This window comes from Rhizophagus irregularis, chromosome 31 (assembly GCF_026210795.1).
Source record: "Rhizophagus irregularis chromosome 31, complete sequence".
Lineage (NCBI taxonomy): Eukaryota > Fungi > Glomeromycota > Glomeromycetes > Glomerales > Glomeraceae > Rhizophagus > Rhizophagus irregularis.
The window spans coordinates 777,480-884,728 of record NC_089459.1 but is presented as its reverse complement, the minus strand read 5'-3'; the positions used below and the strand labels follow the sequence as shown (position 1 = coordinate 884,728).

General features: G+C 28.9%; 21 protein-coding genes across 21 annotated transcripts; 10 read left to right on the top strand and 11 right to left on the bottom strand.

Moving 5' to 3' along the window:
• Window positions 1–15,388: 15,388 nt before the first annotated feature.
• OCT59_022293 (uncharacterized protein) lies at window positions 15,389–17,334 on the top strand (the record flags this gene model as incomplete). The annotated part of the gene is made up of 6 exons (XM_025327128.1): window positions 15,389–15,751; window positions 15,850–16,247; window positions 16,462–16,650; window positions 16,727–16,834; window positions 16,953–17,018; window positions 17,085–17,334. The coding sequence occupies 6 exons, from the start codon at window positions 15,389–15,391 to the stop codon at window positions 17,332–17,334; spliced, it is 1,374 nt and encodes a 457-aa protein (XP_025172796.1).
• A 136-nt stretch (window positions 17,335–17,470) lies between these two features.
• OCT59_022292 (uncharacterized protein) lies at window positions 17,471–18,927 on the bottom strand (the record flags this gene model as incomplete). The annotated part of the gene is made up of 3 exons (XM_025323585.2): window positions 18,446–18,927; window positions 17,610–18,349; window positions 17,471–17,537 (listed from the first exon to the last, which is right to left on the bottom strand). Exons 1-3 carry the CDS (start codon window positions 18,893–18,895, stop codon window positions 17,471–17,473), a joined length of 1,257 nt encoding a protein of 418 aa, XP_025172795.1. The 5' UTR covers window positions 18,896–18,927.
• Window positions 18,928–20,970: 2,043 nt separating this feature from the next.
• On the top strand, window positions 20,971–22,708 carry OCT59_022291 (uncharacterized protein; the record flags this gene model as incomplete). The annotated part of the gene is made up of 5 exons (XM_066144719.1): window positions 20,971–21,030; window positions 21,388–21,431; window positions 21,518–21,554; window positions 21,650–21,745; window positions 21,817–22,708. The coding sequence occupies 5 exons, from the start codon at window positions 20,971–20,973 to the stop codon at window positions 21,928–21,930; spliced, it is 351 nt and encodes a 116-aa protein (XP_066006154.1). The 3' UTR covers window positions 21,931–22,708.
• Window positions 22,589–23,858, bottom strand: OCT59_022290 (uncharacterized protein). The gene is made up of 4 exons (XM_025319861.2): window positions 23,743–23,858; window positions 23,549–23,655; window positions 23,394–23,419; window positions 22,589–23,289 (listed from the first exon to the last, which is right to left on the bottom strand). Exons 1-4 carry the CDS (start codon window positions 23,764–23,766, stop codon window positions 22,838–22,840), a joined length of 609 nt encoding a protein of 202 aa, XP_025172794.1. The 5' UTR covers window positions 23,767–23,858; the 3' UTR covers window positions 22,589–22,837.
• Window positions 23,859–28,824: 4,966 nt separating this feature from the next.
• On the bottom strand, window positions 28,825–29,845 carry OCT59_022289 (uncharacterized protein). Its single transcript, XM_025319859.2, has one exon. The coding sequence runs from the start codon at window positions 29,667–29,669 to the stop codon at window positions 29,076–29,078; it is 594 nt and encodes a 197-aa protein (XP_025172792.1). The 5' UTR covers window positions 29,670–29,845; the 3' UTR covers window positions 28,825–29,075.
• An 8,750-nt stretch (window positions 29,846–38,595) lies between these two features.
• On the bottom strand, window positions 38,596–40,232 carry OCT59_022288 (uncharacterized protein; the record flags this gene model as incomplete). Its single annotated transcript, XM_025311340.2, has 3 exons — window positions 39,633–40,232; window positions 39,469–39,546; window positions 38,596–39,384 (listed from the first exon to the last, which is right to left on the bottom strand). The coding sequence occupies exons 1-3, from the start codon at window positions 40,176–40,178 to the stop codon at window positions 38,596–38,598; spliced, it is 1,413 nt and encodes a 470-aa protein (XP_025172790.1). The 5' UTR covers window positions 40,179–40,232.
• A 3,074-nt stretch (window positions 40,233–43,306) lies between these two features.
• Window positions 43,307–49,816, bottom strand: OCT59_022287 (uncharacterized protein; the record flags this gene model as incomplete). The annotated part of the gene is made up of 11 exons (XM_066144718.1): window positions 43,307–43,528; window positions 43,606–44,400; window positions 44,482–44,993; window positions 45,067–45,577; window positions 45,657–46,089; window positions 46,162–46,420; window positions 46,489–47,337; window positions 47,410–47,526; window positions 47,601–47,758; window positions 47,850–48,445; window positions 48,518–49,816. 11 exons carry the CDS (start codon window positions 49,814–49,816, stop codon window positions 43,340–43,342), a joined length of 5,718 nt encoding a protein of 1,905 aa, XP_066006153.1. The 3' UTR covers window positions 43,307–43,339.
• A 461-nt stretch (window positions 49,817–50,277) lies between these two features.
• OCT59_022286 (uncharacterized protein) lies at window positions 50,278–52,715 on the bottom strand (the record flags this gene model as incomplete). The annotated part of the gene is made up of 5 exons (XM_025319858.2): window positions 50,278–51,170; window positions 51,238–51,768; window positions 51,845–52,176; window positions 52,265–52,353; window positions 52,437–52,715. The coding sequence occupies 5 exons, from the start codon at window positions 52,713–52,715 to the stop codon at window positions 50,278–50,280; spliced, it is 2,124 nt and encodes a 707-aa protein (XP_025172786.1).
• Window positions 52,716–53,093: 378 nt separating this feature from the next.
• OCT59_022285 (uncharacterized protein) lies at window positions 53,094–54,509 on the bottom strand (the record flags this gene model as incomplete). Its single annotated transcript, XM_025319857.2, has 3 exons — window positions 53,094–54,190; window positions 54,276–54,331; window positions 54,423–54,509. The coding sequence occupies 3 exons, from the start codon at window positions 54,507–54,509 to the stop codon at window positions 53,125–53,127; spliced, it is 1,209 nt and encodes a 402-aa protein (XP_025172785.1). The 3' UTR covers window positions 53,094–53,124.
• A 609-nt stretch (window positions 54,510–55,118) lies between these two features.
• Window positions 55,119–58,921, bottom strand: OCT59_022284 (uncharacterized protein; the record flags this gene model as incomplete). Its single annotated transcript, XM_025319856.2, has 2 exons — window positions 55,119–58,216; window positions 58,381–58,921. The coding sequence occupies 2 exons, from the start codon at window positions 58,919–58,921 to the stop codon at window positions 55,119–55,121; spliced, it is 3,639 nt and encodes a 1,212-aa protein (XP_025172784.2).
• A 4,104-nt stretch (window positions 58,922–63,025) lies between these two features.
• Window positions 63,026–63,825, top strand: OCT59_022283 (uncharacterized protein). The gene has a single exon (XM_066144717.1). It carries the CDS (start codon window positions 63,073–63,075, stop codon window positions 63,535–63,537), a length of 465 nt encoding a protein of 154 aa, XP_066006152.1. The 5' UTR covers window positions 63,026–63,072; the 3' UTR covers window positions 63,538–63,825.
• A 195-nt stretch (window positions 63,826–64,020) lies between these two features.
• Window positions 64,021–65,821, top strand: OCT59_022282 (Elongator subunit). Its single transcript, XM_025329853.2, has 2 exons — window positions 64,021–64,079; window positions 64,153–65,821. Exons 1-2 carry the CDS (start codon window positions 64,047–64,049, stop codon window positions 65,764–65,766), a joined length of 1,647 nt encoding a protein of 548 aa, XP_025172783.1. The 5' UTR covers window positions 64,021–64,046; the 3' UTR covers window positions 65,767–65,821.
• Window positions 65,822–66,560: 739 nt separating this feature from the next.
• Window positions 66,561–68,451, bottom strand: OCT59_022281 (uncharacterized protein). The gene is made up of 4 exons (XM_066144716.1): window positions 67,989–68,451; window positions 67,698–67,912; window positions 67,259–67,622; window positions 66,561–67,191 (listed from the first exon to the last, which is right to left on the bottom strand). Exons 1-4 carry the CDS (start codon window positions 68,263–68,265, stop codon window positions 66,707–66,709), a joined length of 1,341 nt encoding a protein of 446 aa, XP_066006151.1. The 5' UTR covers window positions 68,266–68,451; the 3' UTR covers window positions 66,561–66,706.
• Window positions 68,452–72,268: 3,817 nt separating this feature from the next.
• On the bottom strand, window positions 72,269–72,472 carry OCT59_022280 (uncharacterized protein; the record flags this gene model as incomplete). The annotated part of the gene is made up of 1 exon (XM_066144715.1): window positions 72,269–72,472. One exon carries the CDS (start codon window positions 72,470–72,472, stop codon window positions 72,269–72,271), a length of 204 nt encoding a protein of 67 aa, XP_066006150.1.
• Window positions 72,473–75,325: 2,853 nt separating this feature from the next.
• On the top strand, window positions 75,326–79,684 carry OCT59_022279 (uncharacterized protein; the record flags this gene model as incomplete). The annotated part of the gene is made up of 1 exon (XM_025319855.2): window positions 75,326–79,684. One exon carries the CDS (start codon window positions 75,326–75,328, stop codon window positions 79,571–79,573), a length of 4,248 nt encoding a protein of 1,415 aa, XP_025172781.2. The 3' UTR covers window positions 79,574–79,684.
• A 3,013-nt stretch (window positions 79,685–82,697) lies between these two features.
• On the top strand, window positions 82,698–84,862 carry OCT59_022278 (uncharacterized protein; the record flags this gene model as incomplete). The annotated part of the gene is made up of 1 exon (XM_025319854.2): window positions 82,698–84,862. One exon carries the CDS (start codon window positions 82,698–82,700, stop codon window positions 84,237–84,239), a length of 1,542 nt encoding a protein of 513 aa, XP_025172780.1. The 3' UTR covers window positions 84,240–84,862.
• A 4,097-nt stretch (window positions 84,863–88,959) lies between these two features.
• On the bottom strand, window positions 88,960–91,176 carry OCT59_022277 (uncharacterized protein; the record flags this gene model as incomplete). The annotated part of the gene is made up of 4 exons (XM_066144713.1): window positions 88,960–89,164; window positions 89,241–90,000; window positions 90,072–90,232; window positions 90,311–91,176. The coding sequence occupies 4 exons, from the start codon at window positions 91,174–91,176 to the stop codon at window positions 89,086–89,088; spliced, it is 1,866 nt and encodes a 621-aa protein (XP_066006149.1). The 3' UTR covers window positions 88,960–89,085.
• Window positions 91,177–91,606: 430 nt separating this feature from the next.
• OCT59_022276 (uncharacterized protein) lies at window positions 91,607–93,268 on the top strand (the record flags this gene model as incomplete). The annotated part of the gene is made up of 2 exons (XM_066144712.1): window positions 91,607–93,161; window positions 93,246–93,268. The coding sequence occupies 2 exons, from the start codon at window positions 91,607–91,609 to the stop codon at window positions 93,266–93,268; spliced, it is 1,578 nt and encodes a 525-aa protein (XP_066006148.1).
• Window positions 93,269–94,058: 790 nt separating this feature from the next.
• Window positions 94,059–95,493, top strand: OCT59_022275 (uncharacterized protein). Its single transcript, XM_025319850.2, has 5 exons — window positions 94,059–94,337; window positions 94,415–94,497; window positions 94,597–94,737; window positions 94,810–94,862; window positions 94,946–95,493. The coding sequence occupies exons 1-5, from the start codon at window positions 94,079–94,081 to the stop codon at window positions 95,157–95,159; spliced, it is 750 nt and encodes a 249-aa protein (XP_025172776.1). The 5' UTR covers window positions 94,059–94,078; the 3' UTR covers window positions 95,160–95,493.
• Window positions 95,494–95,539: 46 nt separating this feature from the next.
• OCT59_022274 (uncharacterized protein) lies at window positions 95,540–104,154 on the top strand (the record flags this gene model as incomplete). Its single annotated transcript, XM_066144711.1, has 3 exons — window positions 95,540–95,597; window positions 100,529–100,901; window positions 104,103–104,154. 3 exons carry the CDS (start codon window positions 95,540–95,542, stop codon window positions 104,152–104,154), a joined length of 483 nt encoding a protein of 160 aa, XP_066006147.1.
• A 75-nt stretch (window positions 104,155–104,229) lies between these two features.
• OCT59_022273 (uncharacterized protein) lies at window positions 104,230–104,973 on the top strand (the record flags this gene model as incomplete). Its single annotated transcript, XM_066144710.1, has 2 exons — window positions 104,230–104,240; window positions 104,304–104,973. 2 exons carry the CDS (start codon window positions 104,230–104,232, stop codon window positions 104,521–104,523), a joined length of 231 nt encoding a protein of 76 aa, XP_066006146.1. The 3' UTR covers window positions 104,524–104,973.
• Between the last annotated feature and the right edge of the window lie 2,276 nt (window positions 104,974–107,249).

Below are 107,249 nucleotides of genomic sequence, written 5' to 3'. Positions count from 1 at the left end.
ATGGTTGCCCATTGAAGATGATAAAACACAGACCCAAGATTAGTCTCATAAGAGGCAATAGATGGTCTGGCCGTAAACACTTGCAAAGGAAAAGGATAAAACCACCACCATTCGATTCGTCTCAGTGAGATGATTCTAACAAGCTATGATACATCTTTGTACGATTATTAGATGCCAAGTTATTTAATATATTCTTTATATAACAGTGATTATAAACGGTTCTTTTTAATATAAGATTTTTGAGGATAGGTGTGATATTGACTATAGATAGATTGTGACTATATAGGATAGATTTTAATAATAAAGTGTTTTGAACATTCAACTGGTGTGACTATATAGTAGAATGTGACTATAATGGGAGTGACTATAGAGGGAGTTGACTGTACTTAAAAATTAATATATCAAAAAAATATATATATACTAAAAGGTTTAATAGAGCATAAATAATGAAGGAATGAAAATATTCATGTAAAGGTGATAATATTTTATATAACACAAAATTCATCGATCATCTAACTTTTGATTTATATATTGTACAGACCTATAATTTTGTATGTGACCAAGATTAGTATTGATCTTCAATCCTGGAAATTTTCAGAATAGGTTATCACATGACTTCGTAAAATGTTGGCATAAGGAAACTTATGACCAGGATTGTAAATGTTAATAGTTTATAAGTTTCAAAAAATTTAATGAAGAAATACCTTAAATTTTGAAACAAGTTTAATATTTATAATATTTAATAAATTAATAATCAATATCATACTGAGAAATTCATAAACTGTAAAGTAAATTTTATTATAAAAATAAAACAAATCCAGATTTTAGAAATAAAACCATTTTAAAATATAACATTTATTATAATAATAATAATCATTAAAAAAAATAATAAATTTTACTATAGGATTTGATATAGTTTTATGACAGAACACTCTAATTATGACTGGACTATAGAGTTATAATCCATTAATCCATTTTAGCCATTTTATGAATATTAAATCAATAAAATGAATTTTTTTTTTTTGAGATATCTATAAATAGTGATCAGATCCTATATCTGAAAAACTATCCAGATTCAATCCAGATGGCTAAAGTTAAATAATTAAATCTAAATGTAAATTCATATCCAAAAATTTTACAGATTATCTAAATTTTTACAAATCTATCCTTAATTTAAAATCTATTCAGATTTATTCTATAGAATTTTTGTAATATTCTCATTAATCATTATTAATCTTTATTTGAAATATATCATTCAGATCAGCATCCTAGAATTACCATCCAGATTTATTAACAGATCCATCCATTTAAAAATATCAGATACAAATATCTAACTTTAATCCATATTGAAAGATCAACTCAAATTTAATGGATTTAGGATCAAAACACTACTTATAAATATCTATCAAGTTAAATTAAACTAAACCAAATTGTAAAGCTATTAGAATTAATAGATCAATGGAATTAACAGTTTAATTTAAATCAAATTAAACCATAGAACTAATAAAACTAATAAAATAAATTTAGAGAATTATTAAATTTAATTAAAGGAAAATTTCCTTTCCTTATTCTAATAATATAATATTATTAATTAAATTATAAAAACATTATTTGTATTTTATATATGATATTTTTTAATGTTAATACAATGGTAATTTGGATTCTTAAAGACATTTGATAATTGCATCCTTATAGGTGGGTATAGCTAATTTAAAAAATAGTTTTCATTGTTGTTAACTAATTTTAATGTAAGCATATATAAACCATCAAATTAAAATAAAAAAAAAAATTTTATATGTAATATTATATGAAGGAAAAAGTAATTTATCGACCCTTTTCCCCCCCCAATGCATCGACCCCTCCTTTGTAAAACGTTTAATTTATACATATTAATAATGGTAAAATGCGGAATATTTTTACTTTTTAATTACAGTGACGCAGTCACGCAGGTTCGATTCCTACACTGGGCTTTTTTTTGTTTATTTTTTTGTGTGATGCGTAAAACCGCTCTATGAGTAGTACCTAATTCAGATAGGCATACACGATTTTAGTAATAATCAGCGCGTGCTGTGTAGTCAAGTTTATGTTTTTCATTCTCACGCCCTCTCTCTCATCATTCTTTGCAATTATTAATTATTCACGATGCATTTATTCCCCCTTTTTCACCTTTCCTTGCAACATATACTTCCTTTCCTTGCGGTATTTCACCCTTTTCTATTTTACCGTTGCGACATTTTCCTTTGCAATATTTCTTCTGTTCTTTTTTTCCGGCTTCAATGGAAACGAATTACAACGTCGAAAATAACTCAGCGAGCCTTCATACGGGAAAGACACTTGCGAGCTGGACGATATGCGACCAATTCATTAGCAATTGGGGTAAGAGTAATGGCTTTGGTGTGATAAAAGACAAAGTTGTTAAGGAGGGAATTGAAATAAGGAGAAGGACGTATATATGCGAACATGTAAGGTTGCTTGTCTAAACCTCTTTAAAATCCTACGATTAGTTTCGTCAAAATTTTACTATAGATTTATTATAGTTTTGGCATAGTTTCAGCAGTTTCGGCATTTATAATAAGTTTCGGCAGTTTCACCTTTCTCCAAAGTTTCGCCAGTTTTTTAATATAACTTTAATATAGTTTCAGCAGAATTTCACTTTTCGGCAAAATGCCATCTTGCCTAAACCCCTAGGTTTCGGCAAGCAACCTTACGAACATGGAAGAAAATATACGTGCAAATCTGCGAAAGAAACTAGCACCAAAAAGATGTTATGCCTGTGGCATGTTAATAATGCTTCTTGTTCCAAAGTGAATAATCCAGATTCTGCGATTTTTATTAATAAAATTGTGGATGAACATAATCATGATCTGAGCGTCGAAGCAGTTAAGTTTAGGAAAGATAAGAAGTTTAATGATGAAATGGTAAGGGATATCCAATTTATGACCGATCACTGTAAAATGGGAGCGACCACGCAGAGAAGATATTTGGAAGGAAAATATCCTTCTCATCCCATTTACAGTCAAGACTTATATGCAACGATCAAGAAGTTTTGACCCACAGCAAAGTCACTTTCAAATGACGCTGCGCAAATGTCAGATTGGTTAGATGAGCAAAAAGAACGAGATTCTAGATGGATCATAGCGCGAGAATAGGATGACGATAACATGTTAACGCATTTGTTATGGATGACACTGGAGCGGAGTAGAGCTGGATTCAATTCAGCGATTGCGTTATCAATGACATTACGCATAAAATGAATCGATACGGGATGGCGTTATCTCTTTTCGTGGGATTCGATCGAAATATGCAAAACATTATTTTTGCACAAGGTTTAACCATTGATGAAAGCAAGCAATCTTACGCTTGGCTTTTTAGACAGATTGTTGAAGCTACTGGTATTCATCCAACTGTAATTATGACAGATTCCGATCCGGCCGTTGACACTGCAGTTAAGGAGGTACAGTCAACTCTCTTTATAGTCACACATTTGGGACAGTCCATATTTGGTGATTATAAAGAGATGTGACTATATAAAAAATTTCTTATATTTGTATATCATAATTCCGGCCAAAAATTAACATAATTTTGGCCAGAATTATACTTAAAACTTTATTGTATCGTAACTTCGCCAATATTAATCGTAGAGAGATGATCTTACCGCCATTCGATTCGTCTTGATGAGACGGTTCTAATGGTATAAAATAAGTCGAAATCCAATCACTAGATTAATTTCCGAAATTAAAAAAATATTAATGGTTTTTGTGTAATAACTCTGCCAATATTGATCCTAAAAAGACGATCTTACTACCATTCGATTCGTCTTGATGAGACGAATCTAATGGTATAAGATACATCGAAATCCAATCACTAGATCAATTTCCGAAATTAAAAAATATTAAATGGTTTTTAAGTAATAACTCCGTCAATATTGATCACAGAGAGATGAGCTTACCACCATTCGATTCGTCTCGATGAGGCGATTCCAACGAGCTATAAATCGTCTTTTTACAATCACTAGGTACCGAGAAATCTAGCAAAATGTTAAATGGCGCAGTAAATGTAAATCAAGAAATATTATAATGCCGATGTTTAACATTTTGTTGAATAACTCATCAGCCAGTTATCGGAAAAGGATAAAACTCCCGATGGGGGATGTCTTCTATAGTGGTGCTGTTACCTGAGGAATTAAGTACTCGGTATAATGGTTGCCCATTGAAGATGATAGGACACAGACCTGAGATTAGTCTCATAAGAGGCAATGGGTGGTCTGGCCGTAAACATTAGCAAAGGAAAAGGATAAAACTACCACCATTCGATTCGTCTCAGTGAGACGATTCTAACAAGCAATGATACATCTTTGTACGATTATTAGATGCCAAGTTATTTAATATATTCTTTATATAACTGTGATTATAAACGGTTCTTTTTAATATAAGATTTTTGAAGATAGGTGTGATAGTGACTATAGATAGATTGTGACTATATAGGATAGTTTTTAATAATAAAGTGTTTTGAACATTCAACTGGTGTGACTATATAGTAGAATGTGACTATAACGGGAGTGACTATAGAGGGAGTTGACTGTATTTACGAAAACGTATCCAGTTCATTGCGCATTTCATATAACGCAAAATCTTCATAAAAACTTCCGAAAGCCTCTTGGAGATAATTATGAAAAATTTCTTCAAGATTTTTACCGATGTAGAAATAGCCTTGTCCGAACAATATTTCACAATCATTTTACGAAATTGATTGAGGACTATCCCCAAAGCAAGACTTACCTAGAGGGATTATACACATCAAAGGAGTACTGGGCACAAGTTTTAGATTCACCGGAGGAATGATTGCTACTTCTCGCGTTGAATCTGTAAATGCATGCATTAAAAGAATGCTATTCAACTCTGACGTCTCTCTATGCGAACTTATGTCGAAATACATGTTTACTCACGAACAGGATAAAAAGAACATATATCAATACTGGAAGCTCGCAATACCTTCCGTTAAGAATCAGGAGCATGCAAATTTCCTTTTCACTGAGGTGGATAAATATTGTCAGAGGTTTCTCATGCCAGCAATCCTAAAGTTGCAACGCGATGAAATCAATCAGTCCCTCTATTATGCTGCAAATCCGATCAATGAACAAGATATTGTTGTAATTAATGAAGTATGTTATGATGATGAATGTGCTGAAAGTCCTCGGGCTACTATAGAACAATTAATAGAAGTTAGTGGTCGTGATAATGTGAAGGAAATATGGGCGGTTAGAGTAGGAAATTCGTTAATAGCGAAGCATTATATAATTCTTCTGAAGAACGATGCGCATATGTGTTCTTGCCTTATGGTTATTCAAAAAGGGGTAGTTTGTAGACATTATTTTCAAGTAATGTTAAATACTTGCGAAGCTAGGTTTCATATTCGACTTATCCCATCTAGATGGTATCAAAAAGATAAAGATGCGTCGCATAAAGCATTTATTGTTGCTGATAAGTTTCAAAATGGAATGTCCACAAATGCGATACAAGAAAATAATGTTGGATATCTATGTGCTATTGATAAAGAAAAGGAAGACCTTCTTGAACATCGGATGAATCTTCTTGATGAAAAGATCATGTATGGTACACTTCATGGGACATATAAAAAAGCTTTGCGAAAAGCTTTACAGACGAAGACAGATTCATTACGCTTGATCAAAATTCTAGAGGATTTTGCCAATGAGGATAGCGAATTTGAATCTGAAGACGAAAGATTAGGTGAGGAAGAATTTGACGAGAGTGACAAGGAGAATATAAACCCATTCCAGCTAGGAAATCCAAAAATAAGGCGTGGTAAAGGAAGACCGGCGGGTACAAGAAGGTATAAAGCATCGAATGAGAAGGATCAGAGCGAAAAAACAAAGCAACGAAGGTGTTGCAAGAAATGTGGCAATTTGGGACACTATCAAAAGAATTGTAATGCTTAGTTCTTTAGTGAATAAAGATTCTTTAATGCTTTCTTTACTGTTAATCGTTCTTGAATGCGCTTTGACGTATGCGCATATATTTAATCACGTGTTATATGTAATGTGACTTAGTTGCTGAACGAAACTCGGATGTTTAAAAAAAAAAAATAAACAAATAAAAGACCCAGTGCAGGAATCGAACCTGCATCTTTATGATAAAAAGTATATTATCAAGTGTTCTACCGATTGAACTAACTGAGCAATTTTTTTTTATTATTAATAAATAAAGGTTTATTTATATATATGTATGTTTCGTGATTTGATCACATAGGGGGGTCAATGCATCGGGAGGTCGATAAATTACAAAATCCTTATATAAATTTAAAAAAAAAAATTTATTTTTCTATAAAATAAGAAATAGGATTATACAATATTAAAAAAGAAAATTTATATATTAATTATATAATTTCAATCACTAATTATTATTTATTATATATATTACAGTTCACCTTCACTATAGTGAATCTTATGAACTGAAGATTAAAATTCGTTATAATGAGAAATTCACTATATTGAGGGTTATTTTATTATATATAAAAAAAATCTCTACCTTTATTATAGCAAGTTATTCATTATATAAAAATTCACTATAGAGAAGATGAACTGTATACAATATAATTATATTTGTAATTTATTTATTTAAATAAATTTTTTTTTATTGTTTTTTCTTATTTTTTATTTTTTTTTAAAAAATAGCATTAATAATATTTTTTTTTTATATATATAAATAATTGAAAATAATTTTTATTATTAAGATAAGTTTTTATTTTATTACTTTAAAATAATATTAATACTCTTTTTATTTTTTTTTGCTTTTTTATGAACTATTATTATTATTAGTTTTTTTCTTTTTTTTTAATGCTTACTTTATTTTTGTAGTATTTTTTAAGTATGGTTAATAATTATTTTTATTAATATTATATGTATTATATAATCAATTATAAATAATTGGCAATTATATTAATATATTATTTAAAATATAAAACTTATATTATAAAATAACTATATCTAAAAATTTATAAGAAAGTTTAATATTATTTTTACTATACTGATTATTAAATAACTTTTTTAATTTCATTTCAATATAAATTTTATCTAGTAGTAATGATAAGGTAAATTTTTTTTTTTTTTTTTTTTGTAAAGACGCAATCATGTTTATACATGAAACCGAAATTGATTAACTTTGACTTCCAAAATGGTCGAAATGGTCGAAATGATTTTGACTTGAGCCCCTCCAAAAGTCGAAATGGTCGAAGTAGGACCCGGACATCACATATTATATATAACTCACATTTGAGTTTTAGCAAATTCAATCAAAATTAGGTTAAACTCATAATTTTAGATAGAGCAAATTGATTGAAAATTAATTAATAGTCATAATTATGAGTTTTAGCAAATTGTATTGATTTTACAAAGTCATATTTTATATTTGAGCAAATTGGTACTTTTTTTTAAATTTAACTTATCCTTTTTTTTTAACTTTATAAATAATATTTTTAAAAATATTAGTTTCGGGGTCAGGTTATATTTTGGCCAAAATTAAGTATAATTCCGGCCAAAATTAAGCATAATGCGGGCCAAAAAACCGTCCGTTTAGTTTCGCAACATTTTATTTTTTAATAATTATTTATTTAATTTATTATTTTTATTAATGATTATTTTATCTATAATCTACATATTTTAATTATAAAAATTGGCAGTTTAATTTATATTAATCATTTATTTTTTTATTGATAATAAAAGAAAAGATTATTAACTCATATTTTGAGTTTTAGCAAATTAGTATAGATTGAAATGTGATAATTTGATTTTTAGCAAATTAGGTCTATTTTAGCAGGAGCAAAAAGTACTTAAATTCATGCAGATCAGTTATGAGTTATATATGTGATGTCCGGGGTCCTATCAAAGTCATATGATTTTATAGTAGACAATAATATTAAAATTCAAAGTTAACGAACTCCGCATCCAGTGATTCGATTTTTATGATCTTTATATGGTTGGATTCAGCTCATCGAGAGGATCCCAATGATATGTATTTCATATTTGTAGCATTAATATTGACGGAGTTATTCACGTTTAAAATTTGGTATTAAATAGTCATAATTTTTATAGTAGACAATAATATTAAAATTCAAAGTTAACAAACTCCGCATCCAGTGATTCGATTTTATGATCTTTACACGGTTGGATTCAGCTCATTGAGAGGATTCCAATGATATATATTTCATATCTGTAGCATCAATATTGATGGAGTTATTTACGTTTAAAATTTTATATTAAATTATAATTATAAAAATCATATGATTAGGATGTAATTTCGACCATTTCGACTTTAATTTCGACTTTTGACCTTCCCAAGTTGAAATATTTCTACTTTTGGGCTTTAATTTCAACTTCATGTATAATCATGTTTATTGATAATAATGTTGAAGTAATACAATATATTTACAAAAGTAAAATAAAATAAAGTATTTTAAATAAATTTAAACATTATTAATACACTGCCCCTCCAAGAAAAAGACTGACCTGTCACCTTGAGGCAGTGTTGTCATAGGGATGGGACATGTCCATGGATGGGACGGGACAGTCCAGGACACGTCCAAAGATTTTAGCAATGTCCGGGACATTGGGACATTAAAATCACGTGATCTTAATTATAAATTATAGCCCATTAGGTGCTGTCTTGATAAGACAAATTGTAAACTTGGACAATTTTTGGATGGGACGTGGATGGGACATGGACGGGACAATGTCCGGGATATTAAAATTTTGGCGGGATTATGTCCGTCCTATAACAGCTAGCGATCGAAAGGTAACGTATCGCTGAAAGATCTAAAAATTTGACCAGTGACTTTCCTCATGTAAACCGTATTTTTCTTTTTAATGAATATTAGCTATACGTAAATACTGTTAGATGTAAGGTTACTTGTTTAAACCTCTTCAAAATCCTACAATTAGTTTCATCAAAATTTTACTATAAATTTATTATAGTTTTGGCAGAGTTTTGGCAGTTTCAGCATTTATAATAAGTTTCAGCAGTTTCACCTTTTTCCAAAGTTTTACCAGTTTTTTAATATAACTTTAATATAGTTTTGGCAGAATTTCGCTTTTTGGTGAAATGCCATTTTGCTTAAACCTCTAAGTTTCGACAAGTAACCTTAGTTAGATGTAGAATGATGAAAAAGGAAAATATAAGGTTAGCTCTATCTAAAAGATAAAAAAGAAATAAAATTTTTGTTACACTAAACACACTTTAAGAGTGAACTCTTAATCACAAATTATATTATACTATTTACGCTGTTTATAACTATTACATTGATCATATCTAGATTAGTGTTTAACTTACACCTTTCTAACGCTTGTAATAATTCATTGTACCACTGATCTATAAGATTCATATCATAAACAATATCATTTTTGCATTTATATTTATGATCTGCAGCTTTTGCAGCCATTAAATTACAATTAATAAAGATATGATACATCATATCGTAATCTTCCTTTATTGCAACCTTCTTTTTGGAAGAGTATTTTCTTTAAAAATACATATCATTGCAAAGTCATCTTCATCAAACATATGATTGAGAAAAATGTCTTCAGTCAATTCATTAAAAGCACTATGACTATTTATTTCACTATATAGAAGCGCTAAATCACTAGACTTAATATACTATTCTGTCATAATAACAGCTGTGGGTTTCCAAATATGATGTGATGGCTGAGAATAAGTCACCACTTCACCATTATTAAGAAATTTCCATTTTTTCATATTAATAAAGTAAATTTTCATTAAAATAATAGTTTTTATATTATATATGATTAATAAATTCCTGAAAAAAAAGTATAGAAAACTAAATAAAAAGTGAAAACTTACTTTTCAAAGCAATAAAAAATACTGATATTTAACAATTTATTTCAAATTTAAATTTAATGATCAATTATATTAGCTTTATTATAATAATTTAATAATTTTATTATTTATAATTAAAAAATAGCTAAATTACAAAATAAAAGAAAAATTTAGATTTATCATATTATTTAAAAAATATAAAGTGAGATTCTTTATTACAAGAAATATACTATGATAAACTTATATATTAAATAAAAGATTTAGAATTTCAATTAAATTAAATAAAAAAGCAATTTTACTTTTCATACTATTTAAAATTAAATAACTATTTTAAACTTAAAGTAGTTATAATTCTAATTAAAATTGCTATAATGCAGATCAGGATTAGGAATTGGAATTGTTTAATTTTAGAATAGTATAGTAATTTAATTTTTATTTATAGAATTATTATTTAATTTAAATTTCAGATTAAATTGAATGGATCACAAATATTTTATATAAATATTTTTATAAAAAAATTAGAATTTAATAAAATTTGAAAAATTGATTAAAAGTTATAATATACAAGTTAAAGGATTTTTTATTATAATTTTTCAATTCATAAATCAAAGCAAAAATTTACAAATAAACATGATAATTATTAAATCAAAAGGTAATACTACTTTATTATTAAATTGCAATAAGTTAGTGATATTAAAACAGCAATTAAATTATTTTTAATTGATTCAAGTATATCAGTAACTTGTATAAATACTTTAACAAATATAGAAATTTGTTTAATATACCATACTTTATATAATAAATTAGAAGATATTGCAACTTAAATACTGATTACTATTAAAATAATTATTATATTCAGGTACAATAGTTTTGAATTAGATAATTGAACCTTTCTCCACCTCCCAACAATCCACAAGACACAATATGGCTGCCATTGGTATAGTTACTCCTATATTTTATAGTTGAGAAGATGAAGACCTTAATTTTTTTATTAATAACTTTTTAGGTTATATTAACATTGTTGGACCGTTGGTATTGATCCATTGTATTTATTTAGTATAATAAGCTATAATAGGTTGTATTAATAATTATTATAATTTGTATAGTATATAAATTCCTTCTGTAATATCTAAAAATTAAATATTACATATGTTTAATGTATTAACATAGTGATTATTGGCAGGTATATTACAATAGTTTTAGTATTTATATACAGTTTGTACTTGTACCTATCATAATATTATACATTTATTAATAAAACATGATTTAATATTAGCAAAATATCACTAATCTTTTATTATACTTGTAACTATTTATCTATACATAATCCAAATGGTGTAAATATACTTATTATTAAGATAGAACTTTGATCTATACATTTTATTTCTTTAGGCAAAAGTTATAATTTAGTTAAATCTAATTGAAATAATTATTGTAAAGGAGAATTAATGGAATTATTAATTATACAATTATATAATGCAAATTTATGAAAGAAATATGGCCAAAAATTTGATTAGACAAAACTTGATTTACTAGAATTATCATTATAATCTTTTATTAAATATGTAATTATGTAATTTATTCATAATTATAAATTACTTACAATAACTTTTTTTTAAAGACTATCTGAAATAAAATCCTATTTAGAACAGTATATCATTCCTATTTTTGCGATTTTTCTAAACAATTATAGTATTTATTAGACGAGAAATTGTTAGTATTTATATTAATATCAAATATTAGTGCACATCTAATTCCTGTATGAAATATGTAATAGCATATGATATCAGATTATAATTTTCATTCTTAGAGATTACCAACAAACCAATGGTGAGACAAGTGACGACCGTGTTGGCCATTAGTTCGATCATCGAACTCTGTTAAAATAATTGAGAATTCGATGAAGCTATAGGTTATTTAAGTGAGAAAATCTCTTAAATGAATAAAACAAAACAAATAATAAACAAACAAAACATACCCCTAATCTACGATATATTCTAGTTTCTTCTCGAACCGCAACTTAAACCGCAACTTGAACCGCAACTTGAATCGAAGTTAGGTATTCTAATTTATCTTCATTGCTAAGCCCATTGTAAATAAACGCGACGATGCGGACAAATTATCATGAACCCTCTGCAAATCATCTGATAAAACTAGAGGTGTTACAGAAGTTGCGTTCCTTGGATCAGAAATTGCGTTCCTTTCTTGTGTAGAAGTTACGTCCGTTTCTTGTGTAGTTGAATTTTCAGTTGGCCCTAACCCTAACCCTAAACCCTAAGTACAATTACATCTTCAGAAGGAGGTATGGCAGTTGCATTTCAGCTGAAATGACAGAATGTTGTTAGTAGACTTTACTAAATTAAAAAAATTATATTAACTTACTCATATTGAAATTAAAACAATGAGAAAGAAGTGATTAAGTCAGTGATTAAGCCACTAAAAATATTTTATGTGGTAATAGTAACACATGACATAAAATGATAAACTTGCGTAATAATAAAATAAATATTGGTCACAAATCTGTCACAAATCGATTCTGACCAATCATAACTAGAGACTCGGACGAAACGAATAAGAAAAAAAGAAACAGAATGATTTTAACACAATTTGTTTCGGGATGTTTTATGTCAAGTTTATTCTTATTCTTTTTGTGTAAAGCAACTGACCGGTATTAGTACGTGCAGGACTGAGTATCGAATTTTTAACGCTCACCGGAGGTGATTTTTACCGTATCACGTGATTTATAATTATTTTCATTAAATTCGTTTTTAAACATTGTACAATTTTTAACATATCAAAAAATAATAAAATGTACAATATAAAAAACGTGTAAAATTTCTCCTCTTTGTAATTATAATTATTGAGTAAAAAATGATCAAGTTTCATTAGAAGTAGTGAATTACAAGAAAAATGTTCAGAAAAGACTTCCACCCACCATGGTACAATGGTTCTTTATATAGATTTTCAAAACCCCTTAATACTATGCATGTATTTTTTGCGTTCGCTCCAACTGCTAATTAAGTAAATTATAACACGACGCATATATACAGTATATTACATTATTGGTACCAACTGTTAAATAATCAAATGATTTAATAAACTTGTATAGATAATGAGGGAGTGAGGGTAGTGATAAAAGAATGAGAATAATGATAAAAATGTAAAAAGAAGCGAAAATGATGATAGGAGAGCAAAAGTAATGATAAAGGAACGAAAATATGATGAAAACACACAAAGAAACAAAAGGGAAGTGAAAATTATGATGAAAAAACGTAAACAAACAATAGATGATGAGAGGAACGAGGGGGCGAAAATGATTATGAATAAGCAAAATGGGACAAAATAGATGATGAAGAAGTGAAAATGATGATGAAAAAACGTAAAGGGATAAAATAGATGATGAGAGAGCGAAAATAATGATGAAATAGCATAAAGGGATGAAATAGATTATGAGGGAGCGAAAATGATGATGAATAAGCAAAAAGGGACGAAATAGATGATGAGGGAGTGAAAATGATGATGAATAAGCAAAAAGGGGGCGAAATAGATGATGAAGGAGTGAAAATAATGATGAAAAAACGTAAACAAACAAAATAGATAATGGGGGAGTAAAAATGATGATGAAAAAACGTAAAGGGACGAAATAGATGATGAGGGAGCGAAAATGATTATGAATAGGCAAAAAGGGGCGAAATAGATGATGAGGGAGCGAAAATGATGATGAAAGAATGTAAAGGGACGAAATAGATGATAAGGGAGTGAAAATGATGATGAAAAAATGTAAAGAAACAAAATAGATGATGAGAAACGAAATAGATAATGAATAAGCGAAAATGATAATAAAAAATGTAAAAGGAATGAAGGAGATAATGAAGGAGCGAACGTGATAATGAAAGTATAAAAGAAACAAAGTAAAGTGATAAGAAAGTGATGATAAAAATGAAGAGGAAGCAAAAGGAATGATATAGAGAATAAAAAGAAATAAAAAACTGATTAGTACTGTAACTACTGTTTAGTAATGGAAAAACAATAACAATAAAACAGTAAGAAAGCTTTACCTTAAATTCCTTGAAACTATTTATCTAAAGAAGACGAAGTTAGTAAAAAGCAAGCAAAAAAAAATAAAAAAAATCTAAAATATTTTAACGTGTAAAAAGTGTGTAGTACAAAATCACCTGGTGAATTTCACCGGGGTAAAATTAAAAATTTTAATAATTTGCTGAAATTCACCGGAGGTGAATGTAAAAATTAAATTATTTTGCCTCTTTAATCAAATACTGTGATTATTAATCGCAAAAAGAATTATGATTTATTTTTATATCATTTATATGGTATTCCGTGATTTTTTTATAATTATAATAAAACGTGTATCAGGCATTGATATTTATATTATTGAGAAATTACACATGTTTCGCATCTTAATGATATAACATTCTCCTTATCCAATAACTATAATTCATTTAATTATAAAGTAATTAATAATTCTTGGTTAGTACAAATTTTAGCAAATAAATTATTATAAATTAAATTTAGTTTGAAACATTTAGATCAAATTTTTATTTAGTGTACCATTATAATATTATATTGTAACTTTTCTTACAATGTCCAAGGAATTACAGCAATTAATACTGTAGAGAATAAACTCATTGAAAATATATTTGTAGAATTAAACGAAAGTTTTGTAGATTTCAGACAAATAAAATTTTTTGAAATTTTTATGCTTGGTTTATTAACTTGAATAAAGCTTGTTACTTGGAATCTTGTATATATCATGTAGCCAAAATCTCGATATTGATACAATAATATTTTGCCTTCTTATAATGACATTAGATTTAAAAGAATCATGAGAATTCTTCAGAGAATTTTAAACTTTGAATATCATTAAGAAATTGTTGCAAAGACATTTTTGTAAAGTAATAAATGATTAAAGAAACCTGCATGTAAAAACACGTAAAAAAAAAAATACTCTCGATTTATCTCGTTCCTGATTCTGATTGGTCATTTATTTCATTTCGAAAAAAAAACCCCAGGTTTATAAATATGAAATTGGTTCACATTGTACAAAAAGTTCTGACCAATCAAATTAAACTAAAAACTAACTGAAAAAATGTGATTAAAACATAATTATTGTAAAAAATTAACAATTCTTTGGAGATCATAATGACAAATTGATTTACATAACTGATAATGATTTACCAATGTTCAGAATTTACCGTCACAATTCAAAAAATGATACAAGAGCATTAAGCGAAAATTAAATGCAGACTTTTTTTTTCAATAATTTATCGCACTTTGACGTTGGATTCAAGTCTAAATCGAACACGATCATCTTATCGCATGATAAAATTTATTTGTGATTTATTGATTTATTTATCATACCACCTTTTCTACCAATCAGATAACGCATACCATTAATTTAACCTTATTAATTAATCATTTATTTGAAAAATATTTATAGATAAGAATCTTTCTTGGCATTTCCTATCAACATTCGCCTAATAAAACCAAAATTATCATTAAAAAAAAAAGAACCTACTAATAAAATGGCAAATGATAAATTCAAGTTGAAATTGAAAACGGGTTTGTCGATAATCAAAAGGATTATAGAAATTGGGAAAAATGTCCCATTAATACAAACGGCTTCCGCAGTTGCAGAACAAATTCAAAAACAAATCGAAATTCAAGTAGACAATGAAGAAATGTGGGCAGACATTAAGGAAAGAGTTTGTACTGCACAAGAACAACTGAACCGTTGTAATCTTGATGAAAGAAAATATAATCGAGCATACAAAAATTACATTGAAGTTTTAAAATATATTAATCTGTATATGAAAGAAATGGGGAATAAGGAAAGTTCGGATGATAAAATTTACAAGAAGCTCAAATCTTTTGTAAATGCTTCTCACGTGAGTATTGTCCCTTGTTAAATTTTTCGATAACCATCCCTTAAAGAGATTGAATTTATTAAAGCTTATTATTTGCACTTACTGTATTTTATACACAGATTAATGAAGTTTATAAGGAACTTTTACATAAACTTGATGATGCAACTAAAGAATTTCATTTTGAAATAAACATAGAAACGTACAATAAAGTAGATGTTTTAAATGATAAAGTGGATATTATATGCAACATGATGAGTTTAGCTTTCTTAAATAAAGGATTTGATCCTAACCCCAAAGATGTGAATTTAACTAAGCTTTATGACAACGATATCGAGGATCCTGAAAATGATGATAAGGATATTCGAGGTGATGGCAGAGTTGAAAAAAAATACTATAATGGGGAAACAGTTGCATTAATAAAAGTTAAATATCCGCAAAATCAAAATGACGAAGAAAAAATTCGTAAATCAGCTATATATCATTTATATCTTAGTGCTTGTAATTCGATTCTCAGATTGTGAGTATACTATATTAATATAAAGGCCCGAGCAATATGCATTTAATTTGGCTGGACAATCATAATGTCGGTCAATGTTCACGAAAAACTATCCAAAAAAGAAAAGATACAGAGTTTTCTTTAATGCTCAATGCTCAAGGTCTCTATTTTATAATAAATGGTATTATTGGCGCATTATTAAGTATTTTATCGACTTATCTTTTTATCCTTATAGTAAAGGAACGTTAGCTTCAAACAGAAGTATGTATATCGTAATCGAATGGGCTGAATATGGGTACCTTGAACTATTTCTTCAGAAAGATATCGCTTTTCCTTGGTCTGAACGCATAAAAATTTCACAACAAATTGCTTCTGCGATTCAGTTTTGTCATAATAATCATATCCTACATCATAATCTCCGTAGGTAATTTATTTATTTAATATATCTCTTAAAGTTATTACGTTATCAATATTTTAACTGTTTTCTTTATAATTCTTAGTAAAAATGTCTTAATTGATAAAGACTTAAATGCTAAACTTACCGGATTCGAGTCAGCTAAGTTTAGTTACGAAGGAACTCGACCTACATCGGATGAAGATGGGATTAGGTAACAATATTATTAAGGTGTTTTCTACAGAAAATAATACGTAGAAAACAAATTGTTAGAATGACGTATGCACTTTTTTAAACGGTATAATAATCAACATATTATAATTTAAAAATAGGTATTATCCGATAGAACGATTTGGTGTAGAACACCACTTATGGTGTAAAAGATGTGATATTTATAGGTGAATATAAAGTAAGCAATCACTATATTATTAACATACAGTATTAATTTAGGGTTTATTTTTCAGTTTTTCAGTGTTACTCTGGGAAATCGCTTCAAGAAAAAAACCGTTTGAGGATATCACAACCAAACGACTAATAAAAATGTTACCGGAAAGATTGCGAACTGGTGAAGGTCCAGGCAAAATTGATAGTGATATTCCATTAAAGTTTAAAGAGATAATCGATAGTTGTGGCTCCTTAAATCAAAAAAGTCGACCCGAAATTAAACAAGTTTCTAAGGAGCTCAACTCTCTATATCTCAATCATGGGAAATAATAAATAGTTTTTCTTTCCCCAATCGGAGGTTAGTCAAGATGACAAATCTTAATTTAAAGTTTTTATTAAATATATTCAATATTAAATATAACATAAAATATTATATAAAAAATAAAACTAATTAAAAAAATTTGGATCAAAGATTTTTCTTCTTATTATTGATAGAAAAAATATTTTTATGAAGCATGCAAAATAAACTATATCTGATATAGAAGGTTTAAAATTAATAAATATATTAACACTACTATTAAATATCATTACCGATAATAGCTTACCTATGATTTTTTTTACTTTTATTCCATTGTTTATCAGCAATATTAAATGGGTTTGATTTTGATTTCCAATCAAGTTTGAGCCATCCAGATATGGTCTTCACTAATTCTTCAGCAGTTGGGCGCTTTTTTGGATCTTCATCTAGACATTTTTCCATTAATTCGACATAGCACTTTGGCGTTTCAAGAGGAAATTTAGGACGTATGCCCTTGAAAATTTCAATCCTAAGATCATTGGTATTGTAATTTTCAAAAGCACGATTGTGCGAGGCAAATTCAGTCATCAAAATACCAATTGCATAAATATCAGATTCTTTGGATTTGGGATCATCTAACAATAATTCCGGTGCAGCGTGTGGAACATTTAACCCAGATGTTTTGGATTTGGAATCATAACCTAATAATGTAGTTTCTTTAGAATTTGCAGGTCGAGACAGGCCAAGATCGGTAATGCAAATATCACTTGTATATTTTATTAGTATATTCCCACCATGAATATCGCCATGCACATAGTCAAGCATATGAATACCGCGTAAGCCATTACAAATAAAGTATAGATACTGAATTTTTTTATGCCACTTCAATCGGTCTTTTCCTTTATTAAATAACACATTTTTAATATCGCCTTTTGGTAAATACTCCATTACTAATATGAAATTCATTGATTTTGGGTTTTGTGAGATTCCATAATATCTGCAAACCATCCAAATATCTGACCTATGAAACTCAATATTGGCCTTTAACTTACAAATATAAATAATAATGATAATAATAATAATAATATATAAGAATATAACTGATATTACTCAAAAATTAAATAAATAAATATTAAAAATTACCTCATTAATATAGTCTTGATCAATATTTTTTGATTCCTCAATCTCTTTTAATGCAACAGTACATGGTTCACTACGAGTTTTGATCCAAATCCCATTATCTTCTTTTTTTGCTTTTCTAATACCATCAAGCCAAGTCGCCTTATAAACTACTCCGAAACCACCTTCTGCTATACGTTCAATATCTACAAAATGATTGTAAGGGATAAATTCCAAATAATTGTAATAATCTGGAGCCAATCTTTGGGATTCCTGAATTAATAAGTTAATATTATCATTTCCTGTCGACCATTTATCAAATTTATCAACAAGTTCTTTTTGGTCACATGCATCACACCAAGCAGGAGCATTGTATTCATTATCGCATTTTGGGCAATTACCAAAATGTGGAAGTTCCTCATCACTATCAAAATCTAAACTGTCTAATATATCAAATTTATATTCTGATAACATTTTTTTAAAATTTGTTTCAATTTAAAGAATTCAAGTATTTCATACTTAGGAAATGATTGATATAAATTGTGTACAATCAGGTGATAAATGTCGGGATTATTTCCCGATCAGCTGATTATTCGTGTTAACTATATTAATATATTTTTTATTAGATAATATGAAGTGATTTACAATGATCATTTTTTTAGGAAATAAATATTTCTTTAGAATGCACACAAGTATTTTTCGGTAATATTAATTAGGACCAATGCACAACTCCTCCAGCTTTATGACACATAGGGTGCATTCATAAATTTTAATTGGATTGGATAGATTTGACGCCTTGATTCGATATTCACAAATTACAAAATTGATTTGGATTGGGTTGTCGATACAATCGACATAATTTTTTTTTTGTCAAATAAATTTTCTCAAAAATCTAATCCTCTTATTTGTGAATAAGCATTGAAATTTATGAGGATCTGATCCAATCCAAATGGATTGAAAATCCGAAAATCGTACCGGTTTTACGGAATTTATACACTTCCACTTAACCTAATAACTCTAGGCGATAAATTAGACTAATAGTATTTCACGATTTCGCTGCTCAAAAAATAGTCCCCCATATAAATGCAGAAACGGAAGCAGAAGGGGTGAAGAAGTGTGTCAAGTATTTTTAGTATGATCACGCGCAGAGCGAAATGCGAACATGTAAAGTGATAGAGTATTAAGGTTATCAACCAATTGACTTATTTTATTAAAATAAACCTAATGAGCTAGCTGTGTTATATCCTTCTAATTACTAAATGGCAAGTTATTTAATAAAATATTTTTTTTTTAATTTTATAGGATTATCGAGAGTTAATTTGTTGCGGAAAACTTGATATTTTCTTACTAAATCGCTTCTAAATAAATTACAGTCAAAGATCATCAATAAATAATGTGATCACAAGATTATGAATATACTAACGCGATTGATGATAAATTATAATAATGTAATTCTAATAAATTTTATTTATCAATAGATTCTTTACAGATTTAAAAATGATATATAACTAATATAAGCCTTCTTTATTAATGGTGGATCTCTAAAAAAGTATTCGTGATTATTATCATGTATTTACATCGATCATGGGAGAAATTGGTCTTGTCAGTTTTTTATCCAATGGTTGTATATTTATCGGTGAATAATATCGAATAGGTTGAATAACTAATTGTTGTTAGAGCCCCAAAGCCATCTTGTATGAATCATTGTCTTTTCGTTTCAGTCCAGACAATCTATATCTCGGATTTAGTTACTGAATATCACAAGATTTTTTGATGCGATATTTGTTGTAACAGTCATGATTTCCATGTTCGTTAAAAATAATTTGATGGATTCCTTGTTTATTCATTTATTATTATTTTCTCCTTAACCTTCTTTAAAAAAGGTTTAGTGTAAATTCTCTTCTTTTGTGATGCAAACATGATGTTGGGCTGACCTTGATTATTTTTTTTCTTATTTGCATTGATGATTCACTGACATTTTGGATTAAACTAAGATTATATTAAGCAAACACTAAAATATTACTATTTCCCGCCCCACGATATAACATAAATGAACGTGGACAAAGTTATTCCCAAATTGCTGACGCTATCATCACGTCACAATTCTGATTCAAACACCGATTGTTCCATGAATTATTCCTATAAAATTAAATATTATATTATTGAGATTGATTATTCCTTAATTTTTTTAAAAAAAGGTAACTGAATATGGCACTTACAGTCTTACAATATATGTAAGTCTCATCGCATGTGAATATTATTGAAGCAGGACTAATTCAAAGAAAGAAAAAAATAAGATTATAAATTCATTACATAGAATTAGAAATTTATACATTAAATTTATTGATATATATATATATGTATGTATATGTATACCTTTTTTGAAAGCAAAGGGAGATACTTGAAACATCAATAATTCAAAATAATTTGTTGAATCAAAAACTAATTAAGCGAGACTATTTGTTGTCAGTAATTTGCCATGACCGACTCTCAACCGAACCTTGCTACCGTGGAGTCGCGGACGCTTTCCTCTACTGTTAAAGAATGAAATGTCTATACATTTACAGAAATTTTATTTTATTTCAAGAAGAGGAGTTAACGTTATCACAGTAAACTGAGTAAAGACATTTACAGAAAAATAAAATACCAACTTTTTATCCTATTTTAGAGTTATTATCACGTGAATTTCACGTATAAAGTAGATTATCAATCAGTAGATTGAATATACTGTATATAATATTCCCGTCACTAAATTATATATCGACTTATTTAGTCTACTATCAGTAATTAAAGTTATATAGTTGCATATAGATAGTACTGAATTGTGTTCTTCCTAGATATAGAAAATAAAAAGGTATATAACGATTCATATTTTTTACTTTTAAGATAAGATATTTCACTTAGCCATATTCCTCCATTTTGACTCATTCCATTCTTGATGAACTTGAGATAATTTCATACCATAGCAAAGAATATTGTTGAAAGAAATACTTGGCTATAAAACGTTCCGGTAAGATTTTACAATATTTGTTAAACTTATGCAGGCGTCAAATGATCATTTCAAGAAAATTAATTCATACTAACTAAATTTTAAAGATTCTCGTCACAAATATCCTCCTCCATCTTTGTCACAGTATCCTCTCTTCATCGACACAGTATCAACAAATAAACAAACACCAAGCATGAAAATACAAGAATAGTAGGAATTTGAATTCATTATCATCAAAGACACGCAAAAACAACACAGAGATTATTATTGAGGATGATGCACATTATAGGAAAAGGATTTGGTCATATTTAGAACGAGGTTCTGGGAAAGACCAAGTAATTATAATTACAATAAGAATTTCTATGATTAAATATTTATATTCACATTCTAAATCTAAATTTTTTAGAGACGCATCACGATCGTAGGGAGGGGAGAAACTCGCATGCGTACCGTAGATGATATTTTTATTTTAAATCTAGAAACGGACGATAAGATTGCATTCTGGATGATTATCAATTAAACCAATTTATATGAAGAACAAAGCTCTGATCAACGATGCGAGAGAATACATTACACAAAATTGTAGTCAATTGATGAGATATGTTGATATGTTAGGAATTATTTGAATAGAGTAGAGGGTAGAGAAAATGATGAATAAGGAAATTAATATTAAGAGGAGATGAATTTAAAATCTTCTCACTCAAAAAATTTTAACTAAATTCGTAGTCATAATTCACTCTTCTCTTTCTTCTTGCTCTTTAAGTGATGATGGTATAAATTTGGTGAAAATTTTTCTTGATCGTCACGTACAGTACATATCATAAGGCGAACAACCAACAGGTGGTACGCAATAAAGATTATGCTGGAAGGATACGTTAATAAGGTGAGCAACCAGCAGTTGATACGCAATAAAGATTATGCTGGAAGGATACGTTAATAAGGTGAGCAACCAGCAGTTGATACGCAATATAGATTATGCTGGAAGGACTTTTGTTTACCTTATAAATCAAAGGGAGAAAAGACAATTTATTGAATATGATCTGATTGGAAATTTAAATAAGGAATTGTAACAAAGAGACTATGGAGAAAAAGAGGATGTTAATTTGAAAGTATTAGTTAATTTATAGTTGATAATTGAATATCATTACATCTTTATTAGTATTAAGAAAGTTGAATTTTTACTAAAGTACACTTTTTGAAAGTAATGATTTATTTAATAAAATAGACTGACATGATGAATTGTCAATATTTTACAAGATGATACAAAAAAATATTTTTTAAGTATCTACAAATATGACAAAATAAAAATACATATACAAATGATGATTTTATCCGTGTAAAAATGTGAAATGAATGATTTCTTCGTAAGCGAATAAAAAAAAAAGAAAATTCACGTTTCATAAATACTAAAATTCTAATTTAATAATTTAATGATATTTCCAATATCCAAAAGTTATATTTAAAAGATAATTTCTGTCATTTTTTGTTAGATCAGGTCTAAAATAAGGTTCAATAGGAGATGGAGGAGATGAAAGTATGATATCATCATTAACAGTCAAAAGTGATGAAATAGATGTTCTAGTAAAATATTCGACTTCATTATTATTATTATTCATCAAATTAATTGATAAAGATGATGATGATATGAATGTAGTTGTAGTTTGAACAGAAATTCCAATTTCATTTCCAACTTCACGTGCAAGTCGTTTTTGTTCGGAATTCCAAGCATTTTTTATTTTATTTGTAGAATGTAACTTATTAAAAGTTATCCTCATTTCACTTTGACAATGTTTCCAATTATAAGTACCATTTTGTTGATTGTTTCTAGCCCAATTATGAATAAAAATTCTTTCGATATCAGAAAGAGGATCAGGACAAACTAATCAAAGAAATAAAAAAAAAAATATATAATTTATTTTAACAATTTTAAAAAATCATAATTTTATATATCAGATATACAGTATATTATATTTTTATACATACGTAGAGGATTAAGTTTATCATTCCAACTAAAAAAAAAAATTTACAAATTTTACAAAAAAAAAAAAAAAAAAAAGACTTTATATAAATATGTATAGTAATATAGAGATTAGAAAAAAAAATTTATTTATATATTAAAAAAAAAAAATAATAATTACTGATGACTAATTTGTTTGTTATTAAATGGTATCTTTCTACTTAATTCTGCGAATGGACTTGGATGGTTAGGATTTTCTAACATAAATTCTCTAATAATTTTTTCATTCTAAAAAAAAAAAAGGAAAAAAGAAAAAAAAAGTTAGGAAAAAAGATTAATACGAAAATTGTCCGTTCCAATTACTTAATTACTTACATATGGATCAAATAATCGGGGCATCTTTTTTTTTTTTAAAGAAAAGCGATAAAAGAAAAGCGAAAAAAGAAAAGCGATAAAAGAAAAGCGATAAAAGAAAAGCAAAAAGGAAAAGCAAAAAAAGAAAAATTGGAGTCCAGTTATTTATATTGAAAAGTTGGATTATGGGTTTTTGACTTTGGCAAAACAAATAAGCGAAAGAGAACAAGTTAAAACCAGTTAAATTTCCAATTATGTTACCCAAGTTACCCACATAAATTTTATACAAACCGAAAAAATTGCCTTAATATGGATGATTTCTAGAAAAAGAACCGATGGTACATCAATAATTCGATTAATATGGATTAGAACTTTTTTTAAAAAAAGTATTTTTGAGATGATTGATTAGATTTAAATCATTCAATGCACGATGCCCCCTAATTCTCTTTGATTCATTTCCATTTTAGAGGATTAATGAGAATAACGAAGTTTTGCTATCGTTCTTCATATTTAGATAAATTAAATTCTATATATGGAAAGAATATATCATATTTAGTCTTTTGAATGAAAGATTTATGCCTTGTGATCTAATCCACATGTAACTAACAAATAACATAATTGTTCATATCAAGTATAATATTTTTATTTTGGCTTTTTTAATTTTTTTTTTTTAAGAAAAAAAAACCAGAAAAATTACATCACCTATTTGAGAATTAAGAAGTATATACTAATGACGCAATTTTGTATTTAGCCAAAAAAACGATGATCTTGTACGACCTGCGCCATATCATTATTATCATGAGATTTTTCTGCTGACTATCATCATAACACGTTACTAAGCCAACAACCTTTTGTCGTTTATATCCGGCAAATTCCATTTTAGAAATCTAGAAATGCTTTTCAAGATATTTTAAGATATATTGTTCATTTATTTCTTTGTTCATTTATTTTTTTGTTCGTTTGTTCGTTTCTTTGGTAAAATTATAATTTGGAAATTGCAGTACGATTAATATTGAAATCTTTTTTTAATTTGCTGGCCTTTTATTATTATTTATTCAGGGGTAGTTTATTTTGTCGATCAACACGAATTTGTGTTCCCAATGGAAAAACTCATTTATTATTAATCATTCAAATGAAAAGGAAAAGAGAAAAAAAAGAAAAAAATAAAAATGAGAAAAAAATAAAAATCGATAAATGATTTATCCAACTTCTATGTATCTAATATTTCCTTTTATTATTTTGAGACATGGCTTTAATTGATGATTTTTCAATTACTCTAAATTATAATTGTTCAATTGTTTTCACTTTTTTGGACACAATTTTAAGCAGTATATGCCGTCATCATAATGGGGCAAAATCTCCGGACAATGCTAATTTTGGTCCTATTGTTCAGCCCAAAGCGTAACACACTGCTCATACTGCTTATATAAAAGTACCTACCTCCCCACCTTAAAAATTCCCAAAAATTTTGTTACATAATTTGAAAAAAAAAACCATGTCAAATGAAAGAGTAAGAAGAAGGGTAAACGAAAAGGTGAAAGAAAAATTGAAAGAAATAGAGACTCAACCCGAAATTAGGGACCCAAACGAGCCTCCTGTTCCTATTCTTACACGAAAAGAATATGGTGATGGATACGGAAAAGTGGGAAGACATGTTGAAGTGAAAGTCAATAGCTTTGAGGTGACAAATATCTCCAAATACAACAAATTTTTCAAGTATAATATTGAGATCAACCCTATTGATAAGGACATTGAAGTTGACGTCAAGAGGGAAAGGTCAGACTATGGCAAAAGTATTCGACGCAGAGTTCTTAAAGAACTTAGTTTAGAAATGGAGGATTGGTTTCATAAAGTAGTTTACGCATATGATGGTGGCTCTACCCTCTACACAACGAGTTATCTGGGATTTGATAAAGTGAAAGATGTAAAGGCAGTCGTAAAGGAAGAAATTAGTATTGCAAATTTACAAAATCTTGATGGAGAACCCACTCGATATAAAGTAATCATTAACCGTTTAGACACTATCATCGAGCTAACTCAAATAAATAAGTACATTAATGGAGAAGAATTTGAGTGGGAATTTTTTAGCGACGAAGCTTTTAACGTTCTCAACTCTCTGATCCATAAAGTGGGGATGGAAAATGAAAAATATATTCAATCCGGCAATAGTTCAATCTATAACAAAGAAAATAAGAAAAATATTAATGGTGGTGTTGAATTGTGTCTCGGATGGTTCTCAACCGTAAGGCCAGGCCAGGGAAGCTTGTTCATAAATGTGAATCCAACATACACCACTTTCTATCAACCATTAAATTTGGAAGAATTTCTTTTCCAATGTTTTTTTCCAAAGTATCAAAACATTCCTAATGAAATTAATGCTTTTCAACTGAAGAAAATTAACGAAATACTCAAAGGACTACTTGTTAAACCTCTACACCTGGAACCTATCCAAACTGGGAGACGTATTAGAAGGCTTCTAGCTGCTACCAAAGTAAATCGTTTTAGATATAAGCCAAGAGCAGATTCGGAAGAAACATTTCCACTTGAAAGATATTTTAGGGAAAGATATAAACTTAAGGCTTCATCAAGACTTTTTGTTGAATTAATGACTGACGATGACACAAGTATTGCATGGCCAGTCGAATTCTGTAAAATTATTGAAGGACAACGTTATAGCAATAAGAAGTTGTCTGGAAAACAAAGAGGAGAAATAATTTTGCTTGCAAAGTTTAAACCTTCCATAAATGAACAAGAAACGATCAGAGGAGCTAAAGAAATATTACAATTACAGAATGATCCTACTGGCGTTGGAATGAAAGTTGATCCAAATTTGGCCAAAGTGGATGCACGTGTAATTAAATCTACGGATGTTAAATATGCAGGAAAAATCATGAAACCTAACAATGGACAATGGAATCTCAAAGATGTCAAGTTTGTCGAAAGTGGGGAACGCCTCGAATTTTGGCATGTAGTGATTTTTGAACAAAGTAAATGGATGCCCAAAGGAGAAGTTATTAATTTTATCGAAAATCTCGCAAGACAATGTGAATCACAAGGGATGAGTATAGCAAGAAATAGGCCGGAAATTCAATATCTCCAATACTATAATAAGGGACCTAATGTCGTGAAACAAGCTTATGAAGATGCAAGAGATATACTTAGAAGGCCACCTCAATTGATAATCTTCATTATTCCCGGTGAAAAGTCACCAATCAATACCGAACTTTACGAAACCATCAAACGAGTTATGGATACTGAAATAGGTTGTCTTTCTCAATGTGTAAGCGTAGATTCTAGGAAAAATTTTCGCAGTCCTCAATATTGTGCCAACCTTGCTATGAAAATCAATCTTAAACTTGGAGGAGTAAACTCTATTTTACCAGAAGATAAATTACGACTTCCTAGTGGAGAAGAAGTACTCTTTCTTGGTGCTGATGTAACTCATCCAAAAGATAAGAATGGTAAATCCATCTGTGCAGTTGTTGGATCACTTGATAATCAAGCCGGTCGGTTCATTACAAAATATCAGGATCAAGAGCGTTCCGGAAAGGAAGAAATTCTTGAAATTGATAAATTGATTAAAGAAATCTTGAGGGAATATTGCGATTATCAGAAGAGAAGAAGTAGAGTCAAGAATAACGAAGTAATAACACTCCCACCATGCATTATTATGTATCGTGATGGTGTTAGCGAATCCCAATTTGAACGAGTTCTCAGGTGGGAACTTCCAAAGATTAGAGAAGCATGTAGATTGTTCCGGCAAGGTTATGAACCAAAGATCATTTTTTCAGTCGTCGGTAAACGGCATCATACGAGAATTTTCCCAGTAGATCCCAAAAATAGGATGGAAGCAGATAAGAATGGAAATTGTCTTGTTGGAACAATTGTTGACAAAAAAATCACACATCCTACACTTAATGATTTTTACCTCCAATCACACTTTGCAAATCAAGGAACAGCGCGACCATCTCATTATACTATTCTTCATGATGATATAAAATTAACAATAGATGAATTTCAAGGTCTAAGTAATACATTATGTTATAACTTTCAACGGTCCACATCCAGTGTCAGTATTCCAGCACCTACATATTACGCTCATTTAACTTGTGCCCGGGCGAAAATGTATTTGACAACACATAGGGGGAATATATATTTACCAAACGTGCACAGAAATCTCAAAAATTATCCAATGTATTTTATGTGAAACAAAAAAAAATTTGGAAAAATAATTTGTGAAGAAATGATGATAAAAAAAAAAAAGTGAATAAAAAAAATTAAAGGCGCGGTGCGGGGTCTAAGGTTATTAAGGTGTTTAAGGTGTTTAAGGTGTTTAAGGGTTTTTATGAAGTTTAGAATAAAAAAAGAAATTACCTGCAACACTAATTGCTATTATTGGAAGTTAAAAATAAGTATACATAGGATATTGCATTATGTAATAAAGAATTATATAGACCGGCATACAATTTATATTTGATATTCATAATATTAATAGATAATCTTAATAACAATTATATTAAATAAAGATTTTTTACTAACGATAATTAATATTACATTACAAGTATATCAAGTATATCGGTTATTAAATAAATCACGTGCATATGAAGTATAGTAAATTAGTAATTGTATTAACTGTTAATTGTATAAAGTTATTAAAAAAAGATGCTAGTTTGTGACCGGTTGGTTGATCGATCATGATTGATCAACGTTGCAACGTGGCACTCACGGAATTTCTCCCTATAAGGGAAAGTTGAGAAAGTAAAGTTTTGAAGATCCGTATACTTTAAAATAAAATATATTTTCAACGCGAAAAAAATGCAAGTGTAGAGAGCGAATATATAATAAATATTTCAAAACAATATTTTCAACGCGAAAAAAAATGCAAGAACCCAAGCCCCCCAAAAAAAAAGAAATTCAAAAAAGTTATACTAACTTGAATCAATGTATTTATTTATATATACGGGTATATCAATTTATTATTAGTTTCATCTTTTAATTTTTATATTACGTCATATTATGTAAATGCAGTTTTATTAATTTTATTACAAATGCATTAATTTATATGAAGTCGGAAAAGTCGGAATCACGGAAAATATAATAATGATCGCGTCAATTGCGTTTTTTTTTTTATTGATTTCATAAAAAAAAGTTACATCAAAGCTTAAATATTACATAAAAAAAAAATCGTAATTTAAAAATCTTTATCTAATTATAATCCCGTAATACATATCAAACTTAAAAAAAACTTAATGTGTACTATATCTGTACTATCCGTATATTCTGTATATCAATCATATATACTATTGTATATATATATCATATATTATAATCTAAATATCATATTATAACTTTAATTATTCATCTAAATCTGATATAGTTTTATCACTTTCTTCACTTACTTCACTTTCTTCTTTTTCTTTCCTTTTCCTATTTCTTACTTGCCAATATAAATAATCCTTATCATAATCCTCCTTAAAATCATATTTAGCAGCCAAAGTAGTCCATTTTTCATCACTTAATATATCAAATTCACGAGGTGAAATCTGACAATATTTATAAGCATCATCGATTCCACATAATTTTTGACAATTAAAAAAGTGATAAATTCTAATGGTTTTTCTTATAACCTTATAATTTCCTTTTAAATTAATATCATTCATTAATTTTTGTTTAACTTTTTTTCCATTTTCTTGATTGAATTTTATTTTATATTGATTCATAACATTATAAAAACGGAATAAATTTTCAAATTTAACGTATAAATTTTTTTCAGTTTTACTTTGAATAGCTTGAACGATCCCATTAACAACAGCCTTTCGATCCACATCGTCTTCCATATTTAATGATACGGAAAAAATGTTATTATTTGTTGTTATATGAACATTTTTTAATTGAATCAATTTTTCAATTTCCTTAACGAACTTATTATAAAGTTTGTTATGATCCATTTTTAATAAATTTTATAAATAAATAATATATATATATATATTTAATATATATATATGTGATGTATATATATATATATATATATTGTGATATATATATGTATACAGTATTATATATATATATATTTTTTTTTTTATATTTTTATATTTTTTTTTTTTCAAATAAAAAATTTGTGGATAATTTTTGATTTTAATGATTTCACTTCGGTTATTTAAATCATTTAAATCTTTCAAAGATTTCAAAAGTTTTTTTTTTTTTATAAATTAGTTTTTTTTTTCTCCATATTAAGAAATTTATTTTTATTATTACAATAAAAATTAAATATTTTAACCAATCGGTTGTCGAACGGGACAATCTGTTAAAGAAATTCCATGTTTTTAGAAAATTAAAACACCGAGAATCGAGTATCACAGGGAATTTAATTATCCCAAATGGGTAAGTTTTTTTTCGGTTGAAATAACTTCTATATAAGAAATCGTAAAAAAAAAAATATGATGTGATTTATAGGAAACAAAATATTTATATAAATTAATTAAAATTCGCGACATTTTAATATTAAATATAGTAATTTTTAATTCATATCATTGGTACAAATATTAATATAATGAAAACAAAAGTATAATGTTCCTTTTAAGTAAATCAAAAGAAAAAGTAAATCAAAGATCATTATTACTAAAATTTTAAACCTTACGATCTCTCATTAGTAATTATAAAATCTGCATTTATCTTTTATATAATAATAATGGTATGAATTATATTATTGTATATAACCTAAAGAGAATTTGAGTATCATTGATATCATTTGACCTTCTTTCTTCCTAGTAATAAATCGGGTAAATCAAGAGGCGCGTTAGAAAGCTTTATAGAAAAAAAAAAATACTGGATTGGGGAATGAAAAAGAACCAATTAAAATTGTTTGTATCACTTTTTATTTTATCATTTGTCAGATATCAAAATAAATAGTAAAGTCGTAATAAAAAAAAAAAAAATGATGATATAATATAAAATATATATGTTACACTAAAAAGGTTTCTGACACGTTTCATATTATTTACTTTATTTTAACAATGATATTGAAGATTATATTTATTTTATTTATATCGTGGAAGTAACAAATTCCGAAATTAACCATTACGTATTAAATTACGGATAAACTTTAAGTTCCTTAAGTTTTAGAATAATAAAGTTTTGCCGAAGGTTAGCTGATCAACCGCAGATAAAAAGTTGTTGACGATCATTTCTAAATGATTTTTCGTCGAAAAAAAAATTAAAATCGTGATTAATAACGTGATAACGTGATTATTATTAATATTCACTTGGATCTTTTTCATCGGATTTACAAATAATTTTAATAATTTATAATGAACATTTCTAATTATATAAAAAAAAAAAATTTTATTTTAAATTTAGTAAGATATAAATTTTTAATACAAACATGTCACAAAACTAATTTACATGCATTTACATGCACAACCAATCAAATCCTCCGAACCCCTCACGTTACAAATGTAAAATATCAAACAATGAACAACAGTAAATTAACATGCAGATCATAAAAAGGAAATGTCAAATAATATAAGATATAGAATATGAATACAAAAAAAAAAAAAAAAAAAATATTTATATTATTATTTTTTTTTTTGGTTATACTAAAAAAAAATCTTTAGGTGATAGATTCAAAATGGTTATTTTATCTTATTTTAATCATAAATTTTGTTTTGATCTAATCGATCTTTACGTATTTTTTTTTCTTTCTTTTCAGCTAAAATAGAAGTTAGAACTTTTACGTTGTATTTAGACATATTATAGACTTGGCTCCCGAATTTTTCATATTGAATTAAAAATTCAAGTCGACCATTCAGTCGAATCACTCTTTTAATCTATTGAATTTTTAATTCATCCTATTTATTGATGGTCATTTTTGACGATAAAATACCGATAAGCATGATACTAACCTAAATATCCCACATATTAACATATGAAAACTATTATTATAATATATGTGATATAAATTCATGATAAGAAAATCCTTTAATATAATAAATTATAAATGTCATCTTTTTTTGTTAAGTCGTTAAAAAAAAAAATTCATTACAGAATTTTAATTTTCTTTTTTTCATTATGGTTAAAAAATTTTGTGAAGAAATAGTTGCTCATTATAAAAAACTTTATGAAACTGGAATAGATTATGATGTAAAAATTTATACCGGTGAAAACCCAAATGTGAAAGAATTTCATGCTCATTCTTTAATATTAAAAACTCAGTCTGAATTCTTTAAAATTTCTTTTGAAAAAGGCATTCAAAAGAAGGATGGTTATTTTATTATAAAATTAAATAATTCTCCAAAAACTTTTGAAGTTCTTTTAAGGTATTTTTGAGTATTTTGAAATTATCTTTTATATTTTTTTTATAATTAATTAATTAAATTAATTAATTAATTTATTTTTCTTAGATATATGTATTTTGGATGTGTTGATTTATTAAAATTAAAACCTAATGAAATATTAGCCCTCTTAATACCATCAGATGAATTTGGTCTTAACCCTTTGAGTGATTACATTCAAGAAATTTTAATTAAAAAACATCGTAAATTTATTCTTAATAATATTATTGAAGTTATTGAATCAATTTATCAAAAAAATTCTTTTAATCAATTATGGGATTTATGTCTTCGACATATTTGTGATCATCCAGATTATTTATTTGGAAGTTCTAAATTTCTTACCTTTAATCCTACTATTTTAGAATCATTTCTAAAACGAGATGATCTTAATGTTAGTAATGAAATCATTCTTTGGGATAATTTATTAAAATGGGCATGTGGTCAAAATCCTATTATTCAACAAGATATTAAAACTTGGGGAAAAAATGATTTTATTGTAATGGAAAGAAGATTATATAGATTTATTCCTTTAATTAGATTTCATTATATATCTCCTGAAGATTTTCGTTCAAAAGTATATCCTTATAAAGATTTATTACCAAATGATTTAATTAATAATATTTTTGATTATCAAAAATTAGATAAAAAACCATTTATTAAACAACTTCCTAGATGTACTTCAACTATAATTAAATCTCAACATTTTGCTATTTTTTCTAGTTGGATTGATAAAAAAGAATCTTTTTATTATAATTTAACAAATATTCCTTATGATTTTAAATTACTTTATCGTTCTAGTAGAAATGGTGAATTAATTTCAGCATTTCATGAAGCATGTGATAATAAAGGTCCTACTATAGTTATTGCAAAGATTAAACATTCTGAAGAAATAGTTGGAGGTTATAATCCATTAGAATGGAATACTAGTGGTTTATGGAAATCAACAAGAGATAGTTTTTTATTTTCTTTTAAGAATAGAATGAATCTTAATTCTTCAAAAGTAGGTTATAGTAAAGGTGATCAATATTCTATACATTGTGGTTTAGGTTATGGTCCATTTTTTGGTATTGGTATTGATTTAGGTTGTAATTCTGATGGTACTTGGATAAGTAGTATATCAGCTTCTTCTTCTTATTCAAAGATTAATTTACCATCAATTTTTATGGTAGATGATTATGAAGTATTTCAAGTTATTATTAAAAAATAATATAAATATATAACATATTTTAAGTTTTAAAGTATTAAGTTTTATTGACAATAACATATTTTTAGATAATAACATATTTTAAGTTTTATAGATAATAACATATTTTAAGTTTTATAAATAATAACATATTTTAAGTTTTATAAATAATAACATATTTTAAGTTTTATAAATATCAAGTTAACAATCTAATCTTTTTTTTATTATTATTATTGTAAATTAACAAAGTAATCTTTATTATCATTTTATTATTATAAGTTAATATTGAAAACGAATAAGATTAGTAAAATTATTTCATACGTTCATACGTAAAATAAGTTATTCTAAATAAGTAATTTATGATTTATTTGTTTATATGTTTGTTCAAGTATTTTTTCCGAGATTGATATGGTCACGATAAGAGATTTTTCCGAAGCAGAAGCCATTCATCTTACAGGACAGAACGGTCTATCATTTTTTTTTGACAAGGAATGTTTTCGCCGAATATATAATAAGATTATCAAGTTTAAAGAAATAAATATATATATTTTTTTTATAACCTATTTTAAATAGTTTTTATAACCTAAATATAAAAAAAAAATGTTTTACTATAAATGCTATTAAAGTGAATATCCCCTTTAAGTAAATTAAAAAATAGTATATGTACGTTAGCACGTATTTATTGTGATTATCAATTTAAAAAAAAAATTAGAGTTTAAAAAAAGGGCAATATTAAACAATATTAAACAATATTATAAATAATATTATAACAGTATTATAACAATATTATAACGATATTATAACAATATTGTAACAATATTATAACATTATAACAATATTATAATAATATTGTAACAATATTATAACATTATAACAATATTATAACAATATTATAATAATATTTATATTAATATTATATTAAGAACATTTTCAATAAAAAAAATTAATTAATTTTTTTTTTTTTAGAACAAAAACAACAAAACAGATCCTTCTCTTCTATATTATGCTTAAAGGAAAAAAGTAAATTATTAACATTTTCGGTTAAAACATCCTTTTTATTTATTTATATTAAAAACAAAGTGATACAGTAAAACAAAAAAAAGTAATTTGGATTTATTATATCAAAATTAATTAAAATTTTTCCGATCTGATTATCTGATTGTTGATGCATTATAATCAGCTGCAAAATCTGGTCGCAGAGCGCATTAAATATTCATTTTTCACCCAAAAAAGGAAATATGTCATGATCAAAAATTAAATTAAAAATGTTGTACACTTTTCACTGATTTACAGATACGATACATGAATGAAAAAGTGTTGAAACGAATAAAATAATATATTATGGAAAGCTGCGGTCAGATTTTGCCATAATAATCATAATCATTATTCACCCAAAAGAAGGAAATAAATCTAGAGAAAATGAACTAATTAAATTTTTCATTGATTGATGCTCTCAGATGTAAGATGATAACTGAAACGCGTCAGATATCTCGGATATTAATTTTAAATAATTTCGCCATAATAATAAATAATACAATCATAAAATATGTACAAATCAAATTTCAATATACAACATATACAACAAAGTGTTGTTGGCGTTATTGACTAGATAAATTCATTCACTACATTTGATAAATATATAAATCCTAGAATCTAAGATTCATACTTCTTAAAAAAACAGTTGATATCAATCTTATCACCTGAGGTACAACATATTTATTTTTTTTTTTCATTATGGCTACAAAATTTTTATAATAAAATTTTATAAAAACTTATCCAATTCTTATTAAAAACACGTGATTTGTTTACGGTATTTACGGTATTTTAATTTTTAATACATTACAGTATAAAGGATTTAAAATATTATTTTCTTTGACTGTTGATTTAACAATAAATTTGAAGTTCAACCTTTGATTATAAGAAGTAAATTCAAAGAAAATCGATATGAAATAATATAATGATATAAACGTGTGTATTAAAAAGTTGATCATATGATATTTATATAAAATGCAAATTTAGTAATAATCTTGACAAATCATCATATTCCGTATGAATAAAATAAAATTCCGAGATAGTTTGTTCTATTCTTTATTTTATTTTATTTTTTTTTTCAAAAAAAAAATATCACTTTGTATTAACAAAATTTATAAAAATATAACGATTCACACGAAATGGAACATTTAAAAAATTTCAGCATTCATTCATATCCACTTCCTATTAATTCTTAAGAATTTTCGACTTTTTTTCAAAAAAAAATGAGCTTCTTCAGATAAGTGTTGCTCGTGAAAGACAGGAACAAGAAAAAATTCGAGCCGCAGAATGATTGCCCTCGTAGGTGGTAGTCTCATGCAGTACAGTAAGCATAAAGGAAAATTATTAAATTTTATTTGATTTTTTTTTTATTTAAACGTTGCAGCATTATTCTTTAAATACTCTTTTAACGTTCAATTATTTACATATTTGAAAATAAGTGAATAATTTTATTTGTCTAAACATATAAGTACTTGTTTGTGTGGTAATCAACATTCTTTTTCAAGTAATAAGATAAAATTGAGTTTTGTAGCAACAATAATCCCAAATATCTTAATATTTTTTTATTTTACTACTTTACCTTTAAATTTCGTAATTTCCCATAGAACCATTGTAATTACCTTTGTATTTTCCAGTTTATAACAAAAATAAAAGAGACTTTCCCAAAACCAATTTTTATGAAATTCTTAAAAGTTTTGGGAGTTGTAAAAATAAATCGTTCGTTGTATTATACTACTATCTTTAGTATATTCTTTCTTTGAGGTGCATTTACAATCAAGTTTTCTTTTGAACTTGCAAACCAACATTTATTTTTCGTTCAGAAATATGTTAGTAAACTTTAAACAACAGGCAGACTTTTAAAAACATATTATAGCTGAATTGAATGCCCGTCTCTAGAAGTCTGAATTGGACAAATAATCAATTAAATCGATTATTTAATTTGATTATATTAATCGCGATGGTAGCAACTAACGCTACCTAAAGGTAGCTTGTTATATTGTGATCATTTGATCTCGGCCTTTGCAATTTGATTTATCCAATATAAATTATAACAATTATTCGGCACGAAGTGCTGAATATTGTAATACTTTGTTATAATTGTTAATATGTACCGTAATGGTTTTTAAAAAATTAATATTTGTTATGATATTATTTAATAATAATTTTAATAATATTTCGTAAAATAAATGCTATTTTAAAAATTAAGTAAATTAAATGCTTTTTATTAATATTTGAGGACACCAGTAGCAAAAAGTGGGGGATGGGCCAAAAAATTAGATTTTTGTGATTTTGCGATTATACAAAATCTATTCTCTTCTCCTAATCTTTTAAAAAAATACATTTTTTTTTGTATATAATGTATTAATAGTTGAATTAAGATTTTTAACAATTTTTATTATTTGTCTTTTTATTTTATAGCATTTAATAAGCATTTAATAAGTGATATAAATATGTTGGAAAGAAACTACTACTAATGAATTTCTTACCTTTTTTATTTTAAAAAAAAAACGTCAATTCAGTTTTTTTATAATAAGTAATGATCTGCAAAGTTAATCACATGACTTTTTACATGATCGTCCCAATCGTCCCATTCCCCTTTTGCTACGGGAGTCCTTAATTTTTAAATAATACATTGCAAAAATTAAAGTAAATAACGTGTAAAATCTTTTAAAAAATTATTATTTTTATTATTAATATAATAATACATTGCAAAAATTAATATTTTTATTAATATGTAATGATTTTTAAAAACCCTTTGCAAATATTGTTTTTTATTATACTTAAACAGTTAAGAATTATATTTTCAAAAATCTGCACTTAATATTAAAAAGGATAATGAATGTAAATGTCGAAATGTCGGAAATAATGTGATTTTTGGGAATTTTGAATTTTTCGGGATTATGATTTGTCAGGATTGTAAGAGCGTCGAGTTTGTCGGCGGGATTTCGTAGTATATTCAATCGCGGTTTAGATTACTCGATTGAACTGATTAATAAATAATCCGACATCTTAATTCTTAACCGGTTAAATTTAAAAATTTTTTAATTTGCTAAATATAAAAAAATGTTAAAAAGTATTATTGGAATTGGAATATCACCGAACTGCAAAGCAGTTCGGATGATGATTAAACCATTTCCGGTTTAACGTGACGCGTCCTTTTACCATTTACAGATTATTTTATATAATAATTATGCAATTGTATAGCATAATAAAAAAATATCAGCACGATGAAAAAGCATGATCCTATTTGAATATGAGATATGTAATATTATAATAAATTTCAATGTTCAATGTTAATGTATTAATATCGGAAGAAAGAGAGAAAATTTTTTTTTTCAAAGTTATTATTAATTATCATAAAGAATTATTTATCAGATGGAAATATATCTATTATTTTCATATTTCTCTTCAAAAAAAAAAAATACTGCGAAGAAGATTGGGATCAAGACTTGCTCGATGAACAGAAGTATGATTTCTAGTATCTGAAAAAAGCCGCTCTCTTAGAATAGAGGTTGTGGGAATATGGAAATATTTCTGAGCAAATATAAATCCTGATCACTTATTTATTTCTTAAAAAAAAAGGTATGGATGAAATTACTATTCGGGAAAATTTATTAAATGAGTATATGACTACAAATAAATAAGTCATTACTACAACATAATACATATGCTACAGTGCGCACAGGGCTTAATTGCCTATTATAATATATACTGTATATTAAGGTAATTATAGTTTAAACTAAAGTGTTGATGTAATACTATGATCCTTTCAAAAAAGGCCTCCCAAAAAGTGTCACCCATAAAATTACGCATCGCACCATGCCGTACTACAACCAATAATAAGGGAAGAGAAGAAAGAAAGGGATTAAGGAAAATTAGGGTAAGGGATTAAATAATGAATACTTCATGATATTTCATGATATTTCATGATTATGTTGGTGCGATTGAAGTTTCTTTTGCGTGTAATAAACTAGGAAGCGGAACCCGTTGTGAATCCGGAGCAAAAAAAAAGACAAAACTAAAATTTGCGATTTTATTGGCTAACGATCGAGAAACCACAGTTTTTCATGGTGCGTAAAAAATATTGTCCTTCGCTTCGCTCCGGCCAAAATAAAACTAAAATTTATTATCATTATTCAAAGAAATTCAATGATTTGTTACAGTATAATTCTGTTCGTGAAATGTTTTATTTTTAACTAATACAGTTTCCGGCATATATCCAAATATCAATATGTGATAATAAAATATATATAAATAGTTATGATAATATAGATAAATAGAATTCAAACTATTGTAAAAAAATTACTTTTTTATATAGTTATTAATGTATTATTTTTTGCCAAGTGGAGGAAAATTTGAATTATAATGAGGATTTGGAACATTTTTTGAATTATTATTATTATCTTTTCCTCTATTTCCCCAAGTATCTCCTCTATCATCGTTATCACCATGATTTCCTCTTTGATAGTTTCCGCCGCGTCCACTTCCACGATTTCCCCCTCTTCCTCTATTTCCCCAAGTATCTCCTCTATCATCGATATCACCATGATTTCCTCTTTGGTAGTTTCCGCCACGTCCACTTCCACGATTTCCCCCTCTTCCTCTATTTACCCAAGCATTTCCTCTATAACCACTACCACTATTACCATCACCACTACCACCAAAATTTCTTCCTTGATAGTTTTCACCACTTGCTCTTCCATAACTTTCCCCTCCTCTTCCCCTATATGGTCTTCTTTTTCCACGTTCTCCTCTTTCTCTTTCACCTTGCCTAAAAACACTTTTAGGAATCTCATCAAGTTTTCTCATAACATTTTTAATATCATCTTCATTACAATCATTAATTTCTTGTGGTTTAACATTTAAAATTCTTTCAAAACCTTCATTATAGTTAGGTAACTTATACATTTGTTTAAAGGTTTCTAAAATATTTAAACCTTTACTACCATGTACTTGAGTAGGATGTTCTTCTCTGTTTAATATACGTTTTTCACAAATTTCAAATGGTGTATCCAAAATTATCGCATCTATTGACAATTTATGATGATACGCTATATTTATCCATGTCTTACGTTGATCTTTGTCAAAGTTACATCTATCTACTATTACATTTTTTCCCTGTAATATTAAAAGAATAAGTAAGAAAAATGAAATATGGTAAATATGGTGTAATAATATTATTATAATTATTATATAATTCACCTTTTTAAGTTGTGCTTTTAAAATCTCTTCACATGCTTTTCGACTTCCTAAATCATCTTGATTTACTCTAAACCAAATCTACAAATTTATAGGTAATAATTTTTTAATATCACTTTTTTTTCATGTCGAATTATATATATTATATATGCTAATTTGAAACTTACATGATCAATTTGACATAATTTTTTAGAAAAAGTTGATTTACCAGACCCAGGTACTCCAACACAAACTAAAATTCTTTGCTTCGGTTTATCAATCACGTTAGTATCCTTTAATGTATCTTTTTCATCTACATTTACTAATGAATTCCCTTTATCAGTTTCATTAGCATCTTTTGATATATCCTTTTTATCATCATTTGACAATAAATTATCTTCAATAATTTCATTAGCATCCTTTAATGTACCTTCTTCTTCATCATTTGTTAAAATATTATCCTTATTAATTTCTTTATTTTCCGTTAATGTATCTTCTTTATTATTTGCTAATGAATTATCCTTATTAATTTCATTAACATCCTTTAATGTATCTTCATCATTTGCAAAAAAATTATCCTTATCAATTTCGTTAACATCCTTTAATGTATTAATTACTTCTACATTGTTTTTAAATATTTTTTCTTCATTAACACAAATTTCCGTCAAATTTTTCAAATTATCATCGGATGATTGAATATCATCAATAGATTCTTCACTAGTTTTTAAACTCATAACAAAAAGAATGAAAGAATTATTTTGTTTTTTATTTATTTATTTTTTTGTTATTATTATTATTTCAGGAAAAAAAGATCTCTTATATATGTATTGAAGATCAATTTTATGTTACCTTGAGTAATACTGTACAACCCCAATATCGGAAAAGTTTTTCCATTAATTTATTGCCGTTAGTATTATAATTATTATACGCAGCAGAATACGCAGAAAAGTTTAATTGAAAAAAATATATAAAGAAAAAAAAAATTTTAGATTTCGGAGTTCGGACTATCGGATATTGTATAAACCATTAGTAACATCCCTTCACGCCTGAGACTTATTTGTCCTACATTAATATTATGAAGGATGACTACTGTAACCAGTAATGTGATAATTATGATTTAAACTTACTTTCGTCTAGCCTGCATAAAATATATCGCCTGATTCAAAAATTATTCCGACGAGTATTTATGTGATACTATATTATTATAGTACATTTAATTAGGGTTAGGATAGAGACATTTGTTTAGGAAAAAATGTCAGCTTGGAGTTAGCGTAAACTTAGGGTTTTTACTCAATTTTGAATTTTAATGAATTTATTTACATTGATTTATGTTAAAATTCGAATATGACAAAAGCTGCCAGTGATTTCTTTTGTTGTATAACAATTTTTAATGACTGAAATTAAATAAATCTGGTTATTTAATACTGCTGCGTCGCTACATTGATATAATAAATCATTCTTACTAATAGTACTAATAGAATATCCAATTTATGTGCGACTTTTACAACTGAAGTATGAACAGATAAAATTTACATGATGATAATATTCTAAATAACGCGTGTTAAACTGTTAATAATTAAATAATTAATAAAAAGTAACTAGGGATTAAAATTACCATAATTCTAGGCGGAATTAAGTTCGGTATATACTCTTGGGTATTTTAGATCTTTCTCAAAATTCATATCTATGATAGATTTATGGAATTTCAGAGGCTTTAATAATACAATTAAAAAGTAAATCATTTATCAAAAGATTTCATATTACATAATAAAACCATTATTTTCGCGTATATTAGTATAGAAAGTTTGATGTGAATTGTATGACTTCATATCAGTAGATGAGAAAATTTTTATTCTTTTTCTATCTCATCCTCTTCCCTTCCTCGTTTGCCCTTCCCCTCCCTTCCCTCTTTCACCTTCCTTCTCGTCTTTCCTCTCACTTTCCTCTCTCTCGCCCTACCTTCTCCTCACATCTCCTTCTCCCATCCTTTTCTCTTTACATTTCTTTCCACTCTTTTCTCTCAACCTCCCTTCTCTTACTCTTTCTCGCCCTTTCCTTTTCCCACTGATCGATGTTGTTACACCTCAACGATAGTGATCAGGTGGTAACAAGTCTCAAAAAGACTTTGTTAAGATAGCAACAACGGAGAGAATCTTTAAATATTCAAATTTTTTTGTATGTAAGATATGTTTTATATTTAGTAAATTGTTGGCTATATAGACCTGAAGTTATACTGTTACTAGCGGCAGAGAACCGGAAGCGCATCGTGGCCATTATAGATTACGAGCCGGGCAATAATTTGTGAAGGACATATTCTTGTTATTAGAAAGCCTTTATGAATTTTATTACATTCTTTGCTTATATTATTCTAATGTCATATTAGTTGTATAAACATGGAAGAAAAAGGTGCCCTTTGTTTATGGACAGAAAAGAATCCTTTACAGTAAAACGCTTTAATTAAAGAATAGTTTATACTTATTTTTGTTAAATGATCCATTTTATGAACAATCTAATTTAGATTTAGATCCATCATCCATCAGTAACATTTATTCAAGCGTATGAAGATAGAAGGACTTTTTCTCCAAATATTGATTACTGAGATATAACAGTACACGTGTTTTACATTTAATAGTTTAAATCACAGCGTATAAAAGAGTCATTTTTTTAGTGTACAAAATTAAAATGTATAAATAAGAAACATTAAGTAAATTCGCTGAGACCACGGGAGAAAATTCGTATTCATTCATTGTATAAAATTTAAATTTCATTTGTTTTTTCGTTTAAAGCTTTCTTATTAATTGTTAAAACGAATAAATAATCTCGATTCGCATTCAAGAATTGAACTCGGATCTAATTCGCGTTTATTTAGTCCCGATTAACAATTAACTATATGAATTCCGAAGGATTTCCATTAGAATCCGAAAATAGCTAAGCTAGTATGCTCAAAACTTGTCATTAAGTGTGTTTATGTTACGAATATTACTCAAAACTCTCTCGTCTTTTATATACTATAGAATAGTATCTAAATCGACTACTTTATCTGCGGCTACTTCATAAGTGAAATTTCACGAGTTAAAACACTTTTGAATCATGACTGATTAATGACATAAGCGAAAGAGGCGTGATATTATAAAATCAAAGTGTGTAGACATGACACAAAAGACTGTCCTTGCAATTACTTTGGCAATTCGTGTTTCCCAAAAATTCTTCGCAGGTTCAACATTTTCGAGTGATCTTATTAATATTTTAGAATTATCAACTAATTCAAATTTAAGTCAGAGTATCCTTGGCTTACTACATAAGTTTTATAATGGATGTATTTGTACCTCGAGTTCAGAAAGAAGTGCAAATACCGAGAGCCAGTTTTTATTGGATTATCATGTCAAATGAGAATTTGATTCTTTTTAATAAATAATCTTGTTTCTATCTATAGGTGTGTCTGTACTTTCATAATTTTCAAAAAAAATTGACAAATTGTACTCCCTCCTTTGCTTACTTTTCTCTTCACCGTTACTTTCGTATCAAAATTATCCGTCTTGTATAAGCTTTCTAATTTAATTTGAACAAAGAAGTATTGATGGATAATATATCATAATATAAAGTTAGAAATATGATATATTTGATATCTTTGGAAATTGAAAGGCAGTTAGAAATATTTTTGCCCGGTTTGAAATTATTCCCCATCTAATAGTTAATCGAATGAAAAAAGAATATCATCGATTACGCAGATGACAAATTAAACCGGAATTTATTTTAACCGCAAATCGTTAAAAGAAACTATAATATGGTATAGAAAGGTTTTGAATAGAGGTTATAATCAAAATATTTGTTATACTTTTTTTTTAGAAACCATTTTTTATTCATTATTTAAAAATTTTATTTAAAAGTGGCAAATTTATATTACAAGTTTTTTTAAGATTGTATCATAACTAAATGAATCATCGTCTAATAAATTCAAAATTTCGTCATTTGGAATATATTCCTTTAATCCAGTTAAAATTGAATATAATACAAAATGATGTTTAAACTCTGTTATCGAAAATTCTCTGCTCATGTCAAGAAGTTTTGATAACCTTTTTATAATCTATAAAATAAGTACGTAAATAAACATTCTATTGAAAAAAAAAAGAGAAAGATCCAGAATAAAATCAAAACACATACCTGTTTTTGAACAGATTCAATTCCGTTATCTTTTGCTTCAGATGGATTCGTAAATTCTCTTAATATTAAAGATGATATTGTTTTAATGTTAACAGCATTTTGCATAACATTTTCGAATTTTTCATCCCATAATTCATAAGATTTTGATGTGCTTAAATCATTAAACTGATTTAATCTGCCCGAATATTCTTCAAAACTTAAGGTTACTAATCCATTTAATACTACCTTAACTCCATATTCTAATAATTTACCTCTAACTAATTTGTCCTTTTGTGGTATACTTGCTACGACTATCAAAACATCTAATATCCTTATTAACCAATCTAGCTTCACTTTTTTCTCGATTTTATTATTAAATTTATAGATATGGACATGAATAGCACGAAGAATCCACGAAAATGATAAAGATGGTGTCATAACACTTTGCGAATCTTCTGAAATAATACCAAAGGTACTCAAGCATTTCTCTAATAATTGTGTAAAATATTTAGTTGCATCTATACGTCCTAACTCAGACATGGTACTTATAGTAAGTGCGTATTTTCCAAGTTCGTCATTATTCTTAGGTGGGGGGAGAGAGATTGTTGAAAAATCATCGATATTGCTACAAATTTGTACTGCTAGACGAATAACATATGCTTGTGTTTGGGAAGTTGGAGATGGTATTGCATTATAAGCACTTTTTAATAAAGCAAGCAAATCTTGCTGAAGTGTTATAGCAGCAGATGATGCATTACTCATATTTGTTGTAGTCAAATAATCATTCATCGTTGTAAGAAAATTAATTTGTAATTCCTAAAAAAATTAAATTAATGTTATTACAAAGAATACAAATTCAAAAAAAAAAATCTCAAAAACCATAAAGTATATTTTTACCTCAATCTTTGGATTTCCTAACTTCTCAATATTATCAAATAAGCACGTTATTATTTCATTTATAATTTTAAATATCCTCGAATTTGGTATAAATACTTTTTTCATAATTTTTTCCATACCTCGCTTTTGAATAAGTTTTGTAATTACTTGATCACCTTTGTTAACTTTTTTATCTTCAAATCCACAAAGTTCTAGAACTTTACCAAGTCCTTCACCAACAAGCAATTTTCCATATCCCATATCATTAAATCCATCATCTTCACTCATTAGTATTTCCGGAAGACCATTCAATGCATATAAAAGAAATTCAATTAATGAAGTTGAATGATCGCAATGTCGAATAGCCAATAAAACACTTTGATAATGTAAATTATATTTTTTAAAAAACGGAGTATTAAATTTTTTAAGAGGAGGAAACCAATTAACTGAAGGTAGTACCAAGTTTACAGTTGAAAAAGATTTAATGATCGAGCTGCCAAATTCAACTGATGCTAAGGATGCGATATTTCCTTCTAAAAATAGTAATAACAAATAAGTTAGTTAAATTGAAAATTATCAAAAAAGAACGGAAAAAAAGAAAATTACTCCGAGAAATTTCAACAAGTTCATCAAATAGAGCCCTTAAATAACTTGTTGCCGGTAACCTTGAATAATCTTTTGCTTCCGAGCTATTTGATTCTATAAATTCGTTTCCTATTTCCGAAATTTTCTCTATAACTTGCATTAAACAAGCCAAAACAACTGTGGCTAGTCTTCCACCTTTTACATCACTCATAGATTGCTGACCAAGTCCAGCGATATTTTGCAAAATATCTACAACTTGTATCATCATCGTCAAGAAAGACGAATTAAGGAAAAATGAATTTGTAGTTTGTGAAAAAGAAAAAAATTTTACGCCAAATAAAGATCCTAAAGTTATAATTGCAGCATGACGTTTTGTCATATTAGCGTTTGAAGATGTTAAAACATCAATTTGTAAACGCACTTGAGAATTAAACGCAGAAAGACAGCGGGATGATTCTTTTATTGAAAGAACAGATAGTAAAATATGAGAGTACACTTGCGAAAAATGGAAATAATATCCCGTCCATTCATACTAATCACAAAAATAAAGTATATTAATACATTTATTTTTTTAAAAAAAATACATGTACAATAAATTTCAAAACCTTTACCTCAGTATCTGCAATTTTTATAGCTTTTTCAAAGATATCAACAATTTCAAAAATCTCTTCGTCAGATCCTTTGCCTCTGGAAAAACCAACAAACCACGCAGAACCAGCAATTGTACTCTTGATATTTTCATCTATTTTACCTCCACTATTTACAAATTCTTTTAAATCTGATAAACATTTTTGATAAATTTGTTCTGCTTTTTCTTCTTCTTCGCGATCAATATTTGATAATCCGAGTAAGACACCAAAAGCAGGATTAATTTGTGGCGTATTTGTTTGATTATAAGACAATAATGGTGAAGATAGGAAATCAGCAAGAAAAGTGATCGTTTGAGAACAAACATTAGATATCTTTATTGGGGACGACGCAAGATGAGACAAAAGAACTCCAAGAGAAAATCCTGCTCCAAATAACGTCCATCCTGACATGGCACTTTATAAAAGATGAATTCAACATTTAGACTTCTGTTTTAGAAAATAACATTAAGATGTTTATGAAACTCACCTCTCGTCTACTTCACTTAATTTCATAACTAAATTATCAATAATTTCGCTAACTAACTTTTCATCTGTCATAACTAAGGTAGACAAGTGGCCTAAAGCCATCATTACGCTGAATTGAACCTCGTCATTTGTTTTATCTTGATTCTGCTTAGAAACTGACGCGGCATCAACAAAAAAGTTGTCTAATAAATGTCGAATAATTATTGTTGCATGATGTTGTAATGACATGATATTAAATGATTTTAATGCCAAACATAAACCTAAACACATAAAATTTGAGGATAAAGTTAGATTGAGTACATAAGGATTGACTAAGAATTCAACTTGCCTGTAATTGCTAAAATAGAATTCTGACAAACAGCAGGAAATCTTGCGTCATTTAACCGTTTCATTATATCTTCTATTAAAGATTTAACAATGTTTTCTTCAACATCATTATCACCTTTCTTATTTGTTTTTGGTAAAACTTCTTGTAAACCCATAACAAAAAAGTTACACCATTTAGAAACACATCCAACTCTGATTATCCAATGATCTGTTAATGTAACATCTTGGATTGCATTGGCAAGTAATTTATAAAATCTAGTAGACTTCAAATGTTTATCATTAACTTCTTCATTTATAGGAGGTCTAAAACACAACAACGAAGCAAGAGCAAATCCAACTCTTAATCCAGGATTTACTATTCCACTCTCCCAATCATCAACAATTTTTGAACGAATCAAAGTTAACCTTTGTTTTAACTCTAAGAAATCCTTACTTTCAGATCCAGAAGAACCAGCACCACCACCGGATGCATCGACACCTTTGAACAAACTACGTCTCATATTATCTATTTCATGAGAAATAAGCTTACTTAACACAAGTTTCCATTCCTCGATTTTGGCTATATCTGGATTTGCATTCGTGTTTAAGAGTTGAACCAACAATATTTTTGATCCTGGAAAATATTCGGATAAAATTTCTTTTGCTTGAAATTGAGCTATTGCTCTTAATCCATGTTTCAAGATTTGTGCATTAGACTGAATTTGGAAACGATCTAAATCGTTTATATTAGTTTCATCTTGTTCTTGATTAGAAATACTAGATAAATAATTTGGAAAAATCAACGGACATAAATATTTTGATAATATGTCATGTTTAGCTTCATTATATAAATCACTATCTACGATAAAGTCTAAATGTAAAAATTTCTTTAGTAAAATTACAAAATTTTTTAAACTTCATTTTAATAATAAGCAAGAAATACCATCTCCCATTTGTGCCACAAGTTGATAAAAACGGCATAACCTGGCAATTAATTGCACATCTAAATTATTGCTTTTCATCACTGAATCAGCAATATACGACATCAAAACACTCCATACTGTAAAGAAAACATAATAAGTGTTTAATGCAAGAGAAAAACAATACTAATAAAAATATATTACAAATTCATACTTGCTCGAGGATCTATAATTTCAGTTTCGGTAAATAAATTCAAAGATTCAATTATCAAACATAAACTATTCGGATGTAAAACTACAGATTGAAGTAGATTTGATATGAAGGGAACTAATTCTTCTGTATATTCCCTCATTTTAGTCTTGAAAATATCTCTAAAATAATTCATTTTATTTATTTATTTTTCTTTTTTTAAAGAAAAAGGAAATAACAAATAGAATATAAGAAGAATAAATTAAATTTTACCTCATCGTAGTTAAAGCTGCTACTTCAACTTCAAATGATACACTTTTCGTATTTTCACCAACTTGAAGCTTTCTATTTCTAACCCAATCACTCAAAATAAATCTCAATGACTTCCAACACCTTCTTTGCCTTAACCAAAGTTTATATAAAACTCTGATCCTTATAGCTTCTAATCTTGTTGTGCTTTTATCTTGAGTAAGGCTCATTGTAAATTTCAAAACTTTCGTGGTTATAATTGGATCTTTGGGAGAAACCAATGAAGGTAAAGAATGATGTAAAATATGAAGATGAATCGAGGATGAAAGATCGTTTCTTAAAATAAAAAGTAATAATAAGAATATTGGAAACTTTTTTGATTGAGCCAATAAAGTGTTTTCGTCTATTAAAGAAATAATAGCATCTAAAGCCTGAATTCTTATATTTTCCTTATTATGAAACAAGTAGGAAATATGGAAAAGAGGGGCAAAGGGTAATTTTGGATTATCAATTCTAAATATGTCGGAAGAAATAGGAAAATTTTTTAAAAGATTATATGTCTCAGATAATATTTCCACAAGAGTTCCGGTAATAAATGTTGAAGATGACAGTTCTGAAATCTATTACAAGTTATACAAGTTATGATTAATATAAATAATTATTAAGAATAACATTTTTAAAAAGATACATACCTCTTTTAAAATCTTTTGATTAGAAGCAGAGATTCTTTGAATTCCGTGTAATTTCTGCACATTTAAAAGGATTTCCATAGCAATACTCCTTGTTTTATGTTGTGTTGAATCAGCTATTACCTGAAACAAAGGTAAAATTGCTATATTAATTAATTCTGGATTTATATTTTGCTTATCTGATTCATTTATTTTCGTATCAATTATTTCTTGTATAATTTCAAGAATAATAGATTGACTTTCACATGAATTAGTATCTGATAGTAAAAAAATTAACGATGGCCATAATATTACAAAATTTGGTATTGAAATCATATCCGAAAACTTATAATGAAGTTTCAGTATCTTAAAAAGTAAATTCACATAATGACTTGTAGATAAACTGGATCTATGTAAATCACATGTTATAGAAAGAATTTGAATACTCAAAGCATTACTAAATTCTTTCAAAAAAAACGGCGAAAAACTATTTCTGATATAAGATGTTTCCATAATATTAATAAATGATTGTATTAATAAATATAATGTACTGTTTTTAACATCATAATTAATATACGAAGTAATAGATGAAAGTGGAATTTTTTGAATAATTGAGAGCAAATATTTCAACGCATGTTCTCTTAATTCAATAAATTCTTTATCATCAATATTTTGATACACAATTTGAATGAGAAAATGCACCAAAGTAGACGTCCAGTATTTTTGTAGTTCAAATTTACCTTGAACTCCATCTAAAATAATGAAATCCAAAAATGGGTGGATCATGTTTAAAATATTTCGCAAAAATGCGGATCTTTTTTCTGGAGTTTTAGATTTAATAAATTCAAGTCTTGACATATCAAAAATTCTTTCAATTTGTGTAAGTAAAAATGACCAAGATTCGTTTGTTTTTGTTGAAATAATGAGAATATAAGGATGTGTCATTCCACCACGAACTCTAAATGGACAATTATATTCTAATGAAGAATCAGTTTGAGTATCCACCTGATATAACAAAATATTGGTAATTCCTATTATGACATTATCAAGTTGAACCCCTGAGAGAGTTGACAATGAATCTGTTAACTTATTCAAGGCGTCATTCCAAGAAATAGCTCCCGATTGTACAAGCAAAGTAATATTATTGACGGCATTAGAGGATGTTATTTCAGACGGAGATATAACAAAAGACCAAAACTTTTCCAATTGCGAAGGCTCACTTGTACCCTTTGGATGAGTATCAGCTGATCCGGGGTTTACAATTATCGCCTGAATCACTTTATGAACAGACTGAATGGAAATAAACCTATGCTGCAACTCCATTTTAAGTATAAATTTTTTTTTAAAAAAAAAATAGGTGAGAAAAATATTCTGATCTGCATGCAGTTGATCATTGGATCGTCGTTACATTGTAACACTTGTGAACAAATTATTACGTCATTAATGAAATTCGAATTTTTTTATTACATAAAAGTTCTTAAATAAATAATATTTCAATAATAACATCTTCATTATCCTTTCGAATTCGAAATTTACCAATTCGATCTCTAATTCAAATGGTAAAATAAATTTTAATTCCCTTTCCTCAAATATCATACAATGGTGATTTATGTTTCCATGTATAATATTTCCAATCCTATATTTTAATTTGTCATTCCAGAATTTTTGATCTTTTTATATATACATTTTTCCTACTTTGATCATCATTCCTGACTTCCACTTTGGCATATTTTGGGGTTTCACTATACACATTCTGGTATCTTTCAAAAGCTTCCAACATGAATTCAATTAGCAATATGAGGATCATTCGAAGATAATAAAAATTTATGACCATCATCTTGACCTTCATGATACTCTTCATCAGATGTAGATGAAATATAAGAAATATTATCAGATGATGATTCCAAAGAATTACTATAGTCACTATTAGGTCCTATATCTGTAACTTTCTCAATTTCCAAGTGTTTGTCATTGTCATCACCGTTACTCGTATTATAATCTTGAAGTTCATCGATATTATTTCTTCGATCATCGCCCTTTCTCTGATTATCAACACCAGGATATCTTTGCCTACGTAACTCTCGTCGAAGTTCTTCACGACCTTTTTGAATTGCTCTTTCAATTCTAAGACGATTTGAAATCATACGCAATTTTGGCCAAGTTACTCGCTGACCAGATGTAATCATCGATTCAAGTCGCTCACGAGTTGGATCTTTTAAGATATAAAAGAAATCCGAAAAGCTCGAATGAGGCCATATTGTTATGTTTCCTTCAAACTTTTGTAACCAAATGGAACTCCAATCCTGATCAGCAACTCTTGGCAAAAGTTCAAGGTCACGTATCCATTTGAGCCATTTACTTAAGTCTAATTTCAAAAATTGTTCAATACTAGCAACCAAAAAACCACCTCGCCAACCTTTTCCACGACGATGGGTTACTGGTCTACCAACTGAGCCACGAGGAGCATAAAAGAAAAGATGAATATGTGGATTAACCTGGGAAACGATGGTGTTCTTAACATTGAAATGCATATGCAAAGATTGAACTGGAATATCTGTACGAAGAGATCCATCCTTCCACTTGTTACCATAGTTATATGGAACAATTGAACCGTTCTTCAACTTTTGCATTAATACAACAGGATTTAATATACCAGGCACGGCAGCACTAGCGATAACTAACATAAAAAGATCTTTTTAATATAAAACATTAAAAATACTGAAAAAATTTTTATAATTTTTTACCTGCTGACCAAATAACACAGTCAGGTGCAGTTATATAATTCAAGACTTTTGGGGGAGAGTGTGGATCGTAGGAAATAACCGAAATATTTAAAATTCTTCCTGTTCTTTCATATGCTTCCATGAAAGTCAAACTTCCTTTAGTAACCCACTGAAGTTTCCGAGACCAATCACATGCATCAAATCTAGCGCCAGTTTTCCACCATCTTGGTACCCAAGTAGTAATTGGATCAGAACATGCCGTTAGGCGCGTATTTAATTCAGAAGTCAATACTTGTTCCAGCTCTTCATCAGTTCTTACACAAACCAATGCAGCAATCAATCCACCTGCACTAGTTCCAGTAAATACAGTTGGTAAAAGGTTTGCATCAAAAAGAGCTTTTACAACACCTAGATGATAATATCCAAAACTAGCACCGCCACTAAGACAGAGCGCTGTGCGTCCATAATTTTTGTAAGTATTTTTAAGGAGTTCAAGTTTATCTTTAATTGATAATAATTTGGTGTTTCTTGCAAACTCAAGAGATTCGGTTACTAAAAGGGTGCGTAAGAGATAAAGATAATATTAATTTCATGTGGAAAATTGTACTTTTACATGTAGATAACGAACCTTTATCAACATATTCCTCGATAATGTTTTTTGTTCCATAATAAGAATGAGAATATAATCTAGTATTTTCTACCCCAGCATAATTATTCTTGACACAATCTTGAAGTAAATTTTTCAATTTTTGTAAATTTTCGTTAGTTTCTTCTTGACGTAAAGATTTCAAATCTCGATTGACTTTTTTTAATAGGTTATAATCGTAATATCCAAATGGAATTTCCTTTTTCCATTCATCATATTTAAAATAGGAATCTAGTTGTTTTGCAGCTTCAATCCACTCCTCATAATTGTTGGTATTACGCATTACTTCTCGTAAGATTCGACTTATTCCTCGCCTTAATTTTAAAAAGAAACATTAGTTTTACTTGATAGCTACAAAGATACATACATGTCAAAATTATTATTTAATAATCAAAATTTTACCATTGATAAAAATATTCCCAAAAATTAACGATTTGCCGAATCAAAATGTAAAACAATACTTCGAAAAGAATAATCGAGAAAATAATAAACTATATATATAATAAAAATTTGTATTTATAAAAATGATGTTACACAACAGTAAACGGTAAAGATCGTCATTTGAATAACTTACTATCAAAGGATACCTAACGATATGGTACGAATAACCCTCAAATTCGCCAGGGATTCTTTTCTTCTTTTTTACTCTTTGACGAATTGGCATAAAATCTGTTACTGCTGCAATATGTTCTGTTTGATCTGATTCAGGATCTTCTGAAAGTGCTTTAAAGAATGCTTTAACATGCTCTTCATTAACATATTCCAATTCAAATTCGTTTGGTATATTATTTTTTGATCTTGTTTGAGTAGAATGACCATTTGAATTTATGTTATTTGTGCTTCTATTTGTCATTTTTTTGATTTATTACCAAATGTACTTTGGCAATTTTCATTTATTTTATATCCAAGTTTGTTTAATTAAGGGAAAGTGGGCTTTTATATATATTTGTTGATAGAATTCACGATTACGTCATAAGAGAGATGTTTATTTAACATTTATTATATAGATCTGGCGCTAATGATATTCGGGTCTAGCACAAAAGGCCTTAGCACCCACAGTGATCGTCAGAATTTGTCGAATTACGACAGATGACACACCTCATACGTCGGCTCAATATTTACCACACAAATTACATATGTTGATGTAATTTTTTAGATTTATAATAGTTAAGAAAACTATTTGTAACGTAACCTTGAAAGGGATTGTAGAATTAAAAAAAAAAATTTATTAAATAAAAAAAAAACTACCTAAAGTTATAAAATCAAATATTTTCACATTTAATTGCAACCCATTTACAAGATTTCTTATTTGATAAATCAATGATTTCATTGGTATTCATCGATTCTCTTTTTCCCAAAGTGTGAATAACACCTTTGCCTTCAATTCTTTTTCCATTCGACTTATCTTCATTTTTAACTTTTTCAACTTTGATTTCAATATCATTAATATCAGATTTTTTGCCTTGTTTTTGAAATTCGATATTAGAGGGTTCCTGCTTGAACGATGAATTAGGAACTAATGGATTACTTAAAGAATTAACAACGTTAACCGAATTTTCGGTATATAATAAATTTATGTCAAATATTTTATCTTGAGGAGTTTGTACATCAGAATCCCGATGTTCAGTACATTTTTCCACTTTAACAGAACGAAGTTGATCTGACGGAGATGAATTGTGATTATATTCTAAATGAGAATTTTTTTTGTTCGCATTTTCAGGATACCAATTTAACTTTTGATATGAAAATAAAGATTCCGGAATTATCTCGCTTAGTTTCAACCAGTAAGTAGGTCGATAGTGAAGATGTAGGGCGGCTAAAGCTTGACCATCCGGCTTCCAGCCAATATAAGGTTCCGTATGAGTTTGACCCATTAATGAACCAGTTTTTTCAACAAAGGCAGTCGTTATATTGATTCCATGTATTGGCCCTTTATTCTCATTTAAGGGAATTTGTTGAAGAGTATAATTGGGTATTTCAGGGGATTTGAGCCCTCTTACAGCCTTGTAAAAGTAAACAGAAACACAACCCATTCCGCCAAATTTAGAATGACTTTCAGATAAATTATTCGCTGAATTTCTCATGTCATTTCCATCGATCCATAAAGTGGGATTAAACTTTAAAAAATAACTCTTCTTGTTATCTTTATCCGTAAAGGTATCGATTCTCTCAACGGAATTAGAATCTAATAAATGTAGGATGAAGTCACTCATTCCGTCGATAAAAACGACAGCCAATATTGGATTTTTTCGTGTGGCAACACATGACCAAATCCTGATTGAAAATTGCAATCCAGATTTGGGTACTGATACAAACCAATTATGAGTACTATGTAGATAAAATATACAAAAAGAGATGAGTTTAAATAAATATATATTCATTATTGCATTCAAAGTGAAATATAACTACGTACCTGTAAGTTTTTTTGCCCGTATCATGACGAACATATGAAGGAGTTGTCGAAACATACTATTTAAAGAGAAGTAAAAATATATTAATATTTGAGATATATTAATACAGTAAACAGTAATAAATAAATAATAAAATAATTAATAAAAACCTCTCTACAATCTTTTACAGGGTCACTAAATTCTGAAAGTTGAGTATTATCGACAAGAATATCAAGACCATATTTAAGAAAAAACATGTTAATAGGAAAAGTTGAGGTTAACGGGAAAAGTTGAGGTTTATAACAGGAAAAGTTGAGGTTAAGTTGAGGTTAACAGGAATAAGTTGAGTGAATAGGAAAGTTAGTGAATAGGAAAAGTTAAAGTGAAAACAAGTAACTTTGAGACTTTTTATAACTTTTTATAGCTTTTTATAATGATGATGCAATTTGAATCATTGGAATGGAATCATAATTATATTTGAAATTCGAACGCGTAAATGTTTTGTCACATCTCATCTTATTTATTTCGTCACCTGATTCTCCGGTGATCATCAATAAAATAATTTTTTTCAAGAACATGAGTCATAGACGTAACTGAGTAATATTTATTCAAGATAGTTATCTTAATGTAATTTTTACTCATTTGATCGTAAGTTCGATTTGACCTGTTTGCTAATTCATCTGGTCCAAAAATCCATAATAATTTATTTACTATTGTTAAATAAGAAATAATAAAAAATCAATAAAATTTATTTTATTTTCATGTTAAAAAAAAGAGAAACATAAAGCATCGCTTTGCAAAAAAATATATACTAATAATTAACTAACAATTTACTTCAATCATGACGTTCCTATTTTAACAATATTTTACATTCCGCTTGAGACTTTAATACAGTCTACTTTACTGTGTCTTTTCAGATCATCTTCTTGACAATTTTTACTACAATAATACACTGATTTACACTTTGAACATATTTTTGTAGTATACTTTCTACATCGCTTGCATACATTTACTTCATCATATTCTTTATATTCGGTTTCACTATCCCACATATTATGACATACATTTTTCTGCGTCACCTTGGATAAGGTTATCATCTCTGCGGATGAAAGAATTACTCTTGAACCTATATTAAATTCTAAAATCCAGTCTTTATGATTATCATAGAATGGAATTGGAAGATGAAACGATATCATTATTGTAGGTGCCTTTATAGAACTTATGGAAACACTATCGAAGTAATAATAATTTGGCTCTCGATTTTTTGAAGTATAATTGTTGCGTTTATTTTTTTTTGTTGTGAAATTGCTGGTATGAGTGATAGGTTTGATAGGTTTAATTAATCGTAGCCATATCATCTCTGTTTTTGGACATACTGTTTTCCTATGTTTACCGAAATACCAACCAAGAGTGTGCATTTTTTCCTTAACTATCTTATTAGTTTCCCATTTCAAAGAGTATCTCGCAATAGGTACTTTTAAATCATTAAGTTCCTTAAGTTTCGAAACAAAGGGCAAACAAAAATGCAATGTCATAAAAGTCTTCAACTCAACAAGGTGCATTGCAAAATTTGGAATATACTTATTAAATCCCTTAGATGTAAAAAGGGATTGTAATAATTGTGCCATTATTTCTTCAGAAAATCGAATATTCATTATTTGAAACAAACGTACAATTATATTAATACTGAGTCCATAAATACGTTTGTTATGAGCAGTACAACAAGCACTTGCAACTGATATCACACCATTAATTAATGTATCAAGCTTTTCTTCTTTATCTTTGGCTATATCAAATTTCCATGTAACATATACAGCATAATCTTTAGAGTAAGCATTTACAAACGTAATGCCTGTTAATTTTGAAAGAATATTTAGACTTAAACCAAGTTGTTGTTCAACAAATTTTTTCATAGAATTATCAGACGGATTATGCACCTTTATTAGTTGCAGAGTCAATTGAGAATTATCCTTTAATTTAGGTGCAGCTGCAAAGATTATATTCAGGAGTGATACATGATCAGCTAAATTTGAGCAGTCAATAGCGTTGAATCTCACAGATGGAGGTAATCGACAGAGTAGTGTGTCGATGATATCTCCCAAAACTGGCTTTACTTGAATCTGAACTGAAGAAGTTTTATGTAATGATGCACGTAAGGATGCAAGCTTTGGTAGTAAAGTCAATAATAAATAATCGTAAAGTGTTAACGGTTGGTCATCATCATCATCATCTGAATCCTCACTATTTTCAGTATTGACTTGAAATGTACGAAATATACAAGAAGTTGGGGAGACATTATATTCCATTGCTGGAACGGTTAACATTGTGACATTAGGCTTATCAAGTGTATTAGAATATACATTAATGTAAGATCGAGCTTGATTACTAATTGGTAGCTGACAACAAGCATATTCTTTAATATCTTCATCCACGTAATAGCGTTCTTTAAGGTTTCTTAATATTTCAATTTCTGGTGAAAATTTTCTATCCATTGTATAACTGAATAAATGATTGGCGTCCCAATTCAGAGCAAAAGCTGAGAGTGAATTATTTTTCCAATATTGTAACGTTTGTAATATAAAAAATTCTGTATTTGATGAATGTTTAAATGAAATCCAAGAGGGAAGTTTCTTATTGGAACTATCGTTATTGCATTTATTAGTTTTTATATTTATTTTATTTTCAAGAGATTCAATTAGACTATGTATACAACTATTCAAATTATTATAGGTATCATCGCTAATAACTTTTTCAGCCCATACTGACAATATTTCCATTACACCGATAACAAAATTTTTATTCCATTGACCATATATACCCTTTTCGTTTAATGAGGATGGTGGCTTTGGGTCTGGTAATCTATTGATCATTTCAAGAAGTACTAAATTACGAGAAAGCACTATCGGATTGAAATTATTGATTGTAAAAAGTAGATTGATGTTGTAGTAGTTAGTATGGCTTTCTAATGACATTGTAAGGTCATATACTGTTTCAACGATATTAGATAAATCATTAATGCCACCTAAAAATATTGATATTTTTTTGTCAAAAATAGTTGTTCCGGTTGTTGAAGTCACTTTTGTGGTGAAATTTTTTAATAGATTGAAACCATATGTATTACTAATAGCATAGAGAAGTGACTCTTCATAAAATAAATGAATTCCTGGTCGATTAGAAGAGATGTTAAAATTAATAAAATTTTGATCATTTGATTCATCAAGATAATCAACTCCAATTTCATTATCGATCATTTCAACTAGAGCTAGGCAGGTAATGTTTCCCCTCTTGTTAGAATGAATACTGTTATTTTTTATAACCACTTTTCCATGATAGTTTACGCCAACTTCAATACCATATGTTCTATTATTGTGAATATTATTATTTAAAATATCAGCATCTGTACCTCCTTTGATAATACATCCGGAAGTAATACAATCTGCTATTTCATTGTTTTCCATTCGCACATTAGCTCCAAAGTCTACGCTAACACCAAAAGAACCATTCTTCAAAATTCGATTATTTTGTAACACAGCAAGTGTTTGTGAAGGTTTTGTGTAAGAATCTCTAGGGGGAGGTGGCTTAATAGATGCACCGAAGGAATCATGAATATAGTCGTGAAGAAATTTATTAAATTCTTTTGATGATGCTGGTTCACGGTATCCATGGACCAAAATTCCTTCTGAAAGGTTGTTGTAGATATCATTATTAATAAGAATGATTTCTTTAGCGTTTAACCATGCCGTAACACCTCTACTGCTGTGATGAATTTCATTATTCTCAACATATAAACTCGATCCATGTCGCACTTCAAGTGCACTCAATCCTATATTATAAATGTTACAATTTGTGATCTTGGCCTTGCTATCATTAGCTATTAAAATACCACCATTGTCTCCTGTCGAATTGGCAACAACACATTTGTCCATAGAAAGTGTTGCTTTGCTACAAATGCAAATGGGAGGTGCTGTACCAGAACATTTAGTAAACCAACAATTATTACAAAAACTTGGGATGCTATCATTTGTAAAGAGTGTCCTTCAGTACATTCAATATTAATATTATATAGTATAAGTTTACTATTAACACCAAAAATTGTAGGTTTTTTATAGTTTTTGATCGTCACATTACCGATTCCTATGATCACAACGCTTTTTTCACAAATAGGAAAAGTAGCTGTATATGTACCAGGTCTAAGAATCAAAACTTTGTCTTCGCGTAACCAATGGAGTGATAATTCATTAACGTCTTCATCGCTACACCAGATCTTTTGCGGAGGCGGAAAAGGCAGCTTTTTACATTGTTGGATAAAGAATTTGGCATCCTGATCAGTCTTTATCAATACCGTAGCAATTAAAATATTAGCATACGCACATATTGGATTGCCAATTGCAGCATATATCTTTGCAATCATAATGTAAGCTTTACTATTATATATGGCATCTAAACTAATAGACGTGTTGAGGTAATCCAAAGCTTTAAGTTGATTTTCTTTTGTTGTATTACTATCACTATTTTCAATAATAGCTTTTGCGAGGTGGAAATAAATTATTGACAATTCTTTCCGTCCTTTGCATGAAAGTTGCGAGAATGATTGTCCTGAAAGAAACGCTTTAGGATGTCTGTCCCAGAAATTTTTCAATTCCTGCATGTGGATTTCAAACTTAGACATATCAAAGAATTCTTTTATTTCTATGCGAAGAGTACAGGCCAATATATAGTGAACGTTCCAAAAAAGTTTATTTCTTTTCAGTTAAATTATTTATAAAAGTCAAGCAATTTGATACATGATTACAATTTGCGGTGTATTTATTAAAAAAAAACCGAGCACCAAAAGGTATACATTAATTTAATGTATATTAATAAAGGGTAATCCACTTTAAAAAAAAAACTACATTACTGTGGAATTTTCTGATCTTTATTTATATATTAAAGTTAGCGTTTTCAAAAAATAAAATATTATGCATGCACTATACTAACCATATATAACATACAGTACATAAAGACCAAATATCATTGTATTATTATGCTTCAATAATACCATAACAAAATAACAATTACTTGCAATGCATAATTTTCACATTTATTTTATGACTTTCACAAAATCGATAATAATACAGTAACGCCAGAAAAAAGCGAATTTAACTTTAATCGCTTAGCTCAGAACCCTTTTTTTCATGGATTTCTATAAATAAATTCTGATAATGTACGGCTTATATAGTGGGCGTTCCCGTTTCAAAGAAATTTTAATTTCGAACTATTGTATATTTTTTAATTCAATAATAAATTAAGTAATTCTTCTAATACTATATAATCAATCATACATCCGTAATGTTGTATTCAGTTTAAGCATTATTATCTCATGAAAATCAAGAACGTATACACATTGCAATGCATGATCTTCATTTTTATAAACTGTTTTTTGTGATTTCTTAATCTCAACCTATCTTTCAATAAACCAATAATAACCTCTAACACCCGTTTTACATTTTTGTATAACTCTGAATTTTGGAAAACCTGATATTGATTGAATTATTACTTGTACATAAAATTTTCTTGAACTGTATAAAAAATACTACTCTGTCGCCTGTTGTAACCATAAAGGTATTCACAATCCCCAAAAGCAACACCCTTCTTGTTAATTTATAGGGCACTTACACATTGGATACATTTTGAATGAAACCTATATTAATCGAGTATTGAATAAGTTCTTCATGTGACTTTATTACATAATCAACATTCCATCACTCCCAACTTCAAGTTGGAGAAGCAAATTAATTTCTTTACTAGTTATTCTCCTGACAATATGAGGTGCAGCATGAAGAATTGATGAAATGTACTCGTTACGCATTGCCTCGTTGCCATCAAAAACTAAAGTTCCCATGTTGCGCAATTCTACATCACCATTAGCAAAGAAGACGGTGTAAATTGAATGTCGGAAGGACTGTTACTATCAATCCTAAATCTCTTTAAGACACTGCGTAAATCCGTTAAAGTCTTAATACGAAGAATACGGTCTTTTCCTTTTTTTCACACATTCTTTAGTAAACTTTGCGGGAACCTTCGCTGGTCCTCCTTTCAATCCAAACATTTCTTCTGTCGTTTCGAGAAAAGTGCAACCGGTTACTTCTTGCTCACAAATAAAGGTGCCCTTCTTTAACTTGGATATTTTTTTAAAAAACAAATTCAATAAGACTAAGTATCGTATTTATTTATGTCTTTTCTCGTTGTCCGTAGATTAGTGTTACCGTAGCGTCAAGTGATTTGACTGTCGGTATGATTGGCCCACAAATTTAGGTCTCAAAAATTAGAGTTAGGTTGTTAAGTTATAGATTAGCGCATATAATAATAATTTCAAATTGTACTAACGAATAAATCCGAAATAACATAATAAAAAAAATGTTTGAATGTTTGGAGTGTAATCAAGAAAAACCGATTATAATTGATGTCGAACAAGTCGGTAATGCAAATCTTCAAATGACGGAATTTAATTCCTGTGAATTTCGTATTTTATTATACAATATATTTATCATTCAACTGAATTCTTTATTTCAGACTTATTTTCGATACATAATTAATAATAATATTGCAGCATTTGTTACGGATCCAAGCATTTATGTCTCCCAAAATCTCCAATATTGATTAGGCACAAAAAAGATATTTTATATGTTGATTAGTCAGATTAATACAAGAATTTTATTTTTTCTTTTTATATATAAATATTCATAGGAGGACTTCTAGCAGCTAAATATGATTACAATTTACAGCACCTTTATTAAAACAAAGAATAATTAGGTAACATTCATTCTTTAAACTTTAAAATAACTGTGTAAATTTGATAAGTGTTTGTCATATTATAAAGAATAAAATCTCGTAATATGTATTATTATGTACATACATAATATCATAAATATAACAATTGCTGGCGTACATATGCTACGCCAATAGTTAGTATGCTTTCTGTAGGAGAAATACAGACATTACACAGCTTGCATGATGAGCGTTCTCAAAGGAATGTTAATTCCGGTCGAAGTCTATATTTTCTTACAAAATATATATATATATATATATATATTTATTATCATTTAAATGAAATTCTTAAACTTTCAGTTTTTTCAGCCTTTTCTTCTGATACATATTGTTACATTGTCGATACTGAATTCAAGCATGTCTGCCGAAATCTAATATTAAAATTTTAACCAGTCAAACTTTATTGCGAGAATTATTTATATAAGGATTTTTCTAAGCAATTAAAATATGTTTACAAATTACATTACAAATTACAATACTTTTAAAAAAAAAAACAAGTAGCTATTAAACCATATATAGTACTATCAAAATTCGGTGATCTTTATTTTTAAACTGACAAAAAATTTCATAATATTCATATTATTATGCATGCACACAACACAGTACATAATGTAATTAGGACTAAAATATTTACGATTTTCATTAGAAATTTTATGCATAATACCATAAAAATATAACAATTACTGGCATATGCATAATCGCTTTTATAAAAGGGAGAATGATATCTGCTTAGAACTCTTTCATGGATTTCCACACCAAAAGCCTCCATATTATTTCAGGAAATAGATAAAGAAGAAATACAGATTATACGGTGGGCGTTCCTATTTCAAAAGAATTTTAATTCTGGACTACATTATATATTTTTTAATTTAATAATGAATTAATCATACAGTTTAAGCATAATCACGAAGATTATCTCATGAAAATTAAGACGATAAACCAACATTTGCTGCATGACGTATTGCAATGCATGATCTTCGTTTTCGGTTTTATGTATAAATAAAAGATATAATTTTCAATTTTTACTAACGAATGAACCCGAAAAACCTTAATAACGTTCACTAACCAATACAATGAGTCAATTTGATTTATATGAAAAATGTTCGAAGTGTAATCAAGCAAACACCGATTTTAATTGGTGTCGAATATGTAATGCAAAACATTTTAAACAAAATTTTAAAAATTGGACAAGCGATAATAAAGATATTGATAAATTTATTCAAAATGCTCAGTTATCCGCAAAAGCACATTATGAAGTATTAGAGTGGATGCCACATGAAAGATTTTATGATATTAAATATCTTGCAAAAGGCGGGTTTGGCGAAGTCTATAAAGCAAAATGGAAGGATGGATGGATACGTGAATGGAATGATGAAAGAAAAGATTGGGATAGAAATCGTCCAAATGAATTCATAGCTTTGAAAAGTTTATTTAATTCAAAAGATGTTAAATTTGATTTTATTAACGAGGTAGAGTATATCATTTAATGAAATTTCGTGTATTTTTTAAAACACCAATTTATACTAACTTTAATATATTATATGTATTATATATACATACATAACATATACATACACATAGATTACATGTCATAGGAAACTTGATTCAGCATATATTATTAAGTTATATGGAATAACTCAAGATCCAGAATCAAAAAATTATATGATGGTCTTGGAATATGCGGAGAATGGAAGTTTACGAAATTATTTATCTAAAAAGAATCGCAAAGAATTAAGATGGAAAAACAAGATTAATCTTCTTCATAATATTGCACTTGGACTTAGCCTAATTCATGAAAATTTTATTCATCGAGATTTACATAGTGGTAACATACTAATTCACGACGATCGCGAAGATATTACTTGTATAACTGATATGGGATTATGTAAACCTGCAAATCATACCAATACTGAAAAAAATGAAATATATGGTGTGATACACTATATAGCCCCCGAGCTTCTACGAGGAGAAAATTATACTAAAGCTTGCGATATATATAGTTTTGGAATTATTATGTATGAAGTAATTTCAGAATTACCTCCGTATCATGGTCATGATATAATCTCGAATTTTAGTTTTGGCCTTGAAGTTTGTAGAGGGGAAATAAATTTAAAATTTAATATTGCAGTACCCCAATTAATTTTGGATTTATTTAATAGATGTATAGATCTAAAACCTTCAAACCGACCAACAGCAGGAGAACTCAAATTCATTTTACATGGAATGATAGGAGAATCTGAAAATAAAGCAAATAATCGGAGTGAATTAATTAAACAAATTAGAAAAGCGGATAAAGAAAATAAAAAAAATAAAACAAATAAGACGACTATACCTTCAAGAGTACCTTCAAGTAGAAGCGGCACAAATTCAATACATCCTACATCTTCTACATATTCTACACATTCGACATATTCTTCCCGAATTTTTACAAGCATTGAATCATACAATGACAACAACCTAGAAAGTTGCCAAATTTAAGGTAATTTATAACTTATAAATTTTATTTTATTTATTTCATTTTTCAGAATTACATGTTAGATATTGGGAGAGGACGATTATCACATAATTGAAGATATACATAGACCTTTTATAATCTTCGATTTAAAAATATAATTTTATTTATTTTTTTATTAAATATTTCAGATTTTTTTTAAAAAATCAATCTTTATAAATTAGATTATTAGAATCTATTTTTATTTTTTTTACTTTATTGGGTTTATTTCAATAAACAATAAGTTAATCTTTCAACACAATAATATAATTGACACAATTCGTCCTTTTTCTCTTGTATTATTATGTTAATAAAATTACATAAAAAATTTGCCGTTATTAAATTTTGGGTTTGTTTTCGATCAATCCGGATTTATTTTGCCGGTTCTTTAGAGTTAAGGGTATTATAATGCACATGATTATCACATGATTTCGCAGTAAATATGGTATTGTAAAAAAAAAAAAATCTCGTTTTTTTCTTTTCTATATAACAAATTATGGCTACAAAAAACAAAAAAGGGCCAACTCAGGTTTGCAGTAACATTCTATTGCGTTATTCACCATTCATAGTTTAGTAACTAATTTTTTATTTATAATGTGTAGGCCGAATTAATGGTTAAAGCTTGTAGTGAAATAGTTAATGAATTAATAATAGCGCAAGAGAATTCAAAAGACGTTAACTTAAATGGATTGAAGACTAAATATTCTCGTTTGAATAAATTGAATAATCAACCAAAATTAGTTGATATTATAGCAGCTATACCCGAACAATATAAACAGGCATTATTGCCTAAGCTTAAAGCGAAACCCGTTAGAACAGCTTCAGGGATTGCGATAGTAGCAGTTATGTGTAAACCACATAGATGCCCACATATTGCAGTAACAGGAAATGTTTGTGTATATTGTCCGGGAGGACCAGATTCTGATTTCGAATATTCTACACAATCATATACGGGATATGAACCAACTAGTATGAGAGCTATAAGGGCAAGATATGATCCGTTGGAACAAGCAAGAGGAAGAGTTGATCAATTAAAAAGTCTCGGGCATAATGTGGATAAAGTTGAATATATTGTAATGGGAGGTACATTTATGTCATTACCTGAAGACTATAGAAATTGGTTTATTGCTAATCTACATAATGCATTATCGGGACATACAACAAATGATGTTGATGAGTCTGTAAGATATTCTGAGCAAAGCATGACAAAATGTATTGGGATCACGATTGAGACACGTCCTGATTATTGTCTTAAACCTCATTTAAGTCAAATGTTGAGATATGGATGTACTAGATTGGAAATTGGAGTTCAAAGTGTATACGAGGATGTTGCGAGAGACACAAATAGAGGTCACACTGTTAAAGCTGTTATAGAGACATTTCAATTAGCAAAAGATTGTGGATATAAGGTAGTTTCTCACATGATGCCTGATTTACCAAATGTTGGAATGGAACGTGATTTGGAGCAATTTAAAGAATATTTTGAAAATCCAGCATTTCGTACAGATGGATTGAAAATTTACCCTACTTTGGTAATTCGTGGAACTGGTTTATACGAATTATGGAGAACGGGAAGATACAAAAATTATACTCCAAACGCATTAGTTGATTTAGTGGCGAGAATATTGGCTTTGGTACCTCCATGGACAAGAGTATATCGTGTTCAAAGAGACATTCCAATGCCATTAGTAACTTCCGGCGTTGAACATGGAAATTTACGTGAATTAGCATTAAATAGAATGAAAGATTTAGGTATTGAATGTAGGGATGTTAGAACGAGAGAAGTTGGTATTGTTGATATTCATAATAAAGTTAGACCTGATGAGGTTGAGTTAATAAGAAGAGATTATGTAGCAAATGGTGGATGGGAAACGTTTTTATCATATGAAGATCCGAAACAAGATATTTTAATAGGTCTTTTAAGATTAAGAAAATGTTCTTCGACCACCTTTCGTCCCGAATTAACTTCTTGTCCTACTTCTATTGTTAGAGAATTACATGTTTATGGTAGTGTTGTACCTATGCATAATAGAGATCCTACTAAATTTCAACATCAAGGGTATGGTACTTTATTAATGGAGGAAGCTGAAAGAATTGCTAAGTTTGAACACGGTAGTTCTAAATTAGCTGTTATTAGTGGTATTGGCGTAAGAAAATATTATCAAAAATTAGGTTATACTTTAGATGGTCCTTATATGTCAAAAATTTTAATTTAAATTAAAAATTCTCTACTTTAATCAAAATAAAATATAATTAATTAATTGCAGATTATTTGTTAATTTGTATATATATATATATCTCGTTTAATCGATTATTTGGTTTTGCAGGTCTATAGGATGCACTATGATTTTTCGTTAAATTTCAAATATTTCTTCTTAAAAGTCAATTCTAGTATCAAATCCTAAAATTATATTATTAATTAAGAACACGTATCGAGCATTATAAAAACGCTTATACTTCACTATTATGATTAATTCATCTTTGACATATTTAAGCGTGTAAAGTGTGATCACTTGCCACATTCCTACGTAGTCCTTCCTGCCCAGTTGTTATATCAGTTATCCCCCAATTCCGTTAATTTTATTATGAACATGAGATTGCTTTTATTGATCTCATTAATTTTGATATAATATATCCGATCCAATTGCAGCTTTTCAAGCAAAATTGTGAATAAAGAAAAACAAAACAAACACCGAATAGACCTTAAATAAAATATATACAATTAGAATATGAAAGAATTTTTTTTTAAAAAAAACATTTGTTAGGAAAAAAGAAAAAGAAAAAAAATTTGCAAGAAATAGAACCTAAATTATTTATATATTAGAAAATTTTATTTTCTCTCAAACTTTGAAAAACAAATATTTGATCCACCTTATTCATTATCTTACATCATAATTTATTTCTTTTACGAAAAGAACATTTAATGGAACGACTTAGCGTTAGCGGAAAGTTACGTATACTCATGTAGATACTTGTGTGGCGCTTTCACTTGTCAATTGTACAGTATATTGCTAAATCGAAATTACGATGTAATAATTCGATTGATAATTTTATTCGATAGTCATAAAAATAAATAATTGAATAAATAAATAAAATTAATAATACATAAAATATTCTTTAGATGATTAAAATACACTTTTCGCGAAGAAAATTAAATTATCCTCTAATTTCTATTTCATCAGGGTCAGAAGATTGAATAATTTCCGTATCATCCTTAAATTTATTACCAGCATATTTCTTAGTATCAACAACTTCAGGCTTCTTGGGAAACACAAACTCTTCTCCCCTAATTTTAGTAAATACCCACATACTAATCAATCTTACACCAAAAGAAAGGAAAGTAAAGAAAATTGAAGATAAAGGTGCAACAATAAATGCTCCCAATACACTATAATCAGTAATATAAAGCCCTAAAGGTAGACCAATTAATTCAATTCCGTCTTTAGCATTATGATAGAAAATTGAACCAAAGATGAAGACACCGAATAAACCTCCTATGCCTCCCAATAATACGTCGATCCAGTTGAGAAAGTATAGCGAATCTATTAAACCTAATAATATTGGAGGCATTGTGGATGCTGCCAATAGATCTGCAATAAGAAAAACTCTCAACACGTCTAAATCTTTCAATCCCCAATAAACTACCAAAATACGGATTGAGTTAATAAAAATTAATAATATCACTTAAAAAAAAGGGTTTCTTCTTACCAGCTGGAACATTAGCAATAAGTGATAAAAAACGAGTAACATTCAATGGAAGACGATTGTTAAATATGTCATTTGAAAAGTTAGCTGTTGTCGCACTAATTAATGTATCATAAGCAGCACAACTCATACTAACGGCTAACACTACAGTAATTCCGCTAACCCAATCTGGTAATACTTTAAATAAAGTGAAAAATGCTAAATATGATTCTAAATTTTCCTCTCCTGGCCATAATCCAGCCCATACAGCTATCATTCCGGTGAGACCGAGAAATACAAGAACAGGAAATAACATAATTGAACCATAAACTGCGGAAAGACGCAATTCACGATCATTCTTTGATGAAAATGCGCGTTGCCAGAAACCCTTAACAAAAGCAGAAAAGAGCCGAGGTTAAGAAGAGAGAGATTAATAAAAATGTATGTAATATTCATTAGATACCTCGTGGAAAAGTGTCGCGAATGAGACTGCAACGGGCATGATGTAAAGTAGTTGCCATCCTAAAGAATTTGATTTCAAGAGGTCGGAATTATCAATAACTGATTTCTCAATTCTTATTGAAGTTGCCAATCCAATTATAGACAACACAACAAGTAAAATAATAGCCCATCCTTGAATATTATCCGTAATCAAGGATGCACGTAAACCTCCATATCCTATTTAAAATAATAAAATTTTTAATTTCGAATGAAGTAAAAGAAAAGAACTTTTTTTTTGAATCTTGATAAGTACCAGTGTAAAGAGTTGTAACTATTGCGATGCAAATAACTGGAGCAAGTTTATCTACACCCGTCAATGTCACCAAAATATTGCCAACAGCTGATAACTCGCTTATCATAAAGCAAAACATATAAGCAATTGACATTAAAGAAACATAAATTTGATTAAAGCGTCCAAATCTTTCCAGAACAAATTGGGTCAAAGTAAATCCTTCGGGACATTTTTTCCTAATCAAAGGTCCAAGCCATGCAAATACAAATAAAGGTATAATACTTCCAAAAGCATACATAATTACGCCTAATAATCCTGCTATGGTACCAACTTCGGGAAAAGAATATAATATAGATGAACCGATACCTAAAAAGAAAAGAATAAAATAATGAAACCCGAACGTAAATGAAAAGAGTATTTGAAGTGGCAGCTTCCCTACGCAGGTATTACCCTGATCAGGTAGTTAACGGTGCTTTCTCAGCCCAACCTTTCAGTTTTTATTTTAAAAACACATGAAAGGTTGAGCACCCGTAGTACCAATCCAAATTTTATTAATTTTTATCAGAGAATCGAAAGATATTATATAAATATTCAAGAGTAATTACTGGATCATGAATGCAAAAAAAAGAAAATTTATATACACATTATTTGCAGCAACGAAAGGCGAATAATTTACATGAATAATAAGAATCCCTCGAATTATTACATAACATCAAACGAGTCTCAATAATTGGCACTTTCATTGATGGAGCACCTTACCTGTACAGCGTATAAATACACTGTTATACAAACCCGCCGCCTCAAAAATTTTCTCAAACGGATCTTTTTCTTCATATAATTAAGTTCTTACTTGAAGCAAACCAATTAGAACCTAGAGCGACTGCATTTTGAGTACCCAATGAGGAAAGATAATCAGATTTATTTTTTGTTTTCTTATATCCTGCGTAAATTCCAATTCCTAAGAATATTGCTAATACAACATAGATTAATACATTTGACACTACTCCTGACAACATTATTTCATTAATTTTAAAAGAAAATAAAATAAAAATAAAAAAAAAGTAAAAAATAAAAAAAAAACGGAGGTACTTATAGTTTGGGGTTACGATAATCATTAGGATAGTGATAAGTGATTACTATATAATTTCTTTTTTTAGTTAAATTTATCTAGAGAAAACAACCTTAGTAATTAAGATAATCATTTATTTAATAAATGTGATACAATAATTCCTGTTTAATTTCTTTTTTGGTTAGATTTATCAAATTTTCTAACAACTGGTAAAATAAATACGTGTTAATATATTATGAAGGCAAATAATGAAAAATTACAGACTGCACCAGACACTCCAGACACTTACGTGGCAATTTTACGATGATATGGATATGTTTTTTAGGAGGCGAAGTGGACCAGTAGTCTTTTATATCATTTAATGCCGATAGCTTATCATTATCATTGAGTTTGAGATTGAACTCACAATTAAATAATTAATCTTGCGAGTAGTGTTAAAAGATTATAAATCAAAGTAACGATTACGTCAAATATGGCGCTCTTATTAATATAAAGAAATGGCAAAGATATTCATTAGGCACTAATAAAGGTGATACTGACTTAATTATTTAAATTCTTTTTTGGTTAGATTAAACCTGAAAATACAAGATAAGAAAGAAACCTAAATCAGACTAATTATATCACAAAATATATAAAGAGAAAGCTCCCTATTAACGTAAGGAAATGGCGAAGATATACATTATTGTTTAACTGTGATACGAACCTTAAATGGTAAAATAGATTATCAAGTTCAACAATTAAATTATTTGTACAGTATTACCAAAAAAAAAATTGTAAAAAAAAAAAAGAGTAGATCTGGACAATTATTATAATTATTGATAAATTTTATATGTTGGATAGTTTACTATTACCTAAATGCTATTAATGCTATTATATTTAATTTTTGTGATTTGCATTTTACGATTAACTTTATCCTCTTTATACTACAAATTCTTTTTGTAAAATTTGATAATCATGTACGTAAAGTATTACAAATCAATACCTTCAAAATTTGTTATGTTGCTATTAACGTTCAAATAATACGATAATCTTTATTTATAAATATAAGGTTTATTTATTCTTATTGTGTGAATGCGATAACCAGCGATCTCAGGTAGTTTAACGGGATTGCTAGGCAGGCTACTCCTCTTGCTCGAAGAAATGCCTACGGAAAAAAGTCAGTGGAATTCCTTATATCGCGCTTTTACTACGCATATACGATTACATTATCGCATGTTTCCATATTGTTGAACCATTTTGGTCTTTGCGAGTATAATCTAACATTCTAATAATAAAAAAAATAAGCGTTGAACTTACGGTTATGTCTCAAAATAGTACCGTTTTTATTATAATAATTAGACACGGAAGCAAGATTCGAATTTGGAAAATATAGATGCTTTAAAAGTTTGGTAGGTACTTTTGTGTAATGAAATTTATCATGAGTTAGGCTAAGTGCAATATTATAAAGTAGGTTAATTTAGTTTGACAAACTTAACTTCTTGAGATTCTTGTTAGATAAGCAACTTCGTAAAATTTTCATTCTCTGAATCTTCCAAGATCATTAAATACTGTAATATACTCATTGATAAAATCTAATTTGACATTTTTGAATTAAAGCTACTAATTCATTGGACGATTTTTATCCCAAACATTTTTTTTTATCATCCACTCATTTTGATTCATATATTTCGCCAAACTCGCGCTTTTGTAAGAAATTTATATATTATAACCCTTTCATATGGCACCCACTCTAATATAATGTTCGTTTGCGAATAGTTGAGCATTTTCTTGACCAATTTTAACACTTAGTTACGCTCACAATGTATTGTAAACCGTCATCTTGCCCGGTATGATATGACCTCCATTGTATGTATGGTACTATGGTATGGTCGAATGGTCAGCTTACTAACCATACTAATCAATACATACAAATGGAGGTTATAATATCCGGGTATCATACTGCGTATTTCAGGTAATCGATTTCACATGACGAAGTTTATAGTCTGCTTTCAATCCTAGTGTGTACGTTATGAAGCACCAATCCATGGCTGTGGCAACAATGCCAGTCGAAATCATCTTTGCAAGTTTCATCTGTTTTTTGTTTTCTTTTGTTGGTGTGGATGGAGCTTTCGAGTTGCACGACATTTTGAGTAATGTCCACTATGCGTCCTAAATCTAATAAACTAAGTAGATTTTTCATAATAGTAGAAAATTCGGTATACCTTATTTATGTCTTCTGGGAATTTATGTAATATAGATGGAAATCCTGAACGTTTCCGCAATAAATATTGAGTTAATGCACATTGATGTTTGTACAACCCAATAAAGAATCCACGGAAAAACTGGTGTATACTTTTTTTACTGTTTACAACACTGAAATGGGTGAATATGTTTATTAATAATTTTAGAACATACATAAAATACAGTATATAGCTAACTAAGTAAGAAATCGCCAAAGAGTTTAGTTTTTATCTCATCATCGCTATATCTCGATATTTCTTAACCGAGTATGATTAGGTGAGACAATGCGGAAGTCTGATACAATGAGTAAATTGTTTTTAAAAATGGCAAATTTGCTATTTTGCCATTTATGAGCATAACCGTATGCCGACCATCAAACACTGTATCCAGATATATTTCTATCTGGTTTCTTGAATCGCTACCATCTTTGTGGTAGCGTTCAAAAGCTTTCAAAATATTTGCAGATCCTTTGTTATGTTGGTCGAAAGGGCTGACGGACACTTGGAGTCTTGGATAAATGTATATCCAATCATAAAATCAAACCGTGGATAATGTGAACTAAGAACTTGGCAATTTGCGGACTAGGAGCGAGCTGGTCCTTATCAAATGCTCGAACTGGATATGCATATCTATTGTAGGGTTTCCGTCGCCTGAATAATATATTACGATGGTTTAACATTTGTTGGAAGAGTACTTCCTCGAAATTATCTGGACTGAGATAAGAGACGTCACACTCTCATCTCTGGGTAATGGGAAAGTCGGTGCACATCAATGTGAGCATCCAATGCAGCTGAGCACAGCGGTTTAAACAACACGAAATTATATTCGTCTTTGAGCCGACACACTAGCCCAAAACATAGCTGAAAGGTTTTTGTGGTAATCTGTTTTGTAATGTTTAGAAGTTTACTATGTCGATCTTCACGGAAGCGCTCTAGAAGTTCAGTTGCTGCTAATTAGATTCCTTATATATCAAAATATATGAGTTTTCGCGGAACGCAATTAGTAACTTCCTTCACCATTGGCACAATTCTCCATCTCCAAGGGTGGGGTGAAGTTTCAACAGACTATCAAAAATATCTTCTGGTAACGGTCCAACAAATTCAATCCAATCGTTCATACCGTTTATTAGGTATTTTTTCACAAACTTCGCGTGTGCTGTACCAGTCAAGACCACACGAGCTCCTAGACTATTCTCACTCCAATATGTAAGGTTCATTAAGAGTTTCAAGATATGAAGCCGAAGAGGTGCAGGAATAGTTTTATAGCTAAATAGTACGTCGTGTTCATCAACTGGGGACACGCACAGCAAAACAAGGGGATAGGATTTAAAAATTTTTTTTTGAGACTTCATTACAACTGTAATTTTTGGATAAATTGGAGCATAATTATCATATAAACTTAAGAAATATTTTTTTGAGGCTATCCCCTTGTTTTGCTGTGCTTATCCCCAACTACCATAAGTGTTTTGCGGAGAACTTGGCACGTGACTCGGGTACAAATTTATTGCTGCAAAGCATATCAAAGATTTATGGTCGGAATTGCCAACGGAAGTGATGTATGTATTCCATCTTTTTTGGCGTTTTCTTGAGCAAAGTACAATATGATAGAAGCAAAAAGAAAAGCAGGTGTTATATCAAATATCAAGGCTATGAGTCACGTTCTTGTTGACTAATCATCATATCATCTAAATTGGGTTAGGAGACTAAAAGCAAAGTTAGTTGCATTACGAATCCAATCCTGAAATTAACGAAGCAACAGTTTAAATAAATATTATATTTTATTAATAATAATTAGTATTTAGTTGACCATCCATTGTTTTTAATGCATGCTTCAATTCGGGTGGCATGCTTTCAATCAAATTAATGTAAGTTTCGGTAGGAATACTTCTCACTCTTCTTGCAATGCTTCTTCAAGTTCATGAAAATTCTTTGGCAGATCAGCCAGATCGTTTTCAAAGTCTTCGTTCAAGTTCACGCCACAAATGTTCAATAGGATTAAGGTCCAGGGATTGGGAAGGCCAATCTGGAAGAACTTTAATCTTTTTCTGTACAATCCAATTTTAACATTTCTTGCGATATGACCCAGAGTAGGGATCGGAAAAGATTCGATTAAAATCAAAACTATCGAAAATCGATAAGAATCGATTTTAAATCGAATCTCGAATAAAAATCGAATCTACTTATTGTGGCGCAGTTTCGTTAATTTGACCGTAAATTATTATTTGTTCATAATAGTTAATTTTGGCCAAATTCATAATTCCGCCCGCGAATCACGTGACGGAACACAAACTTCCTAAAAAGGAAATTTTATCTCCCAATAAAATTCAAGTTGCTATCGCACAAGGTTGTACAAATTTCCAAAAAAGGAAATTTGTTCGTCGATCACTGTAATTTTTGTAATCACGTGATATGTGTTTAAACACACCTATTATAAATAGTATAAAAAAAAATCGGTGTTTGCGAAACGATTAATCGCGATTAATCGATTTTAGAATCGATTCTAATAATGGGAATCGATTCCAATCCCTAACCCAGAGCATTATTCATAGCATTCATTGCTTGTGATATGATTTTAATTGCCAAATCCGACACATGCATCGTAACACAATAAAAATACATCCATTTTAATCGTCAGAACCAGAGGAATTATTTTTTTTTTAAAAAAAATGATATTTAATATAATCGTTCTAGAGAAAATCAAATAGAGCTTGGTCAGATACTTTTGGGAGGGTAGTGTACGAAGTAATTAAGGCGTTCTTCTTCCGACTTGCTTAACAGGGAACCTCTGATTTTGCCACGTATTTGTTTGTTAAGAAAATTTCTTTAATCATTGCGAGAGAGTGATAATTTTTTTTTACTATTTGAGGATAAAATGTAAAACAAAGAAATTCTGAATATTTTATAGAGAGAGCTGATGTAGTTATACATATAAAGATACTTTCAGATACTTATTAATATGCACGTGAATCACGTACTCTCATTCCCATAACAGCCAACTTTCATCACTTTCATCGTAAGTTTTTGATGATAAAACGCGACGCGTGACGTGTCATTTTATCAAACATATAGTTTTATATAACAATTTCATCAGTACAAAATCAACAGTACTGATTATACGATGACACTTAAAAAATTGACACATAAACATGTCTTATTTTATTGATGCAAAGCGAAACTTTATTGATTTTTCAAGTGAATCAGAAATGCTAGAGAAGCGAATGAAATGTGTGATGCTATCAAGAGGGAAGGAGTACGCGGATCCTAGGCTATTTAATGCGAGTCCCAGCATCATATTATTTCTTTGCTCTCTCAGGCTTCTTGTAAATTTCTACAACTAACTTGTTTCTATCTATATCGCTAACTATAAGTCGCCTTCTACAAACATCAGATTTTCGAAATAATCTATCCACTCACATACAATATCTATATAACTTGTTTCACTCCCACTCAATAACAGCTTAATAGACAATGAAGATAATGAGAATTTATTATTTTCATAATTATAAATTTGTTGTTACGAACTTAATGCTGCAATCTTTATCTCCCAGATTGAAACGAACTGATGAATTCTGATGAGTCCGGATTGAATTGAATTTTCTAGTACGTAACACTAATCATGTAAAAGTTAATAATCGCGTAAAGCAAACGTAACGTACAATACCTACCTATTGTAAAAAATATTTCCTTATTCTTTAAAGTTTATCACTAATATTAGAATTTGCTTCATTATTTTTTATTTTTTTTAGAATGTAGTGCATATATATAAAAAGGATATTGAAATGATAAATATAAAATGATACGTTCTTGATCCTTATTTTGATAAATTTTAAACTTTCATCTTTTTTTTACATTTTTTTAAAAATGATCATTTAGGTCAAGATTTACTAAAATTAATCTAATTGACTAAATATATATTGAAAATCCTGCGCCACAACAATGTACCCAAAATAAGCCCTTTTGTGTTACAATATTTATACATTAATACCCAAAAAAATTGTGTTTTCTCAGTTAACGTTACCTTCCTTTGGGTAAGAGCGCCCATTATCTGTGTAAAGCATTTCTTTGATATTATGGAGTCTGTCAATGTTCCAAATACTTTCGAAATCCATATGCTGGAATTGAAAAGGTTCCAAGAGAAACATTCTAAAGTGTTTAAAGTTAATTCTGCCGTTTCTTTTGTCCTTCCAAAGTCTTCATTCTCGCTGCTTTCATCCAAAGAACGGAAAGAATTGTCAAGAATTTATTTCAACCTCGCAAAGGCTATTATTACAGAATATTGTAGTGATTATAATCTTATTGAAGAAGAAAAACGACTTCAGGCTTTGGATTATCTTAAGACGTCTATTGACTTAGATGCAATGTGTAACAAAGAAGCTTACAGTATTATTGCAAAGATATATGCTGCAAATGATAATCCAATCGGTGCATATGTTAATATTTTAATTGCAATGACATTGAAAGAAATTTCTCATGAAGATAAATTCTTTATTCAACAATGTAAGAGAATGCCTTTCCCTCCTCCAAAGGATGTCAGGCAACACAACATAGCCAAAGGTGTATCAATCGATTCATTGCTCTTCAAAGATGTAATATTAATTCTCGAGTCTGGTACATATAATGTTGTGGTTCCAATTGTGGGTAGAAACATTGTGATCATAGGAATTGGTGAGGTGACGATCAAAAACCCTTATTCGCATGTGTTTTCTGGCAGTAAGAACAAAATTGTACTATATAATATTAATATCGAATGCACTCAAGGACACTCTCTAGTCCTGGAAACATCTCATGTTTTTATAGACAATTGTCAGTTTACCAAATGTTCTGGTTTAATGCCACCTATTTGTATTGATGGGCGTGGAGCAACACTTTTTATGAATAAATGTGTTGTTTCCAATTCAAGGAACTCTGGTGGTATTTTAGTAATTTCTGATGCCAAAGCCAAGATCACAAATTGCAACATTTATGATATCGGATTGAACGCAATTGAAGTACGATATGGATCTAGTTTATATGCTGAGAGAAATGAAATTCACCATAATAAGCAAGGTGTTTTGGTATGGTTGGATGCCAATGAAGTCACGCTTATTGATAATATTATCCGTGATAATTACGCAGAAGGAATTTATGTCAACGGCAACCGTGAACCTGCCATATCAAAAAAACACAAAGGATTTCTACCCCCTGGCTTTCGCGAAGAAGCCGCATTTGAACCACCACCTACGTTATCTTACACAAAGCCTTCACAGACAGCTGTTATATTAAAGAAGAATCGGATCCTAAAGAGCGGATCCTTTGGTATTTCTGTAGAGCAAGGAGCTAAATTGCGGATGGAGGAAAATGAAGTAGCAGCCAGCGGTACTACTGGATGTGTTATTAAGGGAGGAGCTGATGCCTATCTCTTAGACAACAAATTTCATCATAATATGTCACATGGTATCGAAATCGGTATAAATTATAAGGGAAAAGTAGTTGTGGAAAACAACCATATTCATTCCAATAAGAAAGGAAATTTTTCACAACCCACAGCAGATACATTTCGTGATAGTAGCATTATCTTCGGAATAGAAACGCATCAATTGTTCACTCCAATTAAAGTGATCAATAATAAAATTGAAGATAATGACTCAAATGAACAAGAATTTGTTGATTTCAACGTGTCTTCTAATCGTCCAGGAATGCATTTATTCTATGAGGGAGAGCCTTTTCTCTACGCCATTGGTAATACATACGGCTTCAATCTATTGAAGGATCTTGACATCGGTGCCGCTATCTCTGATAAATCATATACGGCTACGACGGAGACTTCAGCAATAAGAACAACTTCCCAAGTTAAAAGTAAACAAGTGTCTATGTTTTTAGGTGGTATCGGTGATTTGCGTAATATTGTCGAAACTGTTCATGGTCTTACGAACTCAACAGAAGGTCAGATCGAGAATTTCAGCATTAAATTACTTTTTACAATAAATGATTTCAATCCGACAATACTTACTCGTGATTTAGTGCTTCTTGAAATGATTAGTAGGTTACCAGACCCAAAACCACAGCCTTTCATAAATATAAAAAATCTTTATAGCCAATGGAATAAAGACTTTGTCGTTGGTGTAACAGAAATTCTGTCAGTATGGGGTGAAAAAATCATTAGCTCTAATTCTTATAATAAGCTGAGCAGTTGCATACAAAGTTTAATTGAAGCTTTTGAAAATAATATAGACACAAGTAATAAAAAAAGCAAGAACATTAGCTTCAATAAGAAACTCCCATCCTGGATTTCATTTAAATATTCATCGAGCACGGCATCTTCCGTATTACGAACGTTGCGATGCTGGCAAGAAAACAAACTTACAGCTACAGCTCTAAATTGGGATACCAAACAATCGGGATATCTGCTTGTTGGAGGTTCTTCGCCAGAAACTGAAAGATTGGAAGATCTTAAAAAATACTGTAAAGTGTACGAAGATATCGATAAATACACTTGCTGTCAATTACCAATTAGCTCTCAAGCTCAAACATGCAATAATGAACATGAAATCTTACGTCCTGGAGCCAGACGCAATATGGTTAATGTTACAATGTTAACAGTTCCTACGATGGAATATAATGTTTTTCGAACTTCTAGTATTTTCCGCGCATTTCAAGTTGCTTGTGACATTCCGCGATCTGGTGAAAAACGTGAGGATTCGATCGAGGACCTAACGCTTTATGATCATTTATTGTTAACTTTATTACCAAAGTTAATATCTCTACGTGCGTCATTGCGTGGGACTTCTTCAGTGCGGATACAAGTTATGCCATTATTGGGAGATGTCATAGACATCTTGCTCTGTCATTTACCTTCATCTGTGAGATTCAATGCTATTGACTGTTCGAATTTGGCTGATTATGTATCTCTTCTTAGTATACTCTTGACTGCTGCACCTAGATTAAAGGATAATTCTCCGTTAACGTTGCAATTAATGAAATTGTTACAACCACCTGCCAAACCCATGAAAGAGTTTGTTGAGGAACGACTTGGATTGAGTTTAAACATTCTTGCACGCTTGACAGGTATTACATTCTTAAACGCTTATTACCAAGATTACGCGGTATATGTCACATGGAATTTTGATATAACAAACAAAGTTGAAGACAAGCTTGATACATTAATGACTGATGTAATATCAGTCGCAAATATCTGTTGTACAGCTCATATAAATCGTATTAAAGGGCTCAGCGTCAATATACTCGTACGTTTATTTCAAATAATGATTTTTCGATTTCCCGAAAAAACAATGGCACAATTGTTACGAACTCTCTTTGCGTCTGATGGATTCAAGAAGCATATCCCGAATTTTGTAATGCATCTCGTCGAGTTAAAGACTTTTATGACATTGCATTTGTCTTGGTCAATGGTTATAAGACTCGAGGAGTTTAAAGATTTGAAAGTATCTATTGGTCGATATACTTTGAGATGGAAAACGGATAAGATAGAAAAGTCAAAAATATTTACTCTGACGAATTTGACGGGGACGTCAAAAGTGCATTCGGAAGCAGAAATATGGCTACGATTAATCAAGCCGGTTCCCGCTGGTAATGTACAGAGACGAAAAAAGGAAGGAAGTAATAGTACTAGTAACTTTTCAAACGATCAGGAGCCAACTCATTATTATTTTGATAGCGTTTCTTTGAGCGCTATTGAGGCACCTCTAATTACCATCACATTCCACCTCCCGGTTTCATTTTATGACTCCCATAAAGATTGGATTTTAGAATGTAATGTCGGCTCAGAAACGATTCTTCTAGCCTCAAAGAAGCTAAAATTATCCAATGCAACTCAGAAGAGTGTGTATCATGACACATGGGTTGATGTCTCAAGAACTGGAGATAATAACGAAACTGAAGATTATCTAACTGAAAAAGATGACAAAGATGCAAAGGTATGCAAACGATGTGGAAAGATGAGCACCACAAGAACTGGTGGTGGAAGATGTGTAAAGTGTAAATCTGTATTTTATTGTAGCAAAGATTGCCAAAAAGAGGATTGGAAAAGACACAAAAAAGAATGTAACTTTGACCCAGTCATAGCCACTAAACCAACTTTATCCACGTTAACTGATGTCTCGATAACTGAAGAAGATAATAAAATTAAAGATAATAGTGAAGTCGAAGATAATGAGACTAAAAAAAATGATGCATGCAAACGATGTGGAAAAACAAGCACCGTAGGAGCTGGTGGTGGACTATGTTCCAAGTGCAAATCAGTGTTTTATTGTAGCAGAGATTGTCAGAAGGAAGATTGGAAAAGACACAAAAAGGTGGACTGTGTTGGCCATGGACAATAAATCACCTTAAGCCTGAATGTGTGATTTAATCGTAGAATGACAATATTTTCACCATATTAACATTTTAATTTGTATTTAATGATAATAAATCACAATTAAATCACGTAATATATTTATTAATGATAATCTTTAGTCAAAGTATGGGCTTTCTCTCATTTATAAATATAAGTATAAAAAATGGTGAAGTTGACACGTGTAAAGAAAAATGAAATTACTTATTAATTTTATTAATTTTTAACAGCCCTAATCTAGTGCAATTTATTCATTCTCGCATTACTTGCTTATTCGTAGAAAAACCCGCTCAAATATTGATTAAATTTTCTCGAGTCTACATAGGGATTGGAAATTTGGAATCGATTATCGAATCTTTTCGAAGTCTGATCGTAAAAACTGGTGTAAAATCGATTTTACTATATCCTATTTGAAGAAGCTAGCTATAAAAAAAATTATGCGCTAATATTGGTGGGATTACTTGATAAGATTATAAAAAAAGAATATGATTGATTCGTTACACGCGATTAATAACGCTCCTATATTAAATTGCTTAAGTATCTCGGAAGTGGTTTATTGAAAATTGCTTGGATTGAGTATCATTTTCTCTTATTATAATATTAGTAAATCTCGTTTATAATAATCTTTTAATTAATGAAGTTAAGCAATTCAACTTGTCTATAATGAGAAATCAATATTTTTGGTTGTAATGAACCGGGTTCGAAACCGGTTCGGTTCTAAAGTAGTTTGAAGCAATTGCACATTTTGGAGATCATTTTTTCTTTATTGAAAATTAATTAAAAATTTATTGGTGTCGATTTTTTAGGTAAAGTTACTTATTGGAGTAAAGTAATTCGACTCAACTGTATTTAATAATTTCAAAATTGTTCAAATCGCTTCCGAACTACTTAACATCCCTACCTAACTTATTTTGAGGAATATAGTTAAATACTGTATATGTCCTTTTTTTTTAAAAAAAAAGACATTAACTTATTTAATGTTGGTTTGCTATTTGGTGAGTTGATAGCTGTTTTTATTTACTGTAGCCAATAACAGCACAAATGTAAATTCCTGATATATTCAAGTTTTAATAATACATTTTAATCTCCCACCTATACGGCAATTAGTTTGAAAAACTAAAATAATAGTGATCATATAGCAAAGGAACAATGCGAAAGAAACTTTTAGATTTGGGCTGAACATCATCGTAAACTGATGGCATTTATATTTAATTTCCCGTTTTCTTAATAATTAAGAAATATTAAGCAACTTAATCACCATAAGGAATTATTACACTTTCTACTTGACGACAAATTCCTGAAGTTTCTATAATATGTTTATCAGATGTAAGTCTTAATTAAACAATTTTGAGATTCTCCAACGTCTAAGAAATATGTATTTATATACATATGTACATGTAAAAGGCATTCAGTCGCAGAAGGATGAAACTAATACTATTCAGATTACCTCGATGATAATGGAAGATCAGTAAAGATAAAAAAAGAAAATCGATGAAGTCTAACGATTATTAAGCTCTTAATATTGAACTAAAATTTACAAACTCAATTGATATAAAATTCAATTTCCATAATGAATTTGAAGAATGTGTTTCCATCTATCTATCTATCTTGTATATAATTATATAAATTAATTTACCTGAAAATATAAGCCATACCCTCAGCAAAGCTTGATGTTTCGTAGCCCGAAACGAGGTTTTGCAAACGCAACATAATAGGAATGTTTTATAAACCTCGACATGAACTATATGAGATAGTTATCCGTTAACACTCTAATATAAAAATATTAAGGTATAAGCATAGTAATTTAAATTAAATACCAAGGAAATTCCATAATTAATAATAACTAGAAAAATATAAACTTATAATCGCCGAATTGCACAAGATCTCAATAGCGAAGTCATCATTTTTTTAATTAACCTAGCTGAGAATATCATGATGAACTTTAACATAATAATTTTGATCTAATAAGTGTAGCCTAAATACAGTAAACTCTCTCTAAGTGCACTCTCTCTAAGTGCACGTATTATATGATTTTTCTCTAAACGCACCCTCTTAGTCCCAAGTATATAGAGATCATATAAAATTTCCTTCTCTAAATGCACGTTTTTTCAAGTTTTCATTGGGGGTGCACTTAGAGAATGATTGTAACTTGTTTAATACAATATAATTGTGTTTAATAAATTGTTCAAATACTAACTATTAAGAAAAAAATTAAATGAGACATAATACTGACATAATAGAAGAAAAATAAAAATAAGTATTAGTCGATCAGATGTTTAAGCAGAAGCAATAACAAATAATTTTTTCTTAAAAAAAATATATTACCTATCCAGGCATTATGAAAATATAAATCCAGCTTTCCGTAATTCATTTTTCTATATCTAAATTAATTCCAAGAAAAAATATCAATATATTATAAATTTATATCTGCAAATAAAAAATTTATTTGCCTATTCGGAAAGGTTTTGTTAAAAACGCAATTATAATATGTACTAACCTTGAATTGTTAAATTAAAATTACTGGTAAGTCACAAAAAACAAATTAACCAAGAAGAGAAACAAAGCTGTTTGATGTGCATGGACTAAATTTAATAAATTTTATGTTACACCAATGCGACATGGAAAAAAAATGTATATTTGCAGAATATACAGAATCCAACCATACTTTCGAGAACAATTTCATTAAATTATTCAGACAAATCGGACCAAATTAATTAATAAATTCGGTTTTGGTCTTAAACCGTGACTTCGGTATGTCGCGTAATTCGTGCAATCTGCAACGCACAAAATTGTTCGTGCAAATCTTCACTTTAAAAATGCAACCAATGAAATCATGAATATGTTGTGGAATTATTTTGTGTAATTCGATTAAATCATCACTGATCGATCATTTGTACTTTCTTTTTTGGGTAACATGGCTTTTACCAATTTCTTACGTTCTCTCATAAACATAAAAGCCACTTTTTTTTAGCCTTTCTCGTTACTTTTTTTTCTCATAACTTTATTTCATTCATTTATTTGTTGTAGTATTTTTTTTTATCTTATATAAACGCTTTTAATATATTGTTATTATTATTATAAAAATAGTTTTTAATTTAACTAAATATTAAAAAATGCCAGCACCTTTACCGACAGATTGTCTTAATGGAATATTTAAATGTTTGTTGGACGACTTAAATTACACAAGTTCACTTCATTCTTGCCTACTAGTAAATAAATTATGGTGTGAGACAGTCATTCCACTCATATGGAATAATCCATGGCAATGTGCAAAACTTATTTTAAGTAATAAAGATTGGCCACCTCTTGTAAGAACACTTTTATCTTGTTTACCTGAAGACTCAAAAGAAATATTGAGAAATAATGGAATAGATTTATTATTACGGACAACATCACAGAAACCTCCTTTATTCGATTACGTGGGATATTGTCAACATTTATCACCTACCGTGATGGATAAACTTAAATCCGTTACAGTTGATGAAGATAATAAAAATAATGTAAATAGTGAATACAAAGCATATCGTGAACATCTGGTAGAACAGGAATTTTACAAATTATTTATGACGAAATGTTCTCTTAAACATCTCGTTTTACCAAAGATTCCTTTATCTTATTTTCCTGGAGCAAATCATTGTTTAGAATATCTTAGAGATCTCAAATGTTATACTGAAAGATCACCAGAATTATTTTATGGATTAGCTCATATAAGTAGAAACCTACATCGATTGACAATTTATCCTTGTGATCAAGATAATGATGGTTTAATCACCCTAATAAAATTACAAAAAGGTTTAAAAACTCTTGTGTTAGTGTCAAGTGAAGATTATGTTAGTATTTGTCCAGAAATAGGCCAAGCACTAGCCACTCAAATGCATTCTTTATCTTTTCTTAAAATACGACAAAGTTTATGTATTCCTCCACAAACAATTTCTTCTTTCATCAATTTAAGAATTTTGCAATTGGATATAACAACGGAAGTTTCAAATATGGAATCATTAGCTTATGTTACTTTACCTAAACTTGAAATTTTAGATATTTTTTGTGATGAAAATGCTCCATTTAATACTTATTCAAGTTTAATTTCAAATTCGATTTCTTCAAATTCCTCTTATTTAAAAAGAATTTATTGGCATAAAATTAATCCACCCACGTGTGCTGAAGAAATTGGAAAATATATTCAAATATTGTTACCAGCTTCTTCTACGTTGAGGTTCTTGACGGTCTGGTGGTCGGAAGAACTCTTCACTTTATTGAATTTATGTGATCAATTAGAAACAATTAAATTTTGTAATCACAAAGATTTAAGAGGGAATATAGATTACTTAAGTAATAATTTAATAGAGAGTGAAAATTGTTTACAAGGAAAATTAATTTTTGAATTATTGAAGATATTATCACTAGAAAATTTATGTATAATATGTTTACAAGGAGGATGGGCTTTTACCTCAGAAGAATTGAAAGAATTTTTGGAATTTTGGAAAGAACAACGAAAAAATACTTTATCATTATATATATTATCTTTTGAAAGTCAATCTAAGAATGAGCCGGAAGGAATTATAAGAGAATATATGAATGATGGTATTTTAAAAGATTTTGGAGATAGAGATAGTTTAGAGAATTTTTATTCTATGGAGATTAATATGAATATATGAAATGTCAAGATTTATTATGGATATTAATGGTATTATTTTTGTAGTTTTGAATATTATAAAACATTATATAGACATTGACACAAACACTGCTATAATCTTTAATATATTTCGTAACCAAATTTTGAGAATGAACTATGATTTATTATTTAACAATTTATACATTTGTAATTTTTACATCAAGAAATTATTATTCCTCACATTTTCATTATTTATGAATAAAACAAAAAAAAAGAGTAAGATAAAGAGAAATATGAATACTTAAAAATTAAGAATATCTTCTATTGCTATATGATAAAGTTTTCATTACATAAATTTAACTAGTGACATGAATGATTTAAAGATTAGAAAGTTATTAATATAATAATTTTGTTTTTTCAAATTTTTTTTAGGAATAACTTTTAAGTAAATCACAACAGGGAAGTTTTTAATGAGTTTTCTTAAATAATGGATTTATTTTTTGAAATCCTTAATTAATGTTAACTTTGTTGTTTCTTTTTATTTTAATATACTGTTAAATTTAAAATAGCCAAACAACCAATATTTGAATTTTTATTATATTTCAAATAAATTTATAGTACTAGCAATCCATAATTATAAGTTATACAAAGTTAAATATTGATAAGCAACTTTTATAAGATATATCAAATAAATTATATAAATCATAATAGGTCTAAGCCTGATAATGTTAGAAATCCTGCAAAAAAAACTTGTTAAACTTTGACCCAAGCCTACTGAAGTCAAAGTTCCAAGTATGGTTCAAATTTGAGGTATACAATACATATGGAAGTAAACTTCCATACTTGATTATTTGCGGCGTTTTACGGTATACGGCTTATTATTGATTATTTGAGCTTCGCCACCGCAAATGGACTGTAATCATTTACCGATGGCTTGCTTCTGTTATCAGAATTAGTAAAGAATTCGAGCCTTTATTAATTCGAATTCATTTTTTCAATTCCCATAATCTAGGAACTTTCATTCCGTTCATTTTTAAAAAATTTTTTTAATAGTTTTTTCGTAATAGGTAATAGTTTTTATGGTTTATATGTAATATCTCAAAAAAAAAATGATTACTATTTCAGAGAACTATTTGACAAAAAATTTGCCGCTATTGTACTCAGCCCAGTTTTCAGCCCTGGGCGTAGAAAATTTATTTTCTATAAAAGCGCCCGCTTCTCATTAATTCAACACATTAATTAAAATCATGTCACAAACAAAAATCAACATCAAAAACGAATCTTCCGTCCCTATTCTTAAACGTGATGGATTTGGAACAAAGGGACGAGTCGTTACAGTGAAGGCCAATAGTTTCGAAGTGACAAAAATCTCAAAATACGACGAATTCCTTAAGTATACTCTTGAGATCAAACCAATTGATGCCGAAAAGAATATTGAAGCTGACATCAAGCGTGAAAGATCAGATTATGGAAAGAGTATTCGACGCAGGATTCTTAAAGAACTTAGCCTTAAAAAGGGAGAATGGTTCCAAAATGTTGTTATTGCATATGATGGTGGTACTACTCTTTTCACAACTGACCGTCTAGGATTTGACAAAGAGACCGAAACAAAACCAGTTGTTATAGAAATTATTATTCTTAAAGATCTTCATAATATTAATGGCAAGTCCACTCAATACAGTGTACAGATTAGCCGAACAGATACTGTCGTCAAGTTAACACAGTTAGAGAAGTATATTAGTGGAGAAGAGTTTGAGTGGGATTTTTTCAGCGACGATTCCCTTGACGTCCTCAACGCTCTGATCCATCAAAGAGCGGGAGAAAAGTTCATTAAATCCGGTAAAAGTTCAATTTACAACAAAGGAAACAAGACAAAAATTACTGGTGGTATTGAGTTGTGGTCTGGATGGTTCTCGACCGTGAGACCAGGTCAAGAAAGCTTGTTCGTTAATGTGAACCCTACATTTACCACTTTTTATCAGCCATTGAGACTAGATGAATTTCTTCTCCAATATCTTTATCCAAAATATCAAAACCTTCCTGACGAATTTAGTGATTATCAGCTGAAAGACATTAACGAAATACTCAAAGGCCTGCTTGTTTGTCCTCTACACCTGGAATCTGTACACACTGAGAGACGCATTAAAAAGCTCCTACCTGCTACCAAAGTAGCACATTTCGAATATAAACCAATGACAGATTCGGAAGAAACATTTCCGCTTGAAAAGTACTTCGAGGACAAATATCAGCACCGAGAGACAAAAAAGCTCTTTGTCGAAATAATGAGTGAAGAGGGTACGCATGTCGCCTGGCCAATTGAGTTTTGCCAAATTACTGAGGGGCAGCGTTACAAAACCAACAAGTTGACCGGAAAACAGCGAGCAGAAATCATTTCGGCTGCTAAGATGAAACCTTACGAGCATGAAAAAGAAACAATCAAAGGCGCCCACGAAATCTTACAGCTTCATAAAAACCCAACTGGGGTTGGTATGGAAGTTGCGTCTCATTTAGCCGAAGTCGATGCACATGTGCTTGAATCTACAGCTGTTGAATATGCAGAAAACGTTACAATTCCCGCAAATAATGGAAAATGGAATCTCAAAAACGTTAAGTTTGTTAAAAGTGGGGAAATGCTCGCCTTCTGGCAGGTCGTTGTCTTTGAACAACAAGAAAAACGGATATCCGAGGAAGATGTTTACAGTTTTATTGAAAAACTCATAACACAATGCAAAATACAAGGGATGAATATTACAAAAAATATTCCACATATCCAATATGTCCAATATCATAAAGATGATTTAGACAAGGTCATTAAATCAACCTATGAAGATGCAAAAAAAACACTCAACAGACCACCACAAATGATGCTCTTTATTATTCCTGGAGATAAGATCCAAAGTACCAACACCAAACTTTACGAAACTATCAAGCGCGTTATGGATACTGAGATTGGCTGTCTCACTCAATGTGTAAGTGTAAATTCCAACTATAAGAAACTTTTTAATAATTTGCAATACTGTGCCAACCTCACCATGAAGATGAACCTTAAGCTTGGTGGTGTAAATTCGGTTCTGCCCGAAAAAAAAATTGGTCTTCCCAGTGGTGAAGATGTCCTCTTACTTGGTGCTGATGTAACTCACCCTAAAGACAAAAATGGTTGTTCAATTTGTTCTGTTGTCGGCTCACTTGATAATCGAGCCACTCGTTTCATTACAAAATATCAAGTTCAAGAGCGCTCCGGCAGGGAGGAGATTATTAATATTGACAAAATGATAAAGGAAGTGTTGGAAGACTATTGCAACTACAAGAAGAATAAAAAAGGAAATGTCAAAAATACAGTGGCGTCGCTTCTTCCGCCATGTATTATTATGTATCGTGATGGTGTTAGTGAATCCCAGTTTGAACGAGTACTCAAATGGGAACTTCTCAAGATTAAAGAAGCATGTGCCGAGTTCCAAGCAGGCTATCAACCAAAGATCACTTTCGCAGTCGTTGGCAAACGTCACCATACGAGACTGTTTCCTGGAAATCCTAAGGAGGCTGATAAAAATGGCAATTGTCTCGTTGGAACAGTTGTTGACAGGAAGATCACTCATCCCACACTTAATGACTTTTACCTCCAGTCACACTATACACATCAAGGAATGGCACGTCCTTCTCATTACACCATTCTTTATGACGATATCAAATTAACAACGGATGAGTTTCAATGTTTAAGCAATGCATTATGCTATAACTTTCAGCGCACCACATCTAGTGTAAGCATTCCGTCACCCACATATTATGCACATCTGATTTGTGCCCGGGCGAGAATGTATTTGAATGATGACATGAAATTGCCAAAAGTACACCCAAATCTCGAAAAATACCCTATGTATTTTATGTAAAAAGTAACGCATGGATCATGCTGACCTGTCAAAAATTTTTAGTTCTAGATATTAGATTTCGTCATTTACTTTTGTTAAATAATATTTTTGTAACGATAATCTTCATAATATGGAAATGAATAGACAGAAATTTGCTAAAATTGTTGAAAATAATAAAATTTATGAAATTTAAGTTGTATTTAACAACAAACTTCTTACTTTATATGGCTGGACCCTTTGCAATAGAAAGGAGGAAACTTCCAGAAAAAACTGAATTTACTTTGTATGCTAAATGAATTTTAGGCTGGAAAAAACATTCAACATTAACCTAGAAGGTTCCCTGATAATTTCCTCTTTCTATTGAAAAGGACCCAACTATAACGATAATACAATAAAGAGAAAATAAGCATAAGTTTAAAAAAATAATGAACTTCAATAACTCTTACCTTATTATGCTAAATAAATAAGGTATGATCGACAGTCGACAGTAGTTGACAATTATGATTTGGACAATGTGGGTATTATCTATCTGGATTGGACATATATTCAATTGTCCAATTGGATGAAAATCCATTTATATGAATAGAACAATTGTCTAAATCCAAAACTATCATAATTAGGAATCTTATACTAGGACCCCCGAGCTATAAAAAGTGCCAAATCATGTAGATTACTTCCATTTGTAGATAATGCCGACCAGCATTCATAGTGCTGGCCCTGAAGAAATGCGTAAAGCTAATAGTAAATGTGTGCCGATCTCCCCTGACCTATATATATAACTCGGGGGTCCTCTTATACTATTCTCTCATAAGAGTTTTGAACGTATTACTTTGTTGGCCATAGCCATAGTAACCGAATTATCATAGAATTTAAGGAGTTAACAAGAGCATATTTTTTATCGTAATCAATATTATAAAATTCCAATTTATTCAATTTATTACACTTTAATTATTTAAATACAAATTTATAATAATAATTTTTACATTATTAAGCATCAGAACATTAAATTATCTTATTCATAAATTATTCTCGCTTATTTGGTGCCTTGTTACCACGAATAAGTTTCATAGAATCTCTTATAAATTCTTTTTCTTGCAAATACCTAAGTATAAATAATAATTGGTTAATGAATTTACGAAAAAAAATTCCCAAAAAATATAGAAAAGAGTAATGATTACGTTATTCCTGCGACAACAATAGCACAAACACCACCAACAGCAACATGTTTAATCTTCGCATCCAAAGTTTCCCAACCAATCAATTGATTAGAAAAATAAGTTATAATCCATGCTAAACTAAAAGATAGTAACACTAAATAATTAGGTAATAAATTGGATAAAGATAACATTCTTTTCAATTCATTCGTTTCCTGTCTACCATCACGGTGATTTAAAAAATAAGATCTAATAAAATTCCAGCTCCATAAAATTCGTGTTGATAAATTAACTACATTGGCTGCAACTAATCCAATAGCACCAGCGGATAACCCTTTCATAAATATTACACCAGCTCCAACAAATCCTGCTGAAAAAGCAATTAACCAATAATTTAATTTACTTAAAGTTTCTTCTGACGCAACCGCTGCTACAAATGCCTCAGTAACACCATTAATTCCCATTATTGGAACATATATACAATAAACTGATAATACAAGTGGTGCGGGTGTTTGGGACCATACAGAACCTACAAGTAAATCAATCAAAGTTCCGGTATAATTAGTTGCGAATCCAATAAAAAGAAGTCCAAGTAAAATATGAAATTTAATTAAAGTTGTTAGAACTTGTAAAGATGTTATTAATGCTCTACAAGTTTCTGCTTCTGATTCTTTTTGTTTATCGTTAACGTCATTATGAATATCAACACGCGTTAAAAGTTTGGAAAATAATGTACGAGTCGTTTCTTCCAATGGTTGAAACAATATTCGCACAATCAGTGATCCTAAAAAAACAAAAATGACATGAGTATCTTAGAAAGGAATGATAAATCTAGAATCGGATCGTTTAACCTACCGTAATTAAAAACAAATGCATATATTCCTTGATCAACTGGCTCACTTAATAATGCTATTAACATTTTATCACCTTCTGTTAAGACATGTTTTAACAAAGATTGCTTTGTAAATGTTTTGGCTAAGTTAAACAAATGTTCGTCAAACCAGAATACCTTTTGTCTATACATAAAGATAAAGATCATCAATAAAAATATTTGTATTAAAGTTTCTTTATAAAAGAATTTAATAACCAATTACCTTTCATCTTGTAATTTTTGTGGTTTCAATAATTGAATATCCCAATTTGATATGAAATATCCGATATAACCTATCATCAAAACTAAAGAAAAAGCAACCTGTGCAACTGCAAATGCTAAAATTCCATAAGCATTTTCGCCCTTTTCACCATTTTTTGGAGCACCTATGACTGTCATTGCGAATGTAATAAAACAACGAAGAAATACCCCAATTATCTCACAACGCACTCTAAGAGTGAATAATAAATTGTTCAAGGCAGCAACGTAAAGTGGCTCAATAATTAATTCAATAAATGCTGCTAAACCATATAGTATTACCGAAATAACATAATATGGTGCAGATAATGATTCCTCTGTTGCGTAAAAGATATAAAATGTGCAGGCAAGAAATGTTGTAATTATCCCGATTGGAATTGGAACGTAAGATAAATTTGTTATTTTTTGGACGGATCCAACAGATGAATTGGCAAATATTATCGGACCTTTCGAATTTTCTTGTGATTTCTCAGATGATTTTCCATCAGAATCAACTACAATAGTATCACCACTACCTCTCAATAAAGCACACCGAAATCCTTCGCGAGATAAAAACAAGATTGTTGCCAATAACAATTCTAATTGCACTGATGCAATTCCAAATGTTGCAGGATCTGTGTAACGTAAAACAACTTGATGCAAAACAAAAGTAGTCAATCTGCTAATAAGTTGTAACATAACAAGTGAAGAAGCTCCTGCTACAGATGATGATAAAATTTGGGATACATCCTTTTGCGACGGTGTAGTTAATTCAGAATGAGTTTCATTTTCAATTATTTTACTTTTTTCCTTCGAAATTTCTTTGATATTTTTACGCTTTATAGTTGACATTTTAATTTTTGTAAGTGTTTTAAAGTTTAAATTAAAAGTTTTAGAGGTTTAAATAATTTTTTTTCGTGCATTAAAATTACGGGTACTTTGCATACTACAAGTAACACGATCGCTTGCTTGTAACACAAACGATTTTCATAACTGATTGTCAAAATTTATCCAAATTGGGTAAAATTATATCATCTATTGCTTGTTTCTTACATATCTTACATATTTATACTCGTTTTCCGCGTGTTAAAAATGCACAATTCACTTGAAAGAAAAAAAATTTTTTTTTTTTTAAATTGTAAGTAAAAAAGAGATATCAAAAATTTTGCGATAATATAAAATTTGTACATTATTTTAAACATTATAAAATATTTTCTCTATTTATTTATTTTTCATATTAAAAAAAAAAGATCCTGATATACAGAACTTTTAATCCGAAGAAATGGATTTTCCTTTACCAACTGAATGTGTAGAAGATGTGATTTCAAATCTCGAAATAAACAGAGATTTATTTTCTGCTTTGATGGTTAATAGAGAATGGTGCAAATTTGCGGTCCCTATTCTATGGAAAAATCCGTTTGATAACAATAATCGAGAAAACCATTGTAAGAAGGTTATAATGAGAACGTATTTATCATGTCTTGATCAAAGATCAAAACTATTTTTAGAATCGAATGGAGTTGACTTATCATGTACATCTTCTAGTACTGCGTTTGATTACGCATCTTACTTGAATTATCTTTCAACTACTAGTTTAAAATTTAGGATTCAACAATATATGTTTCCACAAGCAGGTTTTTGCGGATCTATGTTAAATGAACATCAAAAAACTTCCAATCAAATTAAATTGATATTTACAATCTTATGCAAGCATTTCATTTCTCGATCTGTAGAATTAAAATATATTGAATTCAGTGATTTTGGATTCGATCCATTGAATGTTTATTCAATCCCTTTCGCAACTTTTGAAGGTGCTAATAGAAGTCTTGCAAATCTTCAAATTTTTTGTTTTCATGGAATTCCTGGAAAATCGAATAATGCGAAAACATTTGTTTCCATGTCAAATGTTTGTAAGAATATTTCACATCTTGAAATTACTCTCTCAACACTTGACGAAGCAAAAGGTTTAGCTTCACTTATTTCTGTTCAAAATCATTTGGAACATTTCAAGCTTGTCTCAGATACTAGGTTTACTCTAATTGATGATGACATCTTTGGTGCAATTTTTCGATCACTTGCGACTCAAAGTAATACTTTTCGTTCCATATTTCTTCAAAATGTATCCTTTACTAACGTTGATTTCAAAAGTCTAGCCGAATTTGGTAAATGTAAGGCATTGAGGTCCATGACATTTATTGAGTGTGAAGAAATTCAAGAAAAAACCTTTAATGCAATCAGCAATGCATTTCCTTTATTAGAACATGTATTCTATGTTTCAGGACCATCCGAAGTTCCTTCTCAAAGTTTTTGTGAGATATTTAAAACAGCTCAATTAAATATTAAAAGTGTTTCATTTGATGTTGAAGTTTTTGGATTAATTGAAATAATTACGAAATTCTGCACAAAATTGGAAGATATTTCAGTCAATTCTATTGATCCTACAGAAATTATCTTAATTTTAAGTAATTGTAAAGAATTAAAATATATCAATTTTCGAGGGGAAGGAGGAATTGATGCAAATGATATTTTTATCGGAATGGCAAGGTCTATCTCTCCGAATTTAGAAATACTCTCGCTTAATATGTCTTTTACAAACCCTTGGATTTTTTCACCCGAGTCTTTAAAAATATTTTTAGATAGTTGTAAAAATACTCTTAAAATTTTTAAAATTTATCATTATAATGCACCTTTTAATATTCGAGATTTAGAGGATGCAAGAATAAAAACAATGAATGAAGAACATTTTAATGTAATTCGCCAAAGTGGAATTACATTTCATATGGATAGTGATATTTGGCCAAGAAATACGAATATTATTACCACAATTGATATTCCAGGTATTCATCCGATTGAATGATTTCACGATTATATAAAAAAGAAAAAAAAACAATAACGATTTCTTCTAATTTTTGTTTATAAAGAGAATATCGAAGAAAATCAGTAAAAAGAATTTGTTAAAAATAGGTAAATTATAGAATCAAAATTGGTTTTTTTTTAACATTTAATATTCACAAATAATTTTAATTTTAATAGTTTTACGACACAATTATTACAGATAAAATTTATTTGTATTTCGTTGATATATAAAATATTGTACATTTGTTTTTATTAATAAAAAATTGGTAAAAAATTAAAAAATTTAACAAGTATCATTGTATGTTTCTGTTATACATAATTAAGTCGCATGACAGATCATCACATATGACTACCAGGTTGAAAGATTAAAAAATTAATATATCTAAAATAATTTTTTTAAATGATCAATTACTAATGTTAATCTTGAACTAATACTTTTTAAAAAGAATTTTTAATAACTTTCAATTCCCAAAGTTGCTTCGGGAATATTGAATTTTGATTTGTTCTTTGGCTATTTATATATACATATATATAAAAAAAAGAAACAAATATATACTTGTTATTCCATGGGTATTAATGAATAACTGAAATATTCACCGGGCCCCCGAAGGGAGGAGCATCGGTGTATATATTTATTAGATATCCATGGCTCATTGTGTATGACGTATCCACCAATCTTTTTTTAATACTGGTGGAGTCTGTGTATACAAGCACTTCAAATTTTTCAGTCTCTCATGTGTAACCATTTAACTAAATATTTCTTTTAAAATAAAGTTTATCATTGTACCAGATTGTAAATCATGTCATACACAATTAATTTAACCTAATTTTGATATGGCAGAGAAACGTTAATAATATTTTCCGAATTCTTAAATAGCTGTGAAACGATTATAGATCTATGATCCTTAAAAAATATAAAAAAACACAGTACAACAACCAACCTCAAGAATATGCACACATTATCATTATCATGGCTAATTTCCAACGATTAATTCTATTAATTTTATTTTTATGTTTGATCATTAATAATGTTAATCCATATAAATTTGTGGAAAGTGAAAAAGATGCGGCTATTATTTCAAGAAATCTTGTAAAAGAAATTGGTATTGGTACTTTGGTTACTATAATGAATCATCACGAAAAAAAGGATGTTCGAGGTATAATAATTATTAAATGATTAAATACAAGACGAAAAAAATCTTTTAGATATATAATGTAATTTTTAATTAAATAGGTTACCCTTTCGGATTATTTGATTATTTTACCGATGATTGTCCTTCAACAGGAAATCCATTACTTCTTTTAAGTGACTGGCAGGTAAAAAAGTATTTGTAAAAAAAAAATTGTCGTCCCTGTCCTGTTCCTTGTTTCGCCAAATCTGTTTAACAGGTTTAAAAATTATATTTGTTATTTTAGAAAAATATACAAAATGCCAGAGGCAATGATTGGAAAGCTTCTTTAATGATTCGTAAACTAAGTAATAATGACACTTTTTTTCCCTTCGCTGAACCAAGGCTTAATTTATTTGGTCATTTGGAAAGAGTATCTGAGGATGAAGTATGTATTCAATAAATATCTGATTTATATATATTTTAATATTTATTATTATCTTATTTTTATTATTTTTAGGTTGCAAATGTACAAAAATGTTTTTTAGATAAGCATCCAAGAGCGCGTGGGTGGTAAATAGATTTTTTTATTTTATCAATCATTAATTTTACGTAATCTTTTACTTTCTCAACCTAATCAAAATTATTCTTTATAGGCTTCCAGGTGGAGGACACATGTTCTATTTTTATAGATTTATTGTACATGATATTTACTTTGTTGGTGGATTTGGCAATGAACATTATATTGGTTATATTGATAGTGAATTATATCATAAAGTGGATCCTGATGGAAATACTTACATAAATCACAATTGTAACGAAGAAGTTGAAGTTGAACAAGTTAGGTGGATGAATATGCAACATCCTTAGTCATTGTGATAGAGTATGAGTATCAGTGACTAAAAGTGATTAATAACACGTGATTTAATTCTGGCCGAGAAATTTTGCCGGGATTAAAATTGAATTTTTTTTTTTTTTTTAAAATGAACTGAAAATTTTTTAGTTCGAAAAGTATTTTTTTCTTAACGAATGTTTCTTTAACATTCATATTATATTATATATATATATATATTTTGTGTTCCTTTTCGATTATTAAACTTATTCAATCCTTATTAATTTTATATAAGTAAGTTTAATTTAAAATCATATACTCTTTAGACGCGATTGAAACAAATAAAATTTTGAGTTTTGACGTGTTTACTTCACATAGTTCGTTTTAATTTATTTTTTAATAGACATTTTTTTAAAAAATGATTGATGAAACTATCGTATACTGCTTAGAGGAAATTGCAATGGAAGGAGCAGAAGGTTCGTATTTGTATTCTTTGATTATTTTTCTTATATCTTTGTTAATTCGTATATATTCGTTAAAATTATTATACAGTACGTAATAATAAATATTTCGTGTTTATCCCTTTAAATTTCTCGACCGAAAAAAGGTTGTGGAATTGATCGTTTATGGGTATTCGTACAAGAATTTCTTAATAAACGATGCAAAGAATTCGTAACATTCGACGAACCAGAAATAATGAAACCAACAATTGACGAAACATATAAAGAATTCTTTTGGTCACAATTCTCAACTAGTGATAATTTATCATTTTGTATACTGAAGGAAGTTACTTCGGAACAAATTCAAAAGTCTTCAATAAAAGGCAAGAAAAATACGGCCGCATCATTTAAAACAGTAAATTTCTCTTTGTTCAGTAATTCTACTATTTTATTATTTCGCTATATAAAACTTTTGTCTTATTTATATAAATAAAATAGACTGACGAAAAAAATTATCAGACTGTCCAAATCGACAATATGTCTCTTGAAGAAATTAGAACGAATTATGGTGACAGATTTCGGATAATGACAACTGAAAAATTTCAAAAAAAAATTCTGTTTGGAATAGTTGATGTAAGTATTTATGATCAACTCTTAATTTTTGGTTCTGAGCTAAATAAAATATATAATTAATTTAGATATCTCGGCCACTTTCAAATCAAGTTTGGAGGATATTGCAGCATATAGCAAAACATCGTTCTTTAGGTGCTACTCAAGTAGATATGGCAAGACACTTTAATATCGAACCAAAATCTTTTTCCCATTACTTAAAAACACTTTGTAATCTTAAATTAATGTAAGTTAATTAATTTATTTATATTAATATTACATTTATTAATTGTTAATAAGAATTATTTTGTTTTTAGAGTAAAATTAAAAGTTACTCAAAATGGGATACAGACAAATTTGTGCATCTTGTCTGGATGCGCGGCTCAAAATAAAGCATATTCTGGAAAATCTGTATATATACCAACGAGCAAAATCCAAGTATCACAATTAAGTGATGACCATGATTCAGCAGATAAAATTGGTGATAATGTTTCATTCAATTCTGAATTAGTAAAAATAAGATTAACAGAGATTCTTGATCAAGCCAAGAATCAGGTTATGTCTGCAAATGATATGAGGATGGCCTTAGTAAGTTATATACATATCCTAAAAAATTATTATGGTTATAAGACAAATTTAAAATATTTTTTTTTTCATCATTTCTCTTTTATATTTAGTTTGCAATATCAAATCCGACAAAGAACCAACGACGTTGGTTTAATAACAGAATTGATGAATTGACACAAAATGGGTATATCGAAAAAGTGAATGTTCCGAAAAAATCTATGGAAGGACCAATGGAACGATGTTTTAGGCTTGCTAAGAAATACGTGAGAGGCAACAACAACAATAATGGTAAAGAGAATTTATTAATACAGTCAGATCTTGATATTCTGATATTCGTATATACCGATATACATTAATACTCGATATAACGATAATATTTTACTTTTCTACTATACGGGAGAATAAAAGATTTTCATATGAATCTCAACATATCGTTATATCGCAGTTTGACTGTAATGCTTTTCATTTTCTTATTTTATTTGATATTTCTAACAGATAAGCGTAAGAACAAATCATCTACCGTAGATACGCCAGAATCTGCGATACCACACTTAGAATCAAATGAAAAGCCATTACAATCTGGCGTTTTTGTAGATTTACCTTTAGATTGTCAAGTGTATCGTTTAATCCACATGGCTGGCGAACAAGGAATAACTGCAGGAGTATGTCTTCTAAAATTAATGTTATTATATTAAATCATAATTAAAGAAATTTCTCATTTAGTTTATTATTTTGATATAAGGAACTTCAATGTATGTTTCGTAACATAAATGACCGTGTCCTAAACAAGTCATTAACCGGGCTTGTTATTGATTTACCTCCTGGTTTAAACCGTTTTATTATAAAGCGTGCTGTTGAGTGTAAAGGACGAGAAAGACATTATCGTTATTTTTCTCGTGAAGGTTATATGAAATTCGCTGTAGCACATGGTTTAAATTTGGAGGATATAAATCAAATTAACTCTGATGAGGATCGTGATTCTGAATATATACATGATCCTCAATGGGGAGTTGAATTATTGCAAGATGGCGAAGAAGAGAAGAATGATGATTTCTTACCTAGTATAAGTACTAGAGAGAGACGTAGAAAGAAAAAGAATAAAGAGAGGGGAATTATTGAACCACCTAAAATGATTACAACTGTGCCAAAGAAAAGAGGACGACCCAGAAAGTATGATTCTGAAGGAGAACTCATTAATAAAAATGAGATTCCAAAAATAGTAGAGGAAAACTCAAGTGAAATAACTGATAGTAAGAAGAAGCGTGGTCGTCCACGAAAGACTGATAATATGACGGGAAATAATAAACCTAGCAAGAAGATTGCAAAAGTTGATAATTCAAACTCAGCACATGAACAATCAAATACTACAATGGTAGTTAAACCAAAGCCTAAAAAAACGTATACTAAGCGCAAAAAAGTTGATGATAAAATTATAACACATGTTAAAGTAAATATGGATATTCATGAACCTAATGAAGAATCTTCTACAGGAATTGTTAATTTGCATGATGAAGAGAATAATACAGTAATGCAGATTGACAATCCTATTATTCCAAATGCTTATGATTCGATTACACAATCTAATGGTAATTTGAATTTGCCTGATCATGAGACAGATGCTGGCATGATTATTGACATTGATCCTGAAAAAGATAATATTTTGGATGATAATAATCTAATTATGGCGACATCTCAATATCAACAAACCACAGAATTAAATATTGGAAGTGTTGTTGAATCATTTAATGATAATAGCCAAGAGATAGATGCTGACTTACAACCAGATGATGCCTCAGTTTCAAAAATTCTTGAGATTTCAAATGAAAAAAATTTACATAATGTTAAGAAAGTATATAAAACAAAAAAGAAGATTCCCCCTGTAATTTCAATTACTGCATCATTACGAGAAAAAATTATAGAAAATCTTTTGAAAGAGCATAAAGTGTTAGAATGTGGTGCAACGCTTATTAATGCATATCAAGATAAAATTAGAGAATATTATAATGGTATGACTTCACACACCACTTCACACACCATTGACAAAAAGACTTTGGCTCGTACTGGAAGTGTTATGGAAAGAAAGGGATTATTAAGGCAATATAATATAATATTACCGTCATTAAATGGTAAAGATCAAAATAAACTTTTGTTCCTTAGTCCTAAATTATCGCCTGAAAGTCCTGAAGTAAAAGAATATGTTACTAAACTACAAGATAAAGCTTTACTAGTTGGTAGATCTTATAAGGCAGCTAAAATTGAAGAGTTAGTCGTTGAATTAGAGCCTCTTTCAGAATTACAGAAACGTATGGCCGCTGAAGCAGCAGCCAATAATTCTGTAAATCTTCTAGCCGATAATCTTATGTCATCTGATCTAAATAATGAGAGTCAAATCAGTCAATCTAATGCTAGCGAAAAAGTACCTAATGACATGTGTTGGTTACATTGTGCTCGTGAGTATGGTTGGATTAATGCTAAGATGATTAGAGCAAAAATCTTGCATCAATATTTTTTCAACAAAATTAATGATGCAGGTCCATCTGATCCTTGCATCATGAAAGAAGAAAGAATTTTTCAGACAGCAATTCTTCTCAGAGATCTTCCTCTAGATTTATATCTTAAGCTTGTTGGGCAATTTACTCCAAGTGCAAAATTAACCGATTATATAAGATCTGGACAAAACATGTCACTTAGCGTAATTAACCTCCCAAGTGATCTTAGGTTGGAGATTTTTACTGGAAATTATAAATTCAGACAAAATCTTAAAAAGTTAATTGACATTCTTGTGGCTTTAAAGTTAATTAAAAAACTTAAACGCGTTTTTGATGGAAGAGGAAATCCGGTTTTAAATATGAAAAAGGCGTTTGTGCCAGATGATGGCGTTGAAGACATTTCGACGAGAAACTATAGTTTACCTCAAAATCTTTTAGCACCTGCATATCAACTTATGCGTAATGTTCAAATGGTGGATTTTTCGTTCCCTGGACCTGATAGACCTAATATTGGAGAATACATGCTTGATACTATTGAAAATGTTTCGGTCTATTGGAGTGACTTACAATATGTAGCTCAAAAAAAATTTTCCGAGTCAACATATAAGAGTGAAGATGATAATGCTAATTCAGATTCAGATTGTCAAGTAGACAGTGAAGATGACGATATGTCCAAACGTAGAAAGAAAGGCAAAGCCTCTTGTGTCGAAGATGATCCTCTACGATTTATAACTATTGCACGCAATTGGAACTCTGGTTTTCCGCTTAATTCTAAGCAGAAGAAGCAGCTCGAACTTTATGTTGATCGAAGAAAATTACAGACGCCATATGAAGATGAGAACAAATGTAGACAAATTGCCCAGGAAATTGGTCTTCCGTTTCAAAAAGTTCGTGCGTATTATAAGAAAATTGAAGATAGTTTTGAAATGAAAAATAAAGAGAATAATGTAGCCAAGCAGAAAGAAAGAAGAGGTAAAGTTGCTGAACGATCAAAAAACTTTGCCGGAATTGTTTCATCAGCTAAAGGAGAACCTTATTTCAAAAGAAAGAAGAGAGAAAATATGGTTCATAAAGTGTTAAGAAAAACACAGAACGAAACTGAAGTGAACCTCAATAATAATTCTGGCCGTAAAAGTAACCGTGAAAAACTTAAACAAAAAGAATTAGAAGAACTTCATGGTATCGCTGAGGAAGAGAACTTGCCAATTATTAATGACGAAGGTATAATGGATTTTTTTTTTTTTGGATTAATAATTTTAATAATTTTTTTTTCTTTTAATGTAATTCGTTAATGACTATTAGAACGATTTGAGACTCAATATGAACAATACTCTCAGAGACAACGTCCAGTCTGGAATAAAGAGGAAGATGAATTGCTTTTTTATGCTTATATTATTATTAAACATCGTTCAGCTAAATATAGGTTCTTTTGGAGTCCTGTTACTAAAGTTTTGCCACATAAAACCAGAGAAATGTGTCGGCGTAGATTTAATGTTTTGATGAAAAATTCGGCCTTTCAAGCACGAGTTTCTAATTATTTATTGTTTTGGAAAGACATCTATAATGAAGCAATAAAGAAAGGGGACCTAAATGAAGAGGAAGAAAAACAAATGAAAGACTTTGATATAATTAATCAAATGGAATACTTTAAAAAAATTGTTAAAGAAAGGCCTAAGTAAATGTTAATTTTTTGCTTCATCAATTTCATTCATTTGAACAAAGCAAATAACGTACAATTATAATTTCCTTTATTGAAAAAAAATAGTGTTACACGCCCCAAGCCCATAATTCCTCTTCCCAAAGATGTTAAAACATTGCAAGAGCATTTTGTTGTAACATATTCGTCACCAAATAGGCATAATCGTGACTTGTACTTTGAAGATAAACTTGGTGGATGTTCATTACGACAAAAAATGAAAAAGTTATACGCACATTCGCTTACATACAGGATTCCATACAACAATATCGATTATGTGTTAAAGGAGATAAACAATGAAAAACAAATTAAACTTGAATGTATTCAAGCATTGATCAAGGTTTGCGTTATTATTTTCTTTCCAACATTCTTTTATACGTATTTAATTTTTTTTTTATACAATAATAGATGATTCTCATGACACCAGAAGATCAATACGATCCTACTCATGCGTTTGCCGTTCTCAATCGTTATGAACCTTATGTTAAAGAAGCAATTGATCTAGTTAAAGAAACAGGTGCCATAGTTAAAGTTAAAGGAGGGAGCGATAGGAGGATTCCTGGAAGAGGTTTTCATGTTTCTGACAAGTATATATCATTTAATCGAATATTTGTATTATTATTATAATTTATATTTGATTGTATTCAAAATTATTAGATTTCTATCAGTTATTTCGGGAAAATTGCCAGATAGGATGTTCTCACAAGCTGTTAACTTTTACAAAAAATTCAAAGAAATCATGATATTTGACCAATTTGCGAATAGTGGAGATATGGCTTGTATATTGGATTTATTATCCGCCGGAAAAGTAACAAATGACTCAATATTAAGTGTTTATTATATCAAGCATTTTAAAGTTCGATTAATAATACTGTATATCCCTGTTATCCTTACTAGGTTGCGTTATCATTTGCTAATCCAGACGCACCTATTCTTACTAAGAATATTGTGCCAAGTCATCGTAGTAGGAAAATTGGTTAGTGATACTATAATTAATTATATTTGATTTTATCAATAACTTGTTTTAAAATACTTATTACTTAATTTTTAACCTTTTAAGATGTTGCAAATCTCAACTTTGATGTTTCGTTGACGCCAAATATTAGCAGCTCAATTACAAATACCGAAATTGATGACAGTGAATCTAGCAAAAATAATAGCATTTATGGTCAAAAAAGAAAACGATCAGATGATATAAATAGTGTCTTTAATCATAAGAGAAAACGTGGAGAGCATTATATAACTGAAGAAAACAACATTTCTAACGATAAAGGAAAATGCGAAAATAACACAGTACAAGAAAAAAATACCTCAGCTTTCAAAAAAGGACATTTTGACAGTAAGCAATTTTTGAACACAAGAAAAGAGGCTTCTAAAGTACTCAAATTACTACTAGAAAGTTTAGATCAAGAATTTAAACGTGACGTTAAGGACGTTTATTATATAATCGAGAATCGCGATAAAGTTGGTATACCTCTCGTTTCATTAAAGGTAATAAATAATTTTATTAGCGGATGTAATCTTTCATATATTATTCAAGTATTCATATGATTGTTGCGTTGACCATTTTAGAAATATCCGAAATTATCGGAAGAAAATTTATTACGTTGCATAAATATTTTGGAGACTAATCATCCAAGTTTAATAATAAAAGTTGGATATAATGCTAGTCGATATGTCTCTAGCATTTATTCGAAGGATTGGTTTGTTAATACGACCCAAACAACTGCAAACAAATTTAAAAAACAGCGAACAGAAAAAGTTAACATAGAAGAAAAGTCTTCTAGTCACAATGTAGAGCTATCAGATGAATCAAAGACTGAGTCGGTTGAAACATTTGCGCCCCCCAGAATGTGGTATGACATCAATGGAAATTTTATTGAATCGGTGTTCCGAGGTTGTCTTGAAGCTGTATTGGGGTTAATCTTGCAAAATCCTGGAATATGCGAGGTATCATCCATATTTTGTAATGCTTATTTAAATTCAATACATTTATTCAATTTATTTATTAAAAATTTACTTTAATTAATTAGGCTGACATTTATCGGAAACTTTCACTAGTTATGTCACGTTGTGAAATCCAAGATGTTTTGGAAGAATTATTGGATCGTAAAGGCATCAGAAGAAAATCATTTATCCAACCTCCAAAAGTTACTTTATTTTCGAAGCCAGCCGAATTTAAGGAATGCGGTAAGTTTAATCTTAAATATATTTAAGTTGATTCACATCTAATGGTAATTCAAATGTATCCTAATCCTAATTTTAATTTTGATTATAGATTTCGATTCTCTTGATTCAAACAAGATAACATATTATTGGGTAAACGAACATTACTACTTGAAATGCGTTCCCGAAATTATAAATTAGTGGGTAATAATAGAATATGTATAATAACTAAAAATGAAATCGTTAACTATTTAATTTTTTAATAATAATATTTGTTTTTAATAATGATAAAATGTAAATGAAATAATAAAATTATTTAAATAAATCACAACATTAGTAATCCAATAGAAGTTTACTATTATTCGAGTGGTTTATTTGAAGACATTTGCTTCAGTGTGGAAAAGTACCAGAAAATGGATTTGATGAATCTGAAAGAATTAATGTAAATGAAATATATTACCACTATTGTGAGTATTATACAAAAGAAGCATGAAATTTCAAGCAAAATTAATATGTAACACGTTTATTGAATTTTTGTATAATAATTATTATATTGAGTCACGTGATAAAATTTTACTATCCTGAATTTTTGTAAAACACAATTAATTTTGCCCGGCCTTATACACTGATCATACTGATAATCAGTTATTACAATTTACAACCTAGGCATCTAGTTACGCGATTACTTTTTCAGTTCCAAAGTTTCTAATCTAAATTACACGTTAAAATGGCATGTCTTTAGATAGCAGAAATTTTAAACTACTGGAATCGAAAGACGGCTTCTAAATGTGTTGGGTTGTTAAATTGTCTTCGATGGCTTGATTCTAAGCTAGCAACTAGTTCACACACTTTAATCATCTCTCGTTTCTTTCTAATGAGCAATCGATCAGTCAATTGTTACTAAATAAAATTCTGGCCGAAATTAGGAATTCTACGGTGCGTAGGGTAAGCAGATAATTGACACAACCAATCCTCATTTATAATAATTACTCATTTACTTATTTTGTTTCAAAGGCTGGTCACATCAGGTCTTTGCTATGGATTGCAAAGGGACAAACATTTGTAGGTGTGGAAAGTTGTGTACGACAGCATTGCCCAATTCTATAAGAACGCTTGCATGTTAGAAAAGTTTTATATTGAAATGAAAAATAGGTAATTTTTGGTTCGTTATGTTACTGCTTTATGATGAAATTATTTAACGCGATTATACAATAGGATACCCTCCACTCTATATGCAACAAAGCAAATGATATCGCTTTGTCCCATGCTCGATCACATAGAAGAAAGCGAAAAGGAAAAGATCGAGAAGAACATTCCAATGTTGAGATTGGGTGCTGTTTTGGAAAAATTACTGGAACACCCACTTCAAAAAGTCACGAACATTAGAATATGGTTCCCTATTTTAACTTTTGCAAAGTTTTCATTCAATAGATAAAGTTTTTAGGGCGCATTATTTTTATGAACTATAACTGTGTGATTGTCTCATCCAGATATGACATATGGTCTATTGTTTATAGTCCATCTCATAGGAGGGTGTTTAGCGTTGGATTTGTATGATGGCATACTAACCTACTGCTTCAAAACAATTCCAAATGGCCAAACCTTTTTTTTAAAATAGTGGAGGACTCGCTAATGACAACCGGATCACATCAGCAAGACTAAATTCTGTCTCTGCAGAAAAATCTCTTGGTGTTATGCGTGGCAAAGTGGGTATGACATAGCGTCTTGCTCTCATGTCCTCATATACACTGACAATGTCGTTACTTGCTCACTGGAAGTGTGCCAATTCCGAAAGTTCAGTTCTATTTGTTATATGTATTTTCAAAATTTTCTGTCTTTACAAATTCCTAGCTTTTAAATAAAAAAACGCAAAATTTTTCACTGTTCTATAATTTATATTTTTAATATCTAAATGGATGGCATGAAGGTTTAACAATGATATTTATTATATCAGAATGTAAACATACAAAAAAATATATAATACGCATGTATAATGGTTATAAATAAACTAAAGTTTTGAATTCATTCAATAAGGCCCAACTCTCAAAGATGACTTGGAATAACTATGTATAGATACCAGACATATCTTAAAGTAATTGAATTCTTTCACAAAGTTTTTTTTTGGGCTGATTATGCATTAACTGCTTCTCAAAGTCTTTCTCATTTTTGTGAAAATATTTTATATGTTGCTCATGCTGTTTACCTTGTACTTTATAGCAAATCCATACTGTGAATAGTAGATATTGAGTTCTAGTCCTTGAGGATCAGTTATTTTCAAGAAATCTGGCCAGTAGATGCTGGAAGGTGGGTTAAGAATGTTAGTTATAACTTTATGGCATGTTTATTTAAGCAATATGGGTTATCATATCTTAGAGTGCTTTATATAATTAAAACTTGAAAACCATTTATGACATCCATTGCATCAGAATACAGAGATTTATATATTCTGTAGGAACTAGAAAGACACATACCTTCTTTACTATAAGTGATTTTTTTAGCTTCTAAAAGATCATAGAAAAAATTACCAGTACATTATAAGTACCATCTTCCCATATTTCTTATTTGATAAAAAGTTGTAAATTATTGCATATTTCCAGAAAATCAGAGTATCTGTATTAATATATTCTGTAAAAAGGCACTTATTACCTTTTTCTTGTGCAATATTATTTGCTATATTAACATTAAATTATCATTATCTACATTTTTGGTATTGTATATTATGTCTTTAAATTGGAACATATTCTTGTTTTATTGTAATATGTCCTTGTACTAGAATAATCTTTTGGTTTATTTATAACATATTTTCTATCTAATATACTATACCTTTAACATCAAATTCTCTTAAGAATATCTTTTATTAAAGTCTGGCTTTTTTTACACTATCATGCAAACTTTTTCATATTTTCAATTATTTGAATACAACAATTTTTAATTGCATACCATATATAGACACTATGTTTTTATACTAGTAAATCTTGCAAACCATAAATGATTTTTAGCACAAGTATAATATTATTAATTAGCTATAAATTAATAAATCACTATATTTAAATATATTAATATAACATATATATCTAAATCTTTACTAAGTGATTTTAAAAATACTAATAAAAAGTATATCAAATATATTGGCAGATTATTAAAAATAATAAAATTCTAATTAAATGAAAAAATAAAATTTGGGATTGCCTAATATATTTTTAAAATAAAAAATACTATATATATAGTAGAAAAGATTATTTTTACATTCACAAAATTTGCCATATTTTATTAATAAGCAAAAATATATTTTAAAATGTAAAATAGTTATCTGTTATTCATATAATAAACTTATATATTTCACAATAAAACATTTAAAAAATAAGTTTATAATTAAGAAATACTGATATATTACTTTTGATGAAGTACATTAAAATATATATTAATATTAGATTACAGATTAAAAAGGATTCTAAATAATATATTCAAATACTAGAATATTATAAATAATACAATAGTAATTTTTTTAGAGAATGAAAAATATTGGAATAATTATATTGGAAAAGAAAACCAATACTTTTTTTTTTCTTTTTTTTTCAAATTATTCTTAAAGGAAGTGAATCATTTTATTTAAATACAAATATACCTATAAATAAAAAAAATAGGCTAAAAAAAGAAAAGGTAATTAGTAGTAAATAAAAGCAAACAACTTTAGTAAAACCTAATACTATTACTAATTAAACAAATTAAGTAAAATTTCTGAAAGAAACAAATTTTTATCTATAAAAATAAAAATTAAAATTATAGTGAATCTCTTTAAATGATTTGCAACTAACTTTTCAATAAATTAATTATCCAGTCTTTTAGATTATCCAATTCTGTCTATTACCATATATCACGGGTCATAGTACCCCCCTATGCATAGTACCCCCCTTGAAAAATTTCATAGAATTGTATAGTACCCAGGGGGATATTTTACAATTATCTCGTGATCTAGTGATCAGATTTGAGCCATCTTTTTTTTTGTTTAATAGCTCTCATTGAGCTCTTCAAAATAAAAAAAAAGATCATTTAAATTGGACTGGTAGATCGTGAGATATTCGCAAAAAACAGAATTTTAGGCTTTGTTTAGTACCTGGAGGTATAGGGTCAAACCCCCGATTTTTGCAAAATACTTGGGGT

Excerpts from the sequence above, each read along its gene's own strand:
- OCT59_022289 (XM_025319859.2), bottom strand. The coding sequence starts at position 29,669 with ATGGATCATAACAAACTTTATAATAAGTTCGTTAAGGAAATTGAAAAA.
- OCT59_022282 (XM_025329853.2), top strand. The coding sequence starts at position 64,047 with ATGGCTACAAAAAACAAAAAAGGGCCAACTCAG. Across the intron at positions 64,080-64,152 it reads ACAAAAAAGGGCCAACTCAG|GCCGAATTAATGGTTAAAGC; the intron begins GTTTGCAGTAAC and ends TATAATGTGTAG.
- OCT59_022290 (XM_025319861.2), bottom strand. The coding sequence starts at position 23,766 with ATGCCCCGATTATTTGATCCATAT. Across the intron at positions 23,656-23,742 it reads CCCGATTATTTGATCCATAT|AATGAAAAAATTATTAGAGA; the intron begins GTAAGTAATTAA and ends TTTTTTTTTTAG. Across the intron at positions 23,290-23,393 it reads TGATAAACTTAATCCTCTAC|TTTGTCCTGATCCTCTTTCT; the intron begins GTATGTATAAAA and ends TTCTTTGATTAG.
- OCT59_022283 (XM_066144717.1), top strand. The coding sequence starts at position 63,073 with ATGTATGAAGTAATTTCAGAATTACCTCCGTATCATGGTCATGATATA.
- OCT59_022281 (XM_066144716.1), bottom strand. The coding sequence starts at position 68,265 with ATGTATGCTTTTGGAAGTATTATACCTTTATTTGTATTTGCATGGCTT. Across the intron at positions 67,623-67,697 it reads TCGCGACACTTTTCCACGAG|GGTTTCTGGCAACGCGCATT; the intron begins GTATCTAATGAA and ends GCTTTTGTTAAG. Across the intron at positions 67,192-67,258 it reads TATTGCTAATGTTCCAGCTG|TTTATTGGGGATTGAAAGAT; the intron begins GTAAGAAGAAAC and ends GTATTTTGGTAG.
- OCT59_022275 (XM_025319850.2), top strand. The coding sequence starts at position 94,079 with ATGATCCTTAAAAAATATAAAAAAACACAGTACAACAACCAACCTCAA. Across the intron at positions 94,338-94,414 it reads CGAAAAAAAGGATGTTCGAG|GTTACCCTTTCGGATTATTT; the intron begins GTATAATAATTA and ends TTAATTAAATAG. Across the intron at positions 94,498-94,596 it reads TTCTTTTAAGTGACTGGCAG|AAAAATATACAAAATGCCAG; the intron begins GTAAAAAAGTAT and ends TTGTTATTTTAG.